Source organism: Phycodurus eques, chromosome 15 (genome assembly GCF_024500275.1).
Source record: "Phycodurus eques isolate BA_2022a chromosome 15, UOR_Pequ_1.1, whole genome shotgun sequence".
Lineage (NCBI taxonomy): Eukaryota > Metazoa > Chordata > Actinopteri > Syngnathiformes > Syngnathidae > Phycodurus > Phycodurus eques.
The window spans coordinates 22618446-22756240 of record NC_084539.1 but is presented as its reverse complement, the minus strand read 5'-3'; the positions used below and the strand labels follow the sequence as shown (position 1 = coordinate 22756240).

General features: G+C 44.2%; 12 protein-coding genes across 26 annotated transcripts in view; 8 read left to right on the top strand and 4 right to left on the bottom strand.

Annotated features, from left to right (window-relative positions):
* The window catches only part of tmed2 (transmembrane p24 trafficking protein 2), a 7617-nt gene extending 766 nt beyond the window's left edge, over positions 1 to 6851 (top strand). The window contains exons 2-6 of one of the 2 annotated variants that reach the window (XM_061697960.1): positions 790 to 979; positions 2398 to 2590; positions 2719 to 2736; positions 4606 to 4713; positions 5884 to 6851. In XM_061697960.1, the coding sequence (XP_061553944.1) occupies positions 800 to 979; positions 2398 to 2590; positions 2719 to 2736; positions 4606 to 4713; positions 5884 to 6008 (624 nt within the window). In that variant the 5' untranslated portion in view covers positions 790 to 799 and the 3' untranslated portion in view covers positions 6009 to 6851. Of the gene's footprint in view, positions 1 to 789; positions 980 to 2397; positions 2591 to 2718; positions 2737 to 4605; positions 4714 to 5883 lie in introns of those variants that run through there. The other variant, XM_061697959.1, reaches the window with a different exon arrangement.
* A 391-nt stretch (positions 6852 to 7242) lies between these two features.
* On the top strand, positions 7243 to 13859 carry ddx55 (DEAD (Asp-Glu-Ala-Asp) box polypeptide 55). 2 transcript variants are annotated; one of them, XM_061697818.1, is made up of 14 exons: positions 7243 to 7624; positions 7703 to 7753; positions 8065 to 8151; positions 8245 to 8336; positions 8457 to 8519; positions 8734 to 8883; positions 9926 to 10115; positions 10182 to 10264; positions 10424 to 10555; positions 10622 to 10714; positions 10781 to 10895; positions 12131 to 12299; positions 12374 to 12675; positions 13715 to 13859. In XM_061697818.1, exons 1-14 carry the CDS (start codon positions 7376 to 7378, stop codon positions 13841 to 13843), a joined length of 1905 nt encoding a protein of 634 aa, XP_061553802.1. In that variant the 5' UTR covers positions 7243 to 7375; the 3' UTR covers positions 13844 to 13859. The 2 variants fall into 2 exon arrangements, with proteins under 2 accessions (XP_061553802.1, XP_061553801.1); XM_061697817.1 differs by having other exon boundaries at positions 9926 to 10264.
* Positions 13860 to 13874: 15 nt separating this feature from the next.
* On the bottom strand, positions 13875 to 19253 carry eif2b1 (eukaryotic translation initiation factor 2B, subunit 1 alpha). The gene is made up of 9 exons (XM_061697949.1): positions 19043 to 19253; positions 18668 to 18769; positions 18457 to 18593; positions 16537 to 16653; positions 16156 to 16268; positions 16019 to 16087; positions 15197 to 15272; positions 14998 to 15123; positions 13875 to 14032 (listed from the first exon to the last, which is right to left on the bottom strand). Exons 1-9 carry the CDS (start codon positions 19053 to 19055, stop codon positions 13877 to 13879), a joined length of 909 nt encoding a protein of 302 aa, XP_061553933.1. The 5' UTR covers positions 19056 to 19253; the 3' UTR covers positions 13875 to 13876.
* Positions 19254 to 19831: 578 nt separating this feature from the next.
* Positions 19832 to 20939, bottom strand: LOC133413514 (cytochrome b-c1 complex subunit 9). Its single transcript, XM_061698010.1, has 2 exons — positions 20785 to 20939; positions 19832 to 20577 (listed from the first exon to the last, which is right to left on the bottom strand). Exons 1-2 carry the CDS (start codon positions 20923 to 20925, stop codon positions 20530 to 20532), a joined length of 189 nt encoding a protein of 62 aa, XP_061553994.1. The 5' UTR covers positions 20926 to 20939; the 3' UTR covers positions 19832 to 20529.
* Positions 20940 to 22378: 1439 nt separating this feature from the next.
* On the top strand, positions 22379 to 62797 carry ap3b1a (adaptor related protein complex 3 subunit beta 1a). 3 transcript variants are annotated; one of them, XM_061697779.1, is made up of 28 exons: positions 22379 to 22448; positions 22525 to 22657; positions 26216 to 26291; positions 26878 to 26952; positions 27283 to 27378; positions 28933 to 29093; positions 30144 to 30210; positions 35194 to 35376; positions 35759 to 35914; positions 37279 to 37376; positions 37450 to 37504; positions 37588 to 37659; positions 37752 to 37814; positions 37879 to 38011; positions 38770 to 38879; positions 38956 to 39132; positions 40034 to 40220; positions 41079 to 41209; positions 42132 to 42279; positions 42692 to 42851; positions 45086 to 45230; positions 45298 to 45346; positions 45745 to 45848; positions 51405 to 51633; positions 54159 to 54243; positions 55489 to 55586; positions 55774 to 55912; positions 62030 to 62797. In XM_061697779.1, the coding sequence occupies exons 2-28, from the start codon at positions 22539 to 22541 to the stop codon at positions 62205 to 62207; spliced, it is 3294 nt and encodes a 1097-aa protein (XP_061553763.1). In that variant the 5' UTR covers positions 22379 to 22448; positions 22525 to 22538; the 3' UTR covers positions 62208 to 62797. The 3 variants fall into 3 exon arrangements, with proteins under 3 accessions (XP_061553763.1, XP_061553762.1, XP_061553764.1); XM_061697778.1 differs by having other exon boundaries at positions 22381 to 22448; positions 22522 to 22657; XM_061697780.1 differs by lacking the exon at positions 62030 to 62797 and adding an exon at positions 61941 to 62018 and having other exon boundaries at positions 22386 to 22657.
* A 14934-nt stretch (positions 62798 to 77731) lies between these two features.
* Positions 77732 to 85500, top strand: tbca (tubulin cofactor a). The gene is made up of 4 exons (XM_061698006.1): positions 77732 to 77844; positions 81801 to 81906; positions 84680 to 84766; positions 85127 to 85500. The coding sequence occupies exons 1-4, from the start codon at positions 77792 to 77794 to the stop codon at positions 85205 to 85207; spliced, it is 327 nt and encodes a 108-aa protein (XP_061553990.1). The 5' UTR covers positions 77732 to 77791; the 3' UTR covers positions 85208 to 85500.
* Positions 85501 to 86771: 1271 nt separating this feature from the next.
* otpa (orthopedia homeobox a) lies at positions 86772 to 96695 on the top strand. Its single transcript, XM_061697952.1, has 4 exons — positions 86772 to 87181; positions 87880 to 87949; positions 91334 to 91701; positions 94769 to 96695. Exons 3-4 carry the CDS (start codon positions 91336 to 91338, stop codon positions 95279 to 95281), a joined length of 879 nt encoding a protein of 292 aa, XP_061553936.1. The 5' UTR covers positions 86772 to 87181; positions 87880 to 87949; positions 91334 to 91335; the 3' UTR covers positions 95282 to 96695.
* A 3518-nt stretch (positions 96696 to 100213) lies between these two features.
* On the top strand, positions 100214 to 108271 carry wdr41 (WD repeat domain 41). 5 transcript variants are annotated; one of them, XM_061697855.1, is made up of 14 exons: positions 100214 to 100407; positions 100591 to 100656; positions 101473 to 101588; positions 102687 to 102735; positions 102996 to 103109; positions 103187 to 103249; positions 104105 to 104216; positions 104289 to 104351; positions 105231 to 105332; positions 105404 to 105582; positions 106622 to 106743; positions 106814 to 106899; positions 107253 to 107386; positions 107457 to 107687. In XM_061697855.1, exons 2-14 carry the CDS (start codon positions 100609 to 100611, stop codon positions 107595 to 107597), a joined length of 1329 nt encoding a protein of 442 aa, XP_061553839.1. In that variant the 5' UTR covers positions 100214 to 100407; positions 100591 to 100608; the 3' UTR covers positions 107598 to 107687. The 5 variants fall into 5 exon arrangements, with proteins under 5 accessions (XP_061553839.1, XP_061553838.1, XP_061553835.1 ...); XM_061697854.1 differs by having other exon boundaries at positions 104105 to 104351; XM_061697852.1 differs by having other exon boundaries at positions 100215 to 100407; positions 106622 to 106899; positions 107457 to 108268.
* Positions 108272 to 109440: 1169 nt separating this feature from the next.
* orai1b (ORAI calcium release-activated calcium modulator 1b) lies at positions 109441 to 112334 on the top strand. Of its 2 annotated transcripts, none has more exons than XM_061697964.1 (2): positions 109441 to 109706; positions 110481 to 112334. In XM_061697964.1, the coding sequence occupies exons 1-2, from the start codon at positions 109584 to 109586 to the stop codon at positions 111033 to 111035; spliced, it is 678 nt and encodes a 225-aa protein (XP_061553948.1). In that variant the 5' UTR covers positions 109441 to 109583; the 3' UTR covers positions 111036 to 112334. The 2 variants fall into 2 exon arrangements, with proteins under 2 accessions (XP_061553948.1, XP_061553950.1); XM_061697966.1 differs by having other exon boundaries at positions 109613 to 109829.
* Positions 111742 to 117091, bottom strand: morn3 (MORN repeat containing 3). Its single transcript, XM_061698018.1, has 6 exons — positions 116598 to 117091; positions 115011 to 115156; positions 114782 to 114939; positions 113877 to 114036; positions 113121 to 113305; positions 111742 to 112390 (listed from the first exon to the last, which is right to left on the bottom strand). Exons 1-6 carry the CDS (start codon positions 116882 to 116884, stop codon positions 112328 to 112330), a joined length of 999 nt encoding a protein of 332 aa, XP_061554002.1. The 5' UTR covers positions 116885 to 117091; the 3' UTR covers positions 111742 to 112327.
* On the top strand, positions 115882 to 127798 carry tmem120b (transmembrane protein 120B). Of its 3 annotated transcripts, XM_061697921.1 has the most exons (12): positions 115882 to 116063; positions 117338 to 117456; positions 118071 to 118187; positions 120191 to 120250; positions 120333 to 120428; positions 121824 to 121913; positions 121995 to 122060; positions 122816 to 122877; positions 124048 to 124140; positions 124220 to 124284; positions 124371 to 124439; positions 124991 to 127798. In XM_061697921.1, the coding sequence occupies exons 1-12, from the start codon at positions 116001 to 116003 to the stop codon at positions 125105 to 125107; spliced, it is 1017 nt and encodes a 338-aa protein (XP_061553905.1). In that variant the 5' UTR covers positions 115882 to 116000; the 3' UTR covers positions 125108 to 127798. The 3 variants fall into 3 exon arrangements, with proteins under 3 accessions (XP_061553905.1, XP_061553903.1, XP_061553904.1); XM_061697919.1 differs by lacking the exon at positions 115882 to 116063 and having other exon boundaries at positions 117141 to 117456; XM_061697920.1 differs by lacking the exons at positions 115882 to 116063; positions 124991 to 127798 and having other exon boundaries at positions 117141 to 117456; positions 124371 to 124668.
* On the bottom strand, positions 120146 to 136809 carry rhof (ras homolog family member F). 4 transcript variants are annotated; one of them, XM_061697969.1, is made up of 6 exons: positions 136407 to 136808; positions 136173 to 136260; positions 133533 to 133642; positions 130253 to 130387; positions 125198 to 125318; positions 120146 to 120338 (listed from the first exon to the last, which is right to left on the bottom strand). In XM_061697969.1, exons 1-5 carry the CDS (start codon positions 136542 to 136544, stop codon positions 125235 to 125237), a joined length of 555 nt encoding a protein of 184 aa, XP_061553953.1. In that variant the 5' UTR covers positions 136545 to 136808; the 3' UTR covers positions 120146 to 120338; positions 125198 to 125234. The 4 variants fall into 4 exon arrangements, with proteins under 4 accessions (XP_061553953.1, XP_061553954.1, XP_061553952.1 ...); XM_061697968.1 differs by lacking the exons at positions 120146 to 120338; positions 125198 to 125318 and adding an exon at positions 127594 to 128870 and having other exon boundaries at positions 136407 to 136574; positions 136684 to 136801; XM_061697970.1 differs by lacking the exon at positions 120146 to 120338 and having other exon boundaries at positions 125121 to 125318; positions 136407 to 136809.
* Between the last annotated feature and the right edge of the window lie 986 nt (positions 136810 to 137795).

The following is a 137795-nucleotide window of genomic DNA, read 5'->3' as shown; positions in this document are numbered from 1 at the left end:
CAGTGGACCGGTTTTGTACAACACAGCGAATGATCTAGTAGAACACATTATAGGTTTCAGTCATCAAATTTTTAAATTTGGGCCAAAATTATTGTTTCGAGTTCTTTTTGTATATCCACGATCTTTTAATATATCGCATATGAGTTGGCAGCTGTTCCTCAAAATGTGAGCAAGCACACTTTCAAAACAGAAACGTATTATTTATTGTCATTATCTGGAGAATATTGATTCAATAGGTATATCATGGTAATGTACAGTTACATCCCAATAAAGTAGAATATGGTCGAAAAATCCAATTATTTCAGTACTCATACATTCCATCCATCCATTTCCTCGCGCTTATCCGAGGTCGGGTCGCGGGGGGCAGCAGCGTCTTCTCCGAGTCCACGAAACACAAGACTGGTTAAGATGAACCCGAATGTGTAAGTCGAATGATTGCATGTCGTTTTGTTTAGAAATTGTATTTCCAAATTGAGATGAAGTCGCATCTTGAAACGGAGGCAATTGACTATATCTATGTTTTCTATAGATAAGATAGATGGCTGTGGTCCTGTATCGCGTTTTGTCACGTTTGAGCCTCGCCGCTCGCCGTTGACGCCTTACGTGGCAATCACACGGCCGCCGCAGTTTTGCCACTTTGGGCTTCTTCTTCTGCTCTTTCCGGCGCTCATCCAGCCGCAGCAAACTGCACCCCAGCAGGGGCTCCAGCGCACCGGCGACACTTTACAGGCTCAGAGTTGCCTCAAAATCATTATTCGTTTTGAAAACGTTTTTTTTTTTTTTGTAAAGCAAACGAAGCATGTTTACGACGTCGGAGCTGGTTGTCCTGCTGGCCGTCCTGTCCGCCACGGCGTCCGGCTACTTCGTTAGCATCGACGCCCAAGCCGACGAGTGCTTCTACGAGAAGGTCAACTCCGGCACCAAGATGGGCCTCATGTTCGAGGTTGCCGAGGGGGGCTTCTTGGATATCGACGTGGAGGTGAGACGCCGGCCTGAAGGTTTTCGGCTCACCGACGCTAATCTGCGGCAAAGGAGGCGAAGGCCCGGCGCGGCTGTCAGCCGCCATCTGTTAGCATTAGCGGCGCCAATTTTGCGGCGCTAACGGCAAACTTGTCTTTTACGTTTCATTTTTGCCGTCAATCATTTCAAACTTGTTTATTGTTGGCAGAGAGAGAGAGAGAGAGAGACAGACAGACAGACATTTAAGAGACTGAATGTTAGTTCGGTGCTGACGTGCCGGCGAGCATTTAGCCACGTTATAGCTTCGCTGTGTAAATAATTGCGCTATTTATTATTATTATTTTTTTACATTGTGTATTTTTCTCCTTTTAAAGGTGTACGCGTGGGTATTTGTTTCCATATGTTTCTTACAAGAATTGAGATTACATTCTTGTTGATGAAAAACCCGGACGCTTCCATATGTTTCTGAGCAGCGACTATGCAGTTGAATAATGAAATTCCCATGTGTTTGATTAACTTAAATCATTTTTAAATTGTATTAGACCATGCTTGTTGCTGCAGAAATACCCGGATGTTTCCATATGTCAGAGTAGAGGCAACAGTCGCCATTCACAGGGCTTAAAATGTTTATAAATACCTATATTCAAAGTTTCGACACTAAATGTACCAGTAACTGTAATCCAAAAACATTTCAAAATCGTTTCAAACGCATCAGCCTTAAAAAAAATAAATGATTTACAGATTATTTGATGTTTTTTTTTTTCCAGACGTAGTAAGAGTACAAGCGCTTACATTTAAGTATGCACCAATACCGAGTAGCGATACAGCTAACGTCATCACATCTTGCAATTGTGATTTCATTGTGCTTGCTTGTAACCCAAAGCACTTCAGTTATTTGGTGTGGCAGGCTCAACTCTAGGGGGCACTATACAAAAGGAGCACATACAGTTCTAAGGAGGCGACGAATGTCAAGTCTGAGGGAGGTGCAAATAGGATGCCATGTTACCTTTGTGTGTATACTACAAATTCAAGTGAGTAAAAAGAGCATTTTTGGTTTTTTTCGAGTAAGAGTACAGACGTACAGTATCGGCACCGTAAGCGCAAGGGCGCCGATACGTTTGTCAGCCTGCAATTAGCACATTCCTATTTGCCGTTCGATGACGTCGTTGGGCTCAGTGACTCATAGCGACTCTCATTGTTGACATACATAAATGGTAAATGACTCTTCAGCTGGAGTCGGCTACTTCCTGTACCTTCCGCTAAGGAGCTGTTAACTTTCACCACTGCCAAAAGCTATGCAGACCTTTTTTTTTTTATCTGCGTTGTCTTGAGGGTTTTTCACGAGCCGCCGATATCTTATCGTCGGTATCGGTACGAGCCCATCCCTATTATTATTATTATTATTATTATGAATGCTTTGTCCGTCGCTCCTTCCAGATAACCGGCCCCGACGGCAAGCAGATCTACAAGGGCGACCGGGAGTCGAGCGGCAAGTACTCTGTGGCGGCGCACATGGACGGCACCTACAAGTTCTGCTTCAGCAACAAGATGTCCACCATGACGCCCAAGATCGTCATGTTCACCATCGACATCGGCGAGGCGCCCAAAGGCCAGGACATGGAGACGGAAGGTGACTTAGCCGGACTTTTCTTTAACGCTGCCCCCTCGCGCTGCTGTTTTCTCTTCCCTCCCCCTCATTGAGTTTTTTGTTTGTTTTTGTTTTTGACCGTCTTCTGGACGCTCTCTTCGTCCCTCCAGGCGGCGGCACTTGGGATGGTAGGCGGCGAGAATGCGGACTTTTCGTGCACTCGCTAACCCGATGATTCCCAACCCCGTTAGCGTCGTGTTGAAATTGAATTGCTTCAGTAGTTACGATGTCGTTACTATAAGTAATTTGTGTTCATCCAAGTCAGCGACGGATAGTCGGTCAACTTCATTTTATGAAAAGAAAATTGGCGCATTGAGAGTAAAATTATGTCATCATTTCATGAGATTTCAGCGGTATTTTAGGAAAATAAAACCATATTATGAGACTAAGGTCGTATTATGTCATTATGAGAATAAAGTTGTAGTATTAGGAGAAATAAATAAATAAATGCCCTAACCCTATTTTAGAGGGGGGAAAAAAAACAATATTACGAGAATAAAGGGGAATATTATCCTAAGAATTTATAATTTTATGGAAATAAAGTTGCAATATTGGGATAAAAATACATAATTGTAAAAGAGTATGTTTAATTTTATGAGAACAAAAAATTTAAAACAATCTTATTTTAGGTGAATAAAATGATGTAGCTAAAGTTGTGAGAGGCACAATCTTAATGGGGGGGGGGGGGGGGAGAACAATACTTTTATGCCGATATATAATAATATTACCAGGAATAAAATCATATGAGGAAAAAGTGTGATTACAAAAAAGTAATCATTTATGGAGAGTTTTAAAATGATGATGATAAATAAATCCATAACATCATCAGAATAAAGTTGTAATATTATCCTAAAATGTTGTAATTAGAATAAAGTGGCTATGTTAGGAGAATAAAATTAATAACTGTACAATAGTGTAGTTGTAAAATTATGAGAATAAAATCAGAACTTTACAATAATTTTTTTCCTGTTAGCGTAGGAGACAAAAAAATAATGTGACTGAAATTGTAGTATGTAAAGATTTAAAAAAAAAAGGCACCAACTTAATAGGGGGAACAAATATTTTATGCGCATATAATGCTAACGTTACCAAGAATAAAGGTGCAATATTGCAAAAAAATTTAATTGGTTTGTATTTTTAAAAGTAATCATTTCATGAGGTTCTTGTTTTGTATATTAGGAAAAGAAAACTATTGTATTACTAGATTAAATCGGCAATATGATTCTAAAAAGGTAATTTTATGAGAATAAAGCTGCAGTAGTAGGAGGAGAAAAAAATGTTGAAATATTATGAGATTAAAGTCAGATTTTTACAGTATTTTTTATTTTAGGAGAATAAAATGTGAACCATATGCCAAGATATATATGGGTATAATATTAAGTAGGATAGTTTTTTTTTTATTTTACGAGAGAGAATTATTTTACAATTTGTGTCATTATAGAAGAATAAAATCATATGTGAATAAAGTTTGTATATGGCAAGAAATAAATCTATAAACATAATAGGAAAAACAAAATTGTATGCAGATGTAATTATGAATATTACCAGATAAGAAGTTGTATTATTCTAAAATCAGTTGTTTTATTCGTATAAAAATACTCATTTTAGGTGAACAAAATCTTGACCGGAAGAAAGTGGCCAACATTGAGTATTCCTTCTTTTTATTTGGCGTTATGGCGAAGTTTTTCACGTCGATGACGCGCTTTGGCTCAGTGACGGTTGGGAATCACTCGTCTAACCAGAGTTGTTGAGCGCCACGAAGAGTGCGCCTTGCTGTGTGTGAGCAATTGGAGTGGTTTGACTTGTTTGGCTGTGAAAAAATGCAATTCCGTCAACACCCCCGTGTCGGGAAACTTGAATTGCCAATTAGGATTCCAGAGGTTGTCGCTCGTCTCGTTTCTGCGCACTCGTGGCGGCGCAAGACGAGTGTTGTGCGTGTAGCGCACGGCGTTGTGTGCGGTTGTGACTGGTGTGTTGTTTTATTTTGTGTGCGGCAGCGCACCAAAACAAGCTGGAGGAGATGATCAACGAGCTGGCCGTGGCCATGACGGCCGTCAAGCACGAGCAGGAGTACATGGAAGTCCGCGAGAGGATACACAGAGCCAGTGAGTGCACGCAACAGCATTTGATGCAAAAGTGACTTTTTTTTTTGTTTTTGCATTGATACCAATGAGAACTAGGGTGGGCTACGTCCCTTTTTGTCATTGTGCAGGAAAGTGGTCTAAAAATTCACCGGAGCGATAAAATCCGCTCGCTGAGCACAATAACGGACTGTCAAAATGGAACTTCGCTTTGGTTTGGACCAGAATTCATCTGGCTGAGCTACACATGCAAATTAGCCATGTGTTCCCATTCCCAGTTTGGATAAACTTTAGAACTTTTTAATATTTATTTACAATCATTTTGTACTGTATTGTTTTGCCCCCCCCCCCCCCCCAAATAACTCCATTAAATCAAGGTTCCACCGTATCTATATATTGCACAAGGCTTTGGCCTGAGCGCCAAAACAGATAATGTGTCAGTAGCTCATCACAACTGTGGGGGCGAATGCAAGCAAAATTAATGCTAGTTCAATTAGCCAGTCAATGGAGTTTTGCATTGTGTGTTAGCACAAAGCTAACTGTCTTGCAAAAGGCAGAAGTGGTTGCTGGTGCTTTGGTTAAATACAAGAACAGAACATTCTTTTTGTTTTATTTTTAGTTTTAAATAGGGCTGGCAGTCGATGACTTTATAAAAATCCGATCAATCACACACTTGTATTGTGATTAAATGCGATTAATCACAGGTGCCAAATATACCATACCTAGTACCGTGTTTTGCTTTGGGATGCTATTTTGATCTTGTTGTGCTTGGATGAAAAGAGCTGAAGCGGTGCACTATATGCAAATGACCTTTTCGAAAGTCCCTTCGGGGTGACTTTTGAAGCAACATGTGCCGCCGAGCACTCCAGTTGGAATCGCCTGACTTATCGTTGACCTGATCGCTGACCTCACGGCAACCTGCGCCGCATTTCAGATATCCATCCACGGTTAAGGTGAAACGGCGTGTGTGATTCATCGAAGTTAATAGTCATTTTTCAGTGAGTATTCATGAGCTAACGCTTTAACTTTGACAGCCCTCGTTTTAAAGTCAACTTAAAGTGGTAATTTCTTTTTTTTTTTTAAGTATTTGTTCACTATGTGCCAAGAGGTTTTTAAATTGTGACAAAAATGCATTCTTTCTCCTTGCAAAAAGAATCTGACTCACTCAGGTGTGCTTTTGTGCTCCCCGTGCAGTCAACGACAACACGAACAGCCGAGTGGTGCTGTGGTCCTTCTTCGAGGCCCTGGTCCTGGTGGCCATGACGCTCGGACAGATTTACTACCTGAAGAGGTTTTTCGAAGTGCGGCGGGTGGTGTAGCGGAACGGCAGCGGCGACGCGAACCCTCGTCCTCCTCGAGACAATTCTTTCCACTCTGCGAAGCGGACTGGCGGTTTTCACCACTTTTGATTTCTTTACGTTCTTCAAAACGGCCGCAAGATTATGTAAAGTGGATGTTTTTGTTTTTCTCCCCCCTATGTGGTTTCATTCATTTGCTCATACTGCTTTTCGGACCAACTGAGCATTTTAAATCCGATGCGAGGTTCTGGAATTTAAAGTTTTGTCACTTTCGGGGTTGGTGTATGGTGGTTTGATCTCAAACAGCGGCCGCTTTAAGGGGGTTAAAAAAGGGCAAACGATTCCGTTTAAATTGGTAAATTTTCTAGCAAATAGTTGAATGGGGGGGGGGGTGGAATGTGTGTGGGGGGGGCTGATCTACCGACTGCTGTGTGCTTTTTGTGGCTGCTTATTTTGTTGGTGGGATTTTAAATTATCTGATTGTACAACAGTTTGGACTTGTTTTGGAACACTTTCACTGGGACGCAACATTCGGATTTCACCTTTTGTTGTTGCGCGCGATTCAACATCCTTTTTTTTTTTTTTTCTCTTCTTCTTTCCGCTCTTTTGCTAAACGTCCAAAGCCGCCGTCGGTGTCTTCACTTTGGCGGCTGTGCCCCGTGCGTCGAGTCTCAACTGAAGTGCTCCAAGGTTTTTGTATTCCCCCAAAAAATCTACTTTGGTGTTGGCTCAGGCAGGAAAAGTCCTCTGCACTCAGTCTCTCGTTTTCAGACTCTGACACACTGATGCATCCATCTGTACAAATGTAGAACGGTTGTTGAAAACAAGCCCCAGGTTTCATAATAAAGAAATTCTATACAATGACTGGCTGCAAATGATTAATATTGGAAAAACAATTCATCCATGTCGTTCTTGACTAGTAAGTGGTGTTGCAATAAATACACAAAATCTAGAAAACAGTGAATTTCCTATTCAAGTAAATACCCTCGTGCATAATATTTAACCAGCAATTGTTTGCGAAAGGAAGTACTGTTAACTAAAACGATATACAGTGTTCGTGTGACGGATGATAAACAATTCAATTTCAGTTGTTGAATATTTATACATACATCAATGATATGTATGATAGAATTTAATAAGGACGTATTCTTAAATAAGTGTTCTTAATTTCCGTGTTTTTTGCTAAAACGTAAAAAGTTTCCACCCGGAGTGTAAATCTCGGCGCAACACGAAAGTGTTAGCGCCGAGAGTTCGTTTTAGCACGGGCGAACCAGCGACATTTTTGCGCTAGGAACTCGTTTTTTGGATTATTAGCTGTAGCACGGACTAACCACATTTATTTGCGTGAATTAATTTAGAAAATTTAGATCTTTATTTCGTAACATTGTATGATTTGTGGAAACAAATTTCCCTCGAGCTCAAGTTTCCACCGGCGTGTAAACATCGACGCAACCCGGAAGCGACAACTTCTCGTAGCTGACTTAGCTTTAGCATCAGCTAACCATCTTCGTACGTGCCACTTTTGCAGCATGGAGAACACGACCGACGGGACGTGGGATAGTTTAGCTGGAAAACTAAACGACAAGATCTTAGAGACGCTCCGGGAACTCAAATTTACGCACATGACGCCCGTGCAAGTATGTGCAATGGGCTCTAAGCCACATGTACAACTGTATGTACAGTAGTAGTAGTAGTGTTTTGTGTTTTTCTTCCAGGCTGCCTGTATCCCACTTTTTATGAGCAACAAGGATGTCGCTGCTGAGGCGGTGAGTGACAAATATTCCTTAAAAACAACAACAAAAAAAACAGCATGAATTCGAAAAGGTAGCCACTACTTAGCTGTTCAATATGGGGCCAATTGAGGAATAAAAGACATAAATGAGCGTCTTTGCTTGATCATTCCACTTATGTGGGACACCAGATTGTTCTACTAGTCATCGTTGTACTATTACTATTATAGAGCTGTGTTACTGTGTGTTTGTATTTTGCATGGAGATTGTGCTGTGCAATGGATGCTGTCGATTGTCCATGATCTATCGTCCATCGATCATTATGTTACTCCGATTGTTGTGTGTAGGTGACTGGGAGTGGAAAGACATTAGCGTTTGTCATTCCCGTTCTGGAAGTTCTGCTCAGGAGAGAAGAGAAGCTCAAGAAGATGCAGGTGTGTGCGCTTCAGGTCGCTAAATTCCAGTCATTTTCGAAGTTTTCAAACTTTCCATGGGAATTAACGAGAATGATGTTCTTGAACGTGCAGGTGGGCGCGCTGGTGGTCACGCCCACGCGCGAGCTGGCCATGCAGATCAGCGAAGTGATCGGACACTTCCTCCAGAAGTTTCCGCAGTTCACGTAAGTTGACCCATGTCACCGTTATGCGCAAACGGTACCCGGATGAAATGGACCAATCACAGCACAACGTGTCGTCTCGCGTGAGTTTGTGTTGTCACTTCCTGTCTTCGTTGTTTCCAGGCAGATGTTGATGATCGGCGGCAACAACCCGATGGAGGACGTGGAGAAGTTCAAGGAAAACGGGTAAAGGTGGACGTCGTGTAACAGAGGCGGGACTGTGGCTGTGTGAAAGGGGATAGTCGAAAAACATTTTATACTTCATCCATCCCATCAATCATTGTACTTGTCGTTAAGGCCCAACTGATATGGATTTTGGGAGGCACATTCTGATATTTGGCAGAATAAAACCCACCCACCCCACCCTCCATTTTGTAATTTTCTGCGTGTCGCGTTGCAGGGCGAACATCGTGGTAGCCACGCCCGGCCGCCTGGAGGACATGTTCCGCCGGAAGGGCGACGGCGTGGACCTGGCCGGCTCGGTCAAGAGTCTGGACGTGCTGGTTCTGGACGAGGCCGACAGACTTCTGGACATGGGCTTCGAGAACAGGTGGGCGGGCGACGATTCGCCACTGGATTTATCAACGAGTAACACGTACACCGTTGACTTATGAGATGAATTCATTTTGTGACCAAGCTCGTAACTTGATTTACTGATGTCACTCATTGGGCCGCGCCCCTTATAGGCACACGTCCAGTATTCCAGTTGTTGTTGTGATTTAGTTTGTCCCAATGTACAGTCATTGCATTTTCTAAAACCACTAGATTTCTTTGCATTTTCTTTTATTTATTTTTAGGATATTTTTATGCAATGCAGTAATATTTTTCCGGACTAAAAACATCGTTATTTTTGGGGGGCTGGAACAGATGAAAGTCATTTCAATTCATTTTAGTGGGAATACTGGTTTGAGACAGAAGTAAATCGGGTTTTGTCAGCATATTTGTAGTTTTTCCATTTGCACATTCGCCGATTTGTGCATTTTTTGGGGAAGCTGTCCTCTGCTCTTTGCTCAAAAGTGGAAACATTTCTTTGCTGTTTTTGTACTCAGGCCACACTCTAAAATAAACAAAATTGCTTTGGATCCATCTTGTGGCATCTCGGTACCAAGGAACTATGTTGAAGTGAGTTTCTTCAATTGGAGAAAAGCAGTAATGTGACACAATCTTGTGGCATTTTGGAACGAAGAAAGTGTTGAAATTAGTTGAGGAGCTTTATTTCGACAAAAGTTGTGATTTGCTGGCGTCTTGGGGCCAAGGAACGATGTTGAAGTGAGTTGAGGAGCTTTCCTTAGATAAAAGTCGCGATTTGACGCCTCCTTGGGGCCAAGGAACTATGTTGAAGTGAGTTGAGGAGCTTCATTTTGTCAAATAGCAAGAAGTACTTTGCCGCCATCTTGAGGCGTATATAGGCAATTACAACCCTTTTTTTTGAGTGGCCGTCAATGCCTCGCGGAGATTTGCTCTCCACGGCAAGGCTCGATCTGTACACTGTTCGATCAAAACGATCGCACCGCGTAGCGGGGGAACGGCGTGTCCGTAAATACGACGAACGCTTTAGCTGAGTTTCTCTGCGCTAACGCTAACCCCGGCAGCCTGAACGCCATCCTGAGCTTCCTGCCCAAGCAGCGGCGCACCGGCTTGTTCTCGGCCACGCAGACGCAGGAACTGGACAAGCTGGTCCGAGCCGGACTGCGGAACCCGGTCCGCGTCGCCGTTAAGGAGAAGGGCGTCGCGGACGGCGCCGCCCGGAGGACGCCGTCCGCGCTAAGCAACTACTACACGGTGAGTGGCGCTGGCGGCGGCGGGCCGCGCGGGGACGCTCACGCGGTGTTCCGTCGTCTTCTACAGGTCTGCCGCGCTGAACGCAAGTTCAACGCGCTGGTGGCGTTTCTACGGCAACACAAACATCAGAAGCAGCTCGTCTTCTTCAGGTGGTGCCTTCACGTCCTCCTCCTCTTCCTCTGTCTCTTCTTCCTCCTCCTCTTTCTCCTCCTTTTTGTCCTTTACCCTCTCTGTCTTCATCCTCCGCTTATTCATCTTCTTTTTCTTCCCCTCCTGCTCATCCTCCTCTTCGTTTTGCTCCTCCTCAGCACGTGCGCCTGCGTGGAGTACTTCGGCCGCGCTCTGGAGACGCTGGTGAAGAGGGTCCCCGTCCACTGCATCCACGGCAAGATGAAACACAAACGCAACAAAATCTTCGCCGACTTCCGAGCCGTCAAAAGGTGAGCTTGCGTCCTTCCTTCCGCCCGTCCGCCTCCCGCCTCACGCTGGCCGTGCGGCCGTTGCAGCGGCATCCTGGTGTGCACGGACGTCATGGCCCGCGGCGTCGACATCCCGGACGTCAACTGGGTGCTGCAGTACGACCCCCCCAGCAGCGCCAGGTGGGTGGCGCTAGCGAACGGTTAGTAGCGTAGCATGCTAGCGTAACGCCCGCGTCTCCTTTCCAGCGCCTTTGTGCACCGCTGCGGTCGCACGGCGCGCATCGGTAACCGCGGCAACGCTTTGGTCTTTCTGCTGCCCATGGAGGAGTCCTACGTCAACTTCCTGTCCATCAACCAGAAGGTGAGGGAGCGATTCAAAACACTCGGATCGCAATTTATCTTTCCCCGTTCAAATGATGCAAAATGACAACAAAAACATTTGTAAGATGTTTTTTAATGAGGAAAATAGCACTCTACAGTGCTGTACTCTATACAAACAAACAGCAATAACTAAATAGGGGCGCCCCAAGGTTGTGTCCTCTCTCCGCTGCTCTTCTCTCTCTACACGAACGACTGCACCTCAGCGTTGATGCGATTTAAAGAATTGTAGTTTTGTATTTTGTGCTTAAGCTAGCATACTTTCGTAACAAAGTTATTGTGGTTTGGTTAAAGACCCAACGTGTAATTCTCCTTGTTTTATGTTTAGTTTTAAAGTGAAATTCGATGTTTTTGTTTTTCAATGGCTCACCATCTGCCAAACTCCTTCTTGTGAAGTTGGCTTCCACCGTAATTTGTGCTTGAAACCAAAGTTTTAGTCCGAGCGACGAAAATCTCGATAGTCGGCTCTCTCGTAAGTGAAGTTACCGCTGTAATGTTTCCATAATTGATCTGTTTGTTCAATGTTTATTACGGAAGGTCCACCAGATGACGTTGACCTGGTACGATATAATTATGCGACAGCAACTTCAAGTATTGCTCCCCAACTATTTTTTATTCGACAGCGTGAGGAGTCAACTGTATAAAAATCCCTGCGTATGATTAGTGAGTCAAAAAGAAATGTTGCCTTCGCTCCTTCACATGCACCTGCTGTGTTCGTTACGCAATCCCCTTTAGTGGAAGGATGATGAACGGACTTGCGGAAGAATTATTACAACAAGCTTTGTTGCATTTAAAAAATATATTTTTTTGTGCTTATTTTGTTGTTTTTCTTTTTTTTTTTGCCACAATTGTTACCTTTTTGTGTTGTCTTTTCTGTTTTCTTTATAATAATCTTTTTTTTCTGGGTTTTTGTCTTTTTTTCCCCCCCCCACAAATTATTTTCCAGGGTTTTTTTTTTTTCTTAATTCTGTCATTATTATTCCTCTTTTTTTTCCGTTATTTGTTAACAATTTTTCAATTATTTGAATGCATGGGTCACTGCAGTTGGAATTAATTATTCATTCTATACTCCCAAACCCTTTATGGGATTTTGAGTGGACTTTTTAGTCAACTATATTTAAAAAAAAAAATAAATAAATAAAAAAAATGATGTCCTAAAAAGTTAAATACAACTGAAGTGTTCTCCAGTAGTAATTTTTTTTTCTTTCCCTACTGCAGTGTCCTTTGGAGAAAATGCCCGCCGTGAGCGACGTGGTGGACGTGTTGCCCAAAGTGAAGGCGCTGGCGCAGGCGGACCGCGCCATGTTTGATAAGGGCATGAAGGCTTTCGTGTCATACGTGCAGGCCTACGCCAAGCACGAGTGCAGCCTCATCTTCAGGGTCAAAGGTGAAATGTTCAACAGTGTGTACAAACATTTAAAAATAAATAAATTCACATACGTTTTTTCCCTCTCCCCGTAGATTTGGATTTTGCGTCAGTGGCCCGCGGCTTCGCGCTCCTTCGCCTGCCCAAAATGCCAGAACTGCGCGGGAAAAGTTTCCCCGACTTCCAGCCGGCGCCGCTGGACACGGAGAACATTCGCTACAAGGACAAACAGCGCGAGAAGCTGCGGCAGAAAACGCTGGCCGAGCTCAAACTGCGGCGGCGGGAGGGCGTCGACGACCGCGCGGCCAAGAAACCCGTCCGGAACCAAGCCTGGTCCAAACAGAAGGCCAAGAAGGACAGACGCAAGAAGAACGCCACCAAGAGGAAACACGCACAGGTAGCACAACATTTTACACGTGGGACAACTAACCGATTCTCAAATCAATCGACACCTATTATGAAAATCAATTCATCGATGATTGATTGATTGTAAATGGTCAAATAAAGTAAAAAAAACTTTACATTTCGATTCATTTTATGAAATAAGTGGTTAGTTTGAATAAAACATGAACCATGAACAATAACAGTTAAATGACAATGAATTGATTTTATAAAAATTTATTTTAAGGTATAAATTGTATTTTTATATATTAAAATTAATATTTGTATCATGAATTGTGGGCGACTGGTTAAAGCGTCTGCCTCACAGTTCGTAGGACCGGGGTTCAATCCCCGGCCCCGCCTGTGTGGAGTTTGCATGTTCTCCCCGTGCCTGCGTGGCTTTTCTCCCGCATCCCGAAAACATGTACAGTAGGTGGATTGAGCACTCTAAATTGCCCGTAGGTGCCAATGTGCCGCCTCTCGCCCAAAGATAGCTGGGATAAGCTGCAGCACGCCCGCGACCCATGTGAGGATAAAGCGGTACGGACAATGAATGAATTACAGTAACCAATTTTTCAAACATTTGTTTTTTGTTGCACAATAACATTTACGCAGTTGCACGTAAACCACAAACCCTTCCCCAGCTCAAACAAAAACTCTGACATCATTTTAATAGAATTCAAAAGAACAATTAACTTTTGGAACTTTTTTTTTTTTTTTTTTAAACCTCATTTCTAAATGAGCTGACCCGTCTGTCTGTTTTCAAAAAAATCTAATGTGAGCCATGAGCACCAAAGATTGTCCCGCCGTGATCGACTGCAGCATCTCCAAAACTATTATTCAGGATATTTTTGTTATTTCATATTCTTCAAGCTATTTTCAACACTTAAGATTGGTTCCTAATTTGCAGAAATAACACGCACAATGGGGACTGACCAATCGTATCAATTTGTGAAAAAATACGGAGGAGACCATAGGTCCCCCCCCCCCCCCCCGGCAACAATACGGCGTGTCAGCGTCGTGCAGAGTGACTCGTTTGCGTTTTGTGTCCTCAGTCCTCCGATGACGAAGACGAAAACACGGAGGAGCTCCTGAAGGACACTCGTCTGCTCAAGAAACTGAAGAAGGGGCAAATCTGCGAGGAGGACTTCGAGCGCGAGATCACCGGCGGGGCGGATCATTAAAGACGCTTTCCTTGTTTTCCTTTTATTGATGTTTTACAAATAGAGCTTGATGAGCTCGTCGCTGACTGCGGACGGCGTGAGGACGCCGAGATCGGTGAAGAGCAGCGTGATGAGCGAGGGCGGCGTGTAGTCCACCAGGGGGTGCTCCTCCGACAGGTTGGAGTGAGTCTTCAACGTGTCCGCCTTGTACTGCAAGCACACGCGTGTCACCTCGACTTGAATTGTGTCAATACTGATGAGAAATATTTTTGGATTTTCCATGACAAAATAAATTTTACATGGTGTTCGCCGGTGATGTGCCCTGCCACGAACTGATACAAAAAAATCGTCAAGGAATTGACATCAACCCCAAAAGGTTTCGAATTCCCAATAGATGCCACAAGATGGAAACAAAGCACTACTTTTGTCGAAATGAAGCTCCTCGACTCACTTCAACATAGTTACTTGAGACCAAGATTCCACAAGATGTCGGCAAAGGACTGCTTTTGTCGAAATGAAACTTCAACTCACTTTAACCTAGTTCCTCGGCACCCGGATGCCACAAGATGACATCAAATCATTACTTTTGCCTGACTGAAGCACCTCAACTCCACTTAAACATAGTTCCTTGCCACCGAGATGACTGCAAAGCACTACGTTTTTCTGAATGAAGCTCCAACTCACATAGTTCCTTGGCAATAAGATTGTGGTAAAGCGTTGTTCGACATAATTCCTTGTCAGCAAGATGGCAGCAAAGCACTACTTTTGTCTGACTGAAGCTCCTCAATTTATGTTAACATTGTTGTTGGTGACAAATCAGTGCTTTTTTTAAATGAAGCTCCTCAACTCACTTTAACATCGTTCCTTGGCACCAAGTTTCGAGATGGCGGCAAAGCATCACTTCTGCCTAAACAAAGCTCCTCAACTCACTTCAACAGTGATCATCAGCTCATATGCAAGGAAGACTGAATTTGGCTCCTTCCACATTTGTCAACTGATTGCAACCATTCCCCAAATTCCCACATTTTTCATTTTCCCCCATTCATTTCTATTTTAGAAATGTCGCTCTATTGTTTAAATTCACCTTTTTTCAGTGTGGCGTTCAACATTTCTTCCATTTGAACCCATTCCACGGCATGTCAGCTCCCCGTCAAAACTCGGCTAGGACGTCTCACCTTGAACTTGTCGGGCACGTCCTGCTGGTTGAGCGGGTAGAGGCGCACGAACTTGAAGCTCTCGGCCACCACGTAGAAGGGCTTGTTGTGGGCTTTGGCGCACGCCGCCATCTGGTAGGTGCCGATCTGTACCAGAGGGGGGGAGGAGTTTCGCAAGCAAACAAACAAACGGCGAACAAAAACCACAAAGCAGCGAAACCTTGTTGATGATGCCGCCGCTCTCCACCACGCCTTCTGCGCCCACGATGACCTGATCCACCTTCTCCAGCACGTACCTGGCGCACGCAGCGGCAAATTTCAAAATACAATTTGGAAGCTTTGGGGCCAAATACATTCTTGAGTGTTTCAATGGCAAAACACAATCATGACTTTGTAGCCTTTACAAAACAACCACAACCGAAACTAAGCGCTGTACATCACTACAAATCGAACATGAAACAATTTTTTTTTTTTAAATGACATAAACAAATAAGGTTCTTTTTCATAAAAAGTGCCCTGGAAACTCTCCTGCAGCACCTCTCAGCCAAATGCGTTCCTCCACGTAAATACTGTACGTTTGTGTCCAAAATGTTTTTCAGAGCTTAACGCAGCGTTTTAATTGCAATAATACAGCATTTCGGTGGGAAACTACCACTTTTCTTGTACAGTAAAAAGTCCACACACCCCTTTTCAAATGCCAATTTTTTGTGATCTAAGAAAAATAGACCAAGATAAAACATTTCAAAACTTTTCCCACCATTAACCTGACTCATAACTTCTTCAACTCGATTAAAAAAATAACATCTTCGCGAGTGGATGTCAAAGTAAATGCAGTTGCATAAATCTGCACACCCTCTTATAACCGGGGCTGGGTTCAGAATCATCCAATCACATTCAAACTGTTGTTAACACACCCGCCACCATTTAACGTTCAAGTGTTCTCGTCGTCGGCTTTTCCTGGCACCCCCCCCGAGCAGAAGCCTGAAGGTTTTGTGCTGGCATTTTTTGTGACAAAATAACTCAAATGCTGTCTGGTACTCACCCAACAGCGGCGTCCAAGATAACCGTGACGGGAACGTAGAGTTTTCTCAAGTGTTCGGCCATCAGTCGCCTTCGAAAACAACAATGGGGATGAGCGCGCCCGTCGTCGTGCCGGGGTGTTCGGCGGCGGCGACTCACCCGGCGCCGTCGGGCTGCGACTCGGTGACGAAGACGGAGAAACGTTTCTTCTCGGCCGCCGCCTTCTCCAGCACCCTCAAGACCACCCGGGAGTACGAGTGCGTCAGGATTTTCTGTCCCGGAACGCAGAGGTGAGTAAGACGCGCATTGTCGCTGTCGGCCAGAAACCTCGTCTGTCCAAATACGACCGATTCCATATTTTACTTTTCATCTTTTTTTTTTTCCATTAGTAGTGTTGGAAATAGCACGAGAACAAAATTGAGAAGTGACGTAAACTTTGCCTCTTCCCTCACTCCGCGGGAGCCATTTTGCAAGCCTCGTCACACGTGATGGTGTTTGTTTTGTTTTGTTTTGCTTTGACGGCGCGAGTGTGCGACTTACGGCTCCGTCCTTGATGAAGGTGTGACACAGCTTGGCCACTTTGCCCCTGGACATGGAGATCTTGTCCATGAAGAGCTGCCCGCGCTCCTCCATCACTTTCTTGCAGCACGACAGTTCCTGCCGGGCCGCCGGGACCACAAAACAACGACGTGAGATGCTGCCGCTGCGTTGCTATGGCGACAGGAGACGACGTGCGTGCGCGCTTTCGTCAATGCAGCATCTGCGTTGTCTAATAAAGTGGGAGTATGAAAAGTTCTTGGACAGGAGGGAACCCAAACTGAAAGGCTTGAACGCCTTTTTCATTTTACTATGAGGAAAAAAAAGACGAGGGTAAAAGGTGTATTTAAAATTGAATCAAGAAAAAAAAAGGTGTCATTAAGGGTAATTAATGGTAAAAGCTGTTTTTAAAGTTTTCATTACAAATAAAATGCATTTTCATTTAGTTAATGACACTGTAAATTCAGAGATTTGTTTTGAAATACATTACACGTTTGAAGATAATTCCTGAGAGCATTAGCAAACACGAAGAACGGAGTAATATTGCATTGTGGATCGTCCGCTGGCGTGGCCGCTTTAGAGCGGCTTGTTTTAAATCGTGATTGAATCGAATCGCAGCCGAAAGAGTCGGTACCGAATCACGCTGAATTCCAAAGAATGGAAATCGTATCGTGAGGTTCGAAACAACACCCAGCCCGTGTAGACATCTTTCCTTACACCCACTTCAACCTGTGAAAATATTCCAATGATCGCCGCAAGGTTTCCCTCTACATATGCGCTCACTATACAGAAAAACCTTAACGTTGCTTAATGAGGGAAAACGTCCATAAAATCCAAAATATCGGTGAAAGGGGGCATAATTAGAGATGTCCACATACATTTTGGTGACACAATGCATCTTTACTTGTTGTACTAGAGCAGCTCCAACTACCGGAGACAAATTCCTTGTGTGTTTTGGACATACTTGGCAAATAAAGATGATTCTGATTCTGATTTTCAATGCATGGTTTTCCTACCACCCATATGGTCAAAACAAAAAGTATCTGTATTTTGTTCATTTTTTTCAAATAATTATTCTGAAATTAAGCACTTCATTTGAACACGTAATAGTTTATTTTTATTTACTTGCTCTTATTTCGAAATTCACAGCCGTACTTTTATTTAGTAAATGAGAAAACGCACAGTTGTGCTCATGTTTGATTACCCAGGCAGAATTTATGAGATGGGTACAATTCTTGAAAGAAAACATGAGGGGCCAGGCGAAACACATTGTTTTAGTTTAATGGGATTCAAATTAAACTGTCAAGCATTACAGAAAATCATTATCATCAAACAATAACCATAAATAAATTAATGATGCTTGTTGTTCAGTCATCACTCGTATTTAAAAAAACAAAACAAAACAATATTTTACAAATTCTGCCAGGGTATGTAAACCTACGAGCACAACTGTACATATGCAGTCATACGTATTGGAATAAAAGTGTATGCTACACCTTTTTCATGGCTTCTAGGTGGCGCTGGCATATAAGAATGAAAGTGTAAGCCTTTCTCATAACCTCTAGGTGGCGGTGGCATATTGAAATGAGCGTGTACCGCTTTTTCATACCCTCTAGATGGCGGCATACATTTATAAAATGGGAAAGTCTTTTTCATTTCCCCCTATACCGATGTATAACGCGCACCAGTGATTTTGGACATTTCTTTTTTGGGGGGGGGGGGTAAAAATGCGCATTATAGATGAGAAATTACGGTAAGTGTTTTAGACTGTCACCCCCCGCAAGGGAGTCATGACTCTCACGTGATACGCTCTATCAACTTTTGACAATTTTCTTTTGGGGGGGGAATGCATATTATAAGAAATTAGGGTAGTATTATTCGTGCTGTCGGTTTAACGAAGCATTTTACGTGCGTCCGACCCACCTGGTGCTCCAGCCACGTGAGGCTGATGAAGCGCAGAAAGAGTTCGCCGCCAGAAGACACGGCCACGGACGAGTCCACGCTGGCCAGGCGGTCCGTGGCCCACTTCAGGTTCTCCCTCAGGCCCAGTAGGGTCTCGCCTGAAAGTCACAAAGTCAACAACGAGGACCACAAGAAGACTGGAGTGCCCGACGTTCGGGTGAGCTCGCGTCACCTTCATCCCGCTTGAGGAACTCCAGCAGCGTGCGGATGGCGGCCACCGCCGAAGCCACGTCGGGGTCCTGCCTCAGCTGAGCGCGGAAGTACTCCAACAGCTCTGAAAGTCAAAAACTCACAAAATAACAACAACAATGACTGAGAAGGACAGCACAGCAACAAACATCACAAACACACAAAATAAATGCACACACAAAAGGGCAGCACAAACGCACAAAATAACAAAAACGGCACAATCCACACAGACATACAAATGACAGCACAATACACACACACCGTGCGAAAGCACATGACAACACATTAAAAGCGCACACACACTCAAAATAACACAATAAACACACAAATGACAACACACTCTCAGGTGTTCTCTTACCTTCTTCATTCATGCTGCCACGCTTCCGTTTTCAGGATGAAAACAGTTTTTTTTTTTGCGGTTTTGTTGCTCAGTCCGCTTTAGCGCAAACTTTCCGCGGGCGTCCTCCTTTCAGTCAAACCACAAATTGGCAACAAATAGTTTTGTTTCCGTGTCAGTTGGTAAAAGTTCGCAAAACTGACGCGCTGTGTTATTTGCCGCCGTGTGGACGTGTCGCGCAGAGATGACGTCACCTGCAAGTCGTCTTCCTTGAATGATTGTTTTTATGTGCGGGAATAGCATTACCGCCACCTTTTGTACTGGACCTGGGAATTTTTTTTAATTATTATTTTTAAAGCGTGATGTTAATGTGTATAACACTATATTCGTGCCACGAAATGTAAAAATAATAGCATCTCGTAAAATCGTGTAAAAAAAAAAATAATCTAAAAAAGAAAGAATGCCAGATACACTTCCATAGACATCTCTATGGAAGTATATCTGTCTATAGCTTTTCCATTGAGGGCCACATGCAGAAAAATGGAAGGAATGTACTCTCAATTAGCATATGCTAAGCAGTTAAACACATTGAGAAAAAAAATGTCATTGGTAACAAAGGCAAAATTTATTAGTTTTAGTATGATACACTTCGGAATCAATCAACTCAGGTAAGATTTTATTGGCCCACAGAATTTGTCTCCAGTGGTTGGAGCCAAATTCTTGTACTACAACAAACAAGCCAGGATAACAAAATACAGATCTAGGATATAAACACAAAAGTACTGCGTCATTAGCAAGTTAATTGTCAAATTATTTTTTTTACCGGCATTACCTGATAACTAGAGACCCTTTATTCGTCAGTGACTTTTTTTTGGTCAATGTCTTTATGTCTCCAAAGTCTGTTGTCGTACTCGAGCGGCTCCGACGACCGGAGACAAATTCCTTGTGTGTTTTCTGGACATACTTGGCAAATAAAGATGATTCTGAATGTGTTGTGCGGTAATACTAATACAAGTGTTCAAAACATTTAGAGCAAGAAATAGAAATAGCACAAAAAATAAGTGAGTCCCCACCAATATGCTACAGACTTAATCCAATTTCACTTAAATGGGTCTGAAAATCATTTACTGCTAATCATGTGTCTTTGTCCAACTATCTGTGCTTCTGAGTCTCCATTTTCCTCGTGCAAAATATGTGCCTTGGCTCACTAAAGGTAGGGAAACACGGACGTCCACCGCAAAAGCAAACAAAGCACAATTTGTCACACATCAACACGTTTAATTTAATCATTTACAATACGCAAGGTGACAACAAATGACAGGAACGGGAAGATTGACGTGACGGGGGTCCACTGCGCCATCTTGACGGTGGTCTGCACACACTTTGGGCCCAATTTGAAGCACATTAAGTCCGTGTTTGTTGTTGTTTGCGTCGGCGTCGTGAATGGAGTCCAGGCAGGATGATGACAACAGGCTCCAACTGCAGCCTCTGGAAACCGGCGTCCACATTTACTCGTCCTTGTTCTCGTAGTTGTGTTTGATGTGTTTCCATAGTTTCTAACACAAAACACAAGGTCAGGTTACCTTTATATATATATAAAAAAAAAATAAAAAAAAATAAAAAAAAGAGCAATTTCATGACTGTAATTCGGTTCAAATTGGCGGTAGCGGGCAAGTTAGCTTAGCTAACACCTAGCACCGCTTCGCCCTCTGACTGCAAGGTCAGAATAAAACCCCGATTTTGGCACGGCGAAAGCGACTCACCCCGCGATTCATTTGCTCAAAGATTGCGTCGCCACCTTGGTCGAATATTCGCTCGAAGAAGACAGCGCCAACCATGATGGTGATGGCGAAAGTGGACGTTCTCCTGAAGAGCACATTATACACGGACTTTGCCAACGCCATGTTGATGCCGAGTCAGTGCGTCTGCGCATGCGTCAATTCTCACTTCCGCTGACACGGTTTTGCTGGCGCTATGTTTGGACAGTCATTGCGCGTGCGCAAATGCTCACTTTCGCTTCCCAGTGAAGTCTGGGTAGCTATCTACCCATTCATGAATCAAACAATACATATATTATAAATACAAGACATGTGGAAGGAGGACGTAAATATGTCAAATATTTGAGAATAATATACTGAGAAAATGTGCACATGTGATGAACAGGTATGTAAATGCCCTGAATGAGGAGCACATTTGAAGGTTGGCGTGGTTTGCATCAGTTGACAAATGGAGAAGGAGGAGCTAAATTTGTAAAAAGTCTGCAATGATTTGGGAATGTTGTCATTGAAAATGTGGAATAATACCCCAAAAAATGGGAATTTTGTCATGGAAAATGTGGAATACTGGTATTAAAATGGTGGGAATTTTTGGGAATGTGAAAAAAAGGTTCGAAGATCTCCTGAAAGAGCTGAACAGTTTCAATATGGAAAGGCAAAGATGAGAAACTTTATTGTCGAATGTTTCATTCATTTGAATGGGTTTTTATCTCTGTGTGTGAAATGTGAATTTGTGGGAAGTAATTCCTCAAATGCAGAATCATTATAATAATGAATCTATACAAGATTTATATGGGTCATCCTTAGCTTTTGGTGACTTGTACGTGGGATAACTTTTGTAAAAATAAATACCAAGGTAAAAAAAAAATTGTGAACAGATAGTTAAAACGTTTTTTTAGCTTACTATCTAACAAGCTGGTGTGTGTGTTTTTTAATGTAGTTCACATTCATCATAATCGAACAGGGTACACATTTAAATGGTAATACAGGTTAAAATACTGTGGGGGAAAAAAAGATATTTGATGTTTTTGGGATATCTGAAGCGCTAGGACAACTTATTTTGGATGTTTTTGGACACCCGAAATACAAAACAACAAAAAAAATGTTTTTTTTTTTTTTTTTTTTTCAGCTATCTGAAACACTCAGAAAAAAAACATACATTGTTTTATATTTGTCATGTGAAAGCCATTTTTGGGGGGTTGTTTTTTTTGGGGGATATGTGAAATACTAAGAAAATGATTTTGGATGTTTGTTTGTGAGAAGGAAGTCTACATACGAGGCTAAAAAATTGTCAGCACAATTTTTATTTTATTTTAAGTAAAATATTAAAAGACCACAGTAAAAAAAGAGCGCACAAGTGAAGATGTGTCACGTGTTTCTATTCGTTGCAGTCTTCTGACCGCTTGAAGCACACTGAGCGTAGAAATCTAATTCATGGAACGAGATTAATACATAACTCAATGGGCAATCTGTTCTATTTGCCATAGATCTATGTGCGCAATTCACCAAACCTGTCATGTGACGCCAGCTGCTTACTTCCGGTGCTGAGAGTTAAAAAAAAAAAAAAAAAAAAAAAAAAAAAAGTTGGAGGAAAATCTCCAGGGAAGTTTGTCCGCTCTCTTCTGAACCTCCACGGCAGACGCCACGCCGACGTACGCGACACTTAAGTGGGCATTCGGCGGCAAAAGTGGGAGATTTTTATGTTGTTGTTTTTTTTTGCGTGAGGAGACAAAGCTGGGAAGATGTCGACGACCGCTTTGTACAACGACCAAGGAGGAGCGGAGGCTGCGGTGGAGGCTGCCCAGGAGAGCGCTCCGGCCACCCGGGCCGCCTTCGGACTCTTCAGCGCTGACTTTAAAAAGTAAGACAAACCATATTAGCATTGTTTCGTTGTACTTGACAGTACAGTTTGGCACGTTGACGTGTACTTAGCGCTTCGACTGAGGCAGCGAGCTAACCGGTAGCTAGCTACCAGTGATGGTGAATGACAATTAGCCGCTAAAGTTGAGCCATAATGTCAGATTGAGTCAAACCCCGGTTGTCGCGGGGGTACGTGACACGCCCACCCGCAATAGGTGGAAATCCGCAATATAGATAGACCATGTGGGAAAATGTTTTCCAAAAATGGTTTGAACCCTTCCTCAAGCTTGAAATATATTCAAACACAATGAAATGTCTTGAAACACACTTTTTAAAGTATTCCTTAGCACATGTTCCCTCCCTCTCGCCATCAAGAAATGGGAGACTATGGTACAAAATCACTTTTACGGAATCAAAAGAAGACTGGCTGGCACAGTTCTCCAAGTAAGAGGCAAAGCTCGCTTGCTTCAAGCTTCTTCGTGTGGGAGCGACCGGTTCCGGTAGATCCTTTAGATCCCGTGTGTCAAACACAAGGCCCGGGGGCCGGATCTGGCCCGCCATATCATTTCTGTGGCCCGCAAAACCACATCATGTGCGTCAAACTTTGATTCTTGCTAAAATCTGTACCGAAATTTCCTCTTGTCATATGTGAAAATGAATAACAAGGATAATCCTAACATTCATGCGAAATGCCATAGACAAGCTGAGGGAAATCAGCGTCGATGTAGTGGTAATTGGAAGCCTTCAAACAACTGCTACTTGAGCACCAATGCACACAAACTGAGCGTTGAACAATACTCACGAGCATTTTTTCCTCCTGCAAATTAGGTGCCTTCATAAACAACAGCATTAACATTTATCGAGATGTCGGGAAACACTGCTGTAGAGAACATTTAATATGTTATTAATGAATATGGTATTTGGTTCACATTTGGAGCGTTTTGTCAGCCAATTTCCACTCGAGTTTGCAAAAATTTCAGCGCTTCTCAGTTTTTTCTTGTGGGTTTCTCGGTTCCCTTTGTGTGTCCAACTGGAGTTGAGTGGCACTGAGGAATGTCACACTTGATTGTAAATATTGTACTCAGAAGTACATGTTTGGAAAAGAGGGCTTTACTTGTTTTGACACAAAGGAAACATTAAAACAATGTTTTGTGAATAGCCAGAACACGAAGCAAATAGATTTGTAATGTTTTTCCAATATGTGAAAAAGTAAGAAAATGATCTTTGTTGGTTTCGGTAGACCCAATACTTTTAAGGATGACAGAAAGACTAAGCCAGTTTTTTAAAATGTTTTTTTGGCTACCTGAAACACACCTAAAATATATTTTGAGGACACTAACACAAATGATTTTTTAAAGAAAATGTGTTTCGAAGTTTATCCCGTGAAACGCAAACACAAAGTTGTGATATTTTTGAGACATCTGAAATGTGAAGAGAAATATGTATTTTTTTTCAGATGTAAACTATGGAATTTTTTGGGGGATGTTTATCACAAATGTGAAACCCAGAGAAAATATATTTTCAGTTATCGGAAACACGAAGAAAAACATTTTTAGATGTTTATCACATACTGGCAGTGGAACAGGAAGAATCGGTTTTTTTTCCGGGATATTGGAAACACCCAATTTTTTTTATATTTGAAACTTTGAAACATGAAAAAAACAAAATTTTCAGTTCTTTGGGTATTGGTATTTCTGGATGTTTCACACACAAGATTTTGTTTTCTGTTTTTTGGATATCGGAAACTAAGATTTTTTTGGGGAATGATTATTGCATTTGGAAAAATGCAGACTTTAGTTTTTCTGTTTTCCGGAAATATCGGAAATTAAGATTTTTTATTTTTTTTTATTTTTTTTATTGCATACGTGAAACACGTAGAGTTAAACAAAGTTTTTTTTTTTTTTTTTTTTTTTTTTTTTTTTTTTAGATGTCAGAGAGGCTAAAACAAAATTATTTTTTTTTCAGATTTGTGAAACTAAGATGAATATTTTTTTGAAGATTTTCATATGTCTGAAACCTAAGAATAGACCAATGAGACATTTCTGTCCACAAACCACTGATTCACGAGGCAAAGTCAAGGAGGTCACATGTTCCCGGCTGTTTCCTGGCATTCTTTTTGTTAGCTGCGTCCAAACACTGTGCGAGGTGACAAAAAGTAGCAAACCCTAAGGAGCAGATCATGCCGGGCATGAGCACAGTGTCTGCAGGTGACCGCGGCGGATTGTTCCGGAAAGACGCGTGGGCTCCGGCAGAAAAATGACGTGCCGTTAAGCGGGCCGACTCGGTCTTGTGACTTAATTTGCCAAAGTCAAGAGGAAGCAGGCGGGGAGTGAGTGCGCAACCAAAGCGAGAGCGGACGGAGAACCGGAGCGAAGACGTCGGCGGGATGGACGCGCGCCTGTTGACGTTCCGCTCGGAGACCGCCGTCGCCGTCAGGTCGGCGATGGTCTCGGCCGAGCACCTGCAGTTCTGCTTGAGGTCCGAGCTGAGCCAGGAAGAACGCACCCTGACGCTCAGCGCCAAGAAGACTCCTGGAGCCGGGTAGAACCGGGACCGTGTCCGACGGTCTCTTTTGCTTGCCATCTCTTCTGGATTATAATGTTCACGCTTAATGTTTGGTCGACCTCCGCCATGGCTGTACAACAGTGATTTGCATCATACCTCTTGTGTATCGTCGCTGTACGAATGTATTTCATTTTAAGATGAAGCGCTAAGAACTTTAAGGCGGGGGGGATATCTGAAACTTGAAAAACTATTTGTTTTTCCAGATCCAAAACAAATCTTTGTTTTTGGAGATCTGAAATGCTACCATTTTTTGTTTTGTTTTTCAGATATGCAATGCTAAGAAAAACTCACTCTTTTTTTTCAGATATCTGAACCATTAAGAAAAAATATTCTTGATGTTTTTAGAACTATCTGAAAAACTGAGAAAAGCCCCCCCCCCCCCCCCCCCCGGATACTTGAAACCCTAAGACAAAATTTGAACATCTGAAACCCTGAGAAGAATATATTTTTTGGAGATATCTAAAACAGTAAATAATTATTAATAAAATGTTCAAATGCCTAAAGCATTTAACAACAATTATTTGGAGTGTTCTGAAACAAAAAATGGCCCCGTAGCCCCCCAAAAACTTTTTTGCTACGAGAAACGGTAAGAAAAAAAATGTCTTTTTCAGCAGCCAATGCCGATTTGCATATGCCCAGTGTCCCCGTTAGCAAACACCTCGCTTACCGAAGCGTGATCCTGGTTGTTTGGATTCAATGTTTGGACAAGATTGTGTTGTTTACCCTCGGTGGAATGTTGAGCACAACAGCGGTCTGCTGTCCAGGTACACAATGCTGCACCAGTGTGTGCATTAGCTGAGGAATGAGCTGCTCGCCAATTTCAATGTTTTAATTTTGCTTGCTTTTCTCTTTCCCCGTGTCGGCCTACTGACTGTGGGTGCGCCTGACGCAGTTGTGGCGTTTCACACGCGACGGGAAAATCCTTCACGGGCAAAAGTGGAGCGTGGAGCTCGGGGCTGCTTATCATGCCTCTGATTTGTTTTGTGCCCTTCAGGAATGAAGATCTCAAAGAAATGCTGGAGAGCAACAAGGAGTCGCTGAAACTGGAGGCCATGAAGAGGGTCGTCGGGGTGAGTGCGCAGTGTCCTGGGCTTCCATGCGATACGGATGTGAAGGACTTCTCATAGACGGGGGCTTATTCAAGACTAAATGTTATTTTAGTGAGTCTGAGGTAAGCAAAAATGAATTGTGAATTCTAGTCCAATTGTCCAGGGATGGTTCAGCATCTCACACATCAACTCTATGCAACACAGATGTGAAGCGGCTCCCAGAGACACTGCTTAATTAACGTCATTTCAGTTAAGTAAAACATGGGAAAGCTCAAATTAGTTGTGGATTGTAGTCCAATGGACCTGGGCTGGAACGGCAGCTTAAGGTGTCATTCCATGCAACACAGATGTGAAGCAGTAGTCAGAAACTGTGTTGAAACAACACAATTTGGGTTAAAGGATTCATAGGAAAGACTAAATGAATTGTAGAATGTAGGTCCAATAAAACTGGTCTGTAAGAGGAGCTCATGGGGTCCATTCCATGCGATACAGATGTGAAGCAGTAGTCAGAAGCCTGGACAGGAATAAGAGCTAATCCAAAGGTTCGGCGCCATCCTCCCAGCTATTCTTGCAGTCGCAAACACCACCGTATGCTCCCTCCTCACAGCTCATCGCCAAAGGAAAGAACGCGTCGGAGCTGTTTCCCGCCGTGGTGAAGAACGTGGCGAGTAAGAACATCGAGGTAAGACCGACGAGTCGTCTTCCTCGCGTCTGCTTTTATCCTGAATAATGTTGCCACTTCCGCGTGTCATGAGTCAAATGATGATTGAGAGCCAAAAATACTGGCTGCATGCGAAAGTATGGCGCCGGTTATGTAGCCTCCCGCCTGACCTCCAGCTTGAATGCGTCCTTTAGGCAATTGATTATTTCTCATGAGGGCACTTCCAGTGTTTCATCAGTGGACAAATCAGATTTTCCTGCGCCGGACTTCGACACGCTTTCGTTGTCAATTCGGCATGACGTCCAACAAGGTTTCGTTCCCAGGTTGAATTTTGCGTCTTGTCTTTGTCAGCTGAAGAAGCTGGTGTACGTGTACTTGGTGAGGTACGCGGAAGAGCAGCAGGACCTGGCCTTGCTCTCCATCAGCACTTTCCAGCGGGCCCTCAAGGTAACCACGTCAAAAGCTCCCGATTTGGATCCAACACAGGACTGCTGTCACCTCTACAGTCAACTGGCCGCTGTTTACAAATTTGCAGCTTTTTTTCTGTGAAACCTATCAGCACTTGGTTCAGTACCTGGTAGCAACCAGCAGAGGGTACCATTTGTCCACGCTTGACTGTTTTGCTGCACAAACAAGTCATCGAGAGACGAACTGAACTCAATTGTTACCCCTGGGACGGGCCGTAATCGATTTATCTAAGCTAATTTAAATATTGCAATACGGTCTACAGAACAGATTGGTGCAAATTGAGTTGAGTGAGGTTCCCAAGGTTGGCCAAGTTAGCGTCAGTACATTTTTGTATCATCATCTTGTCAGTTGGCAGGATTCAACTTTTTGTGTTTTTTATGTATGTGAAGAGTTTTAGCTCGGAGCCTCCCGATTCCACTGCCAATCCGTCAATTCAATGCTTCAAATTTGAGTAAAATATATTGGCACCTTTGGGAAGCTCAATATCGCAAGACTGTCTACGTTTAGGCTGCACGATGTTGGAAAAAAAATCACATTGCGATGTTTTGATTGAATAATTTGTTTTAACTATGCAATATACATTGCCATGCGAAAAAATAAAGAGTACCGGTGATGTCAATACCAGCTCACATTTCCCCTTTTCCCTCTCTGCGCTGTAAGAACAGTTTATAATCGTTTCAGTAGAAAAGAAACATATACTCAATAGGGTACAAAAGTATACGGAGTCCTTTAGTCCAGCCAGACATGAAGGTCAACTCATTTCTTTCATGCCCAGTTATGCTGTATTGTCATCAGCACATTCCTAACACTATTCATTTGTCTATTTTATACATATTTTTACATATTCTGCATTTGTTTTTCTATAATTCAGCGCATTAGTTTAAGCAACACATTGTGTCCACGAAGGTTTGTCCCTTCCCAAATGCCTTAACAACGAACACAAACCACCGTCTGTTGCCTTTTGAAGACCGTTACATATAATGCAGTCATTCCATTGTTTTTGTTTTTTTAAATCTTTTGCTCATTAATAGTTATCATACAAGAAGATAGCGTAAGCGCGCCCGTTTTGTTTTGAGAGGTTATCATTTACGTAACATTGGTGCTGATCTTATTAGGATGTCCAGCCAGGTCCCTCTGCTGGTTACTTTGCGATATTACAATTAACTGCCCATCAATGCAGTGCACCAACATCGCAGGACCTCGCGATGTTACTATTGCGCGCGCATTCATCGCGATGACGATGCTCAAACAATATATCATGCTGCATGATAGTCTAGTCTACACACAGAGCGGTGTAAAGTGGTTGAGTGAGGTTCCCGAGGTCGGTGACATTAGCGTGGCAATACACTTTGATGCCGACGTTCATCCCATACTTATCAGCAACAAAAATGCTGGACTTTCACTTTGTTGCAGTTGGCTGCATTTTGTATGTTTTGTCTCTGAGCCTCAGCCTCCGTTTTTATTGTTTTTATTTAAAAAAAAAAAAAAAATCAAATCTGATTTACAATCAAACAAGGATATCATTTGGAATAGGACCCGAACCAGCTGATCCGGGCCAGTGCACTGAGGGTTTTGTCCAGCATCCGCGTGACCATCATCGTCCCAATCATGATGCTAGCCATCAAGGAGGCCGCGGCCGACCTGTCGCCGTACGTCAGGAAGACCTCTGCCCACGCCATCCAGAAGCTTTACAGGTACCTGCGCACAACTGTACAGTGAACCCACTTTTCTTGTTGGGGATACGTTACAACTTTGAGACCTTTTTATAAAAACATTTTTTAAAATAGAAAATAAGAAGCAAAGCGTGCTCGCACTGTAAAATGGACACGTACATCAGAAGAAAATTCAGCATTCTATATTTAAAACACCAAAATGTTCAGTCGAACCATATCATTGCGTCTAACGAAAGTCTGCTAGCTTAATGCTAACATATAATGCAAAATGCCATAGATGGGCTAATGGAAATTAGCATTGGCATAATTCTAAATCTTCAATCATCTGTTATTTTAACACTCACAGGGCAGCAAAACATACAAATAGAGTGTACAATAGTACTCACAGGCATGTATTTTGTTTTCATGACCCTATCCTGTGTTGCTCACTTAAAAAACATTATATCCTTAAAATCTATTTGCTATTTTTGTGCTCAGGCCAAAGCCATGTTTAATATAAAAAAATATTGCTTTAGCGCTTCATGGTGCCAAGGAACTATGTTGAAGTAAAGGGAGGTGCGTCATTTAGTCCGTTAGCTTTGCGGCCGTTTTGGAGCGTGTTCTATAGGCAATTATAAACCTTGTCAGGCGGCGACAGTTACTCACAAATTTTTGCTTGTGGCAGGGCTTGGTCTCTGTTTTGTAAAGGGCGCGGATTCACTGGAGGCCACAAAACGGCGCCAAAACAATACTTTTATTGTAGACATGGCTTTGACCTGAACACAGAAACCGGAAATGGGATTTCCCCCCCCCCCACACGAATAACGGATGATGCAGTGCAAAAACTATACATATTGAATTTTACTGCATTTGTATTACTATTTGCTTCTTAATATATCAAAGCTGTTCAAGCCATAAAACATGATCGATGTAAACTATTTGTGCGATCGAGCGGGGTTTTCCGCGATAGGATCCACGAAAGAATCTGCGATATAGCGGGATTGGATAGCTGACCGGTGATATGGTGGCAGAACACTTTAGTATCACGGGCCATGTGTTTTAGTTTCTGGTCTTCTTCATTTCGTTCCTCAGCCTGGATCCCGAGCAGAAGGAGCCGCTGATCGAAGTGATCGAGAAGCTTCTGAAGGACAAAAGCACGGTGAGTGCAGGCCACCGGAGGGCGCCGCAGCCGAGCGTTTGGCCCGCCCGTCTTGCCACGGTTGATTCTGGCAATGCCACGCTTTATTGGCGGCCACTTAAAATCCGCGCGTCCTCCGATGCTCCCTTTTTGAGTGTCTGTTGAGCCTCGCGCTCATGTCATCTGCTTTTAAATTCATCACGTTCTTAAATTCCGCATCAAGTTGGGCATTTTTAATTGAAGCAGGTCTTGGAATGAATGAATGAATGCTAAATGCTTCCACTATGGTCATGCGCAGTATGTTGTGATTATGTATTCATAGCACACACTTATTATACAAACAAATAAAGCAGTGTAGGCCAACTGGCAGGGGGAGTGGAGTGGTTGTGTGGGACGGCGAGCCGGGGAGCAGATGTATAGCATATTTAGCCGCGGCCCGCTAACGAAGATCGATGACTTTTCTGCGCACACGTGAGGCCTGGGGGCGTGGGGGGCGAGGGGGGGCGGGCGCCATCATCGCACAAGTGTTAGCTCCCGCTGATTGATGGCGAAAACCCCTCGTGAATATTTAATAGGCGTCCGGAAGTGTGTTTTTATGTCTGCGTGTGGTTTTAGAAGTCTCACGAGACGGCGAGACAGTCGACTTATTGTCTTTTTGCGCGCAAGTGCTGGCCGTCGTCATGTGCCGTGGAAATTGCTTGACACTGTGCAATTTGCCAGTGCCCCATATTACCGTGAACCGCCGATCGTAGCGTGGACATGTTCCAGAGCCACCCGCAATGGTCAGAATCTGAGCGATAAAGACCATAGGAAATCACTTTACTTTTTGTGGTTTACCGCTTCCACACACTCGAAACACATTTAAAGTTATTAAAGCCCTTTTTTTTTTTACAGTGGCTAGAAGATGAAATCTGGGTTTTGTTTCTAAATACATAAAATATGTTTGAAGAGCTGAAAACGTATGCAAACACCTATAACAGTATAGTGCTGAATTGTTGACATATAATTTTTCGCATCTTTTTCACTGTTTGAACTTCCCTGATTTTGTGGGTGGGGCTAAAACACAGCCCAGTGACATCCCAGGGCTTCGGCTTCTACTTTCTAGCGTGAGTTCCCTCCCCCACAATAGAAGTACAATGTGATGTCATTTCGTTTGGCTGCTCAGTTGTGAGTTAGCTGTGCTTAGCTTCCATAACGAGGCCCATTTACAACACCAGCTTCCAGTTAGCAAGCCAACGGTGGCTACACCCTGAAAATTTACAGAACAGCTCGGTGACATTTTTTTAAGCTCCCCCAAAAAAAAAAGCAAAAAAAAAAAAAGCGATGGATTGACTTTTTAAAGGCACGCCGATGGCGAGCTGCGCATCAACACTACCACCGGCCGACTCTGCAGAGCGCATTTTACGACGGATAGTTTTGTAAACTTTCACCAGAGACGACATGGCTCGGTGGGTAACTTGATACTAGTGAACGGGGCAGTGCCGACCGTCTAACTACCCGGGTTTCCTCCTACCGTGCCGCTGTCATCTGGCGCCGTGTTCGTCTGTGACATTGTCGCCGACAACGAGGGCAAGTTGACTTGTGTGCTTATGTTTATGATTATAGTCCACAATAACCATTTGATTTCGAACGTGATTTTACATCGTTCCCGTCAGTATGTTGAATTCCTTTTGGCGCATCCATTCGACACGCCCGTAGCATCTGAGAGCTGAGAGGTGGCCCTTATTATTAAAGTTTTAAAACTTGATTTATATTAGGTCGTGTTTTTTTTCATTCATTCAAGCAGACGTTCACATTACTTTTCTTTGTGGTTTGTTGGATTTTCCTGCCCTTTTTTGGGGGCCCGCTTAGTGCCACTCTGCGTATTCCTTAGCATCTATTCTCACTTGCTCAGACAGTTTCGCGTGCTCGTTCCAATATGTTTGTGCCTTACAGTTGAAGTATACTGTAAAACTGACACACAAAACAAAAAACTAAATATTGTATATTTCAAAACCAAAATGTTCAACCAGACCATAGAATTTTGACTCACCAAAGTCCGCTACCTTAACGCCAGAGACACACCGGCTGACGTAAATTAGAAAATCTCAATTAAATCGACGTAATGGAGTAATTCTAAACTTTTAAACAACCTTTCCTTTAGGACACACTGAGCAGCAACCCATACAAAGTGACACATAACACAAAAGAGAGTGAAACATTTGATATTCAAACAGCACAATGTTTAATGCTTCCTCCCTCTTCAACACACACGGAGCAGCAACACATACAACCGGAGGATCCAAGATGGTGCACGAGCATATGGTCTCGCTCCTCTGTCGGGAGAGCCACAATTACTGGTTGGGGACCGCCGCGGCCTCTTCTTCCACTTAATTGCGCTGCATGTCTTCCAGTAGACCTCGGCGGTGCCCGGCCTGTTGTGGCACAACGTGGTACGACGTCAAAGGCATGCAACTCGAAATTTGTACCTCCCCGAACACCGTTAAAACCCATAAAATAACGATTGCTAAAACAATCACATTATAAATGGTTGTAATTTTCTTTTACGTATGAATCAGTAATGACTGGATATGTTTATTTTCGATTAAACAATGAAATGTTGAGGATACACAAAGCTATAATTCCCCGTAGCTTTTTGTTGTTTTTTAGGTCCGAGGCCTTCGTTGTCCTGAGTTAGCTTGGTGCTAATGACACGAAATCTTGAATGCCAAGCAAATCACTCGGCCACTTGAGTTTGTTTCCTCTTGTTAAGACGTTCCAGCGCTGCATTCTCCGTAATGAGTTCATTTAAAAGCAAAACAAGGCGATTAGCGCCGGGGGGGGTTCGGTGAAACGCTATCAGGTGATCGCCAGGAAACACGAAGTCGCTGTTGCCTCTTGACATTTACCTTTACAAATGTGCCTGCTTGTCTAAATGGCTGTGACACACATTGGCAGGGGAGGGTGGGGGATGGTTTCAAGACAAAATGGGACAGCGCGATGACAGTGGCGACGGTGGAGTTTGTGCAGCTGTTTTAGCGTGATGGATCTATTATGTCGCCATTACAAGATAAATGATGGATCCCTCCCCGCGCTCCCCTTCCGAGCCCGCTGCCAAATTGAAACCAGAGCAAAAAAAGAAGAAGGGGAGGGGTGTCCTTATGATTTGGGGCGAGGTGGGACGGCCCTTAATTTAAGAGGGGGTAGGGGAGGAGAATCCTACCCCGCGATGCACCATCCATCCAAAAAAAAAAAAAAAGAAGAAGAGTGCAATGTTGTCTCTCGTGTGATGACCCAGCACTCCCCGTCGCCCTAATTAGAATTCACAGCAAAACAGCTGCAAGGAAACACTTTGGGCTCCTCATAATTTTAGCAGAAATTTATTGTTATTAGAAAAGCCATTTGCTTAGTGTGATGTTCTTTTTCCCATTAGCGCCATGTCATAATACGGCGGCGGGCGGCCAGGAGGTCCCTCAACGACACAGGGTGGTGTGTCACTAGAGTTTGAAATTTGAGGGGCGTTCGCCATCGCGCCAACGCAAATAGCAGTGCATCCCCATTTATCAACCACATTTTGTCAATTTCATACTTTTTCACACATCGATACTATTGCTCAGTCCCAATGTGGCTTTGTGGTTTTTACAATTTATTGCCCAATTTAGAGTATTGAAATTGGCTTGCTCTCTTTGGCGATGCAATGTTAATGGCTTAACAAATATGGCGTTTTTTTTTTTTGGGTTACCTGAAAAGTGGTGGTTTTGGAGATGCGACATTTCCGTCCGGCACTAGCGAGATGTTCTTTATCCTCTGCGAAGAACGACTGACATTACTGGAGTTTACTGAGAAGCTAAGCTGAGACCGGCTTCACGTACGGTGGGGATAAGCTCGAGCACGACCGCAAATGGGGGGGGGGGAAAAACAAAGTGAATCATTGACGTGCCCTCATAAGTGCCATGAAAAAAAAAAGTGACAATTTGGCACCCAGTTGAAGTTTGCTGTAAAACATGACACAAAAAGAGAACTAAACATTGTATATTTAAATACCAAAATGTTCAACCAAACCATATCATTTCATCTCACAAAAGTCAGCTAGCTTAATGCTATCGTACAATGCGAAATGCCATAGACGGGATAAGCACAGATGTCACGGTAAACCTTCAACTAACTGCTACCTTAATACTCACGGCGCAACGGATGCAAACATTGCATCCCACAATACTCACAAAACAATAAAAGGAACAATAAATATTTAAACGGTGTCCTGCAATCAACCTGAATGAGCGCCATTTCCTTCTTGCTCTTAATTAGGTTCCAAGTCTGCCAATTAAGCTCAGTGCTGCCAGACATGTTGTGGCACAACGTGGTATTACACTTAATTCAACCTCGCGTAGTGTATATACTGTAAAACCCATAAAAAAAGATTGCTTAAATATCCATGATATAACGGGGGTCAACTGTAAGAATCTCCTTTTTTCCCCAATTTGGAAATCCCCACTATCATTTCTGTGAACGGACTTTAAAGGGAACATTTGAATTGTGTTGCTAATGAAAACAGCAGCCCCTTCCGAAGCACATCAACAGTCTCTCTGATGAATTGAAGTGTCTTGCCGCATGTTGTAAAGTATTATCGATGACTTGTAAGACAGGGGTGATATTGTTTTCTATTTTCCCCAAACAAATACAGAAAGAAGGGAGACTTTAAATTGGCGCCAAACAAAATTATAGTTGTTCTGCTTCACTGGGAATTGCGCATAAGTGGTTTGATTTGTAGGAAAGGTATAATTGATGGATTTTCTTCTCTCACTTAAACTAAATTTAAACTTTTTAAGAGCTGACATTTTTTTTTTTCCCGATAATGAGCCGCCGGCTGCGATCAGAGTTGAAAATACTTTTTTTTTTTGCCCCTCTTGAGTGCTGCAGACGTTAGTTGTGAGGTCAGACTGGTTAACAATTGTTTCTATTTCTCCCGAGTACCGAGACACACTTTGTTGATTTAGTCTAATTGTTTTTTGTCTTGCTGGCCAGCTTGTGGCGGGCAGCGTGGTGATGGCCTTCGAGGAGGTGTGCCCGGATCGCATCGACCTGATCCACAAGAACTACCGCAAGCTGTGCAACCTGCTGGTGGACGTGGAGGAGTGGGGCCAGGTGGTCATCATCTCCATGCTGACGCGCTACGCCCGCACGCAGTTCACCAGCCCTTGGAAGGGGGTGATTGCCCACAGCCCATTTCTACGTCTTCCAATGAACAGTTCTCATTGAGAGTCCATTACGAACTCGACATATTTTGTTTATTACACGGAGTTTCAGTTTTAGGAACGTGCCGCAATAATAGTTTGTCTTCTTTTTGGGAAAGGAAAGTGAAAAGGAAAAAAAAAAAAAAAAAAAAAGGAAAGTGCAGCATCAATTGTGTGTCAGCTTTTTAGTTTTTCATCTTTGGGCCGGAAAGTGGCACATCAAAAGATTCTGCTTTTTGGGACGTTGCACCATAAGACGGCTTTGTCATTTTAACATCATTACTTTAAACAAACGATTTGACTATGAATGTTTTATTTTAAATGCCTTTTTGTGTTTGTCTGGCTGCGACCCCCAGGGCGCTGTGTTTGAGGAAGACAACGATAAGAGTTTCTACGACTCCGACTCAGAGAAGAAAAAAGACCCGGCGGGCGCCAAGCCTTACGTGATGGACCCGGACCACCGACTGCTGCTCCGGAACACCAAGCCGCTTCTGCAGAGCCGTAACACGGCGGTGAGTTGGCAGCCAGTTTATTTATATATATATATATATATATATATATATATATATATATTAATGTTAGAATAATTCTAACCCTTCAAACAACTGCTACTTAACACACACGGAACTGCAGCACATACAAGCAGAGCACACAACAACACTCACAGCCATATATTCTCTCTACTTTGTGGGAAAACCGCTCAAACAAAGTTGTCAAAAAAACCTGTGCAGCTCATCCCGCCGAATCCACACGTAGGCAAACAGACACTTCTCAGCAATGATGTATTCCTGGATGCCATTTTGTATAAACGCAAAGGTACATGGACAAAGTAGCAGCTGTCACAAGATGGCCGCACACGTCGAGAGCGTTTCTCTATCACGCGGTTTCTCCAAGGTCTCCTCCCGATGATTAAAAATGGGACACACGCTTGAGGTTTTTTTCCTCTTTCTTCCCCGACTACGCAGCGACATTCTCCGTCTTCATAGACTCCTTGACACGCAGAGGATGGAACATGTCCTTTTTGAAGCAGAGTGGGAAAAACCTAGTATGACCACTTGCTTTAATGTCGTTCTATTTTAGTGCCTTGACCTTTATTAAAAATTTTTTTTAGGCTGTCTGTTAACATGAATTTTCACATGATCCATATCCAAATAACTGTTTCAGGGATGTAACGGTACACAAATATTTTTTTTCTCTTATGGAAAGTGCAACAATAATAGTTTACCTTCATTTTGGGTTTGTAACATCAGAGCTGTCAAATTTTACGGAACGTCCGTATTTTGTTACGGAAATCACTTTACGGCACATATTGAAGCCATAATTATTAACGATTATGATTACGATGGCCCCACAGTAATGTTCTTGACCAAATTTTGAAAATATGGAAATTCGGACAAATTTTGTCTAAATTGTTCTGAAAGTGAATTTCTAAAGGTTGGCAGCTCTGTAACGTCAGTTGTTGTCTTTTTGGAAAGTTGCGACATCAATAGTTTGTCTTCTTTTTTTAGGAAGTACAAGGAACGGTGATAGCTTGTCTTCTTTTTGGGAAAGTACAACCAACACCTATCGTTAGTCTTTGTGGAAAAGTGACACTTCAATAGTGAACATTAGAAGTTTCTTTTTGGGGGGGAAAGTGCGATATCAAAAGTTTTTTTAGATTTTTTTTAATTTATTTTTTTTCAGAGAGTGCAACATCATTTGTGCTCTTTTTAGGATAGTGCAATCTCTAGTTTGTGTTGTCGTTGAGAGTTCAACATTCCGGGGTTGTCTTCTTTTTGGGCAAGTGCAACGTCATTAGTTTATCTTTAATAAAGCAAAAAAAAACACAGCCGACAATTAGAACTGGAATGAGCAAGTGTGTTTGCTGTGATTTGAGGTGGTGATGGCAGTGGCTCAGCTGTACTGGCACCTGGCGCCCAAACAGGAAGTCAACGTGGTCACCAAGTCGCTGGTGCGCCTGCTGAGGAGCCACAGGTAAGCGCGTGAGCGTCGCCTCTCCGCGCCGGATCGCCAGCCGTTCACCACTTTTGTCCGTCGCGTATCGCAGAGAGGTGCAGTACGTGGTTCTCCAGAATATCGCCACCATGTCCATTCAGAGGAAGGCGAGTGGCCGTTCGTGAAGCAAGGGAGGATTCAAATGCTGGCCTTGTCGTTATTTTTTATTTCTTTTTCAAAATCCAAACAGGGGATGTTTGAGCCCTTCATGAAGAGCTTCTACGTCCGATCCACAGACACCACGCACATCAAAACACTGAAGGTTTGAGCCACATTGAGAATATTTTACGCAGTGGATCCCTTTTTACTGTGAAACTTTTTTTTTTTTTTTTTCTTCTCTCTCTTTCTCTGCAGTTGGAGATCCTGACCAACCTGGCGAATGAGGCCAACATCTCCACCATCCTGAGGGAGTTTCAGGTTTGACTTCTAATGGACGATTTTGGTCGACGAGACGCCCGCCTTGACGTTGGTTCTCTCGCAGACGTACGTGAAGAGCCAGGACAAAGCCTTCGCGGCGGCCACCATCCAGGCCATCGGGAGGTGCGCCACCAATATCGCCGAAGTGACGGACACGTGCCTCAACGGTCTGGTTCTGCTGCTGTCCAACAGAGATGGTAAAGTGGGCACTATTATTCTTCTTATTTTTGGTCTCGTTGTTTTTGTCCTTGTTCTTCTTGCTCTCGTTGTTCTTGTTCTTCGACTGATTTAGGAGGAAGTTCCAAATGCATACATGCGGCATAATACTGCAATTGCAGTAAAAAAAGACTCGGGATAGGAATTGCTAAGAATTTAGTGATTCGGATTCCATTATTTTTACAGCTTATCGATCTCTTATCACTTCCCATTGGTTGGGGGAATGAAATAATACAAATGGGTTTGTTTGCTTTAACTCTTTAATATCCTCAACTTTGGACAGAATATACAGCTTACTTCATTATGCATAATCTGTAATGTACTGTATCCCGAGGAGGAACAAATAAGTAGGCGACTTCTTAAAGTATGTCAAGAGCTCAAAAAGCTTAATGGAGTTTTTGCGTACCTTAAACGGTATCGGAGAGCCCAAAGGAATTGTCCAATTCCACTCTTACCGGTTCAGAGAAAATTAAATATTCGGGCAGGGTTCTCGTTTAATGCGCGTCCCACGTCTGAGATGCGCAAAAATGAGCAGGGGTGCATAAAGTACAATCGGTCTGCGCCCAATGACGCAAAGCATGGCTTAGAGACCACCCTACGTTTGTGTTTGTGTGTGTGTGTTGCTTCCACACAGCGAGGAGTAATCCACTAATAGTACGAGTCACGTCTTGGTGCTAGCCAATCAGCGGCAGTTGTCACTCTCCTACTGTTTTCATGTTGCCTGTGGCGGTGTGAGCAGAGGGCGTGGTGGCAGAGAGCGTGGTGGTGATCCGGAAGTTGCTGCTGACCCAGCCCACCCAGCACAGCGAGATCATCAAGCACATGGCCACGCTCTTCGACAAAATCACGGTACGACTGCACCCGGGTCTGACTATTTGCTCAACGAACGGACGTGCCGCTCAATTTTCTTGGATCGCCCTCGCAGGTGCCCATGGCTCGCGCCAGCATCCTGTGGCTGATGGGCGAGTACTGCGAGCGCGTGCCCAAGATTGCGCCCGACGTGCTGCGCAAGATCGCCAAGACGTTCACCGGGGAGGAGGACATCGTCAAGCTGCAGGCCGTCAACTTGGCGGCCAAGCTCTACCTCACCAACTCCAAGCAGGTATGAGGACGCCAAGCCGCACGCTCTGGAAATCGGCCAATCACAACGCAGAACAAAGGAAGAATTCCATTTGTCCATTTTCGATAGCGCGAGACCTCATTAGGATGGCGGGTTAGCTCGTCTCTCATATTACTGCAGCTCAGTGAGCTATTGTGACCATCGCCTTCATGTCTATCCTTATGGCTGTGTTATACTGCCCCCAGGTGGCCAAGGCGCGCACACCAGAAGGAGCAGCACAATGGCCATTGAATTGATGCGAAAAGTGTGACAAACCGTTTCATTATTTTCATTCCATTTAATTGTCATCACTGTATATTTTCGTAACGCGCAATATTATAGAGTGCTAATTTGCCTCATTAAAAAATATTACAAAAATGTACATTTTTGGGGGGAGGCCGGAACCGATGAATGGCATTTATGTTCATTTCAATGGGGAAAGATACATTTAGATACGACTGTTGCGTTACGAGCTTGTGGACGGAACAAATAAAACCCGTATCCCGTAATGCATAATCCATACTTTGCTGATGTTTTATTATTATTTTAATTGTATGAATCATGTTGGCCTTGGGCACCCTTTTTGGGGGCTTTTGCACATGCCCCCCAGAATATGTGCTGTTGCAGCACTACATTCCACAATTAGCTGCAGCGCCACGCTTTCTCACTTTCCTCAGTCTCCTTTCAGGTAACAGTCACCAGCCAACAGACCGAAAGTAAATAAAGCCAGGACAGCCCCCGTTCTCCTCTGTTGTTATTGTTTTGTTTGTGTCTCTTCCGACAGATGCGTTCAATGTGACGTGATCTTTGCAATTCAACCCCCCCCCCCAAAATCTTTGCATGTGGGAGCCACTCATTTACGTCGCTAGCAACCAACGGGGCCACTTTTTTGTAACATCTCCAGACCACGCTGCTGACCCAGTACATCCTCAACTTGGGCAAGTACGACCAGAACTACGACATCCGAGATCGCACGCGCTTCATACGGCAGCTGATCGTGCCCAGCGACAAAAGCGGCGCCCTCAACAAGTACGCCCGCCGCATCCTTTTGGCGTCCAAGCCCGCCCCCGTGCTCCAGTCGCCCTTCAAAGGTACCGCACACTTACAATAGCAACTTATTAATACAGTCAACCACCCGTTTATCGCAGGGGTTCCAGACCCACTTGTGATAGGCGAAAATGCGATGTATAGCGAGCATTTAAAAACTTTCTAAGAATAGTTTTACCCCTCCCACATGCTTAAAACACAAACTTATTTAAACTCACAAACTTATTAAAACACACTTTTGAAAGTAATCCTTAGAATCTGTTCTCATTCTCGCTAGCACAGTTCTCCAAATAATCAGCAGCTGTTTTTGTCACTCCCAGTTAAAGTAGAACTGTTCAACCAAATGATATCATCACCTAGCTTAATGCGAACATATAATGTGAAACGGCATAGAGGTGCTAATGTAAAATAGCACATATGTTATGGTAATTACTGTACATTACTGTACAATATCCTGGCAAAGCACTAGCAGAGTCGTATATAAAATATAATGGAAACCTTTTCTTTCAAAAAATATGCCAAGACACAGGGAGAAGGACGAGATGAGCGTTTTTGGACTTTGGTGACGTAGTAATCGACAACTACTGGCTGTGTCCTACACGTGACAACAGTGTCCTGCAGTTTTCATGTCTGCGGGGGCTGTGGTGTAGAGTAAACATTTGTTTAGTTTTTCACATCACTACAACTGCTATGTTTTTTTGACCTCTACCTTCACGCCATACCACTGATAAGATGCTTTAACAATCACAACTTTTTCCGTTTGCTCTCTGTAATTGTGGTTTCTACTCCTTAAAAGTCCCGGGAACTTTGCACCTCCTGGAGGTGCACGAAGAGTGTTAACCGCCCCGTGTCATTGTAAATGTTCAGCACGGGGACTTTTTCCTTCTGGCGTCGCCTTTCAGATCGAGATCGTTTCCAGCTGGGCACGCTCTCTCACAGCCTCAACAGCAAAGCCGCCGGATACCAGGAGCTGTCCGAATGGCCCGCGGTGGCACCCGACCAGTCTGTGAGGAATGTGGAGGTGATTGAGCCAGTAAGTTACTGCTCGCACAAATCTGTTTTTTAAAAAAAAAAAAAAAAAAGAGAGAAAAATATTTTACAATATTAAAACATTGGTAGAGTTTTTTTCATGCAGGAAATTTGCATCGAAATAATTTTCTATATGAAAAAATGTGAGGTATAATAATAAAAAAAGAAAAAAATAATAATTTTGTGGTAAAATGTTTTCAGGTCCAAGTAGTTTTATTTAAAATGTTATATATTTTTAGCACAGTACAGTAAAACTATTATATTTTGCTATTATAAAGTGTATTTATTTTTATACTTTTAGTATAATAAAATATCAAAATTCCTTATAACCACAACTAAATTTAGTCAAAAGACAAGCAAATTCTAAGAAAATAAATGTAAATATTTTATTTCTTCTGGAACTGAAATTAAATTGATTAAAAACATAACATAAATGGGCAATTTTAAATCGAAAAATGGAAAATTCTTATAACATTTTTTTGTTTCTTTTCTGTTAAACATTTAAATATATGGTAGAAACAAGTATTTCAGGCATGACTTAGTTCTATTGGAATGTTTTTTTTGTGTGTGCAGTAAAACCTTTATTTATATATATATATATAATATGCAATCTTGTGCAAAATATAATTGGAAAAAAAGCAAATCATAAGAGGAAAAATGTTACAAATTATTTTTATTCTTTGTTTACTGCACTGCATTTTAAATACATTTAATAAATAAATAAATCCAGATTTGTGAGCAATTAAAAGGTCATGTATAAAACAAAATGTACTCTTATACTACCCGTTTTGATTTCTTCAGCAGCCCGACTGCGCAGCGAAGTAATCGGACCTGGACTACTTGTTAAATCCAAGATCTATTCTTTGTTATTCAAAATGTTTACTTTTTTTGATGGGCGAAAACGTGCTTTCCTCTGCCCCGTTGAGGTGAATGAGCGGGCGCCGCTCGTTGGGAAGGCCAAGCCGCCCGAACCGGATGACAAGTTCTACTCTGACGAGGACAGAGACAAAAAGGACGACGCTTCCGACAGCAGTGACGACGACAGCCGCGCTAGCAGCAGCAGCAGCAACGAAGGTTAGCGTCACAACTCATTTAACGTCCAAATATATTGACTCTCAACCGCCGTTTATCGCAGAGGACGCGTTCCAGACCCACCCGCAATTGGCTCTTTGTTCGTTTACTCCCAGTTGAAGTTTACTGTGAAACGTACACAGAACGTAAGAGTTAAACATTGTGTTTTTAAACACCAAAATGTTCAACCAAACCATGGAATTTTGTCGAATGTAAGTCTGGTAGCTTAATGGCAACATGTCATGTGAAATGCGATAGACTGGCTATTGAAAATTAGCATTCATATCACTGCTTCTTTAACAAACCCAGAGCAGCAACACACAGTGTTGAACAAAAGACAATTAAACGTTGTACAATGGACAGTGTGAGACAGATTGTCGCGACGGTCCGATTGTCTGTCTGATGGTCCGATCAGAATCCGGAAGCGGCAGTGACGAAGAGTCCGACGAGAGATCCACTGATTCTGGCAAAAGTTCCGGTGAATCAGAAAGGAGCTCCAGCGAGTCTGAATCCGAACAGAAGAAGAAAACCAAGAAGGCGCCGGCGGAGAAACGCGAGCCAAACACCGCTGACAGGTACTGAAGCAGCCCAGATGTTACTTTGCTTCCTCTTCGCCTTCATAATCAAACGGCCACAGGCTCAAAACAAATGCTTCATTTCTCTTTGCATCCATGAGACAAAGAGTGTTAATATGTCATCCACAAAACTAAAATGAATGTGAAGCATCTTCTTTCAAGCTACATAGAGTGTTTAATTTGTTCCATTACCACGCCACTAATGCAACACTTTCAAATCCTCTTTCTCCTTTGAAAGAAATGGAAATGCCGTTAATCTGAATCAGAAATTGTTGTAACGTCTCCACAAATTGAGGGTTTTAAAATACATTGAATAATGCTCAGAGTAGTTTTTACTGGCTTCTGATTTCAAAGTTAGCCACCAATTTGTTGTGTTTATGTAATCATGTGGGCATCATACAGTCATATGGGTTTACGAGTGCAACCATAACGACAATGTGGCCCGTGACAAAAATGAGTTTGACACCCCTGAAATACACAAAGAAGATGCTCTTCTAAGATCGGTAAGATGCAGAAATATTCGTCGATTAACGTAAAGATTCAGGTTATTTCTTGCAATAAACCAACATTGCATTGCATTGTGGGAATAGCGTGGTGTAATGTCATGTCTGCTATTGTCTTACTGAGAATTCTATCGAATAAAATATTGTTTCCATCGCAGCCAGCACTCGTCGAGACAGAATCCCCTTTCACACTGTCCGCCAAAGTTGTCTTTTTTTTTTTTTTTTTTTCTTCTCTCCTGCGATTCCAATGCAGTAGCTAATGGAGCAGAACGGTCCTCCGCCAGGGTGGGCCACATTTACACAGCTAATAGCTAATGACTTGTGCCGCCTGGTGTTAACAATGAATGCTTTTCGACTCATTACGGCGCTCTTTTCAAATTCGCGTCCTTCGCACAAAGTGGCGTCCGATACCCGCGCTCCGCCTGACCCCGTTCTCGCCATTATCCGGCGCCATTAGCGTAGCCCACACGCGCACGGCGTAATTAGGGCCGCTCACCCCCGTGCTTCCACAACAAACGCGGCATAATGCCCTCATTACGGCCCGGTCGTTCCCGCCCGAACCTAATCAGGCCCGCGGTGATTCAAGACTTTTTCCTGTTCGCCGCAAATGAAATCTGTCGGCCAAATGAACACTGGCTTTTTTATCATGACCCAAGTTAGAGAAACGCTTGGCGACACAATTCCCCTCATTAATTTAACAGCCGAAAGTAGCGGGTGGAGCGGAGTAAACACTCATTATGGGGACAAATTGAAGACACGCGAAGCCAGCCAATGAGACGGGACGGCGGTGGAGAAACGTAACATTAAATTAGCTCGGCAAGTGCATGGATCGTTTTCTTTTTTTGACCTACTTTGGATTCCGCCAGGCTTGCCCGTCAATGGATGGCGGTGCAATGGCCGCTCCTCCCACTCACCCCACCGTTTATCGTGGGGAATATAACAATAGATCATATATCAAGCTAAATATTCTTGACTCTCTGTGAAGAACAACTGTTACTGCAGCTCACGGATGTTGGTTTTGAACAGCCATGTATAGCTGTATTTCTGTGTTATACTGCCCCCGGGTGGCCAAGTCGCACACACCAGAAGGAGCAGCACAATGTCCATTTGAACTGAAGGAAAAAATGTGGTTAAAAACTGTTGAATTCTTGAAATTCTATTGAATTATGTAATTACTGTAGGTTATAAGTACAATATTGTAGAGAGAGTGCTATTTATTTCTGTATTAATAAACACATTAGAACATTTTATTGGATTTATTGATGTTGTTTTTTTGCAAAAGCCTGAAACAAATGAATGGCATTTCCTTTCAATGGCTAAAGGTAATTAGAAATGTCACGGAACAAATTCTATTTGTATTTCAAGGCACCACTGCATACTGTAGCAACAATTGTGTTAAAAAAAAAAACCACGCAATTTAGTCGGGGCGCGAACGATGAACTTTGTCATAGTAGGGTGACACTGTATCGAGAGTGTTGTGAACGTAACGTGTTCCGGGTTTTTCCTGGCTGAGATTTAGGCGGCGCTGGCTCAAAGATTTACATTTGTTTTTTTTTTTTTTTTTACATTTGTCTTAAATCATACTGTACAAAATAGGAATACACAAACCCTCTGTTATATTAAGTGTACCACGAGTGACTCTGTGCAGTTATACAGCCAAGTTAAAATATTAGGCAAAGCTGACGTTAAAGTAACCTTAATTTGCGACGATTCCAACCGTTCTTTCACCAGCGACTCGGATAACGGCGACGCCGAACCCACGGCCGAGGGCAGCAGCTCGTCGTCCGAAAGCTCCTCGTCCGAGACCGACTCTTACTCAGAATCGGCTTGTGCCGCAGAGCGACAGAGGAAGAACGACGTCGAGTCCAAACCCAAGGTAGCCCTTTCTGTTTGCGCTTTTTATGCGAATGTCGCCAAGTCTGCCAACCCGTTCTCTGTTGTAGGTGGACAACGGGGCCGAGAAGGAAGTGTCCTTGCTGGATCTCGATGACTGTGAGTTCACCGTGCAATGTATTGTGCTTTTTTTTTTCTTCTTTCTTTTCTTTTCATAAACTTCAGCTGCCGATAAAACCGGAAGATGGAAGTCAACGATGCTCCGAGCTAAATGTGCTAATATTTAGCGGCCCAAATCTGCTTTGTGTGTTTTGTTGTTGTTGGCTTTCTGTCTTCATGAGAAACATAATCTTTCAAGCTATTTCTATTCAGTATTAGAATGTCAAAAACAAAATGGAGAACCTGGGCTCATATCCTAGGAAAGGGGCGGAAATACAGAAATGCAGCCTAAAAGCCTGTTTTTGGCAACTGCAAGAAGTACTAAGAATGTGTGATAAACCTAAAACATGAGGGTGCTTTGTGTCATGTCATGTACTGGTGTTCTTGGTGCTTCTTAGTTTTCGTGCCTCCCGCAAGCACAACCAAGTCCTCGGTGCTCTCTCCGAGTTTGCTGTCGGACCTGGAAGGACTTTCGCTCTCTGGCGTCTCCGCCGCCACGCAGGTGCGTCCGTTTGTGTCGGTCCGTGTGTGTGTGTGTGTGTGTATGCGTGCATGCATGCGGTGTGTTTTTCGTCTTGTTTGTGTATGTTTGGTTTGACTGTGTGTGTGTGTACGTTGGTTTGTGTTCTTGTGTGTGCGCAGTGTGTTTTTTCACGTGTTCTGTTATCTTGTGTATGTCCGCGTTTGTGTGTTACGCGCGCGTGTTCGTTCGTGCGTGCGATTGTGTCCTCGTGCGTGTTCATTTGTGTGAGCGTGTACGTGTTCTTGTATTTGTTCGTGTACGCACGTTTGCATGTGCGCGTGCGTTCTAAAAAGCGGCAGGCAACACTTCCTCCATCAATGTGTGCTGAGAGTCCGTCGTTGCTGGCGCAGGCTGCGAAATGAGCTTCTCCTCCCCGGCGGATCATTTGCGCTCCAGACGCCAAAGTATTGACCTTTTCTGACGCCTTCTATTTATGGCCCGTCAGGATGCCTCTCTCGCGCCGCCCGTCTCCTCTGCACCCTTGAACTCTATTTCTGCCGGCGGGCCTCGCTCCCCGCTCCCCGCGCCGTTCCTTGCCTTCCATCTCTCCGTTGCGTTCCCCCGCGCGTCCTTCTTGTGTATATCCGATGGTCGACCTTTCCCGCTGTGACGGCCTCTTCTCTCTCCGCCGCCGTGTGTACTTTGTATCCCGCCCGCTTGCTCCCAGGAGAGAGCAAAATGTCCGGATCATTTTTCATTTTTCCCCGCCGTGGGCCGTGTGTGTTTTCCACCTCAGCGCCGAGGTACGGCACCGACGGAAATATAAACTCTGCGCACCCCTGTTCAAATGCGAGGTTACGGTGATGCATCATTTCCAAACTTTTTTGACCAGTAATGTGACCGAAAAGCTGTACAACTTCTCAAGAGTGTCGTGAAAAAATAAACCGAGATTGTGGTTGCAGATGGTTGCCATTGCACAGCTTCTCATACAAGGCGATGGATGTGGCTGTGCGCAGAGCTAACTCTGATTAACCCAGAATAAAGTTCAGTTGTTCTGGTAGGATTTTTCTGACAAATCACCCACTATTCTAGTCACATCTTAAGGTACAAGCCATGGTCCGCGTAGAGCTTCCACAGCATCAGAGGGATCTCGTTGTTCGGAGGTATCAGTCAGGACTCTGGAGAAGGGTACTAACGGATTTTCAAGGTGTTAAATATACCACGGAACACAGCGAAGACGGTCATCGACGAGTGGACGTTAGCGAGAATTGAGAGAAGACGTTACCAAGAAAGACGTTCACGCTTTAACGCCGCGGGCGCGTTCGGCCGCGCCGTCTTTCTCGGCTCGCCGGGCGACCGCCGGCCTCCTGACTTCCCCCGCCCGCCGTTCGCAATGATTGACAGCCGCTCTCGGGCTGAAGGCCGGCCCGTAGAAATGCAGATTACAACAGCTGATTTAGAGCCAATTCGATGCATAAATACATGATGGGCGTCGGGATGCGCCGAGCGGGGTAAATAAGTTCACCTTTTTATATGCCCGTGCGCACGCACACACAGACCGGCCCCCGGTGTCATTTCTATTTCTGCGCAATCTGCCGACGGAGGCGGCGAGCGAGACTCAGCTGAGCGCTCGGGCACTTTTAGAGAATTACGCCGTGGTTATCAAAGGCATTTAGATTAACCTCGGTCACCGTCTTTGACCCGCGCCGCCCCCCCCCACTCTCCCTCGCATTCGCCGGCTCCCCTCTAATAACATTTTGACATTAGGATCTCTCACCGACGCCTCCCTTAAATCCCAAGCGTAGCCGCGGACCTCTTCCACCGCCGATCCTGATAGTGTCTCATTCATAATTAGACGCCCGCGCCGCTAGTAGGGGGGAAATTGAACTGTCAGTGGCGTTTGACCCCATCACGCCCAGAAGAGGGCCATCATAATTCGTTCATTTGCTGTCCGTCAGGCCCCTCAGCATCGGTGGACCCGGTACTCCTCCTGGCTCATAATTAGACGTGAACTCGGAGAGCAGACCTCTCGCCGCCACTCAAACGGCGGCAGATTGACTCGCGCCAAAGATGGGAGGGGGAAAAAAAGAAGAGAGAGAAAATGCCCGCGTGGAAATGTTTGTGCCTTCCAAAATGTCTTTTTAAACTTTTTATTCTCAATAAACAGTGCCTTGAGACTCGACCATTGAAATACGTGGAAATGTCATCCATTTGTATTGGCCTGTTTTGGGTTTTCTTTTTAAAAAAAATGGAAAATGGCACATGTAACAAATTAAACAGTTTGTGCATCCTGATTAATTCATTGCAACTCCTGGTGTGCACACCTTGGCCACCGGAGGGCAGTATAACCCAGTCATGAAGACACAAATGAAAATGACATTCACAACAACTGTAAGTGACTCAGTAAGCTGCAGTGATGCACTGTATCCATTATTTGTCACAGAGGATAAAGAATATATTCCTGAGTATAGTTATCGTGTCTGTCTTCATTAGTTGATGCATAATTCGTGTTCAAATATCAGTTGCTTAAAATAACACCTTGACTGTCTATGCCGTTTTGCGTTGTGTTAGCTTTTGAGCTAGCAGAAGGCAACGTTTTGTGGCTTTAAAGAGACAATATGTAATCTCTCTTTAATTTGAGAGTAATCGTCACCCGGGAGTGACAATCGACATCTGAATCGTTCACCATCTGCCAAACTGCTGCTTATTGTGAAATGATTTGAACACAGCGCTTGCAAGTCAAAGCAAAGAATCGGCTGGATGACGCCTCGTAGCTCAAACGCGTGACCCGAGGGACACTTAACATTCCGACTTAACATTCCAACTGATATTATTCAACAATGTACAAATATTGTTTACTGTCACACTGATTTATAGCGAAACACGCATATTCGTGTGTCACTGAAACAGAACAGCCTTTGTGCAGCGGGATCCATCAAATAGTTTGATGTGACTCAATGAAGGACATACTGCAAGTTGTTCCTTAGCGTTAGCCACCTATTAGCGCTAATGTGCGCTGGTGGCCGCGTGGATAATTAATGGTGTGAGAGTAGCTCATTTGCTGATAAATTGGCATAAATGAAGTCACCTCGCAACGAGACTCCTAGTTACATGAGTGAGTAGGTGCGCTAGGCTGTTGCAAACATTTATTTAATTCAATTTGCCACCAAGGTCTTTGCGCCTTCTCTCCATTAATTGTCATCTCCGCAAACCGAAGGGGACAATTAGGCCTTAAAGTTCCTCGTCGAGGGCGCGATCAGCTGCTTTTTTCTTTTTTTTCTTTTTCTTTTGTTTTCTTCTCCCCGAAACCAGAAATGGATTTTCAATATAACCCCCCACCCCACCCACCCCGCACTTGTAAATGGGCCGTCATGCGCGCGAGGCTACGCCCGGCTCCCGTTAGCCCTTTCGGATATGTCAGCGGGATTTTCAGGTCATTTGCCACGGAGGCGTCGGAAGCGCATCCTCGCCGGCCGCCGCTCTGAAGGTGACTGCCGGCGGGCGTCATCCATCACGCCGCCTTCCTTTAAGTTGACGCATAATAGAGCCTCTCAATCAACGCGTTCCCTCGTTGTCACCTCCCCATTCCTGCTGTCCGACGTCGGCGAGGAGGAGGAGGGAGGAAGGGGAAACGCGACTGACAAGGGAGTCAAGGTTGCATCCCTCTTGTTGCCTTTATTTACACTTGCGGTGTTATGGCCTGCGGAAGAGGACAAGAGCTCACGTTGGCGCTGCTGTCAGACGTTAACTGTCCACTGTGTCAAACGGGTGACGATAAGCTCCGCGAAAGCTGTCCGGCCTCCCGGAAGGCGGCACGAGGGGGGGCGCGCGCCGGGGGGGCCTCGCGGGAAGCGGCTAAATCTCAGGCCGACGTTACGGCCGGCTGGATTGACACGGACGCGTCCGAAAGTGGCCCGGTAAATTTGCAGGCGTGACGGCCGCCCGCGCTGACAAATGTTTGCGTGGCCGCCTTTTGCAGCGTGTGAGGGGCTCGTCATCGAGGACTCCTGGCGGTGTCTGTGGAATTTCCTCTGAGATGAAATAAACACCTGAATTAGGGCCTGAGCATTGGAGAAGCAAGCACCCCCTTTTGCAATGGCTTGGTTTCTTCTGACTGTTCTTTGAAAAGAATTATTCACGATGGTTAATCCCCCGCGGGATGGATATGTTCGAGGTCCACTCGCAATGAATCAAAATCCGAGATGTAGACAAACCGTATCGAAACCTTTTTTTACCGTCGCTTTACATCTCCCACACAGAATAAGCAAATTGAAATAAAAAGAAACGGCAAACAAGTCAAGCTTCAGTCGGGCACTTACTGCATCTTACATTGAGGAGCTAGCCATTAGCTTTCTTTGCGTCATTTTGAAAGGTTTACAACCCGACCGCGTAAGGAGCCTCACGTACCTGAAGGAAATTATGGCAAAGGTCACAGATTTCTCATGTTAAACACTCACCTCGTCCACAAAGTAACATTTCAGTTGTTTTTTTTTGCGTTGACACCGCATGATTCATTGTATTCAATTAGCTTCATGTGCTTGTTTATTCATCTGTTTTGTGTTTACACGTTGATTTTCTGCAAAGAATACCTTCCCCCACTCTTGTACTTGCCCGGTGTGTTAAAAGGTACTCGTGCTCATTTACACTCTGTTGGCATACGTCTAAAAAAAAAACACACACAAGCAAGATGAAAGTGTAAAAAATAAAGACTCATGCTAAATACTGCTGGTATATGACAACATATGAACTTTTTTTTAATTGAACAAACAACAAGTTGTGTCTCGAGAGAGGTTTTCGGGGGGTAAAACAATACATGTAACAATAATAATTCAAGTTAAGAAAAATGAACCAGTTTCAACAGCAGACATGAAATTGGGTGGACAAAAGCGTCATAATAGGACGCACCAGAAAGTCTCAAGGACCCATGCCCGATATTGAACAGGAAGTCGGCCATTTTGGGTGACTTTTAGGGCGCTGGCTTTTGCAAGCTACTGTTGGGAATTGGCCCAAATGAGCCCCATTTAGCGTGTCAAATTTTCTTCATTTTGATTGGCATTTGGCACCACTGTGTACCTTTTTTTTTTTTTTTTTTTTTTCCCCCCAAGAACAAAAATATATCAAAACCTGAAGAAAATACAATCTGCATTGTGGCTTAGCAAAAGGAAAGCGTGAAAAAAGCAGGTGGGGGGGTGATGTATTCGCCAACATGACAATAAATGTGCTCTTCCAGTAATCAAGAGGTCAAGTAAAGAGCTGAGGAGTCGAGAGTGGCGTGCTTCCAAAATGCATCACGTCTCTCTGTGTTTACCCTGCGCTTAATTCAATTTTCTTTGACCGAAAGGGTAAAAGCTCCTTTTTGAAAGAAGCAAAGCAGCCTCTTGTTTCGACTCATTACGTTTTTTGTTTGTTTGTTTTATCCCCCCCAAGTGAACATCCAGTCCATTTCCAACTGCGAGTGAGGGCATTTCTTAATTGGGCACGCGTTAATAAAGAGCTTTTGGTGGCACGACTCCAGTCAGATGCAGTGCTTTTTTTTTTTTTTTTTTTTTTTTTGAAATGATGTTATGTCCTATGTGTGTGTGTGTTCCCCATTAGGTGACGAGTCCGTCTTTCGAGCCGGTGAAAAGCTACGAGCTGCTTCACCACATGAGCGGTAAGGGCCTGTCCGCCAAGTACCGCTTTCCGCGGCAGCCCTGCTTGTACGGGCCCAGCATGGTGGCCGTGCAGGTCACGCTGACCAACTGTTGCGAGCGCCCCCTGGAGGAGATCCACGTCGGAGAGCGCAGCCCCGCCGGCCTCAAGATTCTCTGCTTTAACACTATCGGTGAGCGATCACCACCCCTGATAGTCGAAACTCTACACCATAGAGCGATAATTTATGAAAACATTTTTTAGAGCGTTTTACCCATCCCTCACGCTTGAAACGCATTTAAAAATATGACAACTTCTTCAAGTATTCCTTAGTGCCTACTCTCACCCTCTTGCTGTCAAGAAATGTTGTAGAACATTACTTTGAGGTAACGAAAAGAAGACTGGCTTGTGTGCTTGCTCTAAACTGTTTGTTTGAAGATTACTGTCAAACCGACATAAAAAAAATCTAATATTGTATGTTTGAACACCAAAATGTTCAATCGAACCATATTATTTCGTCTAATGAAAGTCTGTTAGCTTAATGCTAATATATAATGCTTTGGTGTTTTGCATTATATGTTAGCATTGAGCTAGCTGACTTATCTTGGGCGGAATTAATTATATGGCTTGTTTGAAGTCAAATCAAATATGTTTTACTTTTCTTTTTTTGTTTTCGCTTTGCTCTTTGTTGCATCCCAAAATTTTAGTTACGAACGAGCTTGAGATATGCCGACACTCAAGCGGGAGGGGGGGGGAAGAAAATGGAGCAGTTGAGGTACTGTGATGCCCTCCCCATGTGGGCGAGGAGAGCCACGGTCGCCATTGATCGAAGGGGCCGAATACAAAATGAGAACGCTCACAAAGAGCCGCAGTAGACCACAACTCACGCTCACTCGCAGACAAACCGGCCAACCCGACTCCAGCTCCTGACTCGCTCGGCCACGCCCTTAAAGGCACAAGTCCAACACCCGATTACTACAATATGTAGAGTAATTACACTTTATAAACCAAGTGATTTCATTACCTTCTTTGATGGGGTTTTCATGAAAACAGTGCTACTTTTCTTCGGCGTCGTCCCAATGCGTCCCCGTCCATCAATGCAGCCTCGGCTCATCCCCGCTAGCTGGCATCGATCACGGCCCACGCTCGTTCTGCTGTACGACGGCGCGGCTACCGCCGAATCGCACGCCCGCGCGTGCCGAGCGGCCGATTGCGACGCATCGATCGCTCGTCCGAGGAAGCGGCGGGTTATTAGTTAGGATCGACGGGCAGGCGCCAGGAGGAAGAAACGGCGGGATTCACGCAGGCAAAGCTTGACTTGCCGCGTCGTCGTTTGTTTATGGGGGATAAATGATTATTAGAGCTTCAAGGTTAGAGTGCTGTAATGTATTTTGCTAGTTCGCTAGCTCCTGTTTTCCAACATTTATTGAGCAAAGGCACAATTTTCACTTTGGACAAATTGAGAGGGGGCAAAAGTACTTGCACACATACTTCACAAAAGCAAACAACTGTGGTTCCACGCTCTCTTTTTCAAAGGTCTTCGGGCCATGAGTGATGCAGTACCGTGAAATGATGAGCTGACTAAGCGGTTTAAAAGGGAGAAATGAATCTCCACACTAATATACCTTTGTGGCTGAACACTTCCTTCTGCACCAAAGCAATTCAGCGATCCATTTTCAACAAAACAGCCTTCCTCTCAAATGTCGCTAACGTCACTCTTTTCACTTGTAATAGCCCGAAGAAAAAAAAAACGAGAAAAAAAAAAAACTTGCAGACTTTGAATTTTGAGGTGACAAAATGCCGCTCGGCGTCCGCAGGGTGAGGGCAGAAGGCTTCTCACACAACGTAAAGAACATGAATAGAGTTGGCATTTTTAACACGTTGAGTGGATTAATATTGCATAACAATAACAATGTGGAGATAGACCGGTAGTATAGTTTTTTTTAATTGCCCATATGTGGACATACAGGGTTTCCACCTCACCTCACCGCAACGATTTGCACGTTGTTCCATGAAGTGCTAAAGTGTAGCAATGGCTTAGAAATGTACAATTACTCCAACATCAATGCTAATTTCCGTTAGCCCCTATACAGGCTTGTATTATACGTTAGCATTTAGCTCGAAATGATATGGTTTGGTTGAGCATAGGGGTGTTTAAATCTTTTATGGTTTATATGTCCGTTTAACTGTAAACTTCAACCGCAAGTGACAAATGAAAAGCTCGAAGCAAAGCACACTGCGCTCTGATTTAAAGTGTGTGCGACCCGGGCGTCTTTTTGTTTCCCCAAAGTGATGTTGTACGATATTGTCCCATTTCTTGAGCGTGAGAACAGGCACTAAGAAATATTTAATAAAGTTTTGCTGGGTGTGTGGGGTAGAACGATCCAAAGTATTTTATCTCATCTCTATCGCGGATTTTTACCTATTGTAGCATTTTTGTCTTGAATCTATCAAAGGCTGTGTCGCAGCTCACCTCATCTCTTTGACACTGATGCATCACAAGCTTGTTGTCGTGGAAACGTGCTGTGAGACTGGAGGACAGACTTCACGCGCACACACACACACATGCGCACACACTGGCGGCCTTGCCTTGTAAGCTAACAAACACAAGCGTCGGCTTTACCTGTCGGTTCCACTCTGACGGCTTCCTCCTCCTCCTCCTCCTCCTCGCCACCCTTGTCACTCACGACAGACTCCCTTTGTCTCTGCTCCCCGCAGAACGTTTGGATCCGGAGGCCTCGGTGACCGTTTCCATGGGCGTCGACTTCAACGACTCCACGCAAGCGGCCAACTTCCAGCTGTGGTAAAAACAAAAACAAACAAAAAACAAACGCAGACGTTTCTTTTGTCATGGTCGCTCAAGTCATTTTGGGATTGCCGTCTGTTGGTTACTTAGTCAGGGTGAGTAAAAAAAAAAAAAAAAAATACAGAACACTTTCTCATGGACTGTTAGTAGAGGGGTGGGCGTCACGGGGAAATGTGGTTGCAAGTTCGGTTCATCGGGAAAATTGTTTTCATGTTTCATCGCAGTAAAATAGTCAAAACTATGAGATGAACGTTAGCTTTTCTTGGTCACGGTCAATTCTCACGTAGTTGTTTTGATTGGCATTTGTTTCTTAGTTTGGGAGAGCCATAAACCGCATAACAGATTCCTACAAAAGTTATGACGGGGGAGGCACATATGCCGAGCAAGAAACCACCGAGCTTGAGGAAATTATTTTCACTTCTAAAATGACGGCCTGCCTCCGTCGGGGCCAAGTCGTACAGCAACCCGCCAGATCCGGTCCACGTATTTTGTAACGGAAAACATCGCCACCTACAGGACTGGAATAGATCAGGATTGCCTGGAATGTTGTGATTGTTTTCAATAAAACAATCAGGCGGAAAGGTGATTATTTTTGTCACCATTGCTTCTTGCATAATGTTTTGATAGCCGTTTGTTGGCGAGTCAAGGTAGGCAACAAAACGGCATAATAGATTCCCACGAAACGTATGAGCAGAAGGGAGAAACTATGAGAATAGGGTGCATATCAAGGAAATACTTTTCACTTTTTATAACGTTACAGTCGGCTTGCAGCGGGTGGCTCCACATCCTAATGGAGCTTCAGTGAAAAAGATGGCCGTGTGCAGGAATTGGCATGCGCTTCGTAATGTGAATTACTGCCGCCGACAGGACTGGAGTGGAACAGCATTGTCGTCGTGAAATTTCCGTCAAACAAATCCGACGTTGAGGGTTGATTTGCCTTCTTTTCTTTTTCTTCCTCTGTTCTCTCCTTACTTGCCGCACTTGCAGCGTTCCCACGTGAGACGGCAGCCACAATTGATTATCGCCTCTCCGCGACAACAATTATTCTCCCGTTAATCGGGCCCTGGCCTGCGTCCGCTCTCTCGACGCCAATCGATAACCTTATGAGAAAATCTGCTTGGCGCGGAGGAATCCATCCTGCCACAAACACACAACAACAACACAAATGTTTGGAACTGAATTTGTGTAGAACGTGAAGCCAAAGTGATTTGTTTAGTTTTTTTTGTTTCTGTGGCGGCTCAGCACTAAAGAGGACCGCTTCAGTGTTTCCATCCAGCCCGCCGTGGGGGAGCTCCTGACACCCTGCAGCCTCTCGGAGACGGACTTCTGCAAGCAGCAAAGTGAGCCACGCGCCAAATCCGCGGAAAAACAAGTTTGCCATTTTATTGTGTGCGACAATACAGTAAAGCGCTGTTTGGAGTGAGGAATATGTTCAGAGCCACAAGAAAGAAAGAGAGACCATACAGGGGAGGGGAAAAAAAGCACAAAAGACAATACCCACTTTTGCTTTCTCCCGTCCGTCCACAGGTAAACTCCGGGGCATGAACGAGACCTCGGCCACTATCGCCATGGCGACGGCCCACGTCTCCAGCCAAGCGGTCGCCCGGCGGGTCCTGTCGGTGGCCAACGTGGGCTCGGTGGCCTCATCTGAGACTCGCCTACACAGGTGAGCCCAAATGATGGACTTGAGATTTTAGCAGCTGTGCACAAAGCAAGGCACCTTTATTTGTACCGCACAATTCTTACACGAACCAATGTGCTTTGCTGCCATCTTTTTGAAGTCGAGGAACTTTGTTGAAGTGAGTTGAGGGGCTTCATTTAGACAGAAGTAGTGCTTTTTCGCCACCATTTTGGCTCATCCCGGTGCCAAGGAACAAGGAAGTGAGTTGAGGAGCTTCTTTTAGAACGGGGCCCACGGGTGTCAGTCATTTTTGTCGCGGGCCACATTGTAGTTATGGTTTCCCTCAGAGGGCCATTATGATTGCGAATCCACAGTAATGTAGAAGTGCAAATTGAGTCAGAAGTCAGTACAAATTGTTTGTTCAAATTTTATTCTGTTTATTTTATCGGTAACACAAAATGCTTGCCGTATCGCAACGTTATAAAGGCGATTTGCCATTTTGGTATTTTCGCTTTCGCGCGCCACATACAATGATGCGGCGGGCCAGATCCGGGCCGTGGGCCTTGAGTTGGACACGTGTGTTTCGGAAGAAAAGTAGCGCTTTGGTGCCATCTTGCTGGCATCCTGATGCCGAGGAACTATGTCGAAGTGAGTTGAGCTTCATTTACAGTCAGTTTGAGAAGCTGCATTCAGACAAGAGTCGTGCTTTGCCGCCATCTTATGTTATCTCCAAATATTTAGCTGGGCATCAATTCCTCTCAGAATGTCACTTTTTGTTCCGATGGAAAACGTATTTACGAAGAGCGTTTGTACTTGTTGACTTCCCGCCACGCTGTCGGGCCTTAATGAGCCGCCTTTGGAAATGAGCCGGACGTGCGTGCGTCCCGCCTGCGGAATGCCCCAAGATGGCCGGCTGTGTAATTGGTGCGCGCAGAGTGTGCTAATGAGCTTCCTCCTCTGTCGCGCACACCTTGAGCGATAATTAGACAGAGCTGCGCTTCCTCCATCTGCCTCTCCTTCGCTTCCTCTTTGTCACCTCTCGCGTGTGACCGATTCCTATAGATCGCAGGAAGACGGGATGCTGGCTCACGCAATAGGAGAGTGGAAAATCCATGTCAATGTCCGATACCCGTCGTGCGCGCTCCGCTCACGAGAAGATGCGGCGTGGCCTCGTGACTAACTTCGTCAATCAATCGTGTTGTCTCATCGCCGACACGTGTGGAAAGCGCTTTCAGCATTTATTCCGTATCCTTCGACAAGTTTCCGTCGTCGGGCGAAAGTGGCACGAGGAGAGGGGGAAAATAAACGCAACTCTTCTGCTAGTGCGCTGGGATTGTATCACTAGTGAGGACAAAGAGGGTACTAGTACAGTACAGGGACCTGAAGTTGGATATCAAGGGTGTTGAATAAATGCTTTCTTTACTTTACATGTTTTATTATTTTATTTTTTTTGCACCTTCAGATTTTTAAATGCAAATTTTAGTTTTTCCCACCAAAGTTGCTTTACGCTGACAAGTGAATGGAAGTGTGTAAATATGCCCTTCCGCAAAATGTGCATGAGCAAAAAAAGTCAATAGAGACCCTTTCCCACAGTGTTGTTTTTTTAAAATGCAATTTAAAAAAATAAAAAATGCCCTTTCAGTGTCATTTTAAAAGACAAAGCCAAATAAATGCTCTTTTAGTCAATGGTTTTAATAGACTTAAACAAACACGTGCAAATAAATGGCTTTTCTTACCATTCAATTGTTTACATATTTTTATATGAAAACACAATTAAAAATCAATGACAGTCATGTTATTTTACATTTAAATGAAAGTAAAAACTAAACTAAATCCTCTTTCCCACAAAATATGTATTAAAAAAAAAACCTTTATATAAAATAAATACAAACAAATGCCCTTTCCCCCAATGTAAGTTTTTGAATTAAAATAAAATATAGATACTCTTTTCCTTATTTTTTTTTCAAATTTGTATTTCAAACCATCACGATAAAATCAAAACTAACCAAACCATATTACTACGTTAATTTACACATTTGAAAAGGTTAAGGAAGAAGTAAAAGCATTTGATGTATTTTTTCTTATGTAAATGCCTCGCAATGCTATTATATTTCACATTTTTGAAATAATAAAAAGAAATACTTTTTTCCCACAATGTAAAAAAAACATTTAAGTCAAAATAAAATAAATACGAATAAGTGCCCTTCGGAGTCTAAAGTTCTGCTACTCGTCTAGAAATCAGAAAACCGTTTCGGTCCTGAAATGCTAATGGGATATAAAGCCAGTCGGGCTCTGAAATCGACAGACTCGGGTCAAATATCGGAGCAAACACGGCGAAGCGGCTTTCGGCTGTTATGCCGCACACAAATGGAACAAGTTGCCAGCAGAAGTGACGTCAGCCCCAAGTGGGAATGTTTTCAAGTCCGCCTCAAAACCTCACCATGCGTTTCCACTTTTAAATGATATTTCTTTTAATTGTATTTTTTTCTCTTTGTTTTGAATGTTGATACGTTGTTTTTTTTCTTTGTTTTTAAATGTGCAAAGCACGTTGAGTTACCTTGTCTATGAACTGCGCTATATAAATACATTTGCTTTGCTTTCCCTATTTTTCAAAAAAAACATTTTCTACGGGCTTCGATTTTTGCTCAAATAAATTTTGCAGTATTTGTTTAATTAAAAAAAAACGAATAATGAATGAATAGGTGGCCTTTCCGCAATGTCAACAGAAGCAGTTCGCCCAGCGACCAGCGGGGCGCAGCGCTGCCTCTCCCCACTCGAGAGAAGCAGTGGCGGGCGGGGGGGGGCGTGAGGGGGAGTCGGGGTCGGGGGGGGGGGGGGGGGGGGGGGGGGGCGCCTGCCGACGAAGCCGAATTGATCGCTGCGAGGGACGATGGCAATAAATCAAGCGGGAAAGCAAATGTAGAAAAGGCTGTTCTTGTTTGTGTCCAAACAAGCGGAATCAAATAAACGCGCTCCATTTTTCAGTCCGTTTGAAGGCAAATGTGATGGAGCGTTAGCCGCCCCCAAATACGCCACCGCTTGGTTTAGAAAAACACAATTCAATTAGGATTCAAACCTCAAGCGAGACGTTTGTGCCGTTTGCTTTTTTTCCTTTCAAGCCGCTTTGACGGTGGCCAGCGACTATAAGGCGAATTGTTAGAATTTTGCATAATCGTCACCTCTGGTCTACACATTAGTCTGAAATGTGAAAGCGACACACAAAACCTTTCGGCGTTTTTTTTCCAACTTCTTGCCAGACGGCTTGCAAAGAGTGCAAAGCCGAAGCCGTCAAATGCCGATGGCTCACGTCTGTTGGAACGACGACCGAAAAGAAGTCGAAAAAAAAGAAGTCGAAGTGAGTTGAGCGACGACGCCTGCAATCGTGGCGGAATTCACAGCCGGAATTCTCGCTTCTCAAAAATGGGGAAAAAAGTATCCATTTGTGGGAAAAATCCGAACCCGACTCAGCAGCTCTCGTGGTAGTCGTGACGGGCGAAGTCCGGCGAGTCCTCTGCGCCGCGCTCCCGCTCCGAGGCCGCGTCAAGGCGAGGCCCGCTTCATCCCGGGCGAAGGGGAGGCAGGCGGCGGCTCGCCGGAGGGCCCCGCAGATCGATGCCCGCTCGGCTTTGCTATTCGCCGAATACCGATGACCCGTTAAGCGCGCCGCCTGGCGCCACCCGACCCGGTCTTCCAAATGCCGGCCCGACTCGCCGTGTTGCGAGTCCACGCAGAAAAATGCCATTTTTACCGTATTTCCTCAAAATCGCGGCCCCGCCGACCGTAAAATTCGCTCTCGTAACGCCGTCGGTTGCGTTTTCGACACCGTTCCCATCGTTTCGAATACGCGACCGACGAAGGTACGGGACTTGAGCTTTCCGGTGACATTTCAGGACGACTTTAACGTGCGGCGCTGGAGCCGAACCGACAAATTCACGGCAGGTGTTTGATCCGTGAACCTTTCCACGGAAATCCACGTTCATGTCTTTCTGTGACTCTTCCGGTTTCTCTGTCGCAACCTGCCGACGACAGCGTGTGACGCTCGAAGCTCAGCGCCGACTTCCTGTTTGAAGCCTCGAACTTTTAATCACTTGTACGTTGTCCTTGTTTGCAACGGACCACTTCGCTTTTGGCCGGGTCGCTCCATGTTGGAGACAACAACAACGGCACTTAAAAGAGAATGAAACAACATGTTCAACGGCAACGCACCCAGAGTATGTTTGAAAAGTAGCAGTTGTTTGAACGTTTTGAGGTAACATTTACGCTCATTTCTGTTCGTCTATCTATGGCATTTCACATTGCGTTAGCATTAAGCTGAGGGATTTTGATGAATTGTTCAAGTTCAATGTTTTTTTAGCCTTGTAATATACAATTTTCAATTGTCTTTTGTTTTGTTCATCAATGGGGTGGGTGTAAAACAAAACAAAAAAGTTTTTGAATGATCTCGCTTCCGTTACCGTCTACGGTGTTCCACATTCTGCATCGGCATTTAAAAAGATTACGCTCGGTTTGAACACCGCGAACGTGATTAATATTCCGGAAATAGATGAATCGCAGTCGAGTAAATAAACGAGCCTCTGTTTGCCGGAATACAGTATTTACACTTGGAGCGGCGTCTCCGGAGAGCGTGGATAAAAGCGGCCTCGGGGTGCTGTTAACAGGCCGAGTAAACGTTAGATTTATTTCCTAAATCCATTAGCGGGGGGCCGCCGCGTGTACGGCAGCAAAAGCTTTTGAGACGTGATTCGGCCCGAAGAGGCGTCAAGACAAGTGGCTAATATTTTAATTAAGGCTGAGGGCGGACGATAAACTCCCTCTGCTCCGCCGACGCTAATTTAGACGCTCCCCGGAGACCGGCGCGGTCGCTACGGGAGCCGGTCGCGGTCGCATTGTCGATTTCGGCCCTCCCCCCCCGCCGCGACTCCCGCGCTAATTGGCCGACCCGCCGCCTCGACGTCTCGTCCCGTCCGCGGGGGCTCTCGACGGGCTTTGGTCGGGCCTAAGTGGTCGCCTTTGTGGGCTGTTTGTCTGGCCTAAGTGGGCGTCCGCGGGGGTCTTGTAGTGCTAAATGGAGGCAGATGGCAGGGAGGGGGGGGGGGGGGACCCCAAGATGCAGCAGCAGGAAAAAGGGCGCAGCGGGTCACGGCCTTCTTGTTAGGGCCCTCAATGGCGGGACCATGTGCGCCGGGACGGTTTCCACGGAAACGACAGAATGGGAATTCCCCCGGCGGGACGGGCGCGCCCCGCGCACTCAATAGACGGCCACGGTCCATCAAATGAGTTTTCAAGTTGGCTTTGAGCGGGGGCGGGGGCGGGGGCGGGGGCGGGGCCTCGCGCCATCAGCTGTCAGTCGGCCGCGCTCCCCGTCAGCAGCGACGTCAACGACCACCAAATGTTTCCTACTTTTCTACGCTGTATATTCTTTGACGTTATGTACCAAATACTGTTTTGACACTTGTACAACGTAAATGAATGAAACATGGGTTTGCTTTCGGATTCGGTGCAATTTGTTTGTTGGTTGTCACCAAAAAGTAGGATTTTTCTACTTAAACTATGGCGCGGTAATTACCAGAAAAATACAAAGTATTTTATTTATTTTGCAGATTTATTTTATTTTTTTTATTATTATTATTTTTTTTTAGCCCAATAGCGTAATTGTCTAAGTCACTTTTTTGGGGGTGGAAACAAAACAAAAAACACACAACCATGGCTGAGATTCTACACCGACATAAAGAAAAAAGCATTTTTTTAAAGATTTTTTTTTTTAGAAAGTGCGTTGCTATTTTTTATGGGTAGAAATGACAAAGCAAATAGATCTAGCAATACCACGTCTCGTTGATTCCCGCCATTCAAACTAAAGTCTCCCGTTCGACATTCCAACAGTTACACAAAGTGCGGTCCTCGTACACGGGCTTCCTCCAATGTATGTGAAAGAATCACTGTCAAAGTACAGTTCAGTTGTGTTTAGCTTGTTAAAACAATGCATTTTCATTTAATCTTCCAAAAGCGTTTGTTTTGAAACTTATTTCGGCACAATTCTGATTGGCTTTTTTTTTTTTTTTTGATGACGACGCAGGCCTCGGAGCGTGATGTAAAATGCCGCGGAACCGCCGGTGTCGTTCCGACTGCGGCTTTGCCTCAAGCGTCTCGCTGTGTCCGGTGCAGGTTTGCGGGTCGTACGGTGAGCAGCCAGGTCCTGGTTCTGCTTCTCGTGGACGTGAAGGACGACGACGACGACGACGCCGGCGGCGGCGGCAGCGGCCTGCTCACCGTCCACACCGAGAAGAGCGTCGTGGCGTCCATGTTGCTGCGAGACCTCAAACGGGCCCTGGTCCGGGCATAGAGCTCGCCCACCCCCAGTCACATTAGGAAAACGTGACCTAATATTTCAGATCATGTATTAGGATTGTCCACAATTGCATTGGAGCAAATGTCCTTGAAAACACACTTTCAATATAAAGCTGTCCATCCAAGTGGCTAAGTTTCATATTTCGACATCAGTGTCGAACTTGAAAAGATTGTTCTCAGCGCCGCTAAGGTGACCGCAATTTCCTGGGAATTTCCACGGGAAACGCTTCTCGTGTGCCCAAATAATCCGTCCACCTCACACGTATCCAAATGTTGATTCGCCAGCACCATTACTGCACAGGTGTGCCTTTGGCCGCCCACAATAAAAGGCAAAAATGGGCAGTTGTTACTGTACAATTACGAGGGAAAAAAATAAAATAAACACTATTTCTGAGAAATAGGCCTTTTGTGTCTATAGAAAGTCACTTGGGTGTCGCAATGTACGATAGAAGCGATAGAAGTCACCTGACCACTTGGACCTGCAAGTATCAATTCAGCTTGTGGGATGATTTTCCCCTTTTACACATGAAGAAGGCTTGACAAGACATCTGTACATTTATACAAACATTTCAATTGCATCTCATGCGGAATATTTTTTTTTGTTTTTTTTTTTAATCAAAAACAAAACAAAACAAAACATGGCCACACTGTGCACCTGGGAAGAATTCACAGAGCTTCACGTTTTCTACATTTCATGCTACAGCCTCATTCCAAAATTCTCAAAGTGAAGCCCAGAGGCACAGATGCTTCACTTTTGTTCCATTATTTATTTTATTTTTAATGAGGGAAATTGCCGCTATTCCGCAACACACGCAGCTGGCTAAATGAAACGCTCGACTCGGTCCCGGGCCGCGGCCGACACCTGTTTGCTCGCCCGTCACGCCGCCTCGGCTCGCGTCCGTCACTGCCTGCGCGCGCCTTCCCCGGCGCAGCTGTTACACACGCGCGCGCAAGCACATTTTCACAGCGGCCGTGTTGACACAGTGCAAAATGGAATAAATAGTAGCACGTGTGCAGTGGATGTATAAATAAAAAAAAAAATACAAAATCTACACCCCCCTGTTCAAATCGATCAACGCTTCCCAATAGCCTTGCATGAAGCGACGAACAAAAAATGCTAAATTAAAACTAAATTCGACTAAATACTCAATTATGTTCGTAAATGGAAAAAAAATACACCTTATTTGTATGGGATGTTTCAGATCAGACGGCGAATTTTTCAATCCCGGAAGCCACGAATCGTTTTTGTAGTCAACATTCCCAAAAAATAAATACAATTTAAAAAAAATATATAATAATAAATTAAAAAAAAATAAGGCCACGGACGGAGGAATAAAATCATTACAGGAAAAGTCAACGTTCAGAGAGTAGTCAAAATATTGCAAATAAAGAGGTCCTACTTAGGATAAAAAGTATTGTAAGAAGAAATGTTTTGAGAGAAAATATTTTTAAAAAATTATATATAGCTTTTATGAGAACAAAACTGAACTAGTACAAGAAAAAAATACTATTAGGAAAAGTAGTAATGTTACAGTAAAAAAATAAAATAAATAAATAAACCCTTATTCGGATAAACATGTTTTGAGAATAAAGTCATTATACTCAAGAGAAAACAAATCTTAATATGACTAGAAAAAAGCAGCTGTAGTACTCGGGGGGGGGGAAAACGTTGAAATATTACCCAAACAAATTCTTAGTATTAAGATAAATAATGGTGATTTTAGAATTAAATCGTAGTATTAACAGGAGGAAAATCAGCAGATGACAAGAAAAAGACAGCCAAAATGTAAAAAAATGTTAAGATGGGAAAGCCAGAATGTTATTTACAGTTATGTGGAAAAAAAGGGAAATGGTGGTGGTGGTGATGATGATGATGATGATGATGATGATGATGTGACTCGGACTCCTTTTTTGGGAGGGAAACAGAAAGCCTTTTTTCCATCGGAATCATTGTAAGGCCTGGGCTAAATGTCTGAAATATAATTCACAAGATATAGAAACCATTCCAACTTCAAACTGATGAGCTCAGTGGGGAAATCTCAAAGTTTCCCCCTTCCCAAAATGTTCGAAATTTTCCAAATTCAAAGATTTTTCCACATTTATTTCCTCCTCCCGCATTTCTTGATTGATTCAAACCATTACAACGTCAAACTGTTACGCGCGAGTCGGGAAATCTTGGGAGCGACTTATCAAATTCCCAAATGTTCACAATCAAATTCCCAAAGTAAGATATTATGTATATGTATGTGCCTATTGACCTCCTTCCTCATTCCTCCACCAACTCAAACCACCCCAACCTCAAGTGTCACATATTCCATTTTAACAAATGAATATCGATTTTTTTTTTTTGTGCTTGATTTAGTTTTACTGTCGAGACATTTGACATTTGACCTTTGACCGCCCCCCTTCCACATTCCTCCACAGATTCAGACCATTCCAACTTGAACATATTTATCTCATTCAGGACATCTTGGGAGCTATTTTCAAAATTTCCAAGTTTCCATGCATCCGTCCATTTTCCCCCGCTTATCCGAGGTCGGGTCGCGGGGACGCCCGGACTGCCCTCTCCCCGGCCGCTTCGTCCGGCCTCTTCCTTCGCGGGCCAGCCCAAGGACGTAGTCTCTCCGGCGTGTCCCGGGTCGTCCCCGGGGACGTGCCCGGAACACCTGACCGGGAGGCGTCGGAATCCGATGCCCCGGCCACCTCAACTGGCTCCTCTCGATGCGGAGGAGCAGCGGCTCTCCTCCGAGAGCCTCCCGGACGACCGAGCTTCTCGCCCGTTCTCTAAGGGAGAGCCCGGACGCCCCGCGGAGGAAACTCATTTCGGCCGCTCGTATGCGGGATCTCGTTCTTTGGGTCGCGACCCGCGGCTCGTGACCGTAGGCGAGGGGAGGAACGGAGATGGACCGGTAAATCGAGAGCGTGGCCTTTCGGCTCGGCTCCTCCTTTACCACAACGGATCGATACGGCGATCCGCCTGTCGATGTCCCGCTCCGTTCTTCCCTCGCTCGTGAACGAGACCCCGAGATACTTGCACTCCTCCACTCGGGGCAGGATCTCATCCCGGACCCGGAGAGGGCACGCCGCCCTTTGCCGACCGAGGACCACGGTCTCGGATTTGGAGGGGCCGATTCTCATCCCGGCCGCTTCACGCTCCGCTCCGAACTGCTCCGCCGAGAGTCGGAGGTCACGGCTCGATGAAGCCGACGGAAGCGCATCATCTGCAAAAAGCAGAGACGCGATACTGAGGCCGCCAAAGCGGACCCCCGCTACGCCTGTTCTGACCAGGATCGGCGACAAAGGGCAGCCTCGGCGGAGTCCGACCCTCGCCGGGAACGGGTCCGACTTACTGCCGGATATGCGGACCGAACTCTGACTCCGGTCGTACGTTTTCAGACGAAAATTCCCAAATGATGAGAGAGTTTACATATTCACAGCTCCTGATTTCAAACTATTCCAAATTTCAACTGTTCCCCTCATTCAGGACATATTGGGAACGTATGGATTATTAGTATGTATGTATGTATTCGTGTTTGTGCACAGCCGCTCATCTGAATGCTAATTGTCCATTTAAAAATCCTTACGCGCACGCCCACAGCGTGACCTTCAATTAACCTACGCTTGGCCGGCCGGGTATTTTTATTTTTTTTTTAAAGGAAGTGGGGTCTCGGGCGGGGACTTAAATGCTCCTTTGTCATTGAGATGGCCTAAATGCAGAGTGAGGGTGGTTTTTCAATGGCGGAGGGATTACGTGGATGGACTCCCCGTCGGGACAATTATCACGCTAGTTAGCATGTGAAAAGGCCGCGCACATGTGGCCGAACGCACGCGGAGGATTACGCCCCCAGATCATATCATCGCATCCTAATCTCTTGATAATCCTGTTAACATGCTCGCGGAGTCCATTAAAAGGTCCGCAGGTGCTTTAAAACTCTGCGCGCACGCGCACGCGCACACGCACACACACACCGATTACAAACACCAAGATGTTCAACCAAACCGTGTCATTGCATCTAACGGAAGGAAGTGCGCTAGCCTAACGCTAACAAAGAATGAAAAAATGCCATAAATCGGCCGGAAAAATTAGCATCGATTTTACGGTCATTCTAAATCTTCCAATAATTGCTGCTTTAAGGCACACGGATCAGCAACACATACAAACAGAGCATCGAACGATATAGAAAAAGTCAGCACACCCCTCTTCATTTGCCATTTTTGGGGTGAAATAAATAAAAATAAAAAAAATTTTAAAAAAATGAGACCAAGATAAATCATTTGCAAACTTTTTTTCCACCATTAATGTGACCTATGACCTGCAAAGCTCAATTGGGTGGGGAAACAATTATTTTCATTTGATTGTAGCTGTTACGATCATTTTAAGCCTTTAAGCACTTTAACGCGTAGAGTAACAACACACACAAAGTGACACAAAAGACAATGAAACATTGTCTATTGCAACACCGAAGTTTTGAAGTCAACCATATAATTTCATCCAAAGTCTTAATGCTAACAGAAATTAGCCTCCATTTTAACCCTTCAAACAACGGCTACCTTAAAACACACACGGAGCAGACAGCGATACCGGCGGCCATGAAGGATATCAACACTGGCAAATGCTGTTTCAAAGGCAGACTTTGTGTTTTTCATGGAAGGCGAGCTGCTCGTCAAAAGGAATTCTTCTTTCCAAATTCCCAAAGTGCAGCCCGACCGTCGTCCCCGCACGCGCCCCTTCCTCCCTCTCGCGTCGACGCCGATTGGAGTTCAACTCGAGATTAGCGCACAATTATTCGCGCGTGGCCCTCGAATCGCGGCGCCGGCTCGCTTGAGTTAACGGATCGAGCGAGGGGTCGCCGGTCATCCGATCGGTCGCCGGCAAGCGACGCGCCCAAATGAAATGTCGGATACATATTTATATACAACATACATTTAAGCACGCATTCCCCTCGGAACCAAGCCAGAATTTCCCCACCTTTTTTTTTTTTTTTGGGGGGGGGGGGGGGGGGGGGATTTATTTATGGCTGCATCATAAATCAAAATGAAGGCAGAATGCCACAGAAATATACATCACGCACTCGCATATTCTTTTATGTTCCGTGTACTAGATCACAATTTGACATTTTTAATTGGATTACGTTGGAAGCTGGAATATTTGCTCAAACCTGCTGGATGTCACCAAAGAGTGCTGCGCAACGCAATTCAGTTGCTTTTTTTTTTTTTTCTTCCTTCAGAATAAACCTTTATTCTTTTTGGAGAGGTGGGAGCTATTTTTTCTTGCTTTTACGAGAATCCATTCACGTGCTCTTCAGAGAAAGTCGTAACCTAGCAGATTGTTTCGGGGGAAAGTACTCGTCTTTTACAATTTGTGTCAAATTTACAAGAATAGTATATTTAAAAAAATCATCTTACAAGAATAAAGTTCTGTATTTTTTCTCTAAAACAAAAAATCCAATCAAACTAACAATTAGAAGGCCATTTGAGAGAGAAAAAAATGCTTCGTCATTTGTTCAGGAATAAAGTCAATTTATTGTCAGTTGTCATTTTATGTGAATAAAGTGTCATTTTCAGCTTGAAGAGATTTCACTTATTTGTGGATTTTTGGGGTCCGAGCAACCCGCATGAGTCTCGGAAACCTGCCAATCAGTAGTCCTCTGAACTACGGAAAGATAAGTTGTATGAATGTCAAAAATGGAGTCGTATGACAAAACTTGAACACAAGTAAACTTGCAGGAATAAAAATAATTGTTTAAATGTTACCAAAAAAAGTCAATCTTCTCAAATCGTCAAATGTTCACGAATAAAGAATGTAATGACAATAAAGTTGTGTCCAGATTTCTGAGAATAAAAATCATAATCTAACTACACTGAGGGAAAACTACTTCATCGGTTGCACATTCAAATGGAGACAAGAATAAAGTCACTTTTTTCTTTTAAAAAAAACAAAACTCTATTTTTTTTTTCTGGAAAGGAGTCAAACTTATTGGTATGAAATCATTTTTCTTCGAGAGGAAATGATGGCAATCGGAGCAGATATTTTAAGTCTTTTTTCAAACATAATCTTGAGTTATTTTGGGAGGGAAGAAAGTCACTTTTTTCTCAAATGAGGAAATGATCAAATTATCCGATGAGGAGATTCATTTTTTTTCCAAGAAAAAAAATCCTCTGTTTTTGGTCTTTCTTTTCATTTGTGATGTTTATTATTTAGAAATAAATCAATCTTGTCATAATAGTCAGATTTCTTTTCAAGAAAAAAATTCATTTGTCATCTAAAGACATGTTTATTTTAGTCAGGAAAAAAAATCTATTTTAGATGAAGGTTGAAAATATATTTTTTTTTTGACTGCTGAAAAAAAAAGTAGTAATCTATGGATTCAATTGCCTTTTTGTTTTCCAACAAAAAAATGATCTTCAAAGAATAATAAAAGAAATGATGTTGCTTTTGAGATCTCTCCATCTTGGCTCTTGCTATTTATTTTGTGTCTTTGTTGTTTTGAAATCCTTATTGACGAAGAAGCAAGCGTGAACAAGAATGTTTCCGGGAAGACGCCAAAGGCGGAATTGTCCCGCCGCGGCTCAACTGCGGCCGACGCCGAGGACACGCTCAACTTCCCCCGCTTGGGCGTCCCCTTCCCCGCCTCCCGTCGTCTCGCCAGGATCCGATCAATCTGCGCCCTATTAAGTCTGTTCATTGATAATGCATACTAATTAGGCCGGAGGAGGACGTGATGGAAGGCGCCGGGTAGAAAGTCATTAAAAGCGCCGATTGGATCGGGGGGGGGGAAGCGGGTGATGCTTTCAATACAGGGACACCTTCCGGGCAAAATTCCCAATGTGCCGTGGAGACGCCATATCATCGTTGAAAAATACTTTGGACAGCCGCTCCACGTTTTCAGTCATTTCAGCTGAAATATGACACGCGCCACCAATGAGGAGGAAACGTTTGAACCGCTAGCAACTATCTCCATGCTGCCATGTAACGCCCGGCATCAGAAATGCGTTCGCGGAAATCCGCTCTTACGCTAATTCGAAACCTTCAAACAATCGCCACTTGAACTTAACAGCGACGGACGAGCAGCAACGCATACAAACGTGTGTGCTGAATCATTTCTTCATGAATATGTGACCTATCACCTGTAAAACGTGGTTTTTATTCAGGCCTGACCGATGAATTGGCCCGCTGCTGTGAGTCCTTTTCAGATCGGCAAAAGTGTCTTTCGCTTGCGAAGTGAAACCAAATACTCGCGGACAAAGTACTGGAAAATGCGCCAATGCTCTGCCTGTAATTCATAGCGGAATTTGTTTGAAGCGCTAAAATGAGGTTTTGTTTTTGGTTTTGTTTCATCAATCTGCTGATCGATCAGTTAGGGGAATTCGATTCTGTCGAACATCCGAACGGGCATCGTCCGCGCAAAACAACCGCGCCCCGAACCGGTCGCCGGTCCGTCGCGGGGCACCCATAGACACGGACAACCGTCCGCAGTCACCGAGCGGGGAACTGAACCCGCGCTGCGCGAGTGCGCCACGCCGCCGTCAGCGACTTCGGGATTTTTACATTCGCGTGAATGTTACGCTTAGCGACGTTCGATAGCACTCGTACTTTGGAGACGTCAAGTTCCGATGAACGCGATGACAGATCCTTGCGACCGGACCTTTGTTTTGCGTCTGACGCGGCGATGATCCCGCCGATATGTCGAAGCGCCGCGGCGTAGCGCCGACTGGTGGCGAGGGGGACTTCCTCCACGTCTGATTTTGAACTCCAATTTTGGCCGGCAAACAATCCAGCGAGAGAGAGAGAGAGAGATGACACTTGGGGCACTTGTATGTCAAGGTAGCATTTTAGTTCCCCCTCCGTACGCCCTCGACTGATTTCCGGGGGGGGTCAGCTGTCAAAACCAAACTTGTAAGCAAATAAATTAGTCCAATTCCACCCGGGTGGCGTTTTCTACGGGGAGTCTCCGCCTGCGGGGAATCCACGTTTCGGTGTGTGCGTGTGTCGTCTCCCTGGACACGAGGATGTGTCGTTTTTGATTAGCAGCCATGCAGTCGGCGTTGGAGGAGGAGGAAGAGGGGGGTCTGTCATGAGGAAGAGGGGAGATGTATTATTCATGTGCTCACCTGAGGGGGCGGAGGGGGGGGGGGCGTCCTCTCCCTGGAACGTCGGGGACACAAGACAGCCTGACAAACACACACAAACTGACACGTGTACACAATATTACAACACACACAAAAGCACACTCAAACGTCAAATGACCCATTTTTCATATCACTTCAAGCGTGTTGAGCGACGGGAAAACGGGAAAAATAATGACCGAACATCATTCTTTTATTCAATTATTATCAGAAAAGAAAAGAAAAAGAAATGTTCAAAATCAAAAGGACCAAAAAGACGAGTACTGTCATAAGAAAAATGTCAAAATGTCGACAAAAAACACAATTTGCTTTTTGAATGGCAAAAAAAACAAAACATTTTGTTTCAAAAAGACAAAAAATTGGCACTCAAAAAAAAAAGAGAAAAAAAGGTCATTGACAGAAATGAGAAATAAGACAAAAAACCTGGAAACATTTGTTTTGAAGCGAAAGATTTGATGAGCTTTGATGAACCCTTTTTACGGAAATAAAAATTTCGCGCCTTGCGAGCGCTCGCTGAACGGTTGGAAAGCATTCGAAGTGGTCGGAAGATAAGAAAAGCATGTTTGTCTCCTCCTTGGCCCTCTTTGGGATGATAAAGCTGAGGGGGTTGGGGGGGGTCACGTGTGGACCCCCGCCCCCCTTAATAGTACACACACACACACATTTGTAAGTGACCCGTTAGCGCGTTATGGATGTCCCCGTCGGCCGGTGATTTGTTTAATCCGTGGAAATGCTCCTGCCTGCCGCCGCTGTGTAAACAAGTCAAGTGCGGAATGAGGGCGGCGGCCGCCCGAGCGTGGCGGCGGGGCGCCGGGGGGCCGCCGGGGGGGGGGGGGGGGCTATTTATCAACGAGCCTTCATAAAATAGAAGTGTGATGACTTCATAAGGGCTCAAAGGCCGCAGCCAGTCGCACCGCCGTCACAATGATCCGGAGCGGCAATCGACCAAAAAAAGCGACGTAACGTAACGACGTTCATCAACCGCAGCAGTTCACGATCCACATTTCTCGAATCGCTTGGCACAAAAACAAACATTTGAAAGGAGTGCGCCGGAGATGCTGATTATTTAACGTATTCATGTGTGCAGACGTTTTTGGGCGACTTGAAGCGTTTTTGCTCAAGACCAGCCAATCGGAGGACGGGAAAACGCTGACGTCATCGGTCGCCGGCGCATCAAATTTGAAATCTGGTGGGTTAGTCTCCGGCAGCTGTCATCAAATTCATTCATTGTGAACGTGGCCACATATCGTAACACCTCCAAACATTGCGAGTTAGCATGTTAGCATGAGTATGAGATATTTTTGTCCAATCAGATGTTAGCCTCAATGCGTTGCCATGTCAGCGTAATCTGCCCAGGACCTTCGCCATCAGTCGTGCTGCTGGCCCAACGGGAGGAAAAACTCCTTGAGCAATGGGACTGTTTCTTTAACCGATCACATTTCTAATTCGCCCTCGCAGGGCCAGAGCGGTGGCCCTCGATGATGTCAGCATCGGTCCCGTATCTGATTGGTTAGCCAGAGCAAACCTTTTTGGATCGCATTCATTGCGTTGACGTTAGGGTGAGGGATAGGGTTGCTATTCACAGATGGATTAAGTCCCCACTGAAGGCCCAGGTAGAACAAAAATAAAAATACCAAACGTGGCGGGGGGCAAAACAACAAGCGGATTTTAGGGGCGCACTTAATGGGAATAAAAGAGGCGGGCGGATGAGTGCAGATGTGTTTGATCCAAATAGTCATTTTCCTATTTGCTGCCTCATTGAGCATGATGGACGACGCCAGTCAGCCGGCCGGGCGGCGTGATGAATGGCGCCACCTCGGCTTCCTCGCATGCCCTATTGATTCGCCTTCTTTATTACTCCCGCGACTCGCCCGTCTACCGGCCTCGGAAGAGCCCGGAAGAGCGCCAGAACGGGAAGGGAGAGGGGGCGGCGTTGGCCGCGGCGTGCCCCGCCCGCTGGCCTCCTACACCGAGACTGGCACGTGTGGCCTTCAGGGACTGTCGGAAATTGCTGTTTAGGCTTATTGTTTATGATTTGTAATTGGCTGATTATTTAACAAAATAAAAACATTTAAAATTGCTTGTGTACAAAATATCAATAAAATAATCCGTTAATTCACCAATTACTGAATACAATAAAAACGTTTCAGTTTATTTTACGAATACTTCTGTTGATAAAATTATCTGGGCTTTTTCAATTATTTCGTTGTAATTAATTTGACAATTATTGAATAAAATGAAGACCATTTAAAATGTCTTATTTCATGTCAAATCATGTGACTAACAAAATAATAATTCATATTCTTGTAACGTTTATTTATGTAATTTCATAAATTGACCACGTGTTGAATAAAATACAAAAAAATGCATTGCTTATGTGTCCAATATATTTGTACTTTATGTAAAATTGCATAATGAATAGAATAATAATTCAACATATTTTTGAAGTGGATTGTTTATGTGATTCATTTCATAATGTCAGAACATTTCAATAGTATAATTTCCTCCGATTTTTAAGTTTATTATTTGCAATTCGATGATGTACTTGAATGATATATTGGTGTATTTTCAATAAATCAATGCGGTATATGCGCACGTACATCACCACACACAATAGTCGCTGTTTAGGCTATGTTAGTGTTTACATATATCATATTTGTATGAATAAATGAGATACATATTTGATTTAACTTTTGTCCGAAGACACCCGCTAAACATCAGCGAGTCGCGCTTCAAACAAACTGGAAGTCGTGGAAGTTCGCCAACCTGTTTTCCGGGTTTGGTCACGTGACGTTCCGCGTACAGCGGAAAGAATCATCGCGAGACGCGACGAGGAGAGGCTTGAACAGACGCGGGGCGTCGGCCATCTTAGTTTGACGCGGCCTTCGCTTATTCGGCCGCCCCGGAAACTCGGACAAATTTGAAAACAATAGCCCCCGACGCGGGCTTCGCAAAAATGTCTCAAGGACCCATGCTCCAAATTGAACAGGAAGTCGGCCATCTTGGTTTGGAGCGGCCTTTTTTTGGGCAAATGCACTCAATGGTGCCTTGTGCAAAATTTGAAAAGAAATAGGCCCCAAATGGCAGTTTAACACAATAGACGCACACAAAACTCCCTATTGGAAACAGGGAAGTCGGCCATGTTGACCCTTGCTTTGTTTTGCCAAATTCAACATGAAACCCGGTGGGCTTGTCTAGCAAAACGCGAACGAGTCATCCTAATCACATAATGGAGCGCTGCGTACATAATGGAGCGCTGCGTCGCACTGAGCTAAGAGGTCATTACCCAGCATTCCCGTCATTACCCAGCATTCCCGGCGGCGGCGAGGATGTGAGGAGAAGGAAGATGAATAATGTGGAAGCGGCGACACCCTCCCCACGAAGGTTTCATTTAGCCACCTGTCACCTCCGCGCCCTCCCTCGCGCCGCCGCGAAGCTCGGAAGAGGTCATCGTGGACGCGCGCTTCTGCTGACTCGATGAATGAGTGTGCGCCAGGCGGGCACCGGCAGGCACCGGCTGGCACCGGCTGGCACCGGCAGGCACCGGCAGGCACCGGCAGGCACGAACGCGACGGAAGGAAGGATGAGGCCAAAGTGGAGGTTGGGAAGGAAAGGAGAAAAAGTGAGTGAATGGTGTGCAGAAGGAAGCAGGGCGTGACGGAGTCATGGAGGAAGCGAGAGAAGGAAGGACGCGAGCATGGGAGGAAAGAAGGATGAGGGAGGGAAGGAAAGAATGAGCCAGGAATGAAGGATGTCGGGAAGCAAGGAAGGAGGGCGGGTGGAAGGAATGAAGAATTGAGGGAAGGGCGGCAACGCGCGCTACTCTGCACACGCGGAGCAGCGACGCATACAAACGGAGCGCGGTGCTCCGTTCTCGCTGCCGGCCAAAAAAAAATCGTCTCGCGTCGTCACCGCAAGGCGAGCGCTTGTGGAAGGAATCCCTCCTTTCCTCATCCCTCCTTTCCTCATCCCTCCTTTCGCCCGCGCTCCCTGCAAACGGCTAATTGAGCGAGGGGCCTTCATCCACACATTTCTGCCTAATTTCCCACTTGCTATTCAGGCAGCGGCCCGAGCCCCCCCCGGCGCGGCCGCATTAGCTCCGCCCCCCACCCGCACACATCCCCTCCAGCCTCCTCATCAGCTCGAAATGAACCGTTTTGTTTGCCGTTGGAGTCGCTCCCCTTCTGCCGTGCGCTCCCTCGCTCGGTAACGCACGCGCTCACAAATATGAAGAAAAAGCAGCAGAATGTCGAAGCAGAGTCATCGGGTGGGCTTCAAGCGTGCCAATGAGTTTCCAGAATAAAGTCAAAATATTGTGTTTTTTTTTTTTTTTTTTTTTTTTTTAAAAGGATTCAATCGTAATGTCGATATCAATAACTAATCATCGTTTGACGAAACTGAAGAAAAGCCATTATTTTTCAATGCTATATTGCAAAAAAATTGAAATTATATATATATGTATGTAAAACTTTGATCTTGTAAATTAAACTGTATTTGAACATGACTTTTTTTTGCCTGTAATATCTTAACTTTGTACTTAGAAAATGAACACTTTTTCCTCATTAAAAACAAATCATGAGATTGTGCTGCGTGACTTTAGACAGGTAATATTTCAATTTGATTGCGCCTCGACTTGCGAGCGCCCTCGCTTCAGAGCCTTTTTCGAGATACGAGCTGTCGCCCTGACAATTTTTGTTCTTGAGTTGCGAGCGTAAATTTGAGCTACGAGTGCTCAATGGCGAACCGCACAACGGGCAGCAGATGGCGAACCCGTTTTTGAAAAAGGGCCCAGCGGCTTCTTGCCATTCCCAGTTGAACTTTCAAGAATTCCTCGTTGCATATCAAACAAAACCGTCTTACTTAGCTTGATGCTAACACACAATGCAAAACACTGTAGATGGGCTAACCAAACCGGCGCCATTGTCGCGGTAGTTACGACCCTTTAAGCGACGGTTATTTGAACCCAATGAGGCATATATTCTTGATCCTCTGCGAAGATCGACTAATATTACTGCAGCCTACTGAGCGGTTGTGACCGACTTCTTCCTTATAATACGTACGTCTGTATTATACCGCCCTCTGTTGGCCAAGGCGGGCACACCGGAAGGAGCAGCACAATGTCAATGGGCGTTGAAGCATGAAATCATGATGCGCCGACTGTTTAATTCTGGACAATCTATTAAATTACGTTTTTACTGTATATATATATATATATATATATATATATATATATATATATATATATATTTTTTTTTTTTAGGGTACAATACTGTAGCGTGTTATTTTTCTTCATAAAAAATACATTACAAAAAGTGTTGTTGGTGTTTTTTGTCGGCATTTCCGTGCATCTCAACGGGGAGAGACGATTTGAAGGTTGTGAGTTGGTTCAACTACTTGGGCCTGTATTCCACTGACGTAGTTTCTGAACTTATTTTGCTATGTTAGTTTTGGTTTTGGCTCAGCACGAGCACGCACATATATACGAGGAGGGGGCCAGTCGAGTATCCCAAAGTCGTCCAGTTGGCTCCAATCATGACAATTAGCGGTGAATTATCACCGGACTCTGACAGACGTTCCTTGTAATTCTCTTTTATTTCCAACCTGCGCTAATCGGCGGCTCTCATTACAAACGCTGATTAAACTGCAAATTAGCCAGTAGCGGCACCCGAACGCCCCCGCCCCCGCCCCCTGCGAAAGTGCCCCCGCCCGCCCGCTCGCTCGATATAAATTAAGTCCGGCAGGACGCGTGCACTCTGCAAATGCTTGATCGTGCCTCTTATTAGTTTGGAAAAGTCGGAAAAGACCAATAATCAACGGCCGGCGAGTGTTGCCCACGTAACCCTCCATCACTTGACCTGAAGTCGATATGGGTCCCCATGGCGCATTCAAGTTCGTGCGGAAAAGTTAGCGCAAGGGCTTTAAAGCAGACGTGTCGCTCATTTACCGTGTATTGCAATGCAAAATGATGCAATTCGGTTTGTGCCTCAAAATTCTTAAAGTCTGTAAAAGGGAAGCGCTGTGAATACTTTGCGGGTGGAGCGATTGCATCCGGAAAGTATTCACCTAGCTTCCCAAAATAATAATAAATAATAAATATAATAAAGGTGACTCTCTGTGTGTAATGCACTGTAGATTGCATGTAGTTTTTTCATTTTTTATTATTTACAGTACATCAGGGATTCTCAAGTTGTGGGGTAAAAAAAAAAACACTAAATCCTAAGTACACACTCTACAACGGAGCATTTTGCCAGATTTCTTTTGTCCCTTATAGGCCACCGTACTCCTAGGATATTTCATAATGCTTGTAAACAACAGGCGAGTGACAACCGATGACCTGAACTGAAACCAGAACAAAAACTTGTTGTGTTTGGAGATGTGTCACCAGGTCTACCCCCACAAAAGTGGAGGTTATTTCCATTTCCTTCAAAAAATCTAATAAAATGAATCCCATAGATAGCATAGGCACAGTAAACAAGACAACGTTAGCCACAGCTGCCACGTTGGTAGTGCGACGTCTTCGAAAATGGCGTGTTACTATCACAATAAATGTTGTTATTTTTTTGTTTTATTTCGGGGAATTGTACACGCAATGAAAAATCAAAATGAGGTAAGAAACAAACCTGCAAATTTCACCTCGCTGGTGAATCCTCTCAGCTGCCTGAGGTCGCGTCGCTCTGCTTCAAATTGCTAATCTTGTGCATGCCCAGTTGTTAGCAAATGAGGGATGGGCATGTTTCCCCCCCAAATAGTTTCAGAATCGCCCAAGCTAACAGGTCACCGCGACTCCGCGAGGCTAACCCCCGAGCAAACGGCAAACGGTTGACACCGCGTCAGTCGCTGCCAGGTTGTTCTTCCTCAGACAGGGTGGTTTAGTTACAAAAAAAAAAAAACAGCAAAATCCCCTTTAGCTCGGTCTGAATAGCCAACACATCTATTTTGAGTTAATTTCCTTGTTAAAATGTCAATTATAGCCACCGTTGGGTCTCCCTTCCAAACAATTGACCTCACGTAACATCTTCTTGTCCTCTGACACTTCGCACATTCAAATGAATCCATTGACCATCTTTTTTTGTTTTTTCTTTTCAATCCCACTGGCTTGGCCCAACGACATGTTTAGCACTGGTCCCATCTGAGTGCGAAAGGCTTTTGCTAACCGGAAATAGACCTTTAAAATGTGCATCATGCATTAGAGCAAGTAAAATCATAACCAAGCTTAAATTAACCTCGTCTTCGGAAGTCTTTCATGTAGCTAAATGGTCATATAAGCCCTTTTATGTTTGTCTATTCGCAGTTTTATCCACTGAAGCTCGAGTCATTATGTCTCCGCTCCGATCGATTTCTCTGCGCTCGTCTGCTCGTGACTGGCTCGCCTCTTCCACCTGCTCTGCTCTCTGCTAGCTTGCCTGCAGCAACGCAACAACATCGCTACAATAAATCACACCACCCGGAGCCATGGCCGACCCAAGAATACGACAGATTAAGATCAAAACCGGCGTTTTGAAGCGGTAAGTTTGTTTAGCAAGGGTTACGTCGCTGAGGCACTTAGCGAGTTAGCTTAGCCGCGCTGTCCTGCTGGCTCAGCGGCAGACAGGGCCTAAGATGTGACCTCGTTTCCGGGTAAAGCTTCACGCCACTCCGGTGCTTTAGCAAGGCCTACTGTCGGCGAGTGCGTCAAACTAGCACGGCTATTTTTGGCTTCCATTAAACATGTTTCCGTAGCATTGCGAAGCTTGGCATGTACGGTAAGAATTGTAGTTTTCCACCCCATTGCTGCCAAGTAGCTTTTTCTCGGCATTCTCCAGTGTGGCTAACGACAAGCTACACTCCCTGCCTCCATTGTGGCTGTCACATTGTGAGCATCATTTCAAGCGTTTTACTCCGTTTTCACTCCCTTTTTGTCCAGTTTCGGCTCGTAAAGATTTGTAACGGGGCTGATGGAGTGTTGACCGCGTACGGTTATTTTTAATCACGTAAAAGTTGGATAAACACATCTTGTCATAACTAGAATTTTGTTTGTATTTTTATTTTATTTTTTAGGCAAAGAAAGCTATTGCCTAAATTAAATCATTTTCAAATTCACTCCAGTAATCCCATCAAAACAAAATTAGGATGCGGAGGCTTGATTTATTATTTTATTTGTTTCCGATTTTAAAATCATTCCAAGGTATCTTCATAACATGATTGAGGCATGCCTTGGTCAAACGAACCCAATGATCAACAATTACAAAAAAAAAATGTTGACATCTCAAATTGGTTCATTTCAAAATAAAAAAAAACAACAACAAAAAAAACCGCATAATTTCTTTGACTACTAACAAGCATTCGATGGTCTTTGACTTCTATGCTTAAACTGCATATGTTGGGACTGAGTGTATGGCATGAATTTGGTGTACAGAATTTGAGACAAACGGTTAGCAGTTGTGATTAGCATTAGCACGCTAGCGATGACACCAAGTACCTTTTAGCGCATTCATACATCACGTTTTATATATATTGCGCACATAAAATCACTTAGCTCTGTCGTTTTTGGCAAAGTTTATCAGTGTCCCAAGGCTGCGACCGTCTGCGATAAATGTCCGTGTGAAACATGGGTTCCGTTGGTCACGTGATAGTCCGCATACAGCGGATTATAACGTTATTGTCAGAAGCTAATGCTGGTTACACTGTTAGCTAACGCTAACTCTGGGCCAACGCTGCAGCTCTGCTTACCGTTTGGCTTTGCCATGATCGTGCTTTGGCAGCAGCGTTATAATGGAACTTCACCCAGCCCGGCTTCCCAGTCATTGGTGGAGAAAGTCCCTTTGAGGGAGGCATTATGTTAATGAGCCCCACCATTACGTGGCAGTGGAGCGAAAGTGCCGAACATTCTCGCTCACAGACACGTTTTCAGAAGTACGCAGATAAGGAAAACTTGGTGGTTCAGTTGACTCTGGATGGGTGGCCATGCGCTCCAGAGACCCAAGTACAGTATTTGAAACCAATTGGTACTTCATTATTTGTAGTCATCATTTCTCTTTAAGCAAGCACAATTATTTTGGATCTGATTATTTGCTTATTCCATAGAGTTTTCAGTTGGTTACTTGAATACTAAAATATTCGATAGCTGCAGGACCCGATGTATACCCGTTGTATTTGTGGTGGCTTAATGTGGTCAAATATTCTCTACAGTCAAGTAAATGCCGTACGAGGGGAAATATGAGGTTTATTTGCAGCTTCTGGAGACAGATATGAGATGAACATAGTCAGCGCTCAAGTCTATATTTTCTCCGCAACCGAATGGATCGTGTCACAAATGGGGAAATATGGCCGATCTTCCCGAAAATGAGCTCCCGGTGTACTGCGAGCTGCCTCGGATCAGGCGGCGCTGGCCCGAAATGTGCTATCGATCGCCGTTCCGCGAGGGTCGCGTTGGTAACGCGCTGCCCGAGCCGGTGATGAAGGGGGGGGCGGCTCGCCTGTCGGAGGACAATGTCACACGGCGTCCGTCCGCACACACATGACAAGTTTACACGAGTACGATTGCTCAAGTGCAGTTTGTTGACTTGACGTCGCGTCTTGCGATCAAGGCTGCGGCCTTGACAGGGACACAAGTGGTTCGAGGGGAACCTAAAAAAGGTCCAACGCGCTTTGTTTGGGTAAAAAAAAAAAAATCCTGTTGAACTGTCATCAACTTCCACAGAAATAACAGTTCAGCATTGCATATTTACCATGAGTGTTTCCCCGCCGATCCAAGCTCTGCCACCAATAGTGACAATCCGCGATTAATTAATCCCCTCACTTCATTATAGTTACTTGGCAACAAGATGCCACAAGGTGGCACCAGAGTATTACTTGTATATTAGACAAGGCTTTGGCCCGAGCACAAAACGACAATTAGGTGAGATTTTCAGCGAGTTAAGATGCTGTAAAATGGCCGGCAATATGGAGAGTTCTGCTTTGAAAAGGGCTGGCAGTCAATGAGATAATTCCCGTGAATTCGCACAGTCATTCGAAATGTTGAGGTTTCAAATGTCTGCTCTGTCGTGTTGTTGTCTCCTTTTCCGCCACGAGTCCTCACTTTATTCCAGCATGTATCCCGAGCCGGATGCCCTTAATAAAATGACAACCGTAATTTGCCTTTGTCATTGCGCTCCCGACCGCCTGCGACACGCCGCCTCAAAAATACAGTGCGGAGGGAGAAAGCGGCGGAGGAATATCGGTGCGGCTTTAATTCCCTTCTTTTTTTTCTCCTCCTATTTTCCAGCGAGCTGCCTTTTCCATTAAGCCGGCGGTGGCAGGTCTATTTAAAAGCCGCCGCGACCCCCGGCGCGCCGACTTTGTGAGAAATAAGAACTTAACATCAGCACTTGGAAAAAGGCGAGGGATGGACATTTTGTTATTAGACTGTCCTTCACTTTTATTCAAATGATTCACACTTTTATTTATATATATGTTTTATATATATATATATATATATATATATATATATATATATATATATATATATGTGTGTGTGTGTGTGTGTGTGTGTGTGTTCCAAACAGGCGACACGGAGTCTAGGACGAGGCATAATTGATGTAAAATATGACGGAGCATCGGCTGGCGCTGCGCGACACGGCGGGGCAAGCCTCGCGGCTAATGCGGCTGATTAACGCCCAATCGCTGCGCCGCTACCCTGAAAAATGACATTTGCCTCGTCACTCTGCATCGGGAAGACGACGATTAGCCGTGGAAATCTTTATCGGTGGCAAATGCGTGTTATGCCGATCGGGGGCTGGAATGTGTTTAACAGATTTAGTTCCATTTGGCTGGTAATTGATAAATAATCCTGATGGATCAATGTGCTCCAGCTCCATTTTCACTAACAATCAAGGAAAAGAGGCCCATTTACCACCTGACTTGCTCTAAATTAGGGGCTAAATTGATGATCAATTAATGGGTGTGTGTTGTACGGACGAGTCGCATAAGCACTGTGATTATTCGCGAGGCGAAAATGCTCCGCAGCGCAGTGGCATAAAAAAAAAGAGAGGAGGAAAAAAAAAACCTTCTTAGCTACAGTGGTGCCTTCAACACTCAAATCAACTTTCCCCATTGAAAAGAATGGAAGTGGAAATGAATCTGTTCCAGCCTCCAGAAAAGGACAAAATGACAAAACTCGATAATCTCGTACTTTACAAAAAAAATACAGTAAAGACCCAATTAAATTGAATGTAAATATTTCAGCAGTTTTTGACATATTTTTTCCATCTGGGTGTGAGTCGTGGCCTACAGCAGCTCCTTGCGAGTGTTCTCATTTCGTATTTGTGTGTTTGACAGTTTGAAAGCGCATTGGTGTAAGATTGCTTGGAACTTACATTTTGGTTTGTGATGCAAAAAAAAGAAATAAATCATAAATTGATGGCGGATAATCTGAAAAACTGAGACGTGGGTGCAGCGCTAAGTGGAGGTACTGCCGTCGAACGGCGTGTTTTCGTGCGTGCAGGCTGGCCAAAGAGGAGGCGTCGTACAGGACGGAAGCCAAGCAGCAGGAGGAGAAAATCGAGCAGTTGAAGGCGGCGGCGGCTGACAGTTTCCTCATCAAGCAACACGTATGTAACGCCGTCATTCGAGACGTCCGCTGCCGCGGCGCACACGAGAACGTCGCGACGTGTTTGCGCTGATCCGCAAATGCGCGTACATCTCGATCAATTCCGATCGTGTCAAAAGCTTCATTTAGATCGGTAGTTCCGTTCAAAACAGGGAAACTCGTATCATCCGGATGCGCGACACCCAGAGTGAAATAGTCCACGATTGTTTTTGTCATCGATATGTAGGCGTGGGACGGTATCTGATAACCTTGAGCAAAAGTACCGCGGTATGACTATCACGGTATTTCAATTACTGCTCTAAAATCTATTACTTTTGACAAATGTGGGTAGATAAATAACCTTTTTTCCACGGACCACACAATAGCTTTATTTGGTGCATTGATGAACATGTTCCATGTTAAATACATAAAATATAACTCAATCAAATATGAACACTGAGTAAATGACGGTGTCCCGTGAGTGGTGAGCTATTTTTAGAGCGGACCCGCGGGCTACTCACGGGGGGCCGCCGCCTGCTGCTTGCGGCCGCCACGTTGGTGATCCCTGCTCCTACTTGTGCTACAAAAAATATTTACAAAAAACAAAAAAATACAGCTATACAGCTATATTTTTTTTCTACTAAACAAATTGAAAACAAAGTGGGAAAAAAACAGGATCACGACAAAACACACAAGACAATATAAATGAGATGATGTACAACCAAAAGAAAGTCGTTGCACGAGCAGCAGACTAGCAACAGTTCCGCTAGACACGCTGGCACCTTCGTTAAAATAATGATTTTTCTCTGAATCGGTGTTGTCAGTAAAATGGAAACGTATCCACAGCGTTCTCCTTTTCGTTTTGACTTTTCACTCTCTGCCTCCGAGCGTGCGCCGTCTGCTCAGAAGATGGCAGCTCTGCTCTTCTTCGTCACATCGCAGGCTGACTGTTTAGCGAGCGACGGTCTCGTCTTTGCGAGCAGCCAATCGTATTGCGGCGCCCGGCCCCACGTTATGTTACGATGCGTCAATGTTACGGTAATTGTAAACCTTCAAACAACTGCTACGCAACACAAACGGAGCAGCGACGCATACAGACGTTCTCGCTGCTCTCATTCGTTCTCTTAGCTGGCGTCGTCCTTCCCTGCCTCTTTTTCTTGCTGTTAATTCCGCTGCATGACTTCCAGTAGAGCTCAGTGCTGCCCGACTTGTTGTGGCGCAACGTGGTACTACGCTGAAGGCGCGCAACTCTAAATTGGAACTTGGCTGTATTCTGTAAAAATCCCAAAATGATTGCTTAAAAATCCGCGACACAGTGGGGGGCGCAAAGGACATACCGCGTTGTAGCGGGGGGTCACTCTAATGACTTCTTCGACTGCAGCGTTTTCGCCATTTTTATTTCGTGGTCCCAATTCCCTCGGCTTTTTTTCCCCTCAGACGGCAGCGATGTTTACAGCTGGCATTAAAATTCCGAGCGTGTGCTTGTTTTGTTTGTTCATTCATAGCGCGGCAGTCGGGGGGCCGAGCGGCGGCACGCTTGACTGGCGTTAATGGCGAGCCGGGGAGGCCAGATGGATGATGGTTGGAGATGATGCGTCTGCTGTGGGATTGATTAGAGGTTTTTTGTTTTAATGGAATCAATACGTGGCTAAGTGTCATCTTTTATCCCGCCGCTGATGGGATCGTTCCACCGCAGCCAGAGGGCGCCGAGACTTTTCTCCGGCCGCGGCCCGCCCGCTCTTCTCGCCGGGCCGCGGCCGTAACAGTTTACGGGTCGCGTGCTGTTGCTTTCGCGTGTGGTTCACTTTACTTGCTTTGAATCAGCCGATGGCTTTTAAACTTTGTAAGTAACAAAAAAAAAATGCAAACAGACTAAAACGCATCACAACAAACCACGTAAAGTCGTTCCCTTATTGGTTGCCACAATGTAAACAGACTAGTGAGACAAACAGCACTTGTGCTGTTTGAAACACACTTTAGAGGTGCCGTATTTTACTTTTTCTAGTATTTGGGATGGAATATTGTCTTTATGATGCCTCATAAACAAGAAATATGAATTCAAATGGTCCAAGCCTTCCCGAGTCCCAGACGTTTTTCTGCCGAGAGGCCTGAAATCGGGTCATCGGAATTTCTCCAGCTGATCTACGTCACTAGCGAAGCGCTCCGCCTGCCTCTCTGCTCCCGAGCCAGCGCTGTCGACATAACACGTGTGGCTCTTCTACACGGAGGCAACCAATCAGAGGAAAGGGGGCAGTCTTAGCCAAATATGGACAACGCAGATACAAAACAAACGTCATACAAACAAACAAACGGGGCCCTTTTTTTTTTTTTTTTTTTTTTTTTTTTTCCCCCCCGAGGGGCCCTTTTTGGACACGCGTATGACAAAACCAAGGCGTTGGTTGAAATGAAATTGACACTTTCGTACAAAGTCCCTGTTAGAGAGTCACTCTATGGAGGTCGAACTAGCCAAAATGCGGGACCTTTAAAGTATTCATTCGCTACCAAGAAATTGGAGCGTTTCACTTTCAGGAACGATAAAAGACGCTCGCTCGTCGCACACTTCTCCAAATCGAAACAACTGACAAAAGAGAATCAAACGCTATATATTTGAACATCCAAATATTGAACCAACTCATACATACAGTATCATTTCTTCTCATGAAACTCCACGAGCTTAATGCTAGCATATAATGCCAATCGCCATAGACGGCTAACACACGGAGCAGCGACGACGTCGTCGCCTCTTCTTCTTGCGCTTAATTCCGCTGCAACCTAAAGTTGAAAATGTTTTTCAGGTGGCGAGCTTGCAGGAGACACTCATGATGATCCCGGACAGCCGACGTCGCATGACCATCGCCCACGGCGACCTGCTGCAGCTGCTGGTGAGGCGTCCGACGTCCCGGCACGCGCAACCTGCGCCGTTCAAAAACACACCCCGCAAGGACAAATAAAACGTCGACTTCAACATTCTTTCAAAATAAGTCAAATATATTTTTTAAACGAGGTGGCTTAGTGCCTGAAAATACAAATACAAAGTTGAGTAGACTAAATATTGGGGAAACATTCATTGCTGATTTCAAAAGTAGTCAAACTTCTTGTGTAGTTTCTTCTTTTCAACGGGGCATTTGTCAGTTTTACGCCGAACACCGCTTAAAGTTGATTGGCTGACTGGTGTCACGTGGGAAGAGTCTGACTACTCCGCAAAGAAGCAAACTCTTGTGTGTGTTTTGTCGTTATTGCAGGAAGCGGAGGAGGAATTGTCCGAGTCGGCCGAGTACCAGGAAGCCAAAAGCGTGTTGGAATCTGTCAAGTTGGAGGCGTGATGTCTGTGTTCTCACCGTGAGCTTGCTTTAAACGTTCATTCCTTTCTTCTTCTTTTTTTTTTTTTTTGGTACGGATCCGCCTCCACGTTGACCATCGTTCTTTATTCTGCCGCCACTTTTTATGCTCCAATCAATGCGACTCTCTTTATTTGCCTATAAATTGTCTTGTTGCTCTGATTACGTTGTCGGACAAATATACTGCAGATTGACTTGAAACACTCTCATTTGTCTTGTCTTTTCTGCAACATTTTGATGCTGTCAATAAACTGGGCATGTATTTAAAATTCCTCAAATACAGTGTTCCCCTCCTCTTTTTTGGGTCGTTGTTCGCACCCCCCCTATAATGTGGATTTTTATTTTTATTTTACTTGAGGGTTTTCAGTGAAAACGGTTCACAGTGCCTGTGTTCAAGTAGCAGTTGTTAACATCTATGCTAATTTCCGTTAGCCCGTTTTGCATCGCGTGTTCGCATGAAGCCAGCGGCCTTTCATGAAACAAAATTATATTTAAAAAAACTAAAACTTGCAGTTGGGCGCTACTCTTTATGAAATATAACATACTATTTTTTGTAATGTTTTGTACTAGGTCTGCTGTATCTGATTTCCTTTTTATTTTATTTTTGATTGTTTTATTCCCCCAAATAAACTAAAAGGATGGGGCAATGTGCCAGTCTGTACAAAAAGGGACATTAATCGGTAGCACACGTAAAATCCTGGACAAGCTTTTTGCCCCATGTCAGCGCCCTCTGCTGGATCTGCTGGGTCTCTGCCCCACTTACTTTCCCATTCCGACAAATACAAACTGGCCTCCCAATGTTTTTGGGGGCTTTTTTTTTTTTTTTTTTAAGCAACAGTGAGAAGAACACGCCACATTAATGAACTCAGTTGGCAGACAAATCAAGTTACATTCGACTTGATCTTTTTCGTTCTTTTTTTTCTTCTTCACATTTTGGGATATTTTATGATAATTATAATTAGTACCCCCCCCCCACCACACACACACACACACACAAAAACACTGTGCTGAAGCTTCCCGACTCCCCCCCCCCCCCACCACCACCCGCCACTGCCCCTGCGTGACATTCACCCTGCGGTGTCCCTTTAAGAGAAAATGGCTTTTCAGTGCAGATTATTACATTTGGGGCTGTAATTGTATTCTTTTCACATAACGCACGGCCTTAATGGAGTCCGCTCGGGGAGTGCCGGACAAGTGGGCCGCCGCGCTAATTGAAGCGTGCCATGCGGCGGAGAACCACATCTGGGGTCAGGTGACCAGACGGGAACAACTCGTATATATTCTCATATATATATATATATATATAATATATATATTAGGGCTGCACGATATTGGCATATCATGCGATGTCGGTGGTGAAAATTGCAATATCGATTTCATTGCAATATTTAACATGTCTGTAAAGCAATGATATTTTTATTGTCTAATGAAATGAATGCATTTTAGTAATGGGGTGAAATAAGCAGGCTTTTTGTATTCTCCCATATTTCAGACGTGTTCTAGATTTGAGGTCCAAGTTGTTGGTTGTTTTCGTCCTCCCCAGCGTCTGCTATGCTGCTGAGATTCTCGCGCTACACCTGCGGGTCTGCCCGAGCCAATAGGAGACCGACATCCGGGGGGGTGGCGTGGCACTGTGCATCTAAAGTCTCATCCGATTGGTGCAACCCAACCCGGATTGTTCGACAACCCGAATACAAAAACATCGGCGAATATGCATTCACACCTATGCTCGATTGAGCCCCTGAGAACTCGAGTGGGCTGACTCATATTTTTTTGTTTGTTTACAATTTGAGTGCAGAAATAAACAAAGAAAAGGCATACGTTGCAGATGAACACTGGTCGCAAATCAAGATTTAGTTCCAATTGTGACATCTACGTGGCAACGCTTCCCGATTCGTCAGCGTGTCAGTCAACTCCCATTTCTAAGATGGCCGCCTCCTGCAAAAACAACTTAAGAAAGTAAGGTTCGGCGAGCGATAGAAATGAAGTACATTATTCTGCGTGTTCGTTTAAATCAATGTTGTTTATCAGCTTCCATGAATTATTGATAGATTTCGCAGATGTTTGGACTTGGACCACTATTGCACTTGCTTTTTTTTTTTTTTTTTTTTCTTCCCTCCCCCAATCCGAGTTCTTTTCTTTCAGGCAACAAAGTCACTGATCGGGATCCAACCTTTGAAAGTGACGATGACGTTGCCTCAGTTGTGGTGAAAAGTGCGAGCATGATCCAAGACCAAATTCAGTATTTGCCAAAAACCCGAGGAAAACCACAGCTGACGTAGAAGCGTTTGTCAACAAGTAATCATTGCCATACTAAGCACTGAAATTGCAGCCCAAAAACTTCAAATGGAGTTATGGAGCATTCGAGGTCTCATCAGCTGAATGAATTCAAGTCTTCAAAAAAGCTCATCATCTAGTTTGTGGCAAGAAACTGAGCTGAAATAATACTTTGCTCTGTTTAAGCAGCTAAGGCAATTGAGAACACGTTCTCATTTACGATGCACAAATTCAAACCCAGAACCTCAGAGCTGCGAGGCAGACCCGCTGACCAACCGTACACTGCGCTTCGCGTTCGTGAATCCTATTTCCTGCTTCACGTACCGTTTGAAATCATGTGTTGACATTGACATTTGCATCAATGAACATTTGCCTCGCAGGTTTGTGCCACGCGACCTGACGTTGTTGATGCATCATCATCGTCATCATCATCATCATCATCACCATCATGTAAGTATACTGCTCTCAGAAATTCGCTTTCTCATCCTTTTACTGCCTTTCAAGTATTTACTTACACAAATCACGGTCAAAATCTTTACTTTTTTTTTTTTTTTTTTTCCCTCTCTCCCCACTCTTGACCAAAATGATGTTCCTCCAAATATTCAAAGAACTGAACATTTACAACATCTAACGGGTTGAATTTTTGTCAGCTTTCTGTCAAATATGTTAAAATGCTTTACCTTTAACTATACATTTGTATCTAATGACATTATTCATAATGCTAGCTATTCTGAACAATAATTGGATGCATTATTTTTTAAAAGCTTGAATGTTCTAATGATTTTCAGAACATTTGAAGCAAAATAATTAAAATAGCATTTACTGCACAGTGCCAGGCGCTTTTATTACATGTCAGAATCGGAATCCTCTTTATTTGCCAAGTATGTCCAAAAAACACACGAGGAATTTGTCTCCTGACGTTCAGTTGACAGACAGCGCTTTTCAGACGGAAAGACATTGACAACAAAATAATAAAATGCATCGCTCAGCATCCTGATGATGTTCATCATCATTTTTTCATCATCCAGATTTAAAAATAGGTTTAGTCCTCTTTTAAGGTTAAAGAACAACAACAACAACCATGAAGGATGAGTTCTAGTTGTTTCTCCGTCTTTTTTTTTTTTTTTTTTGCTGAATGTCATTCAAGCGAGCGTGTCCGTCTTCATCATCCTGATTGCCGCCTGCACCGGACAAAAGAAGAGCGCGGGAACGGAGCGCCGTGCAGATCATATTCACGGTCCGAGCCAAACAGTCATATCAAAAAGCAAAATATATATTTGACCTCACAAGCCTTGATTTGAGCACTTTTTAAATTCCATGTAAGATAAAAAAAAATATGTATCTCATATGTTTTGGGTGGCAGTATCATTTGCACAGTTGTAGTGTAGTCCACAATTTATAAGCTGAGTTGAGGATAAATGATCCTTTAAATAGTTGGATTACATGTATCTATTATTATTGTACATTTTGGGGTGCACAGCCTTTTTTTCAATAGCCGTTGGCTAGCAAAAAGTCCAAGCTAGCATACCAGAGCTAACTGTCAAACCTCGTTGTCAACATATGTACGGCGTGTGCGGTCGTCAAATATTAATCACATATGTTATATTTGTATCTATTCTATAGATTTGTATATTTGTACTTTGAGTATAGTCTTTATTTCATACCCATTTGATATCAAACGTCCGTGTTCACATACTGGCGCTAACTTTTTGGGCGATAACCCCCCACTTAGAGTTCAACAAAATGAACAATTGTGTCTGATTCAATTCCATGATAAATAACACAAATTGCTTTTTTTGCCCCCCAGAACCAAATTGTGGAGGTGAAAAACTTCATCTGTATTGCAAAACAAACCTCATCAATGTAATTCAGAGAACGTGTGCTAATGCGAACAGGGAGCTAACCTTCGCTGCTACCGGCGTCATTATCAACATTGAGGCTAATGTGTGCCGTCATTTTATATTTGTCGCATGTGTTGTTATAATGATAGAAATGATATGTTTCAGGATGGCTCCTTTGTTTAATTGCCATTTGATAGCAAACTTCCATGTTAGCATACCAGAGCTAACTTTGGCTAACAACCGCCAGTGATACAGTCCAACTAAATTAAAGATTCTGTGACTGTAATTTGAACGACCGGTTGTCACGCTGTAAGTGTGACAACCGGTCATTCGTTATCCACGAGTAATGTGTTTTTATATTAATCATTGCCATTATTTTGGTGGCGGTGCCTTTAATTAGTCGCCATCTAAATAGTAAAAGTCCACGGTAGCACACTGGAGCTAACTTCTGTTAGCAACCGTCACCTCCAGTGCACTTTTTCAAATAAATCGACCGGTGTGTCGGTCTCACTTCAATGATAAGCAATGCGTTTTATAGCCCGAATTCTACGCTAAAGCATTTATATCCCAAAAGTTGATGTAATGCTAACGTTGTGCCAATTGTCAACATATAGCGCTCAGCCGATATCCATCACACGTTTCCTTGTAATTCATACGATTTTAGGTTCGGGAGCGGATCCTCGAGGCATTTGTAGCAAATGTCCGAGTTGGGGTCGTGGAGCTAGCAACCTTGAGGCAACCGGTCCAACTCAATGCGCAATTTGCTCAGACTCAATTTGATGACGAATGAATCAGGGTTTGTTTGTTTGAAGCGAATAATGTGATTGGAATGACGGGGAGTTGAGCTTGTTGCGACTTTAGTTCAGTTGAGGTTTTTGGGCTGTAATTTGGGGCCCAAATCAAAGGCAATTAAGGGGATTGAAGTGCTGGCCGGACGGCGGACGGCGGACGGCGGCGTGCGATGCGATGCGGGGGACGGAGGCTCCGCTCCGGCGTTCCTTCCCCTCTGATTGGTCGTCGCCGTCGGGCTTCGGAGGCTCGGCTCGCTCGTTAGGCGCCTCCCCGTCCTCGTCGAGCGCATTAGAATGCACGCAGCTCGTCTTTTGGAAGCGCAAAGCGAATTTGCTTCCCGTGGAGCTTTGCCAAAGCAGGCGCAGACGTTTGCCTTGGTCGCCGGGGCCCGCGATGCTCTCCCACGCCGACCTCCTGGAGGCTCGCCTGGGTGAGTTGTCGTCGCCCAACTCGGCGCTTCAACTCTGCTGTAAGCTCCACGCACGCACGCACGCACGCACGCACGCACGCACGATTTCTAATTGATCGCAAAAGCAATTCTTTTGATATTACTGCGTAATTTGGTGGACCGATGGCGGACTGGAGAGCGCATGCACGCGCTTCTTGCTTGCAGTGGCCTTTCTTATTTCCACCGCTGACTTTTAGAATATATGGTTGACGCTTTTTTTTTTTTTTATTATTATTTTTTTTTTCTTTCTTCTTTTCTTCTCCGTTCATGACTTTTACCAATTTAATGGGGACAAACGTAAACGGAATATAACACTGTATGTTTTTATTGTCTTGTGTGTTTTGGCCCGTTTCGAACTGTATAAAATAGGACGCAGTTGTGCTCATAAGTTGACATCTACGGGACAATTGGTGAAAGGTTGGCAATTTTAAGGGGACATTTGACAGTCTCGTGATTTTCTTGATGGCTGTTTTGTTTATAATTTCATTTGAATCCCATTTTAAAAAAAATAAAATAATAATAATCAAGTAGACATTTGGATATATTTTTTTTATACAAATTGTCCACTTATGAGCATTAAAACTTTGTGTTCGTCTTATTTGAGCTGATATTGCACGAAGCCACTGTGACTTAATTTTTTTTTTTGGGGGGGGGGGAACAAAGTAACAATGAAGCAAGCAAAAGCCGAAGTTTTTGAAAACGCTCGGGCGAAAGTGAGCCAAAAGAATGCAAAATGGGTTTGCATCCGCGCAGGGATGAAAGACGCGGCCGAGCTGCTGGGCCACCGCGAAGCGTTCAAGTGCCGCCTGGGCGGAAGCGGACCGGAGCCGGGACTCTCCGCCGCGCTCGGCCCGGTCCCGGACGGCGCGGAGGGCGCCACCGCGCTCCCCGCCGAGGACATCGCCTCCGACCCGGCGCAGGGGACCAAGGAGCGGGACAAGCAGCAGCAGCAGCAGAATCCCAACCCGCAGCAGGCCCAGAAACAGAAACGGCACCGGACCCGCTTCACGCCGGCGCAGCTCAACGAGCTGGAGAGGAGCTTCGCCAAGACGCACTACCCGGACATCTTCATGCGCGAGGAGCTGGCCCTCAGGATCGGCCTGACCGAGTCCAGAGTGCAGGTCTTACAACTCACTCACTAAACCGCATGACACCGGTCCGGAATCGTCGTCTTTCACAAGCGAATCGGATGAAGTTCGCAGTGAAAAACATTTCGCGCCGCGCAAATAAACAGGAACATTTGTTTCTTCGCTTCTAGAAATGGATGACAACAAATCTCCCGAATTCCAATGCTGGCATTTGGAATCATGATTTGAAGGAGGGCGGGAAAAAAGAAAGACCATATATATAACATAACAGGAAAAAGGAGAACTGTTTGAATTTGGTCTCCAAAACATTTCCATATTGTGAGCGATGGAAATGGCTTGTTTTCGGTTTTTTCATCTGTTAGCACATACATAAATAAAACAATGACACTATAAAAAAAAAAAAGAAAGAACGTGACAATGTCAAAATAGTTGGAGAATGTAAAAATCGGTTGCATTGAAAGATGTAAAGTCGTACATTGGTCAGATGAAATATTGCTAAAAAAAAAAAAAGACTAGCCAACAATTGTTTCCCCTCGGATTATTAAATCGAGCGCTCAAAATCCAAACCCCTCAAACGTATCCTTTATTACGTCATTGTCATAATTTAGATATTCGCGCTCTTGTCCACGTGTATTTATGCTTTCGAGAAAATAAACCTGCACGTGACGTGTCCACTCCGCGCGCGCGCGCGCACGCACACACACACACACACACACATTAATCTTGATTTATGCTTTCATTTGTATATCTTGATCCGATGTATTATTATTTTTGCACCCAAAAAGATGATTTCACGTTTGACAGTCAATCGTGAACAAATGAAGCTGTGTAGGAGTGTCTCTGTAAAATGAGAAAATAGAACGGAATAGAAATATAATCCTAGCCAAAGGGGCCTCGAGTCCGGGGAAAAAAAGCTCAAACCAAAACCAAAACACCCCGATAAGAACCATCAGCATCGCTATCGTTCTTGTTCTGCTTATGGCAGCAATGGCGCTCCCATTTGCTCGAAATCGCAACGAGTGAAATGAGGCTCGTCGGGTGGAGAGCAGACATTTATTTTGGCTTCGCTCCTTTCCCAGATTTGGATCTGGTGTCGGGAAATGGCAAAAGTCGCCAATGTTGCCGAATGTTCGTCGCGTGACGCGTCGGGAAACAAAATCGCAATTCGCGATGCGCCTCGTGTGCACCGACCGGCCAACTTCGCAAGCGTGTTGATTTCTAGTCATTTAAAAAAAATAAAAAACAACAAATAAAAAATCGATCTCCCATCATTCGCGCGTGTATTTGGAAGACATTTCAACGTGCGCTTGCGCCTCTTAACACGTCAAGAAAATTGGCATCGTCGAAACACGTCGCGGTATGCAAACTAGCAACTTTGTCACCTCCAAATTTGTCATCACTCAATTGCACGTTTATGCTTTAAAAAAGGGGGAGAAGCGAGCAAATCTAAAAAAGAAAAGGCTTCAGCCAAAATAATAAGCGCCTCCACTTTATTAGCACGAATTGCTGAAAGTGCTTCTTTGAAAGACACGTTAACAACAAGAATAATTGTGATTAGATCCATTGAGATAAAGTAGCAATTGGAGTGAAGCGTAATGATGATGTTCATACATACTTCGTTCGCGAGCCATTTGGAACAAACGTCCGAGGCTAATTAGCACAGCATGGCTAACTAGCTAGCTAACTAGTTATTACCTAACGCGAGATTCATCTTTTGTTTGTTTGTGCCAAATATCAATATATCTAATATCGTAATATTATATCGCAGAAGCGGTTATAACCGAGTCAAGTGTCTTCGCATTACGACACAAAGTGCCGAAAGCGAACGCGGCGGGTCGGTATGGTTCCGTTCGCGTCCCGTAAACTTCCAATGAGCTTCTTGCGTCTTTGGGATGCGCCAAAGCTCGAACAATCGTCCGTTGGCGATCTTTACGTTCGCCCCGAAACGCAACACGGCGCTCCCGGTGAGTCATCAACAGAAGTAAGCGTGAAAAAACCCCATAACCACGCGACCGTTTGGTGACATCACAGCAAACGCTCCCATTGGCTGAGAGGTGACGCGGAGTCCTCTTTGAACCCGACCGTACCCGACCGCCGATTCAAACGTCACGCGCGCGCGTCGCGCTAATGCTAAGTGCCGGCGCGCTCGGCTGGCTTTTGGGATGCGGTACGGCCGTCGTTCTCAAACGTTTTACAAGTGCCGCCATAATGACCGACCGAATAAATGGAGCATGCCCACGGTTGGGATTTGAAAAAGTCGAAGCCACTGGCAGTTTGAGCATTTCATTCAGTGCTTCTTTGTCTTTTGCGTCCCACGACTGGTAGCACTCTTTTGCCCCGGGCCCCTGGCTATTGTTGTATTGTCCGTCTTGCTCCACAATTACATCACAATGCTATATTGCCTCTATGGCATTTTAAATTGTTTGTTAGTATTAAGCTCCTTGGACGTTTTTAAGACAAAAGGAGGTGTCATTTTCTTTGTTTGATGTTTAGTTTGACAGTAAAGGCGATGAACAGCCCGAAAGGCGCTGACGACGAACTTTTCACGATCTGTCGAGCCGCCGCGAGACGGCGCTCGCGTCTCGAGGCTTTGCTCGCAAGTCAAAGCAAACGGCAGCTCGTATCTCGAACAAGTCTTCCGTTGCGCCACACCGACCGGGCCGGACCGCGGATCATTGACGCCCCGTGTCATGGTATTGGGAAGAAAAAAAGGATCGTACATTTGTTTTAAAACCGATCAATTCTCCAATAAGCGGGGATCAACTGCTTAGAAGTGTTTTCCGTGTTGGTAACCCCCCCCCTAAAAAGAAATAAGAAAAATACAAAATAATGAAAGACATTCCAAAAGCTCTCCAACTGGTGTATGCGAGGGTTCCGCTGTATATGGAAATATGCATATATCCATATTGTTCATCCATCTACGCCAGTGACGTACAGTGAGACAAGTCGAGCAATTCAATGTTCTTCCACGAGGAGGCAGAAGGTCCATTGAACCCGTGTTTCCACCTGTTGCCATTCAACACAAGAAATGCTCCAAGTATGCTACAGTGATCGTTAGCGGTGTGTGTGTGTGTGTGTGTGTGTGTGTGTGTGTGTGTAGGTCTGGTTTCAGAACCGGCGCGCCAAGTGGAAGAAGCGCAAGAAGAGCACCAACGTGTTCCGGGCTCCGGGCACGCTGCTGCCCACTCACCACGGCCTGCAGCAGTTCACGGCGGCGGCGGCGGCGGCGGCCGCCATGGGCGACGGCCTGTGCTCCTTCCACGCCAACGACGGGCGCTGGGGCCCCGCCAACGTGTCCCAGCTCCAGCTGCCCCCCGCCCTGGGCGGCCGCCAGCCGGCCGGGTCTCACTCCCTGAGCCGCTCCCAGTGCGGCCTCCGGCCGCCGCCGCCCGCCTCCGTGGGGCTGTCCGACATGTCCGACATGTCCGGCGGCGGCGGGCTGCAGTCCCACCTGTACCAGCCCCACTTCCCCGGCATGGTGCCCCCCGCCAACGTGAGCGGGTCGCCGCAGCTGTGCGGCTCCTCGCCGGACAGCGACGTGTGGAGGGGCACCAGCATCGCTTCGCTCCGCCGCAAGGCTCTGGAGCACACGGTGTCCATGAGCTTCGCCTAATAGCAACGCCAGCTGACATCTTGTGACGCGTATTCACACACATTCTGCACCCGAAAATATGCCGCTGTTATTGTTATCCCGCAAGTTTGCCGTTCTGCTCCTTCCGACTTTCGCCACCACTTCAAATCATTCGGACTTCCAGCTCGTCGAGAAAAATTGCAACCGCTTTCCGCATTCTACAATTCCCGGTTTTCCCACAATTCCGCATTTGCACCCAAAAATTCAAGCAAATGCCACAATCAAATATTTCTCCTCTTTTTCATTTCAAAGTCAAACTGTAAAGTCCAATTAGAACGTCGCGCTGGGCAATTTTTGTCTTTTTCAGGTTCCAAATTTCCCAATTTCACGGTACGTTTCCCAAATGAAGACATATTTACATGTTCCATTTGGTGACTCGTGACAAGTTCCAAATATTTCCCTCATTGAGGACATCTCGTGAACTATTTTCCACATTTCCAACACTTTTCATGGTGAAATTCCCACATTAAGAGAGATTTGACAGATTTACCGTTTGGGGATCTTCCCTTCCACATTTCTTGACCGATTCCAAGTTGAAAATATTCAACTCATTCGGTACACCACTGGAATTATTTTCCACATTTTCAAAATTCCTATTGGTCCCACAATGCCACACTTTCCTTGAAAATAATCCTGTTGATACGAATCGAGACGTTCTCAATATCGATCCGTATTCAACCGATTTTAAACCATTTCTACCTCAATCGAATCATCTCCTTCAGGATATCTTGGGAGCTTCCCCCCCCCGCCCCCCCACATTCCCAGAATTCCCACATTTTGCATTATTCCACATTTCCCCTGACGATATTCCCAAATGAATGCAGACATTGAACTTCTCTTACCCCCCAACCGATTCCAACTGTTCCAACTCGAAACATATTGGCAAGGATTTAAAACATTCCCCAAATTTCCAGATATTTGGCACATTTATTTCATGACCGATTCAAGCCGTCCCAGACGTGAAGTCTTGCGTTTGACATTTCAACAATTGGATGACTTCTAAAGTGTTTCAGTTCCACTTCTGCTCTTCGGCGTTCACAGTTAACATTGCCTACGGTTATTATTTATTCTTGCGTCGATTTCCACAGAACAATCGTTTTGGCACGGTGCTCATTTGTTCATTTGAAATCATTTATTGTGACGGCACGGAAGCAAAACCAAAAAACACTGACTGGCTGCACACTTGCTGTCTTCACACTTTCATTCCCGAAGGAAATCATTTTAAAATGTACATAGGGTGTTTTTGTGATCTCTTGGCGTGCCGATGATGCCGATGATGCCGATGATGCCGATGATGGTGATTTTTCTTCAATGTCAGCCATTTTTTTTGGGTTTGTCTCATGGACATGTTTCTACTGATTTCATGTATAAATGATTCCAATAAAAGTTGAAATAATTGAAATCCCATCACAGATCCATTGTTGGATGGAACCGCAGCAACGGTGATTTATTATTATTATTTATTTTTTTATTCAAAATCTTTTCTGTACTTTTTACCAAATAACCTTTGTCTTATTTTGTTCATTTTTACATTTAAAAAATGCACACGTTTGCATTGAATGGATTTAGTGCATATGAATAGTAAAAGAAAGATGATTAAATATTTTATGGAGCTCATATTTTAGACCGTTACCATGTGTAAAATAATAACAAGAATAGCAATAACAGTAATGCATTATTTCTCGGTAAAGCACATACATTTTAAAAACCTAATTGCGTTCTTGTTAATATAGGTCTTCAAAGTGGCTTCTTCTTAAATGTCATATTAAAGACTTGATACTGATACAAAAATAAAATCAATTCATTTTTAATGAATCTGCTATAATGGTCCACGTTTATTGCGTTAAAATAAAGAAGAGAATATATATACCTATATATAAATAAATACAAATGAACTACTGTTATTACTATCATTATTGTAAATGTATGTGCTTTCAACAATTATCATGAAAAGTAATAAAAAAAAATAATACTCTTAATGCTGGTAATAATGATTTGTACAGTGGGGGTAGTCGCAATAAATGTGTGTTGCTGTCCATTTGACATCAATCTCATCATTTGTCTGGCTGACCGGGCGTGCCGGTTAATTGGCTGGCCGCGCGACGTCTTTCCGATTGGCTCGTTTGCCAGCACGCGGCGGAGAGCTTTCGGCCAATCGGCGAGCAGCAGGGGCTGCGCAACGACGCAATAGCGTTTGCCCGAAATGACATCGGTCAATAACGCGGCCGGGGGTGAACGTGCCAAACGATCAACGAGAGCTCATTATTTCACTGCGCGTGTGTGCGAGAAAGTGAATTTAAGCATCTTTGTCGCACAAATCAAAACGACGATTTGCTCTCATCTCGAAAAATAAATATTAGCAGTGGCGTAGCTGCGCGGTGGCGAGGGGTGGCCTCCCCAGACAGAAAGGAAAGAGAGAAAAAAAAAGGAATCAATGTTAGTTACACAATGTTTTTTTAAAAAAAGGGGCAGAAGCGCGATGACTTGATTACTCGACGGAGTAGCCTGCCTACCGTTGGACGATTATATAACATCGCTTTGAGGCAAGGAAAGGAAGACTCTCCAAATAAGAGGCAGAGCGTGCTCGCTTCAAGCGGTTTGTTTGTCACCCCTCGGTGAATGTTACCGTTAAACGTACACCGCAAAACTAGAGAATTTAAAAAATGTGGATTTGAACACCAAAATGTTCAACCAAACTATGTAAGAACAAATAGCCGATAGCTTCATGCTAACATCTAATGTGAAATGCCCTTGACAGGCTCACGGAAATGAGCATGAATGTTATGGTAATTGTAACCCTTCAAACGACTGCTACTTTAACACACACGGCGGGGCAGTAACGCATACAAACAGACGGTACAACACATGGAAGTCTGCTAGCTTAATGCGAACATTTACGCGAAATCCCACAAACAGGCTGACGGAAATAAACTTCTAAACTTCAAACGGCTGCTACTTTAACACACACAAAGCGACGATGCATAGAAACCGAACATACAACACGTGTAAGTCTCCTAGCTTAACGCTAACACATAATGCTATCATATAATTGACTGTCAATGACCGTCTGTCGTACTCGAGCGGCTCCAACTACCGGAGACAAATTCCTTGTGTGTTTTTTGGACAATAAAGAGGATCCGGATTCGGATTCGGATGTGAAATGCCATAGATGGGCTAATTGGTTTCCTTCCATATCGAGGATATGAAAGAAAGGCTTTCCGCGAAACAACGATAGTGTTGCCACGTTAGCGACGGAGTCTTTCGGATGATGGACACCCGGCTCGGCCCGCCTCCCCCTTCCAATTTGTCATTGTTTACAAAAGGGAGAGGAACGTGAACGCCACGCATCACGCAATGGGGGAAATGAGGACTGCCGACGGTGGGCGGGCGACGCGACGGCTAAGGTCGTGTCGTCCGCCGGCGGCGGCGGGTGAAACCGAGACAAAGCGGGTCGGCAAAATGGCAGACAAGTCGTCGGGTAAAACAGCGCGGGTGAAGAGGCGAGACGACACGACGGGTACGGCGGCGGGCCACGTGACGGCCGAAACGCTGGCTGAGCGGGAAGGTGAAATGACGAGCGAGTGGCGCGAGCGCTCAAACGTCACCTGCTGTCTTCGCCTCACTCGAAACCCTTTCGTTCCATCACACACCTCCTCGCGTCCTCCCTCTTTTCTCCCCCGCCGCCCTTGAGCTTTTCTATTAGCGCGTGGCAAGCACCTCGCGGGCCCTGACAAGCGCGGCGGATCGACACTAAATCAGGAATCCGCATCTGAGCCGCCGTGAAGGTCGCGGGCCCCCACGCGAGCGCGTCGTCTCGATCGGCCGAGCCCCAGACGGGGCGAGTGTGTGTCTGTGCGTTTAAAGCGCCGCGTTGTGTGTCAACAACCGTGCGGAGGGAGAGGAGCAAAATCACGAAGGGCAGCAGTCATTGAGGGAAAACAATAGGCATCGGTCCGAATCACACAACAGAGTAAAGTTGCAATGATATGTGAGGGGGGGGGGGGGGGGGGAGTCAAAAAGTTGCCGTTTCTCATTGGGAAACTTCAGTCGTCTGTCAAGGTAAACGTGGAACACGCCTGTGACGTTTTCTCGTGTCGACGAGAACAAAAGTCGTCGTTTGACGTCGGAGAGTCATCATTTTACAAAGTTCCGGTTTTTGTAACCCAAAAGTATGAGCAGAAGAAAATTGGGTCGCAATGATTCACTAAAGAAGTTCAAATGACATGGGAAAAGGGGTGGTTTAACTAGAAAAGATGGAACTATGTGAGGATATAGACATAATGACATAATGTCATTATGTCATCAGACAGCGTGTCCATAAGCAAAAAGTTGTTTCACCAATTTCGGAAAAAAAGTTTCCATTTTCCCAGAAGTCGGGATGATGCGAACAAAAAAGTAGTTTGAGTAGTTTAAAGTACTAATTTTACTCGGGAAAAAAAGTGACATTTACAAGAAAAACTGGAATGATAAGAAACGTTTAGAAAAGTTTAGAAACATACATTTACGAGAAAAAAGATGACCAAAAAAAAAAAGAGAAACATCTCCGACAAAAGAGTTGGCATTATCAGAAACAACGTTTTAATGTTACGAGAAAAAAAGTCAGGTATGAAATTTATGAAATTCTTCTTCAGAAAGTTGTACTCTTTATCGTTGTTTTTTAAAAAGCCTGTAAAAGTGCGCCCAATGGTGGCTTTTGTAAGATTGGCACACACTGCCATCTACTGCACACTAGCGGAATGACTACCTCGGTGCCTTCACGCAAAGTTGTACTTTAAAACATTCTCTTTTCTTTTTCAAATCGTATTTTAATCATCTGGACGTCACTTGAAACGACATCGTGTCACGCAAAGAAGACTTTACAGCGTGTTGTGTGACAAATACTTCAACCGATCGTGGCAGTTCAACAGTCAAGTCTTGTCCACCTCAGGCTTCCGTAGTCGGGGTCATACGAACGGATTGTTGTTGTGGCAGCTGGAACTCAGTTCCTCTTTTGAAAGCTTCCTCAGCGTCGTGCTCACCAGTCAAATCGACTTATCAGATGTTCTTATTTCAGGAAACATCTCATTAAGCGAGCCACGGTCACAGCGGAGACGTTACGCCGATGACCGGTAAGCTACAACCGGGCCGTGAACGCGCCACACTAGCGTGTGATGTTTTGGTTTGGCGTCCATGTTTGATTTTTAGGAGTGAACGTGATGTTGTCTCATTCTTCTTCGTTCTTTTTTTTTTTTTTTTTTTTTTTGGGGACGGGGACGGGACGGGACGGGACGGGGGACGACGACTCATCCCAGCTAACGACATCTGCCGTCATGCTTCGGTGGATTTTTGGTGGTCGTGAAGCTCAAAGCTCCGCGGAGGTGAGGTGGAACGTGAACGTCACAATCTTCAAAATGATTTGTTGTGCCTAGCCGTCACGTGAGTGCAAACGTTATTTGGGTTGTTGAAGAAGAACCCATTGTGAATGGAGTTGGAGTGCACATAAAGATACTTGAACGTCACATTAGTTCAACAGCACGCAAATTATTGTTGGGGCTTTCAGGATTACCGCGTGTACGTGAACGCCACACCAGAGTTCAACAACGGGCACGTTTGTATTGTAGTGACAGTAGTGTTGAAGATGACTAACTGTACTTGAACGTCACACCAAAGCTACGCGCAAATATTGCAGTTTCGTCATCCATCCATTTGCCGTACAGCTTCTCCTCACGCGGGTCGCGGGCGTGCTGGAGCCCATCCCAGCTAGCTTCGGGCGAGAACTGGTCGCCAGCCAATCGCAGGGCACATACAAACAAACAACCATTCGCGCTCACATTCACACCTACGGGCAATTTAGATTCTTCAATCAACCCGCCACGCATGTTTTTGGGCATGTGGGAGGGAACCCGGAGAAAAGCCAATCGGGCACGGGGAGAACACGCAACTGCGAGGCAGGTGTGCTAATCAGTCGGCCACCGTGCCGGCCGGCGCGGTGTCATCGTTATTACCAAAACGAGTAAATGTGCGTGTCAAATAAATCCCCCAAAATGAATCATTCATTTTAAGCTTTGAATTTCTTTTTTGTGAGTCAGATGTGATGTCGAAGCAGTTCCGAAGTGTCACAGTGAGGAGGCTCGAAGCGAAGTAACCGCGCGTTCTGTTTGATTCTGTTCTCTTTTTCTGGCTGACGTGTGCAGAAGAGCGGCGTGTTGCGCATCGGCGAGGAGCAGCCCAAAAACCGCTTCACTGAGCTGCAGGTGCTGAAAGGACATTTTGACATTGTTCGATTTCTGGTGCAGATCGATGACTTCAGGTAAGAGAGACACCCCGACCCCCGACCCCCGACCCCCGACCCCCCCTCAACCCTCATTGACAGGAGAGACTCCCCGCGGCGACGTAGCGGAGCGTGACGACAACACCGTCAGCGTCCTTGTGATTGTCTGCGCTCACACGAACGACACGAACGCAACACACACGTTAAACACGTGACACGAAAACCCACGTTGCTCACACACATGCACGTAACACATTCGCAAACGACACACACGCTCATCAAAAACAATCGCACATATACAGAACACACATACATAGAACAAAAAGTCAACTCACAAACATATACACACCTGCACTTTTGTAACACACAAACAAAACACGTTCGACACGATATATACAATACACACATGTATATATCACCAACACAACGCACACACATTAAAAACAAACACACAAGTATAACAAATTAAACTCGCAAAGATACTCATACACACACTCCAACTTAAAGTACACTTACACACTCTCATACACCCTCACACATACACGTACAGAGCGCACACCCACGAACACACACTCTCTCTCTCGATCGCACACGGTATATAACAAACACACATACCACGCACACGCTTATAAAGCAAAGACACACGCACACACACATGTAAAACCCCAACACACGTAAAACACACACACTCCCATCCTTTAACACTCCAGTTACCCGCTCACACATGTACTCACCGACACACACGGCCTCTCTCTCACGCACCCACGCACCTGCTCTCCTGTCCGCTATGCTCCAGTGAGTCTGCATAAGTGGTCATATTAGGATTTCTAACACAACTACGTTTTTGTGTGCGTGTGTGTGTCAATGTGAAGGTTTGGGAACGCGCGTGTGCGTGTGTCTCTTCACGGTTCCCCAGTCAGCAGCCATAGGCCAGAAAATTCCCCGCGAAGATTGCTTTTTCTGTGTTGTGGTGATGTCTTTTCATCCTGTCTGATCATTTTTTGGTGTCCTGCTTTTTGGGGGGTGTCAAAGTGTAAAATGGGGGTCACACGTTTTCAAGGGCCCACGGGGGAGAAATGATGTTGCCCACCCCCCGCTGACTTTTTTTTTTCTTTTTTTTCTGTTGTTTGTTGCCAGATGTGCATCAGCCGGGGACGATGGCCTGGTGCTGGTTTGGAACGTAGAGGTAATTCGCTGTCTTTAATGGAAAGTGAAAGGGGGCGGAGACGGAGCCCTGCTGCCAATCACCCGAAATCCACCAGTAATTGACACCTCATGCCAAGAAGTTTAGAATTGCCTGTAGATGCCACAATATGGCAGCAAAGCACTTGTTCCATGAGACAAAGCTGTGGCCCTATGAAATGAAGCTCCTCCCCCTATTTCAACATAGTTGTTTGGCACCAAGAGGGCGTCAAATAGCGAAGTAACACTGTCATCCGTTTTCAGACGGGCGAGCGTGTGCAGGAGCTCCGAGGTCACTCCCGGCAGATCACCGCCATGGCCGTCTTCCGTCGCGGCGACGTCCGCCTCGTCACCGCCTCCTCGGATCGCAGCGTCGCCGTATCCTCGTCGGTCGGGGGCGCCAAAGATTTGGCGATTGTGTCGACGTGAGCGTTCTTAACTCGAACCCTTGTCAGCTGTGGGACCCCGACACTGGAAACAGGGTGCAGACCGTTCTGGACCTTCAGTCGTCTGTCAAGGTGAATGTAGCGCTGCGATGTTAGACCGAAGACATGACATCGCATGGAATTATACAGTGTTAGTTACCGTTTTTGCAAGAGTAAAGTTGTGATTTTTATGAGCAAAAACATTTTAAGAGAGAGTTGTAATGTTACAAGAAATTTAAATTGTAAATTGAAGAGAAAAAGTACAAGTTTTAAAAAGACATTTTCTTTCGGGAAAAAAGACGACAAAAATACAAAGATCGACTCAATCAAATGTTATGACCGAAAAAGTAACATTTTATGAGGGGAAAAAGGTTATATTACAAAAATAAAGTGATACTTTTAGAAAAAGAAGTAAGAGTTTGTACAGGAAAAAAATCGAGATTTTATGTGATGCAACAGAAGACAAAAGCAATACAAAATGTGCAAAAGTTGGAATTTTACGAGGAAAAGGTAATCATTTCACCGAAAAAAATGTCAATATTTTGAGAATAAAGCTAGCGTTTTAAGTGCCAAAAGTTTACATTTTACAAAAAAAAATCGACATTTTTATCAGACGAATGATGACGTTTGACATGATGTAATGGGTTATTTTGAGATGAAGTTGTCATTTTACAAAAAAGAGTGACAAGAAACATGTCAACAATATTACCAGGAAAAGAAATGACATATTACGAAACGTAATGGATGGAAATGTTTACTTTTTACTTTTACTTGACTTTTTTTTTCGGGAAAAAGTCGTCATTGTACATAAAACAAGTCATAATGTTACGAGGGCGGAAAAAAAGTCCTTTTTGACAGGACATTTTACCGAGAATGAAGGCATGAAGAACGTGTTTGGTTTTGTCTTGTGATGCGATGACGAACTTGTTGCGTGCGTGCGTGCGTCAGTGCATCCTGGTGCTGGAACGTTTGAGCGCGTGGATCTCCGCCGGCGAAGAATTGTGCGTTTGGAGCAAAGACTTCCGCCTCGAGTGTCTCAAAGAGCCGCACAGCGACACAGGCGAGCGGCCAAACTTCCTTTGTCATCGTCTTAGTGCTATTAATATTCCTATTCTTTTCCATCTTTTGACAGGGATTAGCTCGCTGATCGAGCTGCCCAAGAACCGCGTTGCCGCCGCCGTGGATAGAAGCATTGGTAATTGTTTCCACGAACCTAAAAAAGAAGAGGCATCATTTTACAAGAAAAACGTAGTCGTTTATAGGAGAAAAAAAAGTCATCATGTGACGTGAAAAAAGTCAGAAATGTTTCAGGGAAATTTGGAATTTTACCCCCCCAAATTGTTATAGCAAGAGGGGAAAAAAAGTTCATGTAACAAAGTTACATGAAAAGACATTTAATTGAATTTTACATTTCAAAAAGATGGGATTTTAAAACAGTTGCAATGTCAAGAACAAAAATGTTATGAGAAAAAAATTAGAAAAAAGTCACAAGGGTATGAAAAGAGTCAACATTTTATGAGAAAAAAAAAATTGTTTCAAGAATAAAGTCATCATTTCATAATGAAAAGGTAATTTTATGAGGAAAAAAGTTGAGATTTTACTAAATAGTAGTGCTATCAGAAAAAAAATGGAGGCACATTTTACAGGAAAAAAGTTTGACATTTCCCAAGAGAGAAGTTGCCACGCTACGAGAAAGTCAGCATCTTCGCGAGAAAAAGTACATTTTATGGGGGGGGGGGAAGTTCAAAATGTATATCTCACGAGAGCAAAGTCAGAATTTGACGAGGAAAAAAAGTCCAGATGTTACGAAACAGTTGGGACGTTATAAGGAAAAAAAAGATGACAGAAAAGTTGCCATGTTATGAGAGAGAGTCAAAAAACTCATTATAGTCATCATTTGATGAGAATTTTTTTTTAATGAAAAATAAGGGGATAGATTTTACGAAATAGTTGTAAAAAGAAAAAGTGTTGAAGTTTACAAGAAAAACAAAGTAGCCATCTTACAAGAAAGTCATCCTTTTTATGAGGAAAAAGTCCGAATTTCTACCATGACTTTGATTATAATTCCTGTCAGTCATCTACAAGCTAATGCCGTGCGGCGACACCCTCTCCGTCGTGGAGGTCAGCTGCCTGGCGGACCACCGGGATCATATTCGCGCCCTGGTCAATGTCAACGGTCAGTAGCTAAATGACCTCCAGCACACGTCCCCCCCCACCACCCGAAATAAAGCGTGCCTTTTTCCACAGATGGCATGTTCGCCAGCGGTTCGCACGCGGGCGAGCTGATCCTCTGGGACGCGCTGGACTGCGGCGCGCTGGCCTATCGGCACATCTCGCGGGAGGAGCCTCAGACCGGCACGCAGTCCCACGTGGGCGGGCCCAAACCCAGCGAGATGTCCATTCGGCACCTCGCCTCCGACGGAAACGTTAGTCACGCGTCTTCGCACGCCTCGGAGCGCATACAGGCAAAGTCAGGAAAAATGTCGACTAGAACATCTGAACTTCAGTTGGCTTTCATCTGACGCACTTTCAGTGGCAGCTGTGTTGGAATCTTATGAGGAGAAAAGATGTCATTTTACAAGAAAGAAACATTCAATGTTACAAGAGCAAATATGTCATTCAACAAGAAAAAAAAGGGTCATTGTATGGCTAATTAGTTGTGATGTTACAAGAGTAAAGATGTCATTTTAAAAGGAAGTGTTTTAATGGGACAAGAAAAAAAATCTTTCTTTTCTGGTAAAAAGCATGGAATTTTCACAGAAAAAGTTTCGATTTTATGAAAAAGGTCGACTAAACGTACCAGAGAAAATAAGTCATTATATGGGGAAGAAAAATGTGTTTTATGAAAACAAATGTTTTGGGGGAGAAAAAAACATGTAACGTTACGAGAATAAATATGTAATTTTGCAAGACGTAATATGTAATTGAGGTGAAAAGAAAGATGCAAGTTTATGGAGCAATATTTAATTTGCGAGAAGAAAAATATTTTGATGAGAGAAATGCCTCAGTTTTTATGAAAGTTTTTTTTTTTTAAGAACAGTTTTGACTTTAAGTGCTTTCTACGTGTTATTAACAACTTTAACAAGACAAAAAAAAGATGCCATTTTATGACAAAAATGATGATCTCATGAGAACAAAGGTGTAATTTGACCAGAACAAAACCGAATCTTTACGGGAAGAAAAGATGTAAGTTTACGAGAAAAGATTTCATTTACAAGAATGTTTTTTTTACGGGAAAAATGCTTTATGCATGAGGTATGATATAATTATACAAGAAAAAAATGTATTGTCTTGATGTGGAATAAAAGTCCTTTTACAAGAAAAGGACTAAAGTTAGGACTATTCTTGTGAAAGACAACTTTATCTTGTAAAGTTCCACCTTAATTCTTGCAGAAGTCACTTGTGCCATTTTTTCTTCTCTTTTCTTATTTCCTTGTTTTTGTTTGTTTGTTTGTTTGCTATCAGCTGGTGGCGGCGGCGGCGGGCAGCGGCGTGTACGTGTTCAGCGCGGCCACCGGGGCGGCGGTGGCGTACAGGAAGCGCGCCCACGACTCCGACGTCCTGCACACCGCGCTGCTCTCCGACAGGTCGGCCGAGCCGAAGCGGGTCACGTCGGCCGTGCTTTTTTTGCGACTTTTGTTGCGTTTGTCGCGGCAGCGAGCTGATGTCGTGCTCGGAGGACGGCAGCGTGAGGATGTGGGACATTCAAGAGCTTCCGTTAGCCGGAGAACCCGCCTCCCCAGGTCAATGGCGCCGCTCGCGTTTCGTTCATAATTACAACCTTATTCTTAGAATAGCACGCCTCTCTTGCCTTATCAAATTCTAACGTTATTCACCTTTTTGCTTGTATTATTAACCATTTGTTTACTTGTAAAATAGCAACTTCATTCTTGTAATATGACGTCTTTTTCTTATAAAATGACAACTTTATTCAGGTGACTTTTTCCATGAATGTTTGACTTTATTATTGTCAAAACAAAAGTTTACTGCACAATTTCAACTGTATTTTAGTAGTGTGATTATTATTATTTTTTTTCAAACAATTACATGTCCTCCAAACAATTGTATTCGACTGCGATGTCATCCGTCGCTCAAGGCTTCTTCGGGATGTGGACCTTGGGGCGTTCCAGCAAGCAGACGTGTCCTGCGTCCAAGAAGACGCCGGACCCGCCCGCCATCAGGACGCTGGAGTTGACGGGCGACCTCATCGGACACTCGGGTGCAGTCCAGGTCTGCGTCTACACGCGCACGCACGCACGCGCGATCTGCCGTCGGTCATTTTCTCGCCGTTGTCGCTCAGATGTTCTTGGCCTTCCCGGAGAACGGCCTGGTGACGTGTTCGGCCGACCACCAGCTCATCCTGTGGAAGAACGGCGAGAAGCGGTCGCAACTGCGCAGCCTGGCGCTCTTCCGGAAACTGGAGGAGAACGGCGGACTCTGAAAGGCGGGACTTCCTTTTGCAACGTCTGCCCGAACAAGAGATGTCGTCGCGATGAAGGGCGGACGTCCGGCTTCAAATGTTGTAGCCGCGCAGGAATGAAGTTGGAATGTTGTGCAGTAAAATCACAGATTGTAATTAGTTTCCACAGTATGCAGCCACGTCTGAATTTGGTTGTTCGGCTTCAGTGTAGTACCACTCTGTGCCACAACATCCCGGGGCAGCACTGAGCTCTACTGGAAAAGATCATTCGGAGCAAGCAGAAGCTCCAGTAATAGTCATTGTTCCCACAGAGCATTACAAAATACGTGCCTGCGAGTCTCGTTGAATGCTCTGTTTGTATGTGCTGATGCATTTATTGAAACGTTTATCATTACTTTAACAGCTATGCTAATTTCTCTTAGCTCGTTTACGGTGTTAATGCTCTCACGGTTAGCATTAAGCTAACACGATGATAAAATGATACGGTTTGATTGAACATTTTGGTGTTTAAATGTACATTCAACTGTATTTTGTTTTCTGTCCATTTTACAGTAAAGTGGGCGGGTCCAACAAGTTGAAGCAAACACACCTGGCCTCTTATTTGCAGAACAGTGCAATCGTCTTCGTTTCCTCAAAGTGATCTTATACGAAAGTCCTCATTGTCTTGCCAGCGAGAGAGCGAGACAAGGCACAAAGGAATACTTGAAAATGTATGTTTTAATCATTCGGAATGTTTCTAGAGGGACGTGGGACGAATAGATTTGCCTGCCCCTGTCAGAGCTGTTTTGGTTTTCCCACTGCTTTCCCAGTCCTTCATTTTGGGAGGAGATCTACATCGTATGAAAAATGTTAGCAAAGCAGCTAACAAGTAAGACTAATAATTTATAGCAAAGACGTCTTTGTTTAGAGGCTGGGAATTCCCAGTATTGTGCGCATATGAGACTTCGTTACTGGCAAAACATTATAATGGCCAAATACATTCAAAAGTATTTGATTTCAATCAGAAGTCTTGATGCCATGAGATCTGGCTTTGAATGTAAAACATCGTGATGGCACTTGTCCCGAATATATTTAATAATAACGTAAAAAACAGACCCCAAAACATGCAAAGCGCTAGTTCTTGGATAAGCGCGTCATCTTGTGGCTGATTGGGAGGACTTCTCACTCTCTCGATTGGCTGAGTGGAACACGTCATACCGATTGAATGGCGTGTGTTTAAAAAAGAAAACTCGAACAAAACCTTTTTATTTTTCACGGATTCGACGAATTTCTCCCGAATATGATGCAGTTATTATGACGACTAAAAAAATGTTTTGTAAAAATGTTGCTGCCAATGCTGGCATTTTCGGAATATTAAAACGAGCTCTTTCATTGGTCGAGTGGGGTCATGTGATACCGGTTGACTCCTCGTGTTGTAAAAACGCCAACAACTAAAGCTTTATTCGTCTCGGCGTCAACAATTTTGTCCGGAAAGTGTTTTTAAATAACAGTGTTATTACTTAAAAGAACATTAAAAAAAAAAAAAAAAAAAAAGTTTAACAACCGTGCGCTAAAACGTGTCTAATGTAGCCCGAACGCGGGCGACACTTCCGGAATAGTGTCAGCGCCCTCTCCATTGGCTGACTGAAAGTGTGCTTTCTTTCCATTGGATGAGTAGAGTCAAGTGTTTTTACTGGGTGACACCCCTCCACTCCCCGCGTGTCAAAAGCTAACAAAAAAATAATAATAATAATAATAAATTTGTCCTGGTGTAAATTACTTACTATTTAAAACAACACTTCAACATTATTTTTGAAACAGGCAAAATGAAAAAGTTGTTACCCAGGTGTCGCCCTCATCCGTTTGCAAAGACTTGTGGGTAATTGCCTGCAAGCGCAGCACGAGAGAGTTTGCCGGAAAACGCCGTTCCCTCTTGGTAGCTTTAGTTAGCACATGTTCATATCGATGCCAAGAACTTCGGCCGTGCGACTTGTGGCTCTGCTTATCGTCGACGGCGCTGTGTACTAAATGCGCAAGATGAGCATCGACGAGCATTCCTTACAAGCGCTGTCCTGGAGGAAGCTCTACCTGAGCCGGGCCAAACTCAAAGCTTCCAGCCGCACCTCGGCTCTGCTGTCCGGATTCGCCATGGTGACGTCTTGAATGCCTTCCATGTCGCACGTTGTTGTCACGTTAAGGCGATTCTGATTCTAGATCTCGAACAAATGTTCTTGCTTCAAGCTGTTTATTCGTCACTCCCAGTTCAAGTTTACGGTAAAACCCACACCCAGAAACAAAAGAGAAGCAAACGTTGTCTAAATGTATTTTGTCATACCCCAAACGTTTCAAGCGAATCATATTAGTCAGCTAAGGTATCATGTGAAATGCCATAGAAGGGCTAACAGAAATTAGCGTCGATGTTACGGTAATTGTGAATGATCAAACAACGTCTACTCTAACGCATGCAAACAGAGTATACATAAATAAATTCCTTCTTATTGGCGCGATGAGTGGACGTGCTCTGCGTCTTCTTCTTGCGGTTACTTATGTTGCATGTCTTCCAGTAGAGCTCCGTGCTGCCCTGCATATTGTGGGGCAACGTGGTACCGCACTGAAGGGGTGCGACGCGAAATTGAAACTTGCTTATACAGTGGTGCCTCGAGAAACACGTCGAATTCTTTCATTTGTATCTCAAATCACCTTTCCCCACTGAAATGAACGAACAGGGGATCAATCCGTTGCAGCCTCACCCCCTTATTCGGTCACTTTGGGGGGGGGGTTGAAAAATCACTCGGAAAATTGCGATGCAATCATAACGGACGTCCGATTTCGGCTAGTCGCCGTCCAGCCCGGTATCGGCGGGGTCCGCCGCACTTGTAAAGTAGACAGCGTGCATCCGCTGAAGTCTCCCGTGTACTCGTTCAGGTGGCCATGGTGGAAGTGCAGCTGGACAACAGCTACCCGTACCCCCCCGCCCTGCTGATCGCCTTCAGCGCCTGCACCACCGTCCTGGTGGCCGTGCACCTCTTCGCCCTGATGGTCAGCACGTGCATCCTGCCCAACATCGAGGCGGTCAGCAACGTGCACAACATTAACTCGGTCAGCGAGTCGCCGCACGAGCGTATGCACCGCCACATCGAGCTGGCCTGGGGCTTCTCCACCGTCCTCGGGACGCTGCTCTTCCTGGCCGAGGTGGTGCTCCTCTGCTGGGTCAAGTTCTTGCCCATCAAGCCCGGCAAGGCCGGCAACGGTACGGTGTCGGCGGGGGTGGCCGCCGCCATCACCTCCACGTCCATCGTGGTCCCGTTCGGGCTGGTGTTCATCGTGTTCGCCGTGCACTTCTACCGCTCGCTGGTCAGCCACAAGACAGACCGGCAGTTCCAGGAGCTGGAGGAGCTCTCCAACCTCACCAGGCTACAGAACCAGCTGGACAATAGAGGAGAGTCCGTTTTGCATTCGCCGAGTTCACGTTTCCCATAAGGCCCGACCGTTTCCGACATCTTCTCAGAATCCCGCATCACGAGATAATCGCTGAGGATCATCATTATGAGATCAGGATTATCCTGCGGTGCGGGGTGTGTTCCACACCACGAGATACTCGCTCAGGATCATTCTTTAGAGACGTCTGATTATCGGGACTCGGCGGACGTTGATCGAAAGAGGGGAAAATGCTCAACTTTGTCCTGATTATCGCGATGTGTGTCGGCTTTGTATTTGCGATTCTCGAGCCCCGAACGTTCGCCCGGCAGTTGGACTCTTAACTCTCTTAACGCAGCCCGTACCACAGAGGGTAATCCTTTAGCGAAGTCCAATAATCGGGACTTTGCTGATGTTGATTGCAAGGGAGAGGAAATGCTTCAATTTGGCCCGATTGTCGGCATGGATGTACCCCTCCTAAATCTTGTCCCCTAAACTGTGTGTTGACCACGCGCATAAGGATTGGCAATCGTAAATATTGAGCGGGTTTAACAGGCCCTGACTGTTATTCATTATCAGTATTGCCGGTTATCGGTATGTGTGTACCCCACTGGGACAAATCCATTCCTCACCAACAAACAACTTATTTTCCTCCCCTTTGTTTGGTGATGTTTCTTTTGTCAAGTTGGCATAAAGCATGAAACTTGAAGTCACAGTCCAAATGGTGAGTTTTTTTTCTTAATTTATTTTTGAATCACTTGAACACTCTCGTCTTGCCTGCTGTTTATCGATGATCATTCGTAGTAATTCTTTGTCTTTTATTTATGCTGTACTGTCTGTTTTCTTTGTCGAGATTGAAGAATTCATTCATGTTTTTGCTTCTTTGACATGTTTCCAGAACATGAATGGGGGATTTTGCGCATTCACTTTACAGACTGTAATGGGTTTTAGTTGTACATCTGGCTTGGCTAGATGAGCCCCCCCCCCCAAAAGAAAGTACCGGTACCTTAACCACTTGGGGCTGAGCCCCACTTTGTGCACTGGATTCCTGCATGCAGTGGGATTTTTTGAAATGTTTTTATTTGCAAGCTGAAAAAAAGTAGTGTGGATCTTCATTGTGTAACGGTGTGTGTGTGTATATATATATATACAGATATACACTGTTAGTGTGACTAATGTACTGTCCATGTCTTCAAGCTGATTTTGAGCACCAGGAAAAATAAAGCACTTGTGGTCCAGTCCAGTCCTGTTGGCTTCTGTGCCTTTTATAGTCCGCAATATATGAAAGGCCATACAAAGGAGTTGTTAGTTGTTGTTGTTGTTGTTGTTTTGCGTGGTAAAATTTGCTTCAGCCGTCAACAATTAAGGTGGGCCAAGTGGGCTTCTTGCAGGACCATCTCCATATCCGCTAGTTTCACCTAAAGAAATGTGAAACTCGTATATTACATTGGTTCTCCGTGGTTATTCACTTGCAAAAGGCTCATACTGGAGAAATCCAACAACAAATGTAATAGGTTTGAAATAACTCCACAATATTGTACTGTTACTTCCAATAAAAAAAATATATAGCAATGTAAAGACATTTAAGAGTGCGCATCATGATTCATGAATTGCAGCTCCTTCTGGTGAGTGCAACATGGCCACCGGGGGGCAATATAATACAGTCGCAAATGAAGAACAATTTCCGAACTAATTTAAGTGACTCGGTAAACAGCGGTAATATGAATCGTTTTTCACAGGGGATAAATATATGCCTGTTAGTATCATATTATCGCTCTCCATGTGTTGATGCACCGTTGGTGTTGAACTAGCTCGCTTAAAGTGTTTTAACACTGCCACGTTGAGGCTATTCGTTAGCTCGTCCATGGCGTTTTGCATTAAACTAAGCAGACTGGTGGTTTAAAGTACACAATGGGTAATTGTCTTTATTTTCTGCTTAGTTTGACAGTCAACCTCAACTCGGGTTGGCATTTAACAGCTTGAATTGTTTACCATCATATTACATATACACAACATACACCCAATGTAGCATATGCAACCATATTCCATGTTCTATCCACTTAACGTAGCTTATGATGTTTACCATATTTAGTTGTCTCCTGTCTATTTGTGTACAAGTCCATTGTGCCATTTTTGTCTCCATTGTACCTGTGGAATTGGACACTTTGCGGGTTGCGCCGCGTGGTCTCCGCCAAAGTCCTCCAGGGTACCGCATTTGGGTTCCCCTCGCACCCACAGACCCTCGTACAGGTGCCCTCGGTCGCAGTAGTACAACTTTCCCTTTCCGTTTTTCTTGCCGTCCCTCCAGGAGCCTTCGTACCAGTTCCCGTTTGCTCGGGACAGACGGCGGAGAGTCCGAGTTTGAAAGGCGTAGCGACGTTCACCTTCGGATGTGCAGTGAAACCTCCCAAGTGCAACACAAGCCGGCGCGTGGCTTGCAAGCCACGCGCCGGGAAATCATGCGAAGTGATTTAATTTGCTCCGGACTCGAGCTGTAAGCCTTACGAGATGGTTCGCCAAGTGTGCTACGAGTACGTCGGCGCTCTCTCTCGGAGGAACCACTGAATTTAATCCAAATTAAAAAAAATGTGCATATTTAAAACATGAAATACAATCAAAGAGATTAGAATGAAGCGTGTCGCCTTGCATGTAGCCTGCTTCAACTTTTTTGAAGAGCAAAACAGAAATAGCGATACTTTCCCCTTGTGGTGTTTTACAGCTACCGCGGGAATTAAGACGCGTTGTGTAGCCTTTAATGATTTGGAGTTTTTAATCTTCCTATGTCGCATTTCGTTCCGCTTCCTGTTTTTGCTGTACCACTTCTGGGGTGTTCCACTTAAGAGGTCTTCAGTGGGGGAAGAAAAAAAAAAAAAAAAAAAAAAAGTGAGGCAAAAGCAGCGTTACCATAGCGACGGATACCAAGCCCATGCTCCTTATCCTTCGTCCAATCTCCCTCGTAGGTGTCGCCGCCATTAAAGAGCATTCTTCCCCACCCGCTACGCTGGTCCTCGCTCCATTGGCCCTCATACACCGAACAACGGTGGTACAAGAAGGTCCCGTGACCCTAAAGAAAAAACAATGAGTCAGTATTGTAGGGGCGGGGCCTCCTCAACCAAACAAATTCGCTGCGACGTTAGAAAAACTCAGGCCCCGACACCACTTGATCCCATTGACACGAAATCGGGCATACATGTCCATCTTGACACGGTGCGCGGCAAAGTCTCAAGGACCCGTGGCCCGCATCGAACAGGAAATCGGCCATTTTGCTTTGAAGCAGCCTTTTTGGGTGAAGCCACGCACTTGTGGTGTGGCCCGCGAAGGTTGGGAAAAATGAGCCCCTGGCACCGCTTCCAGCCATTAGAATGACATTGGGGGAACATCGCGATCATAACAGGATGCATGAAAAAGCCTCAAGGGCTCGTGCCCAGATGTGAACAGGAAGTCAGCTTTTTTGGTTTTGGGCGAATTGCTTTGGGAAGCTAGAAAAACGCAGCTCCTGTCAAATGTTTCGCCAAACCACACCAAATCGGCCACTCGAAAACGTTTCAAGGACCGAACAGAAAGTCGGCCATTTTGCTTTGAAGTGGCCTTTTGGGCTGAAGTTGGACCAAAATGAGCCCCTGGCACCGGTTGCCTGAATTGGGATGAAATTGGGTGAGCGTGGACAACATCTCAAGGAAGCGTGGCCAGAACCGGACAGGAAGTTGGCCATTTTTGTCTGACGCAGCCATTCAGGGGCTCTTCGTCATGACAAACTCCTGCTAGGGAATTGCTGTGTTTTTCTCGGTACGAACAAATACACGACGTACGTGCTTCATCCCGTTTTTCCATTCGCCGCAGTACTTCTTAGCATACGTCTTTGTGTCGGGAACGAGCACACTGTAGGTGCCGAATCCGTCGCGTTTTCCCATCTTCCACTCGCCGTTGTAAATGCTCCCGGACTTCTTCCACACCTGAGTTCCCCTCCCTTGAACATTAGCAGATAACATCAATCGGCGTTCTCATTTGATTATTTTCCAAGTCACGCGTCACACCCACCGTGCTTCTTGTTGTCGAGCCACTCCCCGGTGTATTCGTCTCCGGTGACGGAGAACACCGTAGCCCGTCTTCCGCGCTTCTTTGCTTTGTCGTCCGGCAGGGCCGAACGCGACGGATTCCGTCGAGCGGCTTGAAGGAACGGCATGCTGGCACCAAACCACGAAACGATACAGAAATAAAAGCATTTAGCTCAGAGGAATGAGACCATTTGTCAAGGAATCTGCCTTTTTTCGGGTCCATATTGGGAGAAGATGAATGGATTGCGACAGAAACTCTTAACGTATAGAATAACTTTGTCCTCATTGGGGTCACAGGTGAGCTGAAGTCGATCCCAGCTGACTTTTGGCAAGAGAAGCGGGATAGGACAATTTGAGTCTTCAATGAACCGAAGAAGCATGTTTTCGGAATACCCGAAGAAAACCCACCCACGCGAGCACGGGGAGAACATAAAAACTCCATCGATTCGAAGTTCCAACTCTGAACTTCAATAGTGTGATGCAGACACGCTAACCACGAGGCCCACCGTGCTGCCTTTGGCAGCCATTTTTCTCCCAATAAGTCAAAACAACAAGAAAGTGTACCTTGATGGCGTTGATGTGCTTTTTCTCTGTGCAAAATCTCTGCAAGCTTGTTTGGACCCGGGAGGACATTCCTCGTATCCTAGCAACAGAATAGCGCGAACAGCGTCTGCTTATTCTAATTTTGTGCTGTTATTAATTTTGAAAAAAATAAAATAAATGATATATATGTATATAAAATCGGAGTTATGCGTTTTGGAAATGGTATTTGCAGGTATTTTTCTTTCTTTCTTTCATGGCTGCAACGTTTTGAGTTGATTGTGGCAGGAGGATGTGCGCATGCGCACGCGCAGTGCGGCCCAATGAACGCGCGCCTGAGTGGCCCGTCACCCGGTGTGGAGCTTTTCTGTTCTCTTTTTGTTTGCGTCCTCCTCCTCTCTGCTCCTCACCCTGTTTACTGTGCACTTCCACCATGTCCATAGCCAAGTTCCAAGCGGAGTGGGAGGAAATCGAAGAGGAATATCAACAATTGCAGGTCACTCTTTTTTATTTATAATAACGTCGTTATTTGGAGAAGTCGGAGGTCGACACTGACAGCTACTACTGTCCTGCAGCTCGAGCTGCTTACCGACCGAGCCGGTGCTCGCCATTCATTCTCATTACGAGCAACTTTTGAGCAAGTTCTAATGGGCAAATTGGTTTCAATCATCACCGGGTGTTTCTCTTCTTTACGGCCGACATTAGCAGCACCGAACCGAACCGAACCGACGGCGTGTTGTTTTTATGCCGCAAGATGAGATAATCTAACCACAGGCTACAACATACTTCTACGTTGTTATTATTGTAAGTAGTGATGGTAAATCGGTGTGGATTTTTTATTTTTTTTAGTTTATTGATTACGAAGATAGCTTCGCTTTTTCCTATCCGAGCTGCAACTGTTCGACTCCCCTTGAACGCATCGTTAGCACACGCAAAAGCTAGCTGGTTAGCTTGCTAATTGGCAGCAAGTGGACCTCGGATGCTAACAATAACAAAACAATGCAAACTGTTAGTCTCCCAATACACTTACAAGTCATATTCGCGCGCGTGTTGTTTCATACGTTGTTTCGTATCGGAGTACATTGAAAGCACACCATGTTTGCGGCTTTTCAAATGGTTTGGTGCGGCAGTGGTTCGCACGTCTGCCTCACCGCCGAGAGGTTGTTGAGGTTCGAATCTGCTGTGCGTCGTTTGCATGTCGTAGTCGCGCTTGCGTGATTTTTCTCTGATATTCCCCAAAACATTGACGACTAAATTGTCCATTCTGTCGGTGGGCGACTGAATGGCGCCCTGAGGTTCATTGAAAACGTCCCACATTCCAAAAACATGTCTCTTTGATGATGACCTGAAGACGCGAAGTTGTACATATTTGTGGATGTGAGTGTGACTGGATGTCTACATTAGAGGTGCAACAATTAATCCACAACTTATTGATTATCAATTTATCTGAAAAAAATGGCAATTACACTTTTTTTTTTTTTTTTTTTTTTACACATTTGAATCCAATGAATCAACGGAATAATCAATTGTAAAAAAAAAAAAAAAAAAGATTCAAAAGCCGTACTGTATTGGAGCTGTATTAGTCTACACGTACCCTGCGATTGGATGGCGACCAGTCCGGGGTGGAGCCCGCTTCTGTCGCCAAAGGCCAGCAGGGATAGTGTCCAGAGCTCACCTGCCACCCAAAGGTGGTCCAAGCGCCATTGGGAACGGATAGAAATGCATAGAATATTCTGTCTGATATCTCTTGTGCTTTGTGTGCAACGACAGGAAACGCACAAACTGTACAGGCAAAAACTGGAGGAGCTGACCAATCTTCAGACGACCTGCAGCGGCGCCATCGGAAAACAAAGGAAATGTCTCAAAGACCTCGGACGCAGCCTAAGCAAGTACGAACATTTCTTAACCAGCCGAATGAAAGCCCACTGAGACGAGAGGCGCTTCGATTCAACTTCATCGATTATCAAATGAATGGACAACTATTTTGACAATCAATTCATCGCCAAATTGCCAAATTAATCGACAACTATTTTGATTATCGTTTAGACCTTGTTTAACTTAAAATTGTCCAAATCCCTGGAGTTTCAGTCTGTCAACAGTAAATATTCTCCGGTTTCTGTAGCCCCCCATTAAAGCAGACGGATTGTCTTTGTGTTGACTCAAAATAAGATATTTGCAAAACATCTGCGTTTACTTTGGGAAATAACAACGATCAACATTTTTCCCGATTTTCTGAGGATTTAACGGAGCAAACCCGTAACTGAATCATCATTAGTTTATGCATTTTCTGCCTGGTCAATTTGAAACAATGTCCATTGTTTTAAATAAGGGAATGGAGATTAAAATGTTTTTAAATCCGATTCATCATTTAAAAAAAAAAATCAACAGATGAATCGATTATTATTAAAACAAACGTTAGTTGCAGCCCTAACGGAAACGCTTGTGACCATTGTGGTTTATTTATTTATTTTGTTTGTTTTTTTGTTTTGTTTTTTTGTCACAGGTGCGCACGAGACTGCGATGAAAAGCAGATGCAAGTGCTAGCGGACATCCAAAGTCAAATCAAAGAGAGAGAGAACGTCTTCTTCGATATGGAAGCATATTTACCAAAGAAAAACGGGTCAGTGCCTGTCTGCCGAGGCTTACGCATTTGTCCACATTCATCATTCATTCAAAATGTATTGCCGACCGCATCTATGAGACTGATGTGATCTGACACAGACGCAGGACAAGCATGTTCGCAAACTGGATCAGATACAGATTCCGTTTGATTTGACAGCGTCTCAACTCGGGCTGCGCGATATATTGCTTGAGCATCGTCATCGCAAGGAACGTGTGAGCAATAGTCACAGCGCGGGGTCCTACGCAATGTTGGTGTCGTGCCGCGCATTCAATCACCTGTAATATTAATAAGTGACCAGCAGGTGGGACCTGGTTGGACATGCGAATAAGATTAGCATCGACGTTGCGGTCATTTAGAAAGCAGCAAACGGCACACACGGAGCAGCCCAGAGTGTTTTATACTTGTTTTTTTGCAACGATAACTATAAATGAGGACACTGGAAACAATTACACACCTGCATTTACTGTATCTCGCTTCAAAATGTGACAAACAAACGCGTGTCGCAACAGATCACACTTTGGAGGGAGGGGGGTGAGCCACGGCATTATTGAAGGGACAAACTTCACGTGTACACAGCAATGTGTTTTGCTGAAACTAATGACCTCAAATATAGAAATAATAATGCGTATGTTAAGGCATAGGTGTAAAATAACAGACTGATGACAAAAAACAAATGAATAGTGTTAGGAATGTGCTAATGACTCTACAGTATGGGCTATTGCTCAATACTACAGCGCATTTAAATACAGGTGGACTTGATATAACGGACTTGGTATACTTTTGTGCTTCTACTTTTCTAGTGAGTACAAATGAAATACAAATTTGTGCCGGTGTTCACGTTACATGAATGTCCTATCCTGTATTTTTTTAACATCGCTATACATATTAAATTTGCAATGTTGGTGGGGGTTTTGTTGTTGTTTAAAAAAAAATAATAATAATACAATTTGTATGAATGTGAGAATTCCCATCAAAATAAAAACAATATTTAAAAAAAAATAATAACAATCCAGGTCCATATACAGTTGAGATACAAGTTGCATTCGTTCCGTGACTACTTTCATAACTCAAAACATTTCTATCTCAAATTATCTTTCTTTCCCCTTTGAAACAAATGGAAATGTCATGAATCTGTTCCAGCCCCCCCCCCCCCCCCCCAAAAAAAAAAAACGTGTCGTGTTTTGATACGAAAATAGCACTCTGTGATATCGTACTTTATAAAAACGTACAGTCATCACTTGAATCAAATATTAAGAATTAACCAGTTTGTGCATCATGATTCATTTACTGCAGTGACTTATGGTGTGGGCGTATTGGCCACCGGGGGGCAGTATAACATAGTCAGACAGACGCAAACAGAGAAGAGTTTCACAACTACTGTACATAGTAACGTGACAAGATGACAGTGTCAAAATGCGGAATGTGGTTGGAACGCCCACGTCAACCTGAGGAACGCACCAAGAATTTTCAAAATTAGCTGATGGGTCAACGAGAAGTTGAGTTTTTGTGTAGGAAAGGAATGTTCTTTTTGGGGAATGTTCTTGTGTTACATCGCTTCATGCAAAATCTGGTAAGTCAATGCCTCAAAACTATAGTAAAACGGTATAACTTGATTATTTCTCAACACGCGTGTCTCCCCAACCCGTTCCGTTCATCGGCCACCCGGGGAACCCTTCTCCAAGTGACTGACAAGTTTCAGTTTGAGCTTGCATGGGCCGAAATTCCGCTGGGTTCTCCAAGTCGAAATTAATGTGACGATTCAAACGGGGTCTCTAGCCCTAAAAACTGGACATAAATAGCACAAATGGAACTTTTTTTGTGTGTGATCAGTAAGCAGCAATAATATTTATTTTTTACAGAGGATAAAGAAAGTACGCCCGTACCGTTTGTGTTCGAACAAGTTATAGAACACCGCAACTATGAATGCTATTTGTAAGTAGCTGCACATCATGATCCAAACCTCCTTTTTTTTTTTTCTTTTTCTTTTACCCGTCTGTCAGACTGTACCTGAACTTGGTCCTGGGCAACGTGAACGTGACGCTCCTCAGCAACCAGGCCAAGTACGAACCTCCGTCGTCTCCCCGTTGCCGGAGTTCTGAGCTCGCCGCCGTCGTCATCGCCTGTCTTGTCTATTTGGCGTAGGTTCGCCTACAAGGACGAGTATGAGAAGTTCAAGCTTTACATGACCATCATCCTCATGTTCGGGGCCATCACGTGCCTCTTCTTCCTCAACTATCGGTGAGTTTTAGGAACGAAACGGTTACGACGCTTCAGAGTGTAATTAGCATCGGTACCGATCTTTTCATTGGCTCTCAAATTTTTACCACCTCAATCTTGTCATTCCTTTATTTTTGGAATACCCAGAGGCCGTGGCATTGAGTAACGCGACTTGGACTCAAGTCATGAATTTGATGACTTCGGGCCCAACTCGACCAAATGTCGCAAGACGTGAACAGCAATGACTCGTGACTTCACTCGGACTCGAGCCCACTGACTTGGAAAGACTTGAGAAACCAGCACTCTGCGCCTCTCTCTCTCTCTCTCTCTCTCTCTCCATAGTTCAACATGCCAAAGTTTATTTGATTACCGAAACTTCAGAAGGACGTCGCCATTAAATTGACGCTCTCCTCGGCTATCGCTCAGATGGAAGTGTCCCGCCACACTCCGCTTAATTAGAGCTCACAGTGAACACCCTGTCGGGCACTCTTTCAGACCGTCGTAATAATCCTAAACATAAGCACACGAGTCAACTTCGCCTCGTCGTCGTGTCACGACCGAACGCGGCGCCGGACGACAGCGGCACGGTAGGACGAAGCCCGGCGAGTTGGGACGGTCGGCGCTGCCCCGTTCGCCAGTAGCGAGTGACCCCCAGGCCAGGTCGTCTGTGGTGAAAGTTTACAAAACGATCTGTCGTAAAATGTGCGCTGCAGAGTCGGCCGGTGGTGTTGATGTTCAGCTCGCCATCTGCGAGTCTTTCAAAAGTGGAGCCATCGCTCTTTTTATTTCCTCGCTTTTTGGGAGCTTAAAAAAACGTCACCGAGCTGTTCTGTAAATTGAGGCATCCGGCCGCGACGCGTTTTCGGGGTGGAGCCGTCGTTAGCTGGCTCACTGCCCGCCGGGGTGGTAATTGGGCCTCGTCATGGACGCTAAGCACGGCTCGCTCGCAACTGAGCGGCCAAACCAAATGAGGTCGCTTTGTGCTCATACAGTGGGCGGGGGAGGGAACTCGCGCTAGAAAGTCGATGCCCCAGCCCCGTGTTTTAGCCCCGCCCACAAAAGTCAGGAACATGTAAACGGTGAAAAAGATGCTTAAACTATATATATATATTTTTTCAGCACTATATTGTTCGAAGTGTTTGCAATGTCTTCAGACCTACAAACCTATTTGATGAATTTAGAAACCGAACACGGATATCTGCTTGGAGTCCCTGTAAAAGTCTTTGAGTTGATCCAAACTTACCTCGCGAGTGCATGGGAGGAGGGATTTGGAGTTGCAGCTGGACACTATTTTCTGTGCGTTGAATCCGAAGTCTGTTAAATCCAGGTTCCACTGTACAGTATGTGAATATTTTCCCGTGTTGTTAAATACAATTCTTTTAAAAAAAAAAAAAAAAAAAAAACTATTCATGACAGCGTCACCGATGAAATCTTCAACTTTTTGCTGGTGTGGTACTATTGCACGTTGACGATAAGGGAAAGTATCCTGATGACCAACGGCTCCAGGTCAGTTCAACGCCATACGACTTGATTGTTCTTGCAGCGTGATAAACGTATATGACGTGCGCGTGTTTTTGTGTGTTTCAGGATTAAAGGGTGGTGGGTTTCTCACCATTACGTGTCCACCTTTCTGTCCGGTGTCATGCTCACCTGGTGAGTACGTGTGTCAACACGGCAGAACCTCTAAACTCTTGACAATTCGGGCGGCAAATACTTCCCGCGTGAAGTACGGTATCTGGTAAGACTCGAGATCGGCGATCATTCAAAGATGAGCTCTTTTGCCTTTTCCTTGGTTTCCTCACGACAACTATTCCGTATCGTATGCATCTGCACTTTTGATCAGTTATTGTTCGTACATCACTAATGAATTGCGGTTCTTTTATTTCTTCGCTGTGCTGCAATTATCAGTTAAAAATGATTTTTCAATGATTTTCGACACACCTCAAGTAACTTGAGACCATATTCAGAGCACAATTTTGTTATTAGAATAATGAAATAATACAATGTAAAAAGATAACAGATTGAATCATTTCTAGCGGCTTGGCTTCGTGTAGACGGCACAAAACTACATTTTAAGCACGACGGCTCGTTATTTGATGCCGAACATTGCCACGACGATATCGAGGCACTTTTAATTTTGCGATATCGTGAATATTGGGACATCCCTACATACGACGATCGTTTTTTTTTTCTCCCTCCATACGCATGCCCGGTCGGGAATGTTGTACGTTTTGCTAGCTTGCCCGTGACTATTTTTGACTCTCAATCGGGAATCGGTAAACTTCGAGCCCTGACTACTACTGTAGTTCGGATGAAGTAGACAATCATATCAATCATCATAAAAAATCATAAAATCATAAAAAAGGAAACTCGGTGGCTTACGTTGTCGCGATCTCATTTGGGCACAGGCCAGAGGGGCCCATGTATCAGAGGTTCAGAAGTCAGTTCCTGGCTTTCTCCATCTACCAGAGTAAGTGTCACTTTGAAGGTACTTTTTTTTTTTTTTTTTAAATCTGTTAATGATTCAAATCCACATTAGGGCATTGCGTACGCTGTCAGCTTTTGTTGTTGTTGTTGTTGTTGCACGTACAGTGCTGCCTTGACTTACAAGTGCTCCGACGTAGCAGCCGTTGCTTGGTACGTTTTTGTTTTGTTTTGTGTTGTGAGACAAAATTGGAGTGATTGTAACTCCTTGCGGTGCTATTTTTCTGGATTAAAAATAAGTAATAGTAAGTAGTAGTAAAAAAAAATTGGATTCATTTGAACGGGGAAAATTGGAGTATACAGTGGTGCCTTGAGATATGAGTTTAATTCATTCCGTGACCATGCTTGTAACTCAAAACACTCCGATCAGAATCATCTTTATTTTGCCAAGTATGCCCAAAAAACACACAAGGATTTTTAAAAAATATTTATCTAAAATATTATATCATAATACAAATATATATATATGAATTATCCTCTGAATGGAAATGCCACTAATTCGTTCCATCGTCTGCCCCCCCCCCCCAAAAAATAAAAAGATTGTGGTGTTTTTGAATAAGAAAAATATCACTATTATATTGAACTTTATAAAAGCATACAGTAATGACATAATTAAATAGAATGTAAAGACTTAAACCGTTTTTGCTTCAGTTCGATGGACATGGCGGTGCTCCTTCTGGTGTACCAGCCTTAGCCACCTGGGGGCAGTAGAGTACAGACATCGAGAGACACAAAGAAGTGTTTCACAACTGACTCAGGAAGCTGGTGTAATAGGAGTCATTTTTTACAAAGGATAAAAAAAAATATAGGCACTTGAGTATTTTTACATTATTATTATATATAGTAACAATACTTGTACAGATATAGTACTTCTACTACTATACTACGTTTGTGTTGATCTATTTGTTGCTTTAAGGGTTATAAGACCGCCACATCAGCATTTGTTCACTATCTGGCAAACGGCTGCTTGTTGTCAAGTGACAACTCACTTCACTGCCACCAAACATTGCTCGTGTCAAAAACTCTTAAGTCGGGTCACTTGTATGTCAAGGTACCAGTGTACTTGTATTGACAGCTTGAGGCGTACTTCGGTGCCACTTGGTTCCTTTTTATGTCTACGTTAAGATGGGCTAAATCAAACGTTGTGACCCTGCAGGTTTTGTGCAGTTCCTCCAGTACTACTACCAAAGTGGCTGCTTGTACAGGCTGCGGGCTTTGGGGGAGAGGAATCAGCTGGACCTCACAGTGGGTGAGCGGTCACACGAGTGGACAAAAGCGAAAGACGGGATCACAACACAAGCACTAATGATGATTGTTTGTGTCTGTAGAGGGATTCCAGTCGTGGATGTGGAGAGGCCTCACCTTCCTTTTGCCCTTCCTCTTTTTTGGCCACGTGAGTCACTGACACATTGTTTTTCTACCATAATCCACTTTTGACCGTAATGAAAGGACGTGAAGCGGGCCTACCTTTTCTTTCAGTTTTGGCAGCTGTATAATTCGGTGACCCTGTTTCGCTTGGCGAGACACGACGACTGCAAGGAGTGGCAAGTGAGGCTCACCTTTTGACATGTACTTCTGATTAGGCCTCATTTGGGAGATTTCCCCTGTAGGACTTTTTCAATGTCAGGAACCTGGAATTCACTCCAAATGTCTTCTTCAAAACAAAATGGCTGGCGCCCTGTTCAATTCCAGGCACGGGTCCTTGAGACTTTTTCCGTGCGCCATGTTATGATAGACATGCTCACCAAATTTTGTGTCAATTGGGTTAAACTTGTGTGGGGGGCAATTTTTTTTTTTTCTTCTTCTAACTTTCCACGGGGCACTTATTAATTGGAGCAAAAAGACAAGTTCCTGTTCAATTTCAGACATATATCCTTGAGACTTTTTCGCGTGTCCTGTTTTAAGAGACATCTCCACCAAATTTGGTGTCGATGGGATAAACTGGTGTCAGGGGCACAATTTTTGCCCGACCTTTCCAGGGGACGCAATTGACAATGAAACTACTGGGATACAGTATTCGACTTGAAACAGCAATTGTGCCATTTGAAGCATGCTGCATAAATGCACCCTCAGTCAGTCTTCGTAAATGTGTCTTGCAGGTGTTTATGCTGGCTCTTACATTCCTGGTCCTGTTCCTGGGTAACTTCCTGACCACATTAAAAGTGGTCCACCAGAAGGTTCACAACAAGCAGGACAGTGTGAAAAAAAGCGACTGAGATGCTCTCCACACACTTGGATTTGTATTTTGGATTTTTTTTTTTCTCCTCTCTTCTCCGGAAAGTCAAGAAACGGCCGGACAGCCTTACCACGCAGGCGTCCGTGGCTTTTTCCTCACTCTTTCTCTCAGGTGTTGACGGCAACGCTGCGAGGGTTCCAGTCGCTGCCGCTGCTGCAGGCCCTCAACAACGTCCACTTTACTGCTCCATCCTGTACATAAAAACGACACAATTGACAATTTGTTGTGCACTAATCGAAGCTTATGCAACGACGAGAGGGATCCACCTTGCCTTTGGACTGCCTGACGTTTGTCACGTCCACTGTTTGTGGTTCTCGCTGTGTACCGCGGCTCTAGCGTCCACACGAGCTCGAGATCTACTACAGTAGATCTCTTCCTCGGGAATACAGTGAACTCCTGCATATTCGCGCTGTGGCATTCACGAACTCACCTATTTGCTGATTATTTTTTTAGGGAGCCATCCCCCGTTATTTGCAGAAACCCCCGCTTATTTATGTTTGTCAAATTTTTGTTTTCCCCCGATTTTTTTTTTTTAAACCAGTGATTATAAGGGAGCGTTCATTATTTGCCGAATTTTTTTTTTTTTTTTTTTTTTTTTTTTTAATATTTATTATGATTATTTTTTTTCTCTCCTTCTTCCCCATTTACGGTCAGGTTTGGTCCCTTGCCTGTATTCTATTCTCTGTTATTTGCTGAAAAACGATTTTCCGTTTTTGTGTGCTCAGGCCGAAGCATTAAGTGTTGCTTTGGCGCCAACTTGTGGCATGTTGGTGCCAAGGAACTACAGCGGTACCCCGACGTAAGAGTGTCATTCGTTCCGTAACTCTGATCAACTTTCCCTCTTGAAATGAAAGGAAAGGCCGTGAATCAGTTCCAGCCTGCCCAAAAACACCCCAAATGTGTTTTTCATAAGAAAAATAGCACTGCATCGTATTGTACTTGACTGGCGTTCTAGTCTTAAATGAGTCCTTCCGCTATCATAGAAGTACTATACTGGTATTGCTTCGCCAAGTCGACTACACGCACTCGTCAGTCGTGTTTTGCCATCATTTCAAACTTAAACTCAATAGACATCGCTGCTGCTGCTGCTGCTTCTTGTCACTGCTCACATTTCCCCCAAATGCGTGAACAAATAAAGTGGAAATGCGAGTAGAAAGCACACCAGATTTGTGGGGTAACCACGTGAACGGATGGTGGCCGGATGTTGTGACGTCTGCTGCCGCCATCTAGTGGCTCAAGCTGACTCGCGAGTCCACAATGGCTCGTTTCGTGTTCGAGTGAGTTGAGGAGCTTCATTCAGTCAAAAGTAGTGCTTTGCTGCCATCCTGTGGCCATTGCAAACCTTTTAGGGGGGCGTCGCTTACGCTAAACTGGGGGGGGTTCACTGTACTCCAAATGATCCTAAATGTTTACATCGAACTCATTTCCACAGACGCACTAGTGAGGATCGTCAACTTCACAACTTTTTATGTTCTTAGCACGACAGATGAATCACCTTCCATGTGTTTTGAGTTTCACCACTTGAATGTCTGCGTTATTATGTCATGTTGCACAAGTAGGATTTTGTTCCTCCCGCTTTGGCGTCAGTACTGTAAACGTTCACGTACACGTAGAACAAGGAAAGGACGGGACCATTTTTCTTAACAGCGAGCAACAAATTAAATATTTCTAATAAGTCAGTTGAAGGAGCCAGGGGTCTTTTTATTGACATGAATGCGTAGTTAAGTTGGACGAGTGGCTTCATTTTGATCACTTTTTTTTTTTTTAACTGTGGGTAAAACTAATCAAGATGTTCACACAAGTAAATGAAAAAGAAAATATATATATATATATATATATATAACAAGATTGAATGTAGGCAGTACAGTACCCTGGTGGTTAATACAGACGTCTCACAGTTTGAGGTTCTGGGTTCGAATCTGTGCTCTGGCCCCTTGAGTGGAGTTTCGTGTTGTGCCTTCAGTGTGAATGCCGACGCTTGTTTCATTGGTTCCGTGGTGAAGTGGCCGCTGTTGCCAAAGGCAACCGTTGACTGTACGTACAGTGGAGTACAGGGGTCGCTCCCGACATACGTCATTCCGAGGTTACGAACGGCGCAAGACGGTACGCTCAGCAGACGCCGTACTGACTTTTCTTTTTTTTTAATTTTTTTATTGCAGTTTCTTATTTATGGCCTCGGGAGTGCTTTTCATATGGAAATGTATACCGTAGGACTTGGTACTGCGTTAGCATAGGTAGTGAAAGACTTATGACGTTCCGACTTACAAATTGGTCACCAGATACGTAGTTAACGAGATGGAATGGATTGAGGGCTAGTTTTGTTTTTGCTTTATTAATCCTGTGAAGGAAATTAATTTAAATGATTAAAATACAGTTTACAGTCAAATGATTCATACCCAGGCTGTTACATGAATTGCTACTTTTATAGCTGGAAGTGACACAAGAAGGTTGCAGAACACTGAAAGGTTTACTGTTATTTTTTTTTTATTTATTTTTTTTTTACATGCGGTACATGTTTTCAGTATGAGCACACCCAATGTTTTTCATAAAAGTTATCAGGATGGTGCAAAAGATTGCATATCATAAAAAATGGTCAGGGATATCATAACTAAAAAAAGTCAAACATAAAAAAAAATAAACATTTTGAATGCTCTCTTAACACATCATCTCACATTGGCTTTGACACTTTCTTGTGTCATTCCCAGTCTGAAAATGTAACACATACTTTAACTCGGGCTGCATGTGAATCTTTTTGGCATTGTGAACAGAATTGGTCAGACTCCACATTAATTTATAATAAAAACCAATAGAAAATGAAAATAATTTAGACAGGTTTTTACCTGATATATCAAAAACAACAAATACACTAAGTTCAGGATATTGAGCTTTGGGGTGAAAGTTGACGATGAACCTAAAATGCACTATAACCTTTACAGGTTATTATTATTATCCATCCATCCATCCATTTTCTGAGCCGCTTCTCCTCACTGGGGTCGCGGGCGTGCCGGAGCCCATCCCAGCTGTCATCGGGCAGGAGGCGGGGTACACCCCGAACGGGTTGCCAGCCAATCGCAGGGCACATACAAACAACCAACCATTCGCACTCACATTCACGCCTACGGGCAATTTAGAGTCTCCAATGAATGCGTGTTTTTGGGATGTGGGAGGAAACCGGAGTGCCCGGAGAAAAGCCACGCAGGCACGGGGAGAACATGCTAACTCCACACAGGCGGGGCCGGGGATCAAACCCGGGTCCTCAGAACTGTGAGGCCGACGCTCTAACCAGTCGGCCGCCATTATTATTATTATTATTATTATTTATTTACAAGGATGTTACTTTCTGGATACTGGAAGAGTCACTGAAAGGCTGTGAAGTGGAAGTTAAACTTTTGCCGTTCACGTCCTTGTTGTCAGACAGCAAGCTGTACAAAAAGTCTTTTGTCTCGTGCTTTCAAATGTTGAGAGAAATTCACCTGTAAAGTTTCTCGTGCATTTTCGGTTCTCAGAAATTTCAGTTGAATATCCCGAACGTCTATAGCGCAGCTTTGGACAAAAGGTGATGTTTTCTGTTGTTTGGGTCATAGAATTGCACATTGTCTCTTCCTCTTGTAGTCTTTTTGCTTGCGGCGGAAAGCCAAAGCCTTCTTGGCGGCCTCCCTGAAGACGTCCTCCACGTTCTCCTGGTACTTGGCCGAACACTCCAGGTAGAGCTCTGCGTTCGTCGTCCGCTGGGCGGCCAGGCCCTGCGTCCTCGAGCAAACGGGACCAGATTAGCACCGAGGGATTAGATAAAGGATCGGTGACAACGTCATTTGGGGGTTAGTCGCTTTCCTCCTGGTTATTCGTAGATGAGGTTATAATGTATGCAAAATTGTTATTTTCCAAAATCAAATCCATTATGTGCATTTGTTATTAATTACCGGTAAATAATAATGATCCAATTCTTTCATTACAAAAACCTGACATTGTTAAATGTATGTAAAATTATTATTATTATTTTTTTTTTAATAATACCTGTAAATAAATTCATTTTAATGACACAATAGTTTGCATGTTCTGCGTGGCTTTTCTCCGGGCACTCCGCTTTCCTCCCACATCCCAAAAACATGCATGCTCGGTTCATTGACAACTTTAAATTGCCCGTAGGTGTGAATGTGGGTGCGAATGCTTGTTTGTTTCTATGCGCCCTGCGATTGGCCGGCAACCAGCTCGGGGTGTGCCCCGCCTCCTGCCCGATGATAGCTGGGATGGGCTCCAGCACGCCCGCGACCCGCGTGAGGAGAAGCGGCTCAGAGAATGGATGGATGGATAACAATTCATTCACATTTTTACGTTAAATTAGATGAATTTATTTTCAAAATATTTAATCATACAGAAATGTCAAATGTCCTTGTCAAATTCTTTCACTAATACATATATTTTTTACTTTATTTACAATAAATCAATAAAGTAGATAAATGAATAAGCACAAAATGAATAAGTACATGTAACAATCATTTTCGTCATTACTTGTAATTAGTTGATCGATTAGCCAATTCTTAATCAAATAGAAAATTGTTAAATGTACATGTAAAATTGCTCATATTACTGACCATTTTGTATTTCATTATTTACAAAAATCATTGAAACATTTAATGGATGAATGAATAAATAAATGTAAAACGTGCAAAATTTAAAAATAGTTCATTTTGATAATACAATTCATTTTCAATTTGTATGTTATCATTTCGAATGACTGATCACAATTTATTTGGCAATTATGTAATAAATGACTACAGAAATCTTTGCATATGGACATTTTTTTTATTTTATTATTTACAATAAATCAATTTATGAATATTTAATGAGCTAAATACATTATAAAACGACAAATATATAAATGCATTTTAAGCAAAATTAATGCAACAAATATTCCAGGACTCTTGATAATATACTTTGTATACGTTTTTGTTACCATTGTACATATTATGTTATAATATGTGTTGTTCGTCCACCATAAGGCAAATTGAGACATCAATCAATCAATCAATCAATAATGTATCCACTCGGTGGGCCGGATTTTAGAATACTTTTCCCCCTCCTGGCCTACATGCAATAGTGACAACACCCCCCGCCCCCGATTCACCTGTGTGTACGTGATGGGAGCCTGGTTTAGGGTCTTCAGTCTCCTGGTGCACTCTTTGTCCTTCCTGAGGTCTGTCTTGCAGCCAATCAAGATGACCGGGACGTCCTGACAGAAGTGCTTCACCTCCGGGTGCCACTGGGTACGAGAAAGTCACAAAAACATACCAAACTTTGCAAGCCTGCTCACAACTCTGCGTCTTGTTCGTCTACTTTAAACAGACCTAAACATATTCCAATGCACTTTTTGTCAACTTATTTGCCATACACCAAATTGCAAGCATAAATGTGTTGCTTCTCCGTGTGTAATGTAGCAGTTTTTTGAAGGTTTAGAACTGACGTAGCATTTTTGCTGGGTTCCGTTAGCCTGTCTGTGGCGTTTTCGCCTCATATGTTTGCATTAAGCTAGCGGACTTTTGTTATTACAGTGGACCCCTCCCTAGTTGTGGTTCAGCAATTGCAATTCACCTATCTGTGTTGTTGTTTTTTCCAACCTATTCCATTATTGATGGAAACACCTGCTTATTTGACTTTTTTTTTTTTACCCCCTTACCTGATCCCCCAATTATTCACAAATCACAATTATAAGGAAGGGTCAATTATTCACAAATTTTGCTCTCTGCAAATAGCGAGGGTCCACTGTACTGTATAAGATTTTTGGGAACATTTACGTGTTTAAATATACAATGTTTAGTTTCCTTTTGTTTTATGCGTCAGTTTTACAGTAAACATCAACTGGGAGCGACAAAAACGACACTTTACCTCTTATTTGGAGAAGCGTGCGGGTGGGATTCTTCCATTTTTTCCCCCTCCAAGTGATGTTCTACGATAGTCTCCCACTTGTTGGCAGGAAGTGGCAGAACTTGCACTTAGGTTTAATACTTTAAAATGTGTGTTGTCATAAGTTGGAATGTGATTAAATGGATTGAAATTTGTTTAAAGCGGGTGAAACTATTGAAAGAAATGTTTACTTATATGGTTTCTCGATGGTGCTGATTTTCAACTGATGCGGGTGATTGTGGATTCGCTGGACCCGATCAATTGAAGTATGTGTGCTCTGAATCCCCCTAGATGGCAGCAATGCCCTGGTTATGGACTCCCATACCTGTTGTATGGCAACAGATAGGAAGTGCTACTTAACGCCGTCCTTCCTGAGGCATAGCCACGAGTTTTATTTTCTCCGAAATGGTCAGGATCCTAAAGATGATACAGGACGCTCGGGGGCCACAAAGTAAAAAGTGTTCTATTTGAGATTGCGTGACGTTCTCAGCAGCCAATCAAAGCCCGAGAGATGGAAAATCCCACAAGACTGCGTAAATGTTCATTATTTGATGCGCAGATGAACTTTTTTTTTTTTTTTACCCTGTGGGTATGTGTCAATACTGCACAGCGTTCATATAAACATAAAAAGCCATAAAAGCAATCGTTATAAACCGCAAATGTCCGTGACAAAAAGGAAGATATGGTCCGCAAAAAAAATCTTTGATTTTGCAGTAGGTCATCAGCGACACACGGGGCTCGACTGTATTCCAAAAACATACAGTAGTTGTTCTGTTGACTGAACACTCAAAATTGCCCAAAGGTGTGAGTGTGAATGGTTGTCTGTCGATATGTGCCCTGTGACTGACTGGTCCCACGCACCCTTTGGGACGCTTTAGCCTCTTCAATGAAGAGACGTGCGGTACACCCAGGACTGGTCGCCAGTCTACCACAATACAGAAGCAATACTCATAAGAATCTATTCTTTATCCTCTGTGAAGAACGACGAGTATTAATTACTGCAGCTTACTAAGGCCAGTCTCCCAGGGGCGGAGACTACCTAAAGCCCGTGTCAAACTAATGGCCGGGGGGCCAAATACGGCCCGCCACATCATTTTGTGCGCCCTGCGAAAGCAAATCATGCGTGACGACTTCATGTCTCTTGCTAAAATACCAGAATTGCACATTGTCTTCACTTTCAATCATGTTGAGATATTGCAAGCATTTCTTTGTTAGCAATCCTCCTTTCAAAATAAACTGCCCGTAGGTGTGAACGTGAGTGTGTATGGTTGTTTGTTTATGTGTGCCCTGCGATTGGCTGGCGAGCAGTTCAGGGCGTACCCCGCCTCCTCCCCGATGATAGCTGGGATAGGCTCTGGCACGCCCGCGACCCTTGTGAGGATAAGCGGCTCAGAAAACGGACGGATGGAGGAATAATACTTGAACAAATTTGTACTGCCTTCTGATTTCAAAACCAATTATCCATCAATTTGTTGCGTAGGCAATCATACATTTTTATGGATTCACAGTAAGGATGTTCGATACCACTTTTTTTTTTTTAGACCAATAGCAGTATGAGTAGTACTCACAATACCGAGTACCTAGTACCGATAGCACTAGTACCTTTGAGACATAAAATTTCAATTAACACAATGATAGATAATTGTGAACAAAGCCCTTTCTTTATTTGTGACACACATGATTATTTGCCAATGTATCAAACTGTAGTGTAGCGCCAACTACTGGAGAAGTGGACTTGTCGATGTGACAATGTTTTGCCTTCAGTATCAGCGGCTGGTATCGGCAGCCTTCACGAGTACCCGATGCCTTGAAACGAGGCCAGTATTGGCCCCATATCGTATCGGTACACGCCCATCCCTAGTTCACTGTCGTAACGTCTCTCCGAGGTGAACCCTAACTACGATGTGGCCCACGACAAAAAAGGAGCTTGACACCCCTGATCCAAAGCAAAGCTATGTGGTTGCTTTAAATACACAACGCGTAATTCTCTTAGTTGTGTTTAGTTTGACAATTAACTTCAACTGGGATGGCTCAAAACAGCTTCAAGCCTCTTTTTTGACGAAATGTTCACTATTTGCCGAACTGCTGCTTGTTGTGAAATGTTGAGTTGCGTTCATTGCTACCATGTAGCACTCATATCTTGAATTTTTGCTCAAATGTATCTCTAAGCATCACTGAAGATGAATTTGTATGAGTAGCAAATCACGACGAGTTGGGGTGTCACTGTAATACCTCAACATAAATCCACCAGTACCCCCGTTTCTGACTTAAATATGAAAGTCGTACTGAGGTTGCACAATATTACACACACAAAGCAGGACTGAGAGAAGGAAATGTCCTCCCGATCTGGTTTTCAGCTCAAAGTCCACACCATTTGTAACCCTCCATTAGTTAATCATAACTAAAGGAATGTGCGGCACTCCAAACCTGAAATTCCCGATTCAAGAGTAAATACAACCACACACATACTTTTTCATTGTAGCACCGTCATTCCAATCTTTTACCTTTATGGTCACATTGTCAAAACTGGTGGGGTTGGTCACGTCAAAGCAGACCAGAATCAGATGAGCCTCCTGGTACGAAAGCGGTCGCAGCCTGTCGTAGTCCTCCTGGCCTGGAACCAAAAATGTTGACAGCTGATTGTCTAAAAGTATGCGTGGATTGTAAGCGGCACAGCTCGGAAACAGCAGGCTGTGAACGGAGATAAGAAGATGGCGTGTATGTGTTTCCACGTCAGTGTAGATGCACAAGAAAACCACATCCTGGCTTAGACTTCCTTGTTCCAGTGATGTAAGGCTCTGCGCAACAATTTACAACAGATAAGACTTGCATTGTCTTCCAGTACATTGACTCCGAGGTCTAGTGCCCATTCACACACGCAATAAACTGTTCAAATAAGTTCATATAAAGACAAGTGGCTGGCATTGGGTCCCTGCGGCCCCCACCGGGTGGCCGGTTGTCGGGGCACCTCGGCGGGGCCCGCGGACCGCCCCGGGTCCGTCGGTGTGGGACGTGTCCCGTCCTCCGGGCTGCTCTAGGGTGAACCCCTGGACCCGATCCCGCCCCTCGATTGATCGGGTGGGGTCCTCAGCCTCCGCGGTGCGGGCACAGCAATTACAGGACACTTCTGTCAGTCTTTGTGCATGTAAAACAGTGTCAATTCACATGCATGTGTCCGCAGGCACGCACCCCTGGGACTCTTTCAGTGGGTTTGGGGTCACGCACTTACTGCGACTAATAACGCATGAATATGCAAATTGCCTGTGTATCCCCTCACTCATACTCTCGTCCTATAGACTTTTTCCCCAAAGTGGAAAAGGTTGACTTCCAAGTTGTTCTCATTACAGAGCTCATAGGCAATCATATAAAATTCCTTCTTCTTCAAGGCTCAAACCCGTTACGAAACTGTACAGGCACTAGAGGTGCAACAATTAATCGAACTATCAAACTAATTTGAGAAGTGATGAATCATTAGAGACCTTGTTTAACTCCAAACTGTCCAAATCTTCGGAATTTCAGCCTCCCGACAGTAAATGTTCTCTGATTTCTGTAGTCCTCCATGAAATTGTATTTGTGTTTGACTCAAAATAAGACATTTGCAGACATCTGCTTTTTTCCCGATTTTCTGACTTGTTACAAACCAAACCAGTAACTGAATTGTAATCAATTTATGCTTCTGCATTTTCTGCACTTGTCACTTTGAAATAATGTCCTGTTTTTGAACAAAGGAATGGAAATTTAAAAAATATGTTTTAATCCGATTCATTCCAAAAGAATAATCGACAGATGAAGCAAATATCAAAATAATCGTTAGTTGCGGCCCTAACATGCTTTTCGCATTGTATTTTTTCGATCCGATCCCGTTTGTTTGTTTTTTTTTACCCAATTTTTTGTTTCCATGGCAATATTAACGTGGGTCAATTATTTGCATATTTTTGCTATTTGTGGTCGGGCCTAGTCCGTGGATAGCGGGGATCCACTGAAGGGTGGAAAACTTATTTTCAGTAGTTCAATTCAAAAAAGTGAAACTCATTATATAGTTTCACTACAGACACAGAGTGAAATATCTCACGATTTGTAGTCTGCATAATTTGGATGATTATAGCTTATAGCTAACCCTTTTGTGTTACCATTACAAGATGGTTAATCCTTTTGTGTCGCTCACTGAGCTAAAAGCTCCACAAGACGCGCTGACATCACCATGATGACTGAACACCTTTTGAGTCCGATTTTTCAAGGCAATTTTCAACTTTGGAGGTTCTGCTGCATACTGAGAGTGCCAAGCTCTTCCTTTCAAATGTCATAGATTCCTCCTATGATTCAGCGAAAAAGTTAACATCACACTTGATGTAACTGATCATATTCCCAAATGGCCACTTCCCTCAAAGCGTGTCACGGGGAATACATTCCAGACCCACTTGCGATGAATGAAAATCTGCGACATATAACTGCGTTCTCTATGAATAAAGTTGAGTAACGAAGGTCCGCTTGCTTAATGCTAACATTTACAGGTAATGTGAAATGCCATAGACGGGCTTGCAGGCACAGTTTTTTTTATCCTCTGCAAACAATGACTAATATTACTGTGGCTTACTGAGGAGTGACCGTCTCCATGTACTGTATAATTAATATGTCTGTGTTACAAACCCTTTTTAGGGGAGGTGAGCTTCAACTACTTGGGGATTTTCGCTATTCACGACAGGGTTCATTGTATATAGAAATCTCTATCCAGTGATTATAGGGCGTAGGGAATGATGAACGATGCCAAATGCAGTCGCCGCGTTCGGAATCATTCACTCATTCCCTCCTCCCTAATCACTACAAAAGGACTTTCAGTGGACATTTTAGGGACAAATTAGATCTGCTATCTAAAAATTCATTTGGAGTGATTAGAAGGTAGGGAATAAGTGAATTATTCCAAACAGTCGCTACGTTTTGAATCATTCACTCCTTCTTAGTGGGCTGTATATCTCAAAAGTACCAATGTATTCTAAAAAAAAAAATGTTTTTATAAAATGTTCAGAAAGTGAATGTTACTAAGTAGTATTAAAAATCCACAATGTATAGTATGGATGCAAAGGATGAACCACAATATAGCGGGGGAACACTGTACACAGTTGATTTTTTTTGCTCAAATGTCTTACCTGCTGTGTCGTACACGTTGAGCTTGACTTCTTTTCCTCTCAGGACCACAGTGGTGGTGAACTTTTCAAACACCGTCGGGGCATATTTCTGTTGGAAAAGGAGACTGATTATCATTATTATTAGGATCAAAGATTCATTCGTAATTACAAGCCTGCCTTGACGTCTGCCCATATATGACCAAATTCTGAATTTGGCAACAACCACAACAGCAACACACATGATCTTCTTCTTACCTCTGGAAAGTAATCTTTGGCATACACCATGAGAAGAGACGTTTTCCCACAGCCTCCATCTCCCACAATGACTATCTTGAGTTCCTCTCCCTCCGTAGCGTTGCCTTTACCACCGCCGGCATCTTTATTTTGTGTCATCCTGCTTGCAAAACGGACTCAAGCACCAGGCTACTCCAATAAAGCACATGCACGGCAAAGGAAATGCTAAATAAACACATGGGGAGGTCTAGGTTGATTTACATACAAGCCTCATCTTTTCACACTTTAGTCTGCTTACCACTTCCCCTTCCTGTCTACTCGACTACAGATGACCCCCCTCACATTTCTCCCCTGCGTGCCAGTGTTCAGCATCGGTGCGTCTGAACGGCCTGCACGCTGCACCTACTTCCTTTATTGCAATGTGTCACTGCATGGGTGGGATCGCAATGTGAAGTACGGCCTCCATTTGTTTGTGTTGTATAGCTCACTTTCTGCCAGATGCCTGTTTTTACATGCAGCCTGGAAGTGCCCCGAAGCTGTAAAAGGTTTGCTATGAACACAAACTATATTATACCATTTGGCTTCATTTGAGTTGTTTGGATAAACTTTCACTCGTTTAAAAAAAAAAAAAGGCAACAAAAGTGTGATTTTGTACAGTGGTAGGAAAGCTATGGTCTGAGAACGTTTCATCCGGCCTTATGTCCAATTCTAAAAATACTCAACAAAATTACAGAAAAAATTACATATTATTTTGAGAAATTTGAGAAAGTGGCTTATAATAAATGACATATTAGTTAACTATTACATATTTTTATGACAATTGGTCAATTAAAGAGAAGAAGAATCACCTTTTATTGTCATGAACATGCACGCATGCACACAAAATTTGTTCTCTGCATTTAACCCATCACAGTGAACACATACACATTAGTGGAACACACAATTGTGTTAAAGTTCCCATCCAGTCGTTTAAAATAAAAATGTACATTTTATGATTATTTATTGTTGTATGTTTAAAGTTTAATATATGATGATTTTATTAATTTTTCTATTATTATTTTACCTATTGTGTCTTGTGTTCTATTTAGTATGTACATCACTTTGTTATTGTTCTTTTAATGTGCTCTATAAATTAGGTATAATAAATATCCATCCATCCATCCATCCATTTTCTGAGCCGCTTCTCCTCACAAGGGTCGCGGGCGTGCCGGAGCCTATCCCAGCTGTCATCGGGCAGGAGGCGGGGTACACCTTGAGCTGGTTGCCAGCCAATCGCAGGTATAATAAACATGTTTGAATACAATTTCTAAAATGAGCATGAATGATTTATTAAATGCAACAATTATACATGCACATTTGTACTTTTTTAACCTCATCCATAAATGACCCGGTCCAGTTAAAAATGAAAAT

Bases quoted from the DNA above. Each gene is read 5' to 3' on its own strand.
- ddx55 (XM_061697817.1), top strand. From the start codon at position 7,376: ATGATTTGTGGAAACAAATTTCCCTCGAGCTCAAGTTTCCACCGGCGT. The intron at 8,152-8,244 runs GTGTGTGCGCTT...TTGAACGTGCAG, and splicing joins AGAAGCTCAAGAAGATGCAG to GTGGGCGCGCTGGTGGTCAC. The intron at 8,884-9,925 runs GTGGGCGGGCGA...TAACCCCGGCAG, and splicing joins GACATGGGCTTCGAGAACAG to CCTGAACGCCATCCTGAGCT.
- eif2b1 (XM_061697949.1), bottom strand. The intron at 16,269-16,536 runs GTAAGTCGCACA...GTTCCGGGACAG, and splicing joins CCTTCATCAAGGACGGAGCC to AAAATCCTGACGCACTCGTA. The intron at 14,033-14,997 runs GTGAGACGTCCT...GTGTGCTTGCAG, and splicing joins ACGTGCCCGACAAGTTCAAG to TACAAGGCGGACACGTTGAA.
- LOC133413514 (XM_061698010.1), bottom strand. From the start codon at position 20,925: ATGGCGTTGGCAAAGTCCGTGTATAATGTGCTCTTCAGGAGAACGTCC. The intron at 20,578-20,784 runs GTGAGTCGCTTT...GTTTTGTGTTAG, and splicing joins TTGAGCAAATGAATCGCGGG to AAACTATGGAAACACATCAA.
- ap3b1a (XM_061697779.1), top strand. From the start codon at position 22,539: ATGTCGACGACCGCTTTGTACAACGACCAAGGAGGAGCGGAGGCTGCG. The intron at 37,505-37,587 runs GCGAGTGGCCGT...AAATCCAAACAG, and splicing joins CCATGTCCATTCAGAGGAAG to GGGATGTTTGAGCCCTTCAT. The intron at 54,244-55,488 runs GTAAAAACAAAA...GTGGCGGCTCAG, and splicing joins GCGGCCAACTTCCAGCTGTG to CACTAAAGAGGACCGCTTCA.
- tbca (XM_061698006.1), top strand. From the start codon at position 77,792: ATGGCCGACCCAAGAATACGACAGATTAAGATCAAAACCGGCGTTTTG. The intron at 81,907-84,679 runs GTATGTAACGCC...AATGTTTTTCAG, and splicing joins GTTTCCTCATCAAGCAACAC to GTGGCGAGCTTGCAGGAGAC. The intron at 84,767-85,126 runs GTGAGGCGTCCG...TCGTTATTGCAG, and splicing joins GCGACCTGCTGCAGCTGCTG to GAAGCGGAGGAGGAATTGTC.
- otpa (XM_061697952.1), top strand. From the start codon at position 91,336: ATGAAAGACGCGGCCGAGCTGCTGGGCCACCGCGAAGCGTTCAAGTGC. The intron at 91,702-94,768 runs GTCTTACAACTC...GTGTGTGTGTAG, and splicing joins TGACCGAGTCCAGAGTGCAG to GTCTGGTTTCAGAACCGGCG.
- wdr41 (XM_061697851.1), top strand. From the start codon at position 100,609: ATGCTTCGGTGGATTTTTGGTGGTCGTGAAGCTCAAAGCTCCGCGGAG. The intron at 100,657-101,472 runs GTGAGGTGGAAC...TGACGTGTGCAG, and splicing joins AAGCTCAAAGCTCCGCGGAG to AAGAGCGGCGTGTTGCGCAT. The intron at 107,387-107,456 runs GTCTGCGTCTAC...GTTGTCGCTCAG, and splicing joins GACACTCGGGTGCAGTCCAG to ATGTTCTTGGCCTTCCCGGA.
- orai1b (XM_061697964.1), top strand. From the start codon at position 109,584: ATGCGCAAGATGAGCATCGACGAGCATTCCTTACAAGCGCTGTCCTGG. The intron at 109,707-110,480 runs GTGACGTCTTGA...GTACTCGTTCAG, and splicing joins TGCTGTCCGGATTCGCCATG to GTGGCCATGGTGGAAGTGCA.
- morn3 (XM_061698018.1), bottom strand. From the start codon at position 116,884: ATGTGGGACGTTTTCAATGAACCTCAGGGCGCCATTCAGTCGCCCACC. The intron at 115,157-116,597 runs GTAAGTGTATTG...GTTTGGTGCCAG, and splicing joins CACGCGCGCGAATATGACTT to CATGCCGTTCCTTCAAGCCG. The intron at 113,306-113,876 runs GTAACGCTGCTT...GTCTGTCCCGAG, and splicing joins GCTTGGTATCCGTCGCTATG to CAAACGGGAACTGGTACGAA.
- tmem120b (XM_061697919.1), top strand. From the start codon at position 117,173: ATGGCGACCAGTCCGGGGTGGAGCCCGCTTCTGTCGCCAAAGGCCAGC. The intron at 120,251-120,332 runs GTACGAACCTCC...TATTTGGCGTAG, and splicing joins CTCCTCAGCAACCAGGCCAA to GTTCGCCTACAAGGACGAGT. The intron at 124,285-124,370 runs GTGAGTCACTGA...CTTTTCTTTCAG, and splicing joins CCTTCCTCTTTTTTGGCCAC to TTTTGGCAGCTGTATAATTC.
- rhof (XM_061697968.1), bottom strand. From the start codon at position 136,544: ATGACACAAAATAAAGATGCCGGCGGTGGTAAAGGCAACGCTACGGAG. The intron at 133,643-136,172 runs GTAAGACATTTG...TTTTGGTTCCAG, and splicing joins CAACGTGTACGACACAGCAG to GCCAGGAGGACTACGACAGG. The intron at 130,388-133,532 runs GTAAAAGATTGG...TCTCGTACCCAG, and splicing joins TTGACAATGTGACCATAAAG to TGGCACCCGGAGGTGAAGCA.